This window comes from Citrus sinensis, chromosome 9, assembly GCF_022201045.2.
Source record: "Citrus sinensis cultivar Valencia sweet orange chromosome 9, DVS_A1.0, whole genome shotgun sequence".
In the NCBI taxonomy this organism is placed as follows: domain Eukaryota; kingdom Viridiplantae; phylum Streptophyta; class Magnoliopsida; order Sapindales; family Rutaceae; genus Citrus; species Citrus sinensis.
The window spans coordinates 16,284,499-16,428,677 of NC_068564.1; the positions used below are offsets into that span (position 1 = coordinate 16,284,499).

The window sequence follows — 144,179 nt, forward strand, 5'->3', positions numbered from 1 at the left end:
GCTTCAAGATGCAGTAAGTCCAAAACCTCTGATTATCTTCCCTTTGTGCTTGGACACATGCATTCAAGATTTCACTAAGTTCATACAATATCTTCTCAATCCTTGTAGTTTGCCCTTTTTTAGTTGCAGCAGGTTGTTTTGGGGTTGCTACAACAGTAGATTCCACAACAATCCTTTCAACTATACTAACTATGATAGTCCCTTTATTTTTCACTCTCTCATCACTTGCTTCAAATTTTACCCTCGAGACCTCACAAATGCATGTGCTAAGTGAAGAAAATAGCAAGGCAGTAGACTTTTGCTTCTTTGTTGCACACTCTCTAATTTCTTGTTCAATGATCTTTCCAACACCAATGGTTAAACCCTTTACTATAGCATAAAGAAGTATAAGTCATCTAGGGACACAATGGTTGTGTGGGTTATTGGCATCAGTCTGGATTTCAAGAATTTCACCCAAACCTTAGCAATAGACTTCAAGTCTACCTTATTGACCACTCTACCTTCCTCATTCATCCATTCATGGCTTACTACGGTTAGGGTTTTAAAAACTTCCCCCCACTTCTTTACAATCATGTTTTCAGCAAACTTTGTATACCCACAATCAATAACAGCAAGCAAGTCATTAAAAGCATTGACAACTCGAGAATCTAAAGGTATCTGAACTTGCCTCACAAAGATGTTGTGTTGGTTTTGCTATAACGTATTTGAATAGAACTCTTTAACGATTGGGAAGACTGGGTCTTGGGCATGAGCACAGAACTTTATCCATCCTCTCTATGCTACAGTAGTGTAGATGTTGTTCATCACCCTACTTAGCTATTTAGGAAATTGCAAACCCTTTTTTTTTCGAGGCTCGATAATTTCTTCATATTTTTCCTCGGCTGTAAAGCTATAGAAACGCTCAAGGTCTTTCAATATGCCAGCACACGCTTTAATTTTCTGCATTACTACAGTGATTTAAGCTGAATTTTATTGTGCTAAAAAGATAAAAGCGTGCAAAAGAAATGTAAAGATGCTGAGAGCTACAGATGGTGAGAGAAAGTGATAGTGAAATAGAAATAAGGAAAGTAAATCCTTAATTTATAGTAAAAGGATAGTCGAGAGAGAAAGGTAATTAAAATGATAAATTTTAAAAAAATGAATTTTAAAAACACATTTTAAATGAAAAGGATGGGATATGTGTCACAACAAATAAGAGATTACATAATCTTTCTTATCATAAATTATGATCTGCCGACATAAGTGTATCAGCCACAAACAGGAAAAATCAAAAGCTGACAGTGTAACGATAAAAATTATTGTTGTAACAACCAATCCATCGCTACAACAATAGTTGTACATGCCTTAGTTGTTTAAGAACCATCTTCTATATACCATACTGTGAGTGATGTTGCAGCACGTTCTTTTTGCTTCTTTGCCCACTTTTTTTTTAGGTCAAGTAAATAAAAGAAAATAAAGAAATTAGATGCACAATTAAAATAACAAAAAGACAAATTAAACAATTTTCAAAATTAAATTTAATGCTTTAAATTTTTTAAACAACTTCCCTCATTAGGTTATCTTCTAATCAGCGCTTGATTTTAGGTCCTTCAGTCTGACCATCCCTGATTGCTTAAGCTGGATCCTTTAGGAACAAATCCTCCTTTGGATTGTTCACGGTAGCTCCAATGTAGTGCTTCACTCTTTGTCCATTCACCTTGAATTCCTAACATGTCCTTTTATTTTGCAACTACATAGTCCCATGAGGATAAACCTTGATAAGATTAAAAGGTCCTGACCATCTAAACTTTAATTTTCAAGGGAAAAGCTTTAGTCTTGAATTTTAGAGCAAGACTTGGTGACACAAAATGAGCCCCCTTTGCTAGATTTGCTTGTCATGTCATTGCTTGGTCTTTTCCTTGTAGATTCTTACATTTTCATAAGAGAATAATCATAACTCTTCTAGCTCACAAAGCTATAGCTTCCTCTACTCTGCTACAACAGTCATATCCATGTTCAGTTGTTTTATTGCCTAATATGCTTTGTGCTCAATCTCTAAGGGCAAATGACAAGCTTTCCCGTAAATAATTCTGTATGGAAACATGTCAAGTGGGGTTTTGTAAGCAGTTCAGTAAGCTCATAAGGAGTTATTTAATCTAAGAGACCAATCCCTTCTATTGGGAATCACCACTTTCTCCAGAATATTTTTTATCTCTCTATTGGATACTTCTACCTAACTACTTGTTTGTGGATGATATGTTGTAGCAACTTTATGCTTGATCTCATACTTAGCCAATGTTGTAGCGAACATCATGTTGCAAAAATGGATTCTTTCATACTGACAATGGCTCTAGGAGTTCCAAATCTTGAAAAAGTGTTCTTCTGAAGAAACTTCACCATTGCCTTGGTATCATTTGTTGGTAATGCTGTAGCTTTTACCCACTTGGATACATTGTCCACATAAACTAAGATGTATAAATTACCAAAGGAGGGTGGAAATGTTCTCATAAAGTTTATTCCCAATACATCAAAAAGTTCAACCTCTAAGATGTTGGTTAATGGCATTTCAAGCTTTTGAAAGATGTTTTCTATTCTTTGGCGCTTGTCATATTATTTAACAAAGTCATAAATATCTCTAAAAATAGATGGCCACTAATAACTTGATTGCGGAACTTTTGCTACTGTTCTGTGTCCTCTAAAATGTCCACCATATGTTGCAGCATGATAAGACTACAAAATATTTAAAATATCTTCATTAGAAACACATCTTCTGATCACATGGTCTGAACACATAGTCTGAACACATCTAATACAAGTAAGGGTCATTCCACTAATAATTTCTGACATCATGGAGAAATCTCTTCTTCTACGAGTAATTCAAATTATGTGGTAGCAATCCACTCACTTAGTAATTAGCAAAATCTACATACTATGGAAATTCAGACTGCTGCAGAATTTGTGCATGTTGTATCATTAGCAACTGCTCATTAGGAAAAGTTTCAATTATGTCTTGCTTAGTTAGAGTGCTTGCATTTGTTTCCAACCTTAAGAGATGATCTATTACTTGATTATCAATGCCTTTTCTGTTCTTAATCTCTAGGTCAAACTCTTATAGTAACATAATCCACCTAATCAACCTTGGTTTGGTGCCTTTCTTTAAAATCAAAAACTTAATAACTGAGTGATTTGTATAAACAATCACTTTGGTACTAACCAAATAAGCTATGAATTTATCAAATGCAAAAACAACTGCCAGCAACTCTTTCTCAGTGGAAGTATAGTTGAGTCGTACATCAACTAAAGTCTTGCTGGCATAATAAATAGAGTGAAAAATCATATATTTTCTCTGCACTAACACTGCTCTAACAGAGTGGTCGTTAGCATCACACATCAATTCAAAAGGCATACTCTAATCGGGTGCTACAACAACTGGTGCTGTAACAAGGGCTCTCTTTAACTCAACAAAAGCCTTTAAGCAATTCTCATCAAAATTAAAGGGTCTGTCATGCTCCAGCAACATGCATAAAGGTTTGGATATTTTGGAAAAATCCTTAATAAACCTTCTATAGAAGCCAGTATGTCTTAAGAAACTCCTTATGCCCTTGACTGAAGTAGGTGGGAAAAGTTCATCAATCACCTCTATTTTTACCTTATCCACCTCTATTCTCTTTCTAAAAACCATATGGCTTATAACTATCCCTTCTTATACTATGAAATGACACTTTTCTCAATTCAACACTAAATTTTTCTTTTCACATCTCTTAATCACATTTTCTAGATTATGCAAACAGTCATCATATGATTCCCTTAAAATTAAAAAACCATATATCAAAACCTCAAGTGTTTGCTCAATCATATCTGGAAAGATAGACATCATACACCTCTGGAAAGTTGTTAGAGCATTGCACAGGCCAAATGGCTTCCTTCTAAAACCAAAGGTTCTATAGGGACAAGTGAATGTTGTCTTCTCCTGATCCTTTAGTACTATAGCAATCTAGTTGTAGCTTGAGTATCCATCCAAGAAACAATAGTACTCTTTTCCAGCAAGTCTGCCTAGCATCTGATATTGGGTAAATGATCATTTCTTGTGGCTTTGTTTACCTTTTAATAATCTATGCAAACTCTCCATTAAGTTACTGTTCTGGTGGGAATGACCTCATTCTTTTTATTTGTTACAACTCTTACTTCACCTTTCTTTGGAACACATTGTACTGGACTTACCCATGAGATGCCTGATATTGCGTAAATGATTTCAGCATCAAGCTACTTGATGGTCTCTTTCTTCACAACTTCCTTCGTGATAAGATTTAATCTTCTCTGGTGCCCTACAAAGTTGTTGTAGCAATCCTCCAGCAAAATCTTATGCATACATATAGAGGGGTTGATTCTTTTAATATGTGTCATGATCCATCTAATAGCTTTCCTAGAGGTATAGATTTCATGACTATCATTAGAAATACCTAGAAAGCTATTAAAATTCTCATCATCAAATTCAATATGCACACCACCAACCTGAGCAACTATCCTATCTAGGCGGGTTGCGGAAATTTCCATGTTTGAATAGAAAACTCACACTAAATTAGAATAAACTCGGTCAACAAAAATCAATAGCAAACTCCCAAGGTTGGAGCATATCCCTAACACTTCTACCACACACAATTAAGGTTCGAAAGTCTTCTATATCATCATAGTAAGAATCAAGTACCTTTCGACCCATGAAGCGATCCTCAAAACGCTTTGCAAATGAGGGTATGGGAAAATGAATTCTTTCGAATTCGGAGGTTTCCCGTGGTGATATAGGGTTTCTAGTGGGAGCTGCTTTCCTCCTTCTAGTTGGACGAGATGAGCTTGCCATGGAAGGAAAAAGAAAAAAGAGGAAATGTGAGGAAGATGAATTTTGGAGGAAAACGAACCGTTTATTGGGTTAACAGAGAGTAGAGAAAGTGATGTTGAGGCTCAATTTGATCGTGAAAGGGCAAAATCTGGTCAAAATTGGTGAAAATCGTTCGACTATTCTTAGGGTTTGAATTTGGGACTTTTGATTTTGATATTCGATTTGAGTTTTTGAATCGATAAAAAGGTTCTAATGATGATTAGAAATGATTTTATGGGCTTGATTTGACAAGTGAATGGAGAAAAATAAAAGGTTAAAGAAAGAGAAAGCTTCGGTTGCGTCGTCAATGGGTAAGTGAATAAGAAAAAGAAACCCTTGGAACAATTTTATATTTTGCAAAAACTGCGAACCGTTTTCTGTAAACGGTGAGAGACTAATTTCCAAAGAGCATCTAAATGAGAACGGATAAGGAGTAAGCATTAAACGGTGAAGGAGTAAAATGTAATGAGCTTACTGTTTTTAAACGGTTTACCGTTTGTGTCAAACGGTAAAAGAGGAATTAGTAGCCATCATATCCTATATTCTGGATTTAAACGGTACACCGTTTATTGAAAAACGATTATCCGTTTATTTCATGTATAATTTCACACATTTGATTTAATATTTGGCCAACAAATAATACATTCTAAGATCATTTAATTGATTCAAAAATGTTTTAAAAGCCATTTTTAATGCATAATTCATGAACTAACATGTATTCAAACAATCAATTCATATAAACATTCAAAACTTTAAATGTAAACACATCACTCATATATCTTACTTAAGCATTTCATAAATGTCATAAAGTCATCAAATCATTAATTAAAAGATTCCATAACATGAATAGAGATGTTAATGTGAGTTAATGTGAAAATTGCATCATTGCAAGTTCATGCCGAATTTTTGAAAATCGTTCTTCGCCAAGAGGTTTTGTAAAAATATCGGCAAGTTGTTTTTCAGTAGAAATAAACTCTAATGCAATATCTCCTTTTTGAACATGATCTCTCAAGAAATTATGTCTAATTTCTATAAGCTTAGTTCTAAAGTGTTGAATGGGATTCTTTGAAAGATTATAGAACTAGTATTATCACATTTAATAGGAATTTGTTCAAGATTAATGTCATAATCTCTAAGTGTTTGTTTCATCCAAAGAGCTTGTGCACAACAACTTTATGCGGTAATATATTCTGCCTCGGTGGTTGAAAGTGCAACCGAATTTTGTTTCTTACTAAACCATGAAACAAGTGAATGACCTAGTAGATGGCAAGTTCCACTAGTACTTTTCCTATCAACTTTGTAACCGGAAAAATCCGCATCCGAATAACATGTTAAATCTATATGAGTTCCTTTAGGATACCAAAGGCCAAGATCTATGGTTCCACTTAAATAACGGAAAATTCTTTTTACAGCAAGTAAATGAGATTCCTTGGGACATGATTGAAATCTTGCACACAAACATACACTAAACATGATATCGGGTCTACTTGCGGTTAAGTAAAGTAAAGATCCGATTATACCTCGATACGTTTTGATATCCACTTCTTTGCCTTTTTCATCTTTGTTAAGCTTAGTTGTTGTGCTCATTGGAGTGCTTTTCGTCTTTGAATCATCAATGCCAAATCACTTGAGTAGGTATTTCACATACTTGGCTTGATTTATGAAAATTCCTTCCTCATTTTGTTTTATTTGCAGCCCAAGAAAGTACTTCAACTCTCCCATCATACTCAAATTATTTACTCATACAAGATGAAAAATCTTTACACAACAATTCATTAGTAGAGCCAAAATAATATCATCAACATAAATTTAAACAACAAAAATATATTGGTTTTTATGCTTAACAAAGAGAGTAGTATCTGCTTTACCCATCGAAAAACCGTTAAATAAGAAATTCTTAAGTCTATCATAACATGCTCTAGGTGCTTGCTTTAATTCATACAATGTTTTTGACAATTTATAAATACGATTTGGAAATTTTTCATTTTCAAAACCAGGGGGTTGTTTCACATAAACTTCCTCCATAATATAGTCATTTAAGAACGCACTTTGACATCCATTTGAAATAAAATGAAATCTTTATGACATGAAAATGCTAATAGCATCCTAATGGATTCTAGTCTACCTACAGGTGCAAAAGTTTTATCGAAATCAATTCTCTCTTCTTGGTTGTAACCTTGAGCCACTAATCTAGCTTTATTTCTTACAACCACACCAGATTCATCCATCTTATTTCTAAATATCCACTTAGTACCTATGATGGATTGATGTTCTAGTTTTGGAACTAATTCTCACACATTGTTTCTCTCAAATTGATTCAACTCCTCTTGCATTGCCATAATCCAAGATTTATTATTTTCCGCATCAGCAAAGGATTTCGGTTCAATTTGAGAAATAAATGCAGCATGCTCACAAGTATTTCTAAATGATAATCTAGTGGTTATACCTTTTGAAGGATCTCCTAAAATTAAATCCTTAGGATGAGAAGAAACATACCTCCACTCCTTGGGGAGTGATTGAGAAATACCTTCTTGTTCCTCCATATTTGTTTGCTCTTCTTTTCTATACTCTTGATTTTCTTGTGATGCAATCTCTTGTTTATCTTTTAATGATTCTTCTTGTAACTATTGTGCAAATTTTATTGAACTCCCAAGTGCACGAATTTATTGTAAAATAGATTAATGGTGACGAGTGTCGATCTCACGAGGAGGTGAATTTTAATTATGTGTAGAATTAATTTTCATAAGTGGATAATTGGATTTGTAGTGGAAGTTATTTAAATTATCCTAAAATTCAAATTAAAATGGCGGGAATAAATTGAAGTGAAAATATATTTAAATGACGTGCTTGGGTGTCTGGATCTGCATCAACATGCACTATGGGCTAAATATTCCTTATTAATGTCAATTAAATCATGAGGAGGGTTTCCACTCCTCATGAACCACACTCTAATCAATATGATGCGGAGGGCTTATCGTGCCAAATATTAATAACCTTGTACCAGGGAGCCGGTTAAACTAGTGCGGTATCTAGACAAGATTATTACTATTTGTCGACGAAAAGTCAAAACATCCAAAATAATTGGAGGGGAAGAGAAAGTAAATTTACCAAATAAAGCCCATGGCATATGTTGAGACTTCACCTTCAACCCAAGCTTGAAAAAAAATTAGCTACTCATAATTGAACTAGGGGTAAAATGAAAATTTATTAAAATACGTAGAAAATATAAGATGGAGAAGGAATTACAGAAAATTGAACTCAAAAATGAATTCAAGGATATCAAATTAAGGGGAACCCCTTTTTATAGATACAGTGAGTAAATCATGGCCATCGGATTAAAAACATTTTGGACGCTCAGGATTGCGCCACGTCATCGATCAACAGTACGCAGTTTGATCACGCGGTTTGAATAGTGACGCGGTATAAACAGTGAGGTGGCTTGAATAGTGACACGATTTGGTTGTAAATAATTCCGTGTATATGCATGTATCGTACGCACGATTTTTGGTCCACTAACATGCTGCCACGTCACCGATCAATAGTACATAAAACTTTTAGTCCAATAGGATCATGACACCTCATCGGTCAATACCACATCATCGGTGAATGTCATGTCATCGTTCCGTATATGTGAACAGCGTCGTGAACAGTAACATGGATAATACCATACATGTGAGTAGTACTGTACATATAATAATGATATTTTTCCTTTTATGATCCTCCTAAGGTTTTCGACTGTCTTGAGTTCAAAAGTGATGTCTGTTTTGCTGTCTGATCTCTCGTTCATTGTGAAATGACCATGATGCCCCTAAAATACATAAAATACTTAATTAAAATAAAACACTCATAATTAAATCACAAGAGGCTTAAATACATAAAAATAAAGGTGTTAGTAAGACTTGAAATGTAAAATGATGATTTTCTCTTTTATAAATATACACTTTCTAACACTCAACAGTAACTCTCCATCTGCATCATCATTAACAACTCCTATCTCCGCAGAGGAGAGGTTAGATTCATCAATTGTAATATGCATGGATTCTTCCACAACTAAAGTTCTTTTGTTATAAACTCTATAAGCTTTACTTGAGTTTGAATACCCGAGAAAGATACTAACATCATATTTTAGATCAAATTTACCAAGATAATCTTTTGTGTTCAAAATAAAACATTTGCATCCAAAAACTTTGAAATAATTAATATTGGGGTTTCTCTCTTTCCAAAGCTCATAGGGAGTTTTATTGAGATGAGATCTAATCAACACCCGATTTAAAACATAACAAGCGGAAAAATATTTTGGTAATGTATTTTCATTCAAAATGGTCCTAGCCATTTCTTGAATAGATCTATTCTTTTTCTCAATAACTCCATTTTTTGTGGAGTCCTAGGTGATGAAAATTGATGCACAATGCCCAAATTATTGCAAAAGGTTTCAAATGCATGGTTTTCAAACTCCCCTCTATGATCGCTCCTAATGCATGAGATACCATATCCTTTTTCATTTTGAACTTTCTTACAAAATACTTTAAAAGATTCAAAAGCATCATCTTTATTACCTAAAAATAATACCCATGTATATCTAGAAAAATCATCAACTATTACAAAAATATAGTACTTTCCACTTAAACTAACATACTTTGAGGGTCCAAATAAATTTATCTGAAGTATTTGAAGAGGTTTAAAAGTAGAAATATGGTTCTTGCTTTTAAAGAGGTTTTTATTTGTTTACCAAATTGGCATGCTTCGCAAACTTTATCTTTTTTAAAACCGATTTTTGGAAGACTTTTAACTAAATCATTTTTGGAAATCTTCGAAATCAAATCCATGCTTGCATGTCCTAGTCTTCTATGCCATAGCCAACCATCATCATGCAATGCCGAAAAACATTTATCATGAGTAGATACACACTCTATATCAATTGTGTAAACATTACCACATTTATTTCTAATAAACAAAATTTTTCCGTTACAAGCATTCTCAATGACACATCTTGATTTATCAAAAACAATTTTATAACCTTTGTCACACAATTGACTAATGCTAATCAAATTTTGTTTCAAATTTTCAACCAAACACACATTTTCAATTAAAGTTAAGGAAACTTTACCAACATTACCAATTCTGAGAATTTTTTTTTTTGAGTTGTCTCCAAAGGATACATCTCCACCATTTTCGATTTTCGTGAAACTTGAGAACCATGCATAGTTTCCAGTCATATGCCTAAAACAACCATTATCCAAGTACCATTTATTTTTTCTTCTTCTTCAAGCCCTGCAAAGAAAATCTTATGTCTTAGGTACCCAAACCTTTTTGGGTCCTCGAGCGTTAGCAACGGTTCCATTTGAAACCCAAATACATTTGACACCATAATATACATTTCTTTTCATGGGACATCTATATTTCATGTGACCATCTTGATTATAATAATGGCAAACAATTTTATGATCACTTGTGTAGGTAACTTTAACAAAATAATTCTTATAATATTTTTGTTTCAAGTTAGGCTTATATCCAAGTCCTCCTTTATCAAATACACATTTTTTAGAGTTAAGCATGTTATCCAACATCTTTTGCCCATTTGTAAATTTTAAGACAATCTCATTTAACTCATTTTTCTTCCTCTTAAGCACTTCATTTTCTTTCATTAATTCATCAACACGTGATTTTTCATCCTCATATGAAGTACTTTGTTTACATGTAAATGATGCAATTTTATCATGCAACACTTTATTTTCCAATTCTAATTCTTTTAACCTTTCATTCAATAACTCATTGTATTTTTTCAGGGCATCCTTTTCATTTGTAAGTTCTAGCATTTTCTTTTTAAAGCATGCACTCTTTTTACCGATTTTTATCCACTCATCATGCAATTCTTTGAAAGCATCATGTAAATCATCATAAGTAGGAAGATCACTTATTACCTTATCAAGTTCATCTAATGATTCTTCCCCGATCGCCATGAGAGCTAGATTTTTCATCTCTTGATGCTCTTCATCATCACTCGTTTCCTTCTCACTATCATCCCATATAGCTACCATTACTTTCTTCTTGAGCTTGTCGAGAAGAGGACATTCAGATCGTATGTGTCCAAGCTTTTTGCATTCATAGCAAGTGATCAGCTCTTTCTTTTCCTTTTGAGTTATCTCCAAAAGATACGTCTCCACCATTTTCAATTTTGGTGAAGCTTGAAAACCATGCATAGTTTCCAGTCATGTGCCTTGAACAAACACTGTCCAAGTACCATTTATTTTTCTTCTTCTTTAAGCCCTAAAAAGAAAATCTCAAGTTTTAGGTACCTAAAATGTTTTAGGTCATTGAGAGTTAGCAACAGTTCCTTTTGGAACCCAAATACATTTGACACCATAATATGCATTCCTTTTCACAGGACATCTATATTTCATGAGACCATTTTGATTACAATAATGGCAAACAATCTTATGATCACTTGTGGAGGTAGCTTTAACAAAATAATTCTTATAATACTTTTGCTTCAAGTTAGGCTTATACCCAAGTCCTCTTTTATCAAAAACATATTTTTCTGAGTTAAGCATATTATCCAACATCTTTTGCCCATTTGTAAATTTCAAAACAATCTCATTCAACTCATTGCTCTTTTTCTTAAGCATTTCGTTTTCATTTTTCAAATCATTTATGTGTGATTCTAAATGCTCATGTGAGATGCTAGGTTTCTCATTTGATAATGCAATTTCATCATGCAATGTTTTGTTCTATACTTCTAGGCATGCAATTTTTGCATTTAGAGATTCATTTTCATTTTTAAGCTTTGCCAATTCCTTTTTAAGACATACATTCTTTTTACCAATCTTCATCAACTCATTATGCAATTCTTTAAAAGCATCATACAATTCATCATAGGTGGGATTACTAACCTCATTGAGATCATCATCCCCTCCTATTGTCATAAGCGCTAGGTTTGATACTTCTTGCGACTCTTCATCATCACTTGAATCTTCCTCGCTATCATCCCAAGTTCCAACCATGGCTTTCTTCTTGAGTTTGTTGATAAGTGGGCACTCCAATCTTATATGGTCAGGTTTCTTGCATTCATAGCATATGATTACCTCTTTCTTCTCCCTTTGGTTCTTGAAGTTTCTGAAATTTCTTCGCTCTCCGGTTTTCTTGAAGAATTTTCTGAACCTCCTTGCTAGCATGGCCAGCTTTTTATTATTCGTTTCACTCTCCCCATCACTCTCATATTTTAAAGCTTTGAGAGCAATGCTTTTCTTCTTCTCCTCATGCCTTTTTTCTGCTGCCAAATCTTCTTCATATGAAATAAGAGAACCAATTAAATCATCATGAGGTAAAGTATTTAAATTTTTGGCCTCTTCAATAGCGGTTCTTTTAGGTCTCCATTCTTTTGGAAGTGACCTAATGATTTTTTTAACTTTCTCGCTATTTAATAAGACCTTTCCTAGGGCTCCTAGGGTGTTTATTATGTCCGTAAATCTCATATACATAGAGTACACACTCTCATTTTGTTCCATTTGGAACAACTCATATTGTCGAGTGTACCTACTAAGTTTGTACTCTTTCACTTGATTTTTGCCTTCATAGACTACTTCAAGTTTGTGCCAAATTTCATTGGCACTTTCACAACTAGATACTCGATGAAATTCTTTCTTATCAAGTGCACAAAATAAAGCATTCATAGCTTTGGAATTTAGAGAAACTTTTCTCTTTTCCAATTCATTCCATTCCCTTGAAGGTTTTGGAATATCTTCCCTGACTTCATTTTTATTTAGGGGCAAAAACGGACCATCACATACAACTTCTCAAATTTCATAATCTAGCACTTGTAAATAAATTCTCATCGTAGTTTTCCAATATGGGTAGTCATTTCCGTCAAAGAACGGTAGTCTAGTTGTGGAATGTTCTTCCCTAAAGGTTGAGTCATTTTGGGTTGCCATGGATCTTTTACTCTAGACGGTTAAGTCCTAAGAAGAGAACCAAACTCTTATACCAATTGAAATACAAGAGTGCAACCCAATAGGGGGGTGAATTGGGATTCTAAAAATTATTTGATTCTAAAACAAATTATCAAGCAAATCTAAAATGAATTTAATGGAATAATAATGAAATCAATTACAATATAAAAAGATAAGGGAAGAGAGATTCAAACACGGAGATTTTTACGTGGTTCGGCCAACCTCGCCTATGTCCACGCCTCCAAGCTTTCCAGGCTTGAGGATTTCACTAAGCAAGCCTCCAAGGCTTTAAATGCTTACACTTGACTTCCAAGGTGTCAATAAACCGTTACAACAAGAGATTATCTCCAATCTCTTAACCCAAGTGTATCCCAATACTTACAATCACTCAAAGTAAAAGATTAAAAATTATTTTTCTCCCACACAATATTTAAGATTACAAATCAATGCCCAATGTGTGAATAGATTAAGCAAGAATGTGTTTTAAAGCTCTATGAAGATTGTATTCTCGAATATAAGCTCAATGGTCGTGTTATGATCAATCTTGTTTGAATTTGAATAAGCTTATTTATAGTTGGAGCTGAAAACTAGCCGTTATTGACTTTCTGCACACTGTCGGATCGCCGTTTGACTGGTCAATATGACCGTTGGGCTGAATTTTCAAATTGTCGAATCGCCGTTATCTAGATGTCCGATCGTTGTTAGTGTCCAGAGACTAATCTTCAATTATGCTCGATGTCGGCAAGCCGTTATCAAGATGTCGGATGGCCGTTTTCTACAGTAACTGCTACAGTGTACTATTTTTGAAAAATTACCGTTTGACCCCAAAACTTTATAAATTTATATTATGGCCCAAAACTTTATAAAACTTGTCAATTAAGTCCATTTTCAGGATTTTAAGTAATACTTGTTATCATCAAAAATCTCAAAGCTTTTTCAATTTGAAACCATTAACATGAGAATAACCAAAAATATTTTCATAAAATATAACGCCATTATAAAATGAGAATGATGATTTAAAAATATATGAAAACTATTTTGAGCTTTTAAAAGATTAATAAATCTTAATCAAGTTTGTTATCATCAAAATCAATAAAGAAATATTTATATTAACAGGATAGTCATTACCGTCAAAGAACAGTGGCCTAGTTGTGGAATGTCTTTCCCTAAAGCTTGAGTCATTTTGGGTTGACATGGATCTTTTACTCTAGACGGTTAAGTCCTAATAAGAGAATAAGGCTCTGATACCAAATGAAATTATAGATATGCAACCCAAGAGGGGGTGAATTGAGTTTCTAAAAATTATACAATTCTAAAAGAAAACTCAATGCAAAACTGAAACGAAATTAAAGCAATAATAAATAAATTAATCACAATATAAAAAAATAAGGAAAGAGATATTCAAACATAGAGATTTTTACGTGGTTCGGCCAACCTCGCCTACGTCCACGCCTCCAAACTTTCCGGGCTTAAGGATTTCACTAAGCAAGCCTCCAAAGCTTCAAATGCTTACAATTGACTTTCAATGTGTCAATGAACCTTTACAACAAGAGATTATCCCCAATCTCTTAACCCAAGTGTATCCCAACACTTACAATCACTCAAAGTAAAGATTATAAATTTATTCTTCACTCACACAATATTTAAAATTACAAATCAATGCCCAATATGTGAATAAATGAAGTAAGAATGTATTTAAAGCTTTATGAAGGTTGTATTATCAGTTATAAGCTTAATGATAGCATTGTGATCAACCCCTATTTGAATTTGAATGAGCTTATCTAGAGTTGGAGCTGAAAAACTAGCCGTTATTGACTTTCTTGGAGAAAACGGATCGTCGTTAATCGTTATTGGTTAACCGTTTTTACTGGTCAAAGTTACCGTTGAGCCAAATTTCAAATAAACGGTTGACCGTTTGTCACTACCCTTTCACCATTAATTTCCAGAGACCTGTAAAACAAATTTCTGCTAATCGTTCTTGCTGAACGGTTAAAGGTTAACATAAAATGACATTCTAGAAATTATCGGTTAGCCGTTTTGAAGTTAACGGTTCGCCGGTTATTTCCAGTGGCATGCAAAGTTGAATAAGTTTATCCGTTTGTTTTCATCGGTTCAAGGTTAACACTTATTTCAGTGCTAGAAATTATCGATTCACTGTTTTCAGCAAACGGTTAACTGTTTAATTCCAGTGACCTTCTCTGCATACTTGTGTTGTTCGTTTTTCCTAACCGGTTAGAGCTTAAGCAATTGACTCTTTCTAGTTTTTATCAGTTAACCATTTCAAAGTAAACGGTTCACTATTTACTTCCAGAATCACAGTTTTAGCTAAATATTGTAGGGAATCATTTTCCAATTGAAGCTTTATCAACTATACATCTTTCATGAACATAATTGGAATGATTATATGGCTTTTGTTTATTGATAAATAACTCCAACATTTTAATCAGAAACATTTAAAGTTTGTTATCATCAAAATTAATATAATGAACATTTTCATGTTAACATTATATTGCTGGGTAAACTACCCTGAAGTCTGTTGCTTAATGTTGTAGCAATATGTCCAATCTCATTTTCTAAGTTTCTTAAAGATACAACTTAGCTTTAGACCACTACTTCATTCTTCACAATATACTCCTTAGTCAAAGCTTCAAGAGAACTGAGTTGATCATTGCTAGTGTTCCCTTACCCTTGATTTTACTGATGAAATCCAGGTATTTGAGCAGGCATGTTTTGTATACTGAATATTGTAGCATGTTGATTCTGATTACTCCATGAGAAGTTTGTGTAGTCTCTATATAGGGTTGTAAGTGTTTGAATAAGGATTGTTCTTATTATGTCTGTTGAAGTTGCCCACATAGCTGATTGAAGTAGGATTTCTAGGACAATTATCAAACAGATGCCCTTCTCCACAATAAACACAAGATACCTCAATAATTTGGTTGACAGTTGTTGGAGCAGTAGTCATAGCCTTCATTATACTTGGGCTGATAATGTTGTCAAGGCATCTATATTGTGGACTCCTACTGCTACTCTTATTGTAGCTTTTTGGTTGATGGCCACTGGCAGTTGTTATTAGCTATCTTTCCTAAAATTTTGACACGACTCAAAAGTGTATTACTCTCAAGTATAAGAGTGTCTAGTTATGATATAATCCGGTGAGTCCGGGGTCGAACTACAAGGAATTTTAAATCTAGTAGTCAATTTAAAACTAAGAAAATTAATTGTGGGGAAAAGAAATTATTTGAAATCAATTTAAAAATATGCTAAGGTTCGGGATCCACTCTCTCTATTCAAACTATAATTTTAATACTCTATCATTTATATTTTGTCTCACTTTTACCAGTTAATTATTATATCATTTAATTTTATGTGTGTGGATGAATATGGAATAAAGAACCTAATGTGCCACAACTATTTTAATATGTCGACATTATATCAAAATATCATACAGATCCAAGAAAATTTATAAATTAACATGACATAAAAATAACTAAAAAAAATAAAATAAACTTAAAAATCATTTGAGAAAATAATAAATTTAATAGTTTGAAACATTGAGCTTCACCTTTCACCTCAGCTTAGTAAAATTAGCCACTCATATCGAAAGAAAACACAACACTCTTTTTATTTGATAAACTTTTGAAATATATTACAAGGAAACAAGAAAAGAAAAGAAAAGAAAAGAAAGATAGAAATTCTTCAGTTCCCTCTTGGCTACAATTCTTTCTCTCGGCTTAAGCTTCTCAAACTAGCTTCGCTCTCTAACTTCTGCCGGCAATCCCTGCATTTCCTTGCCTTTTATAGGCAAGGAATGCATTATCTTTATTTATTTTTTATTTATTTATTTATTTATTTATTATTATTATTATTATTATTATTATTATTATTATTATTATTATTATTATTATTATTATATATACATTGAAATATGTAATGGTCAAGTGGCCATGATGGCCACTTGACCATTACGAGAAACCAAATTGTTTTGGTTTCTGTTCTTTTGTATTTTTGTTTTTTTTATTCATTTTTATTTTTTTATTTATTTATTTACATCTCCTCAATAATGCTTCCAAATTGCTCCAGCAGTCCTTCTTTGTTCCTGCTTTCAATTCTAATTTATTCCTGAAAAATAGTTATAAGATAAAAATTAACATATTGCGAATTAATTTAACACAAAAAATTATTTGGGGAGTATTAAGATAATTTAGAAATAATGAGCGCATTAATCTACAAAATAAGTGTAAAACTAATGATTTTATATTTATTACACATACACTTTTTAATGTTAATCAAATTTCATAAACTTCATCGTAGAACTTAGATAACAAAACTTCATTTGCTGAAGCATCCACCATCAATCTAGTGTTTGGGTAAGACCATTGTAGAAAGTTTTTAACTATATACAGCCACAATGAGGACATTTCCTGAGTAACTCCTTGAATCTTTCTCATGCATCATGCAAGCTCTCATCTTCAAGTTGATAGAAAGATGTGATCTCATTCCTCAATTTTGCATTCTTGGTAGGTGGTAAGTACTTCATTAAAAATTTGACAACCAATTCATTCCATGTAGTAATTTAGTCAGGTGGTAGAGAGTTTAATCATACTCTTGCTCAATCCCTTAGAGAAAATGGAAAACGTCTGAGTCTTAATGGTTCCTATGATGGTCGAACAATCTTGAAAGCATTCACTTACTTTAAAAAACAGCTTAAGGTGAAGGTAAGGATCTTCTTAAGGTCGTCCATTGAATTGCCCTACTATTTGAAGTATTTGAAACATCATTGGTTTGAGCTCAAAATTAGCAGCTTGTACTTTAGGTCTAACTATTCTTGGATTTATGGCTAGAGGGGTCAACACTGCATAATCTCTAATGGCTCCATCTCTATCATCTAGCACATAGATAATATTGTTGTTCCCTGGTTACCCATGAATAAGATCCCCACTCTAACCTTCTTCACCTCCTTATGCATTGACTGTATTTATTTCTCCTCGAGGGTTCAAATTTCTCATATCTTGCAAATCATCCATGTCGGCAGCAGATCTTAAATTATATGTTCTTTTCTCAATCTCCCTGCAGTTCTTTCAATTTCTGGATCAAACTGGAATTCAATAAGTTTGTATTTGCGCATTCAAAGGTTACTAAAACACTTCTGTCAACACAAAAAACAAATTAAAAGAGAATTAAAAATTTGCACCAACTAAAATTGATTTCACAAATCACAATAAGCATTCAATCCCTGACAACAGTACAAAAAACTTTGTTGATTTACTTACTGCTACTGGTGTCAATGTGCAAGTGTACACAACAACCAAATATAATGATGAGTATTCAAATCATCTCCACAGGGATTGATGCTATAAGACTTACTCCATCAATCTTATCAGTGATTTCAATGTAAATTAAAATAAAATAATTAATGAAACTAATGAACTAACTAAATTAAAAATGCAACAAACAAAATGCAATAAGGAAAATATCCAGTCAAACACGAAGATGTACTCAATAAGAAAGGAGTAGTTGAGTGTTTAAACTCACTTAATGGTATTGACTGTTTTTCCAATTAAGATTTTGTTTTGCTACAGCATCTATTACAGCACTGGGCAAAATCCCTTATACATCCTTAGCTATTGTATGTTTAATATCTCATATCTAAATACAACCTAACAGTGACCAGTTGTTATGCCAGCATTAGATACATCATTATACGTTCTAGGTTCCAATTGCCCTATAAGGTGAATCCCTATGTCTAGTTTTCACTAATCTTAAATCAAATATGTCCCTATTCAAATCGAGATTAACTCAACTTGGGAAACTCAATCTAAAATCATGTATTGTCTTAATTTGTTCCACTAAGTCAGACCTTTTTTACACTCATTCTTAGTTAGTATCCACTAAATAGGTGGCCAACCGAAATAGAAAATTGCAATAAGTAAAATCAAGACAAAATGCAACAACAAATTCAGAGTAACACACATATATCAGTCAGATAACTATTAAGCTTGTTTATCACTCGACTACATCAAAGTTCAGTTCATGATATGTAATAAAACAGTAGCAAAACTCATTTTTGCCATCAAATTCATTCCTATAAAGAAAAGAAAACAAGAAAATAAAGATGAGGAATTTAGTTCCGCTAGATCTTTGCAATCTCTCCTTTTTTTCTCCTTGAACCCCCTGCCGCAACCCTTAACTTTCTCTTATTCTCTCTTTTCTTTTGGCTTTCTCTGTTATTTTTCTTCAGTAACGGCCCCCCCTTTTGTTTCTTTCATGCGTGCTTTTTTATATATCTTGGAATTAGGGCAACCAAAAGCGTATGCCCGCGTGTCTTCTTTTTTTGAAAACCTCGGATTGCAATCTTTTTGTGCCTATCGCTACTTTATCAGTTAGCACGCGTGTAATCTTATATGCAGTTGCTCTCGGATTGTTGCAGCAACAGGTACAGTATCTTCTCTGTTCCAAACTTGTTTTAGTTCCTCTGCAGTTAAGTTCTTTTGTCATCTCTGCAAGTCTGCTGCTGCAGTATTCCATTAATAAAACTTAAGCTTTTTGGTCACCTACAATCACGCACGTAATTAAAGCACAAGGTGATCTAAAATAAAATTAATTTATTAAAATTAAACTTAAATAGATGTTTATGCAAAATGTAACTAAAAATGCAATAATAATACATCATTTATTTTCTAAGTAATATTAGTTTAAGTCTAAAAATTTCTCTTATTTCATAGAGTTATCACATGACTTCTAATTATTTTTTTAAGCCCATGAAGTCATTTCCACACTTTATTTTTTAATCATATATTCACTATCTACATATTAATATTTTAATAGTTAACTTTTTACATTTCCAATGACTTGTCATATATCAATTATTTTTCTTGACCTTACAAAGTCGTTACAAGAATATTCTGTTAGGATAGGGATATTTTCGTACTTTCATGAGTCAACGGCGGTCAATGGTTAAAGATAACGAGTTTTGGGGGGTAGCTTGATGTTTTCAATAGTAAATGGGTAATTTAAAGATTGTCACTTTACTAGGGGGTAGCTCAAAATTAACCCATAAAAATATTTATAATCATGCACTTGGTCACAATCCTCCTTCGAACCACAAGTGACCGTACAAGAACAACATATTAGAACAACCTTTGGTAAAAAAACCATAATCTAAATTATAGGAACATTCATGTTGTATCATCAAGAATCAACATACGAATATGGGAAGCATACTTGAATTCATAATACTTAATTATTCTCTACAGTTGAGTGGTTTGTCTTCTAGATCAACAAGTTCGCTTACAGAATTCTTTAATTTTCTCTATGTATACTCTCTCTGATGATGGGATGTCAAAAAAAATAAAATGATACGTGTGACCTGGAGACCATAACCACTTATATAGACAACGTTTCATGTTGTCTTTCGGTATTTTTACTTCAGCCCATAATAGAAATAAAAATTATCCTTCAAGATTCTACACATTAAAGGCTTATACCCTATTAGATACATTAAAACCCAAATTATTGAGTCCTAATAGATCACTTTTAATTAGACTTAACTTTATATGATAGTTTGTAACATATAATCATTCACATATAAGCCTAAAGTTGGATTAAGGATCCAACAATACTAGATTAAAGATCCCACACCTAACATCTCTGATACCCTTTGTTGAAGTGGTTTGTTGAGTGCAGGAGAATGCATATTTATAAAGAGAAAAATTGTCATTTTGCGCTTCAAATCTCAGTAACATTTCTAATTTTATGTGTTTAAGTCCTTTAAACTTTAATTATGAGTGTTTTATAATAATTTGAGTATTTAATGTATTTCAATCATTTCATGATTAACAAGAAATCAAACAGTAAAACAGATAGTATTTTTGAACTCAAAATAGTTGAAAACCTTAGGAAACGCATAAAGGGCAAAATTATAATTTTAAGATTTTGGCATTGACCAACTGATGTGACATTGACCGATGACGTGGCAGCATCCTATTAAACCAAAAAATATTGATGTGGCATTAACCGATTAAGTGGCATTAATTAATGACATGGAAATATCTTATTAGACCAAAAATGTTGATGTTGTGTTAACCGATGATGTGGCAGCATATTATTGGACTGAATTATAGCCCTGATAACGTGTTCCAGCCAATCAGGGCTTGCCACATGGCACAATCCTGAGCGTTTGAATTGCTTTCTTCAATAGCAATGATTTACCCATTATATCTATAAATAGGGGATCCCTCCCCCCCCAATTCAACAGCTCTGAATCCAAATATAAGCTCTATTTTCTATGATTCTCTCTTTATCTTATACTTTCTATATATTTTAATAAAATTTTGATTTTACCCCTAATTCAATTATAAGTGACTAATTTAGTTTCAAGTTTAAGTTGAAAGTGAAGCTTCAATGTGATATATGGGCTTAATTTGGTAAGTTTATTCATTCTCCATCTCTGATTTATTTGGATTTTTTTACTCATCGTTGACAGACAATAATATTTTTGTCTATATTTTGCACAGTATGCCGATTCCCTAGTACAAGATTATTATTGTTTGGCACAATGAGTACTTTACACCATGTTTATTAACGAAAAACTCCCTTCTAGTATTAGTGAGTTATCTTAACTCAGTATTAATAGAGAATAAATTTAAATTATTTCGTGGACGGTCTTACCACATTGTCGACAGTATGATTATTATCCTTTAGCACAGCGTGCACTTGACATCCATTTAACAAAAGATCATTTTTCCTTGGCATAATGAGCATGTGATACCATATTTACCAAAATGAGGACTAAGAAGAGTAAAAATACCCCATAAACAAATTGGAACTAAAAATGAATACTAAATCCATGGTGAAGTGTTTAATATGAATCCAAAGAATTAATCTCAGTACTGTTCAGAAATCACATCCAATTAATTCAAAAACAAACTTGAAAAATTAACCATGCACATGTTTAAATCTTCCTCCTCGTTGGATTGACATTCGTTATCATAAATCTATACTATAATAGATTCATGGGCTTCTAAGTACAACAAAATTTACACAATATGGGTTGAGATCGGCCAATAACAAGTCAGGAGCATGCATAAATCTGAGACACAGAATCATTTCTTTTTTTTAAAAAAAAAAGTTGGAAGATTATTAAAGAGTGAAGAGTGTTTTACCGAGTGTTTGTGAATTTACTTGCGAGAGCTGGAGTGCAAATGTAAGCGCTGATGACATGGAGAAAAAAAAAAGTATTTTGCTAATAAAAGAGATTTCCAAATCCTTCTTTGGCGAAAGTGATGAACAAGCTTAGTTGGTTTCTTACTTCCATCTTTGTCTCTCACTCTCTCATTATTGTTTGTTAAATTAAGATCTTGCGGCTTCTTGTGTAGTTAGTCAGAAAGATCTATGCTTACTTATATGCTTGGTTGGGAAACTCAATCAGATCTATGACGTAGTGGAGCGAGCACTGAACAACAAGAAATAGGGTGGCTATTGGTGTGATGGAGACTTGGTAGTGAGGTGGCTGTTGGGGAGGCTGAAGGCCTGGCCTAGTGATTGTTCAACGTCGGCGGTGAATTGATTAGCTTGAGGTTCGGTGACGAAAAAATACAAGAAGAGTGGTGGTCAAAGAGATAGTAGTGGCACGAAGAGAAAAAGAGATTGCAACAGTTGTTATATTTATATTTTAATTTTAATCTTTAATTTTTTTAATTTTGGAATTTGACCGGATTTTCGAATTGGATCTAAATCTGATCCAGTCATGAGCTAGAGCAAAAATATTCTTGTATTTTTAGAAAAATTCATAAAATCAGGGGGTCGACATATAATTGCCATTTAGATAATTATGTTGTTCCTTTTATTTTCCATTTTTCATATTTCGTTTTTAATAATTGTTGGACAATTGTACAATAATTCCAAGTATTTATTTATTTCACTGTAGATTTATCTTATTCTCAAACTATGTGAATTTGTAAGGAAAAAAAAAAAAGAGTATCTTTATACTTCGTGGCCTTTTTCTATTGGTTGTCCGATAATAAACCCCCTCAAGAACTGTTAGAATGTTGAGTACTAAAACATTCCTCAAGAAGCGACTTTCATTTCACACACAAAGTGAAAGTGGGAACTGAGAGGAAGAAGAGAAAGAAAAATGTCCAAAACCCAAGTCATAAACGTCAGGATCCTCTTCACAGCAGCCATTTTCCTTCAAATCTGCAATGGGGCTTCAGTTTTAGGCAGTGAAATTGATGTGAATTATGTGATGCCCCAAAGCCAAAGCCAAAGCCAAAGGGTTTGCTCCAAAAGCATTGAAGATTGCTTCACTGATGCAGAATTGATGGAGTCAGAGAGCAGCAGGAGAGTTCTTGTGATGCAAAAGAAGTACATAAGCTATGATACCCTGAGGAGAGACATGGTTCCTTGTGACAAACCAGGTGCTTCGTATTATGAATGTCATTCTGGCCAGGCCAATTCTTACAACAGGGGCTGTCAGATTATTACCAGATGTGCTAGAGGCATAAAAAATTGATTATACATTTGGTATTTTCGCTTTATCTTTTGGGCTTTTCATCTCTTGCTTCATGTTCTGCTTTCTGGGTTTGTTCTGTTGCTTTGGTTAAGTTGTGTACGTACTTGTTGTATCTTTATCTTTATTTGCTATCTTTATAATGCATCTTTATGGGAATTTGTTGACGATGTTGGCCTTTAACTCTTACACTCTCTTGTGAAAAATTGAGGTTCTTGAGATTATAGTTCAATTCATCATTTCTATGGAGTGTTTTGCTTTTTAGGTTATTTCATTCTCACATTTTAACTCAATTGGGAAATTTGTTATGAAGAAAAGATCTTGATAAATATCAAGTATTTAGGAGATTAAAAACTAAAAAAAAAAAAAAAGTCCGAAACTTAAATCTGTTTTTTGGTTTGGGTTCATACTTCAACAATAACTTTTAAGTGGAAAACAGAAGGATTGCACAAGTATACAAGGAGAATGATTGGACTCTCTAGCTTCCTCTCAAAGCAAGTGCTTGCAAAGACAAAGAGCTCATCATACTGTCATATAATTACTATGCACACGTGTTTGGCTCCCACAATCTCAAGAGCTTCTCTGATGAATTTTCAGTCTTTAAAACTATATCGAATTGCCTAGATTAAAGCTGACTATTTTTGTGTCAATCACATGAAGCGTGATTCCATTCTCTGGTTAAATTCTATTAGAACAGCTTCTTCCTTGAGACAACATTGAACTCTTTGGTTCCCAAATTAGTTCAAACTAGCTATTATGGAACTACGAGTTTAGTTCTGATTGATTGGTTTGTGTTCTTGAAAATTGCTTGTTTTCTAATCAAACTAGTTTGTTATGATTTATGGTTTAATTAATTAAGACAAAAAGTAACCAATTGTAAAATGCACAAAAGATGGTAATCGTAAAAATAATTTCTAAGAGTGGCTCTTGGTCATTCTCCCCCATGTTAATAAAGACTCAATGCCTTTTATGACAAACTATTGAAGCACGCTTGCTTTCTCATTCATAAATGTGAAATCTCTTTGTTAATGTGTGGCCTTTCTCATTATTACAAGAGTATTTTTCGTTTGGTAAAACCCTAGCAACTGGGCTATGGCACGTGCCGGACAGCAGAAACAAAAGGTTGAAAATGAAGATGAAAGTTTGTCAGTTCACTCTGAACCTTTCATACTACTAGATGAAGGAAAAAGAAGCTAAATTTTAACTTGACCCATCCGGAGTTATCCTGATATGGCTAGATTGAGGAAATCAAATCATGATCGTTTGAGCAAACTATGAAAATTGACAGTTTCTCTTAGGTCACGAAATCAGCAAGGATAATGCAGTCAAAAGTATTAACCAGTTGATTCATTTGCAAAGGAAAATCAAGTAAAGTTTGTCAATTGCGCAGGCGACATGCTGCTAATGAACATTGTTAATATAAAGTTACTGTTTGAGTAAAATTTCTCATCCTCTCATTGAGTCGAGACCTTTATAGAAGGAAAAACTTGCTCCAGAATTTATTGTAACCCTCAAAGATCATAATTTTGATATTTACTAAAAAGATCAACTGAAAACTAGAGATGTATGACTAGACACTTAAGTAAAACAAAACAGCAAGCTCTTCAACGACCATTTTGCTATTGGGGAACTTAAACTCGGGGAAAGGAGAAGACGATGTCGACAACAAAAATGAAGAAACTTAAAATCCAGTGAGAATAGTGCCAATCAGCCTAACACAATTATTGACTGTATTATAGGTCAATAAATCACTCATTACTCAGGCTGCTAAAAAAAATCTTTTGACAACCTAATGACCATTTCCCTCCAAAATAACAGCTACTTTAAATACGCCAGCCACAGACTGAGAATAGAAGGACATCCTCAACAATGACCTTGAAGAGGTTATAAACTCATTTAACTGCAGCAGTTTTCAAGCAGCAGCTAAATAATTAAATATTACTAACCAAAGCATGTATTTGCAACCTGCAGTCAACAAACCATTAATATGTTTTAACCATGACCGAAAAAATGTCAAACAAATGACGGACGCATAGCAGTGTCAAACATCTTACCTGGCCTGCATAGCTATATAATATGCAATTAAGGGGGCAAGGCTGATAAATAAAAGCCAACATAATAACAAATTCAGTAGTGCTAAACTTCCATCCTTAAAACAAACATAAAACTTTAATTCCTAGTTAAAGCACGCCCAAAAATTGAATAGAATCCCCTTAAAAACCATCATCCCCTCCTCTGTAGTTGACTCTGTAACCGCCACGGTTGCCGCCATAAGATCCATCATTCCCTCCACCATAGCCACCGTCAGAGCGAGGAGGTCTGTCATTGGCAAAAGACACCCGAATGTTTCTCCCATTTAGCTCCTGAAATAGCAGACACACTAGTCAACATATGATTTGATTTAATTAAATGTTTGACATGGCTTTTAACATCTAATATATGACCTGGCCATCCATTGCAGACTGTGCCGAGCTGGCAGATTCATTAGAGTCGTAGGTAACGAACCCAAATCCTCTTGACTTCCCAGATTCTCTCTCAGTAATAACCTTTGCTGTGCACCAAATCAACAACTAAAATGAGGATATGAAACCCAACAAGTACAGCCACACATGATAGGAGAAAAAAAAGTCAAATAAAACCAAAAAACAAAAAGCACTTATCATTACCCAATATATCATAGAACACAGGAACAAATAAGAAGTTGAAAAACAAAATACTAATTACCAGGCATTTAACCAATATTCAAAGTCAAACAGATTGTCACAGATATGTAACTATTTTGACCATATTTGACGGGTAGGACAATGCATAAAATTATACATGCCAAAACCCACCCAAGGCCAACCACACTTGCAGCAACCATCACATAAACCAAAAGACCAAAAAGATTGAATTTACAATTATAAAGTACCATCAATATAAGATTCAAAGTATAACAATGGAACAATTCACAAACAGAATTGATGTAGAGTTTCAATTTAACATCACCTTACCACTTAAAAATAAAAATAAAATGCCAAGAGTAAAAAATTATAAGTAACTAAATCTATTGACTTTACAACGGCATATGAGTTAGTAGAAATACCTTCAGTGATATCGCCAAAGTTGGAAAACGCTTCCTTGAGAGAACTGTCATCGGTTCCCCAAGATAGCCCTACAATCGAAGACAACAGAGTAACTGAATTATAACAAAAAAGTTGAAGCAAATATCTTACGCAAAGCTTATTCTTTGGAAATAATTAAAAACACCTCCAACAAAAAGCTTAGTTTGTGATTGCGACATGAATCGAACCGCATTTATCAAAGATGCCTTTGGAGCCTGGCCATTCTGCCTAACTAGCATCCCAAGTTTGCCACAAAATGCCATTTTTGTCTGTCAACACTGAAAAAAAAAATTAATAATCCCAAATGAATCATTTAATTAAAACGAACCAATATGAGATGCAAACAAAAACAAGATACCAATTGATATCCAAAAAAAATTTTTAAAAATTAACCAGTAGCATAAACAAAATCCCATAAGTTTTTATATATTAACCAGTTAAAACCATCAACCGATAATTGTTCATAAGAGAAAATAATTAAATGACAGAAAGTACAAAATATTGAACCTATTTACAGAAATAAACAAACCCATTATTTAAAATATAGATCCACACAATACAAACCCACAACACAAAAAATGAAATCAAAAATAAAAAGTAAAAATAAAACTCTAAACCCAGTATCCACAAACATAAATACGACGTCGTACCACGTGCAACATACTAAGTTAAAAGAAAAGGAAGTACTAGGGTTTAAGAGAGAAAAGAGAAGCATACCTCTTAAGCAAGAGAAACAGAAGCAAAGGATTTGAAGAGAGGAGGACTGACGATGATGAAGAAACGGCTAGGGTTTAAGGGCTTTCTTTATATATATATATGATTGACACCGACGTCTTTAAAATATCTTCTGGGTTTTAGAGTTGTGAAGGATCCGGGTTTATATCAAGTGCGGCCATTTTTACCGTGTGGTTTCAGGGGTTTGTGCAATTCGGTTGTTGTACTTTTTATAACCCCTTGTCCGGGATTTATCCAATTTTCTTTAGGAGCAATTTTCAGAAACCCTTCTTGAGGTTTGATATAATTTCACTTAGATGGCGAGTTTGATTGTATTCTCACTTACCTCCCCTGCCGTTAGTATACATACGGTTTGACCGTTAGTTGACTTGTAAAATTACTAAAATATCCAAACAACTTAAAACCAAGCCTAGGATTTAGCACCAACAACTTCATACGGATTCTTTTACCAATGAGTGTGTTTATGGACAAAAATAGGGTGTAATACATTTACCTCATCTTCTCTCCAAATTGAACTTAGGTTTGCTCTCCCCATTTTGGCCGAATTTTTCAGAAAGTTGCAGCTCTTGGTACTGACTCTCCTCCATCTATATATTCTACACACACTACACAATACTTGCTTCCCCCCATCCTCCATTAATCAATTAATTTATATTTTTTTTATTTTATCTTTTAATTTTACAGGAAAGGAACAAACATTATCTCAAGCTCAGCTGGTCTTTTAATTAATTACTACTGTAAGTACTCAATATTTAGGCTAAAAAGTTGGATTCAACCCATCTCCTTCTTCCTTTTATATAAATCTTTTTTCTTTTTCTTTTTTAACCATATTTATTTATATCGAAATGAAATGAAATGATATTGATAGCTAGATGAGTGTAAGATTGACTACAGATGAGTATTAGGATTGATTGTTGTGTAAATATAAAAAACAGTTTAATTAAATTGGTAGGTAAAAAATGGCACATGAGGTGTTCGACAAAATGTCTATTATGGTTTGTTTGTCTCATTTTAAGTAAATTAAGTAGAATGACACATTGATGGGAAGATAAAATTTGTAAGCTTATCATGCAGCACAAAAAATCTGCGAAAAAACGAGACAAAAAAAATTTACGAAGTTTGCAGCTTTGTCGCGCGCGCGCGACAAGCCCTTTGGCGCGCGCTATGGGCACTGTCGCGCGCGCGACAAGTGTCCATTGGGCGCGCTTTGCTTTGCTGTCCCGCATGCCCCATTTTATGTTGCCATTGCGCGCGTGACATGCAGTCATTTATTTTTAATTTTTTATTTAAGTTTCTTCTAAAGGAACATGCGGTGATGGCTTTTATTGGTAGTATTTTTATTTGTCCCATGAAATTGGTCTGTAATGTTAAGCGACAAGTTCTTGTCTCCCGTGCGACAATCTTGTCTTACAAAATTGTAGAAAGATGTTTATGTGTTTATTTGTAATATTTTGAGCTATGATTTTGATTAATGAATAAAAAATTGGATTTGCAGATATAATGGCCAAGAAGCCGTGGTCTAAGCGTAATCCACCCGGTCCAACAAAGGAACCAGGCAGGATGAAGATTCCGGCATCGGAACATTTCCCCGGGCGTATTACAAATACCTATAAATTTGGAAATGTCATAGAAGCCATCAAGAGGAAGTTGACGAGACAACAATTAAGATTATTCAAGAAAGACATTTTTGGCCAGTTCGCAAAAATGGATGCCTATGTCTTCAATGGCGTAATTGTGCACAACGCATTACTTAGGCAAGTAGCACATGATAAGCATGATGAAGATCAGATGTGGTTTGAATTCTGTGGCCAATTAGCACGATTATCAATCGGTGAGTGGTGTTTAGTTACTGGACTTAAGTATGGTGTATACGACATACACATAAAAGTAAAGGTTGAGGTACAACATAGGTTATGTGATTTATATTTTGATGAGGATCTAGGAGCGACCCTTAAAGAATTTGACGCAAGATTTGAAGCTTTGAACTTTAATGACATAGACGATGTTGATGCGCTAAAGATCGCGCTGTATTATTTTGCGGATAGAGTGCTCAATGGAAGAAAAGATGAGCGTAAACTAAATTCAAAGTTGCTATACGAAGTCGATGATCTTGAGTACTTTAGAAGTCTTCCATGGGGTCGTTCCTTTTGGCAAACTGTATACGACAATTTGGATACCGCGCTGAATCAAAAATCAGAGCTTTTCCAGGATTTTAGTCTTAAAGAAGTGAAGTACAACATTTATGACTTTTCTCTTAGGGTGCAGGTGCGTTGAAAAGACTAAAAGTTATGCTTGTTTTGTTATGTACTTTATAATTATTAAGGTTGTTTTGCTTCCGAAATTTATATTTTCACTTGGTACAGGCTTCGTTGTTCGAAGTATGTGAAGGGTTTCTAAACGAAAAGTGGGCCATCAAAACCAAAAAGAAGACTCCGCGTATATTGAAGTGGGAAGGTGTTTCATCCACAAGAATATGTTTTACTGAGGTTTATAAATTTTTCAACGACAAGACTCGTATTGTAAGTATTACGTATATTTTTACATTGGTTGCGAAGATTTAGTAAATTATAGATAGTTCGGTTTATCAAAAATTTCGATTTCTTTATGCACAGGGAGTTGTTAAACAAACCCTCAATCCAACCACGCACGAGAAGGACGCGCTATTGTGGAAAAGCGTGCAGGATTACACGAAACGATTCCCACAGTGGGTGTATAATGTAATAAAATTATTCAATTTAGTTATAACGTTATGTTACCAATGTCAAACTGTTGCAAGTTGTATAATTTGTTTTTGTTATTTTTGTTGCAGCATCAGCCCAACACGTGCGTGCCGCCCATCGAAGAGGACAAAAATAAGACACCAGTTGGTGATGAATATGAAGCAGATGTTGAGCCATCTGTTCATGACAAATATAAAGTCGACGTCTCGCATGAGGTTATATGTTATTTTCGGCATTTTAACTATTTGTTTCACGAAAGTGTAGGATTTAATAAATTATACATAAAGTTTTTTTGATTTAATAAATTATACATAAAGTTTTTTTTTCTATGATCACAGACAAAAGCAAAGGTTTCCCATGATGATGTCAGCTATTGAATAGAGAGGATTGATCATTCCATTATTGACATGAAAGAAATGATGAATACGATGTTGTCTGAAGCTGCGGCTGAGCGTAAGGAGCAGAGACAATTTAGAAAAGAATAGAGAGAGTTTAGATACAAGCAGAGATAGTTTGCGAAATCTGTTACGGAGTTTATTAATTCATATACCGGCAATTCATTCAATCGCTCCTACAGTGATACCCCAATGAGTAACTCTTACACGGTGAGCTATTTAAATAATTGTTCCTTTTGGTTGACTACATTGTAACTACAGTACTTGACAATAACAGTTTTTTATTGTTGACAGGGCCCTAACGATGTTGGAGATCAATATGAGCACACCCCGATGTCATTGTATAGTTTATATGGGGACTTAAACGATGACAGCGTGCAAATCCTCAAGGAAGCACATCCCGGCATTAGCAAATTTGGCCGTCTATATAGGACGTCACATGTCCTTAGAAGTCCATACTTACACACTTACAAGCGAGTAAGGGGCATTAAGAGTCTCCCCACCGCAGAGCCGACGAATGGCGAGATTGACGAAAGGTTGATTGTCGATATCAATCCACTTAGAGTATTGGATGATCCGACACTATTTCATGAGTTTGAGCAATGGCTTGTTGGTAACGTTGCAGTTGATCGTGAGATCCGTCAATCGATGCAATTTTATAGAACATTGTTGGGGAAAGACTCAATGGGGTGGCTAAGTGATGAGGTAATTATTGTTAATCTTTATTTAATTTACTTATGATTAAATTAAGTTGGTTTTTTGACATATGTATTTGCCACGTGCAGCATATCCATGAATACTACCGGTTGATAAGTGAAAAGCAGCAGCAATATCCAAATGCCTTGTATCAACGTTGCACTCATACAGATGTCTTTTTTTGGGTAAGACACTTGCAGTTCTAATCATCGATTTACTACCCTATAATAAAATATAACATTGAAATATTTGATTGCGATGAATTCAATAGGTTTTTTTGAAGGCTCAGTGGAATAACAGTGATTGTGATCTACATTCATTAGATTATACCAGGCTGAACACTTACATTGACGGTCAGGAAGACACGAAATCAAAACCATTTGCGAACGTTGATATGGTGTGTGTTCCTACATGGTTCAATATATTTCTGATAATAGTAATTTCAAGATTTTATGATGTCTTCACATTGGATACAAATTCTTATGGCCATCTACAGGTTTTAATTCCAATTAACTTGGAAGACAACCATTGGGTTGTAGCTCGGGTAGACTTCCGGCGCAAGTTGATCTCTATCTATGACTCAATGAAGGAGTTTCGCGAGGACAAAACATATGGTCAGCTTTTGAAGCTACTTCAAGTTATCTTTCCCCCAATGGCTCGAAGATGTTGAGTTTTACCACATCCGGCCAAACTTACGTAGTGCAGAACCCTGGAAACTGGTGACCGTTGATGATGTGCCTCAACAACAGCCCGGAAGCGGCGATTGTGGGGTGTTTATGTTAATGTTTACGATGTACTTAATGTTCAAGGTACAATTTAATTTTGACAGTTGGCATGGACATTATTTTAGGAGGAAGATTGCCATTGACATATTTAACGGTGATATTATGTTATAAATGATATATTACTCTTTTATATTAATTATTGAATCTTGTGTCGACCGAACTGAAAATTCATATATTTAAGATTGTTATTATATCTGTTTTGATACCTTGTGTTAATGAGTTGATTGTTGAGATGTTGGTTGGTGAGAATCTGTGTTGTGTTATAGGTTAATAGCAGCTTGTGTCAAATATTGGTGGTTTGGTCTTTGTAGCAAAATTGAATCCTTTGCTGGTGGAGACTGGTATAGTCCGTTCCTGAGTGAAGTAAATTATGTTTTTGTTGTTTTTAATTTCACCTCTAAGCAAACATCCTATAATTTAGGGAGACAATATTTATCTCCCGAGAGACGAGCAGTCGTCGCTCCAACTTTTGGATAAAAGCATTCTGAAATTTGGGGAGACAACACTGTAGCACAGGAAACATCAGCTTGTCTCCCTAAATTTCAGAATACTTGTTTCGAAATTACAAAACAAGCATTCTGAAATTTGAGGAGACAAGCGGTTGTCTCCCATGCGACAATGCTTGTCTCCCCAAATTTCAGAATGCTTGGCTCGAAATTGCAAAAACAATCATTCTGAAATTTGGGGAGACAAGCATTGTCGCACAGGAGACAACCGCTTGTCTCCTCAAATTTCAGAATGCTTGTTTTGCAATTTCGAAACAAGTATTCTGAAATTTAGGGAGACAGTTGTTGTCTCCCGTGCGACAATGATATCTCCCCAAATTTCAGAATGTTTACCTAGAGGTGAAATAAAAAACAACAAAAACATAATTTACTTCTCTCAGCAATAGACTATACTCTCCATCAAGTTGTTTGTCACCTAACCGACAATACAAAAAACAAACATTTTAATTTATGCCGAAACCTAAAAAACATTAATATCAGTTAATTAAATTGAAAAATAACACTAATAAGAACTGACACTATCACTTAAATAATAGTCACATGTGCATTTCATCAGCCTATACATCTAGCAATCGCCCATATATACAAAAAGAACAAAAATAATAACTACAGTAACAGTGTGCCATGATAGATAGTTGAGTTATACTTTATACATGGCATTGTCACTATGTTAGTATAACATTTATACAAAATATACAAAAACTCAATCTTGTGCCTATGACTGAGTACAAAAAGATGATACGACATCTCAATTGCCTTGATTGTACTGAAAAGGTGTTGTATCATCAGATCCCTCAAAAGAATGTATTGTATGAGATGAGTTCGGGTGCTGCTATCTTTACAAAAAATGAGACATTTGTGCTACTGACATGCTGCTGAATGCACTGTACTTCATACTTATTACTCTTCAATTAATTGTCTTTCAATTGTAAATATACATAATTAGAAGATTATCTAATTTTCATGTATATATTATTTCATCACTTTAAACAAAATATAAATGAGATTATTAGGATAATACCATGTCCAATGACACTGGACTGAGTTGACACCATGTTTTCAATAGATGCAGCATTTAAAGTAATGCCATCATCAGCATACTTTAAACCAGAGCAACGACCTTTTCCCTATATATATATATATTAGTGGTTGATATGTTGGAGGATAAATAGTAATGCATAAAAATAAACAACAAAATTGTAATCACTCACCTTTGCTGAATTTCGCTTCAGTTCCACTTTCTTCAACTTCAAACACTGCATAGGTGCCTTACAATCCGTCTTATTGTGGCCCCACTGACCACATCTCGAGCATTTCACACTGGAACTCATTTTGAAGGACTTTGCTTCACCCAATTTTTTCTCTCTCTTGGTCTGAGGCCTACCAGCACATCAACTGATAATTGGTGGTTGAAGATTATTGTGCAGAAGTAGAGGCCATTTACTCTCATCAGGCACTAGATATAATTGGTGAGAATAAGTGTTCTGAAATGATATTTTCTTCAACAATGGGTGGACATAGTCATTCACGTTGAACCTCGTGGCATCAATGCAACAAATTGCATATTTGCAAGGCAGCCCTGATATGTCCCACTCATTGCAATCACAATGTTTTCCTAACAAATCTACAACAATCCTCTTGGACACATCTTCCATGACCTCAAATGTCTGGTTGTGACCAAATATCACAGTCAATGATCTAGCCGCCTCCTTTTTTCTCGTAACTCGCCTCCTGACAACTGGAGGCAACTCATCCTGCCAAGTGAGAACTTCTTGTTGTCTCGTGTGAATGAGTGTCATCAATTTCCTCCTAATTTCTTCAAGCATTCGGAGGATCGGCATGCCTCTATAATTTTTTATCTAGTTGTTGAAAGACTCGGACATGTTATTGGTGACATGGTTACTTTTAGTATGGGCAGGGAAACAATGCTTCGCCTAACAAACCACTGGTATTTGCATCAACCAATCATGTCCAGCGGGACTGATTTCATTCAACTCAGCCATATGTCTTCTAAAATCAGAAACATTTGCACTTCTACACTCTTGCCAGAATGGTTTCTTAAGCAAAACACCAGGAAATTTTTCCTTGAAGTTAGCATAAATGTGTCTACAAAAAATATCTCTTCAAAGTATGAGGAAAGACCTTGTCTAATGCATTTAGTATCCCCTTTTGTCTGTCACTCATAAAACACAAACCTTCCCCATAATTGCAGCCTATTTGTTCATATAATTTCTCTATAAAATACACCCAAGACTCTGTGTTTTCATTTTCTACTACACATATAGCCAATGGGTAAATACCATAATTGGCATCCACACTAACTGCAGACAGCAACACTCCCTTATAAGGTCCTTTTAGAAAACAACCATCAATGCCTATGAATTGCCTACAACCCCCAAAGAATCCCCTTCTGCTTGCATCAAAGAACACAAAGAATCTCTTAAAATAAGGATCCACGCTACCCCCTAACGAATCTTCATCTAATGATATAGTGGATCCAGGATTCGAAGCAAGTATGGCATGCATATACCTGAATAGTTTGGTGTAGCTTGCTTTATGGTCTTGTCCCAACAGTTCTAATGCTTTGTTTCTTGCTCGATATAGCCTTTGATTGCAACAAGTTATCCCATATCTTATGAACAGTTCTGATGCAATGACATCAATTGGCAGTTAAGTATTAGCCCTGAACAGATAAAGAAAGGAAATAGATATCCATGTTGATGTTGCTTTGTAATTCTCGGTGTTTCTTACACAAGAATGCTCTGAACAGTATGTCTTGATCTGAAAATGACCTTTATTCCAGTAGTGTTAGCCTATATGGCTATAAATATTGATTTTGATGATAACAAACCACATGTATTTTAAAAGCTTTGATAATGTTTTTAAAGTTTTCGGATTTGGACTTATTTGAAATTATTTAAATATTTTTGGGGTCATTATATAATTTCACAAAGTTTGGGCAAAGTCATAATTTCATAAAGTTTTGGGATTAACGAAGCATTACTTAAAAATTCTGAAATTGAACCTATTTGTAAAGTTTCATAACGTTTTGGGCCATACTATAATTTTTATAAAGTTTTGGGGTCAAACTAAAAATATGGGAAAAATTTCACTGTAGCAGGTTACTGTAGCAAGCGGCTTACCGGATACTGATAAACGGCAGGCCGAATTCGGGCAGTAAGCACCAGAACGAAAACGGCTTACCGAATTCCGAATCCGGCAAGCCGGTTAGGCAAAATTTTGAATTTTGCCTTAACGGTAACATAAATCCGGCTTACCGGATTCCATTAAACGGCAAACCGGATAGCCCAGAATGTGAGTAACGGCTAGTTTTCGAGCTCAAGCTATAAGAACTCAAATCCAACTCATTTTGAAGCTCTCCAACAAGCAAAAACAAAAGGCACACGTGATATCTTGAGTGTTCAAACTTGCAAAATACAAACATTGAATCTTTTCTTGTTCTTCATCATTGTATATCTACTCATTGAGTGAGTTTTATTGTAATCATCATTTGTTCATCTCATTTGTAAGAATTTGAGTGTGTGAGACACTTGAGTGAAGAAATTGAGAGATAATCTCTTTGTTGTAAAGGTTTATTGACACCTCGAAGTCAATTGTAATCGTTGAAGCCTTGGAAAGGTTTGGATAGTGAAATCCTCAAGCTTGGATCGCTTGGAGGCGTGGACGTAGGCGGGGATTGCCGAACCACGTAAAAATTCGTGTGTTTGTTTCTCTTCTCCCTTACTCTTTAATTATTGTGCTATTATTGAACTTATTGTTTTCAATTGTTGTTAAGACATTAGATTGCTTGTTGTGTGGATTTGCTTGGTTAATTTTTAAATTTCCAATTCACCCCCCCCTCTTGGGTTGCACACTTATATTTCATTTGGTATCAGAGCAAGGTGCTCTTGTTTAGACTTAACTGTCTAGAGCTAAAGATCAATGGCAACCCAATATGACTCAACATTTAGGGAAGGACAATCCACAATTAGACCACCTTACTTTGATGGAAACGATTACCTATATTGAAAAATTAGGATGAGAATTTACTTGCAAGCCTTAGATTATGAAATTTGGGAAATCGTTAATGATGGTCCTTTCATGCCTTTGACTAAAAATGAAGTCGGAGAAAATATTCCAAAACCTTCACGGGATTGGAATGAATTCGAAAAGAGAAAAACTTTTCTAAATTCCAAGGCCATGAATGCCTTGTTTTGTGCATTAGATAAGAAAGAGTTTCATAGAGTGTCTAGTTGCGAAAGTGCTAATGAGATTTGACACAAACTTGAAGTTGTCTATGAAGGCACAAACCAAGTGAAAGAATCTAAAATAAGTAGATACACTCGACAATACGAATTGTTCCAAATGGAACAAAATGAAAATGTGTACTCTATGTATACTAGATTTACGGACATAGTGAACACTCTAAGAGCCCTAGGGAAAACTTTTTCAAATAGCGAGAAAGTCAAGAAAATCATTAGGTCACTTCCTAAGGAATGGAGACAAAAAATGACTGCCATTGAGGAAGCCAAGGATTTAAATGTATTACCTATTGATGATTTAATTGGCTCTCTTATTTCTTATGAGGAAGACTTGGCAGCCGAAAGAGGCAATGAGGAGAAGAAGAAAAACATTGCTCTCAAAGCCTCAAAACATGAGAGTGATGAGGAAAGCGAGCTGGATGAGGAAGAGATGGATATGCTGGTTAGGAGATTCAGAAAACTTTTTAAGAAATCCGGTGAGCGAAGAAAATTTAGAGACCTCAAGAACCGAAAGGAGAAGAAGGAATTAATCAAATGTTATGAGTGCAAGAAGCTTGGCCATATAAGAACGGAATGTCCTCTTCTCAACAAGCTCAAGAAGAAAGCAATGGTAGCCACATGGGATGATAGCGATGAGGAAACAAGTGATGATGAAGAGCATCAGAAATGACAAATCTAGATGCTTATCTTAAAAAGAAAATGGTAGAGCTCAAAAATGAAAATGAATCTCTATGTGCAAAGATTACATGCCTAGAATTAGAAAATAAAACATTGCACGATAGTATTGCATTATTTGAGAATTCTAGCACTTCACATGAGCACTTAGAGACACACATGAATGACTTGAAAAATGAGAATGAAACGCTTAAGAAAAAGAGCAATGAGTTGAATGAGATTGTTTTGAAATTCACAAATGGGCAAAAGATGTTGGATAACATGCTTAATTCACAAAAATGTGTGTTTGATAAAGGAGGACTTGGGTATAAGCCTTACTTGAAACAAAAATATTATAAGAATTATTTTGTTAAGGCTACCTCCACAAGTGATCATAAAATTGTATGTCATTATTGCAATCAAAATGGTCATATGAAGAATAGATGTCATATTAAAAGAAATGTGTATTATGGAGCAAAATGTATTTGGGTTCCAAAAGGAACCATTGCTAACACTCAAGGACCCAAGAATATTTGGGTACCAAAGTATACAACTTGAATAATTTTTTGTAGGTACCACAAATAAGGAAGGATGGAGAGTCCCTTGATGAAGCTTGTGAGGATGATCACGGTCTAGGCAAAAACAATGAGGCAAGATGGTTTAATTGTTTTGGTAACAATTATTGCCTTATTGATTATGAGTGATGATCTTTTAAGCTTAGTAAGTATTTAATAATTCATTTGGTATCATGTTGAGTGGATCATGATAAATGGATAGTAGCTTGAATTTGTGAAAGTATGCTTGTATGTTTACATGATGGAATTATCATTATGTGTAATATTGAGTGATTTATCATGATGGATTTGTTTGATGTTAATGTTTATGAAGTGTTTAAGCATGATAGTTAAGTGGTGTGTTTGATTTATTAACTTTCGAATGCTTATATGTTTAATTATTACGAAGAACAATTTTCAAAAATTTGACATGAACTTGGGATGATGAAATTTTTGCATTAACATTTCTATTTATGCTATTGAATCTATTAAAATTGTTTGGAAATCAAATGAGTCGTTGAAAATCCTGAGTCTGCACATGCTGAAATGAATCGGTCATAACTTCTTTTAGAGAACTCCAAATCCAGCTCTGTAAAATTTATTGGAAAGCTAACTCAATTATCTTTCCAATGGTATATAGAATGCACATTACTTCTTGCTCAATCAATACAGTTTTTATTCCGAATTTGACATTTCTGCATTTTATCCTGAGTCTACACAGGCTGTAATGAATTGGTCATAACTTCTTCTAGAGAACTCTAAATCAAGCTCTGTAAAATTTATTGGAAAGTTAACTTAATTATCTTTCCAACGGTATATAGCTTGCACATTACTTCTGGCTCAATCAATACAGTTTTTATTTTGAAATTGACCTTTCTGCATGTTCTTAAGTTTTGAATGCTTATATGCTTCATGATTGTATGCTTGTTGGATGCTTATTGTTTCATGACTGTGATGAATGAGTTATATGCATGAATTCTTGTGTCGTTAATTGTGTTATATCATCATTCACTTATAAAATTGACATCATTGTTTGATACGATTTCATATGTTTGGTCCTGTATGCATTTATGTCTCATGCATTAAATGGCTTATTGAAAAATTTTAAATCTCAAAATGATTTAAAATTAATCAATTTTTAAGGCCGGAAATAAAATGGTGTGTGTAGTACAAGTATAAGAGCAAGCAAATATTCCCTTTCCATTCATCCGGAAAAACATTTTTTCTTATTGATTTCTCTCGGAACAAATTACGACAAGACTTGTCCCCCGTGGGACAATTTTGTCTCCTTAAAACACAGAAACACATTACGGGCGACATCAGTTCATTGCACATGCGATAGCAATGTCACCCAAAAACTCAGTCTGTATTAATGCGACAAAGCTTGTCGCACGGGAGACAAACTTGTCACCCAAAAACGCAGAAATTGTGTTTCTGCAACGACCGCACACAAACACTGTAAATTCATAAACATATCAACTTAAGCAAACTTTGGCGGGAAAAATAAAAATTGCAGCTAAGACTACTTCTATTTTACACACCCATTTGCATAACAATAACAAATTTTTGGCTTTATAGCCTTATTACACTATGTATGGTGTAAATCACAAATATAAAATAACTAATAATTAAATTTTTTCAACTCATGGCCACATATGGCTAAACTCATTCTCCTTTTAATAAATTTTTCCACTACCAACCCATGAACAAGACAAATGAAACACAACCAACAACCACTTATAAAACTCCAAAAACAAGAAAACCAAAGGTATTTATAAATTTTAGACTTTCATAAAGTAACTAATCTCTTACAAACTCCAATAACAATGGCATCTTCCAGCTGCCGTTGATCGTCACCAGTCATTGGCCTTCTCCGACCACCTATGTTTTTCTTCTTCACGGGTTATGTATGCTCTTGATGTGTATTTCTTTTTGTTCCAGCAGATGAGAGTAGGTGAGTGGAGTGAAAATGGTGAGAGATTGACAGCCATTGCTTTTTTTGTGCTGGGGAAAGAGAAGAGAAAGAGAAATGCACTCTTTTACACAATGAATATTGTGTCTAATCGGTTAATACAATTGTCCAATAGATTTTAAATCATTTTTTTATTGTTATTTGATTTTTTATAATTTCACCTTATCTTTTACATATTTACCCTCGTCAACTAACGGTCAAACTGTATGTATACTAATGGCAGGGGAGGTAAGTGAGAATACAATTAAACTCGTTATCTAAGTGAAATTATATCAAACCTCAGGGGAGGTTTATGAAAATTGCCCTTTTCTTTTAGAATCATATATTTTTAGTCACTATTAACCTTTTTACTCTAATGCATTATTACTTGTGCAGTCCACACATGACACACCCTCAATAATATCTAAATATGCCCAAAAAGTGTTAATTAATTATTTAATTATCTCTTAATTTTTTAAATTAGTACTTACTATGCGCATATTGGGTAAACTTCATTTTTAAAAATTGATTTGTAATGAGAGGAGAACTCAGGTACTTATAAGTTCACATACACATGCTAAGCGTAATATCTTTGGTAGCAAGATATTGTAGTTTAAAATTACAACTATTGTCAAAAAAAAAGAAAAAAAGAAAGGGAGTGGGAAATCTTATACATATTTAATTCATTAATTCGTTTTGTGTTTTCAAACGACACTGTTTGATTTTTCCGGCAAAGTCACTGACCACAACAACCCCATGCCTGGAAATTTTCTGTTTGCTTTTATATATATTTTAAAAACAATGTAATTAATGAATTAAATTTTGAAATTCAAATGTATATAAGAAATTTTTCAATTATATATTAATATACATTATATATTAAATACAATATATTATATCGATAAATTTTATATTACAAATTAAGTCTTCATATTAATATATATTATATATTAATATATTTTAAAACAAAAATTTAAATTATATATATGTATAAATAGGGACCGCTTATAATACAGCGACTGTATGGAATTTTTTTAATTCTACACAGGTACTTATTTCGATTGATTAATGTAGCAAATGTTAAAAGGTAACTATCATGCAGCGCCCTAATTTTAGGTATATATCAAGATAATCAATTCAAAACTAGTAAACTATCAAAGACCCCCCCAACTAAAAAAATACTTCTTTTTTTTTTTAATTCATGAAAAATATAGTTGATGTATTTAACTTATGTACTAATGAAAAAAATAATTAAATAAAATTCATTAGACTAATATATTTAAATTAAAATAATTACGTTATGAATTTAATGATATTTTGTTTTAAAAAACGTAACTTATGTACAAATGAGAATAATATTTAAATATAATAAATGAAAATAAATTATATATTAATTAACTATTTTTTTATATTATGCTATAAATGTAATGATATTTTGCTTAAAAACAATCAAAACAATTTAATCAACTTTCAATTGCATTACAATCCAAGTATCTAAACATATAATGAAACCGATTTATTTCTAAATATTTGCCCAATATCTGACAATACACATAGAGACTTTAGACTTAAGTCCTACCTACTAAAATGAGGGTAATGTTTATCCAATTATCGAAAAATTATCATTCCAAACATCGTAATCACCCCTCAAATTTTGTTGTTATCTTTAGTGGCTAATATTAATATGTTTTATGTATACCCTCTAGAAAAATAGTCATATGTTAGAAAAATATAAAGCATCTAATATTTGATATTTTTGAATAAAACTCACAAATAATCTCTTATGCAAATTAATTCACACAAACTCATGTGAAATTAGTTACTTTATTTAATCTTTTATGCTATAATAGTTATTCATTAAACATTAATCAAATTCATAATGGTACATATATAAAATGGATAATTACAATTTGAATGCAACTAATATTGAATAATGTTATATTATATTATACTTACGGATATATAATTTAAGCATGACAATTAAATTTCTAAATTCAATCAAATTATTTGAGTAATATTGCACTCATTAGGTGTTTATGTGATTCGTATACTGAATGATGTGCAATTATTACAAAATTTGTTTAATCTCATTTATATCTATATTTTTTTGAAATTAAGTTAATTTACATGACAACTAAAAATAATAAAATTATATAAAAATATAAAAATTATATATCCATTTTCATATTAGGCAATATGTTTGACTAAATTTACTTTTGAAGCTTTCTATCCTAGTGGAGATAAATGGCTGTATGGGCATGGGCATTTCACTCTCTATGATGGATCGAAAAATTTGGCTGTGGTGCTAAAGCTAACTGCCAAGGCTTTTTACAATCTATCGATGCATGAATATTAGTAGAATAACTAATTTGAAGACTCATTTTTTTCTTTTTCCTGAAGCTATAAAAATTAAACTGAAGACAAGAATAAGAATAAATTGGGTTTCATGATGTGTATAGAAAGTGATTTTAATTTAGTTAATTTAATTGAATGTAAATATTTTTTTATGGACGTCTTAGTAATAAAAATATTGAATAATAGCATCGGAGATGGCTGTGGAAGCTCAACACCTATGTGAGCACAAGTGTCATAGAATATAGATTGAATCTAGAAATTAAAGTGGGAGGAGGCAATCCATTTGAAGTTAAGACCTTACACAGAAGTGCGGTTGGTGCATTGCAGTATGCTACAATCACAAGACCAGAGCTCTAGTGCATTCAATGTGAATAAGCATAGCCGATACTTGGAAGATCCAAAGGAGATGCGGAGGCAAGTGTGCAAAAGAATTCTCGGAAACCTAGAAGAAACTTCCAACTATGTTTTTTTTCTTTTTGTTTTTTAATTATACACTAGGAAGAAAATTGAAGGTAGAAATACTTACTGATGCTAATTGGGGAGCTGATAAAGGATTATAGACTCTGCATGGTGGGGATACATATCTATTTGGTTGGTGATCTGGTGTCATAGCGTACTAAGAATCAAAAGGCAATCTCCAAGTCAAGCATAGAGGCTGAATATACAAAGCTCTACCCAACACAACAATAGAATTAGTATAAAAACCGTCATTGCTAAAAGATTCAAGTATACAATTGGAATGAAAACTAGTCATATGGCGTCACAATCTAAGTGCCACAGCTCTAGTAGATGATCTAGTAGTATTCTATAGATCGACAAAGCAAATTGAGATAGATGCGCACTTTGTCAGAGAAAAAGATCAGCAAGGCTGAGATGATGCTCAAATATGTCCCAAGCAGAAGGCAAGTTGCTGATATTATAACCAAGGCACTGCCACAAGTGACATTTGAATCTCGTAGAAACAAATGTAGGAAGACAGCTGAGCTTGAGGGATGAAAGTGAATTAGTGTTTGATGGATGCCTCAATGAGATCAGTGGCAGCATTCTGAGTTTGTGACGAGTAAGATGAAGCTCTCTGGTGACAGTAATAACATGGACTTAGCAAGATCATATATAATGAATAGACAATGGTCATGTAATAGTACTAGAAGTTGATATAGCCGTTAGATTGATTCATTTGTAACCATTAGATTAACATCACAGCCATGTGACGAGTACAATTGTAAACCTGAAAAACAACGCATGTTGGTTGTACATATGCAAGTGAAAAGATATGAAAAATATGCTAATTATATGGCTTCTTAGCCTGGGATAAGGTGTAAACCAAAACGAGCAAACACACGCAAAACCAATAATCGGCGTGTGCATTTTTTGAAACAAAATCAGACACCATGCTCTCTTCTCATGGAAAAAGCCCTCTTTTTTGCAAATTGGGCGCATCAATCGCAAAGCACAACCCACACATGGAATTTTCAATTTCTTCCTGTCGAACTTTTAGGCGAAGTGGCAACACGACACGTGCATGGACAGATGGAGGCCCTGGTGGGATGGGGTGGTGCCACGTGGCTATTCTGTACTTGCTGTGAGATGGCTGGAGAACCTACCCACATGTGCTATGCGCTTTGGCAAATGGCTTCTCAGTTTAAAACTCCTTTTTCCAATACTGCATTTTGAGATTCACGCGCTCAGCGGCGCGTTTTAATAAATTTTGTGAATAATGATTTTTATCATTCTTTTTCTATTGGTTATTGTATGACAAAACGAATTACTCATGTCCATACGTTCAGTCAAAGAACTAATGAAGCTTCATCATGTAATTTTAATTTCTGTTATATTTCAATCATTTTAAACTCCTTAATCCGTGATAAGATAATCATTTTTCCTATAGTTTTATTTTGTTGGATAGCTTATAGTTCTATTATGGCCAAAAAAATATCTTTATTCAATTAAATGTGTTTTTAATTGACATTTTCTTAAAAGATTCATTACTTATTCCTAGTTAGTCAGATAAAACAATAAAAAATTCTTAAGTTGGTCCGCGTCTTCTTCTCTTAGCAGTCGCTTTGAGGGCTACAGTATTTTCAATGGCTATACGTAAATGTATTTTCTTTAATTTTTATATTTGATTTTTATCTACAAACAACTAATAAAATTATAAATTTTTATATAAATTTATTTTATATAAATTAATATTACATGAATAAATTGATTAGATTAAAAACCTCTCAATTTAATTTTATTATTTTATATTTTTATCTGATTAATCAATTTATGTCGTACTAATTTGTAGAAGAGATTCATTTTTTTAATTACCCTTTTACCCTTTCCTCTTATCATTCTCTCTCGCGTCGCGTGCAACTTCCGTAACATAAGCAAAAGCCCACTCAGAAGCTCTCTCTGTTTCGCTCTTGCCCGCTCGCTGTTTCTCTGAAAATCAAAAAACAGAAAAAATACAGACAGCATTCGCAACACTGAAAACGGAAAAAACAATTTTCAGCAACACGCACATAAACAAAACTCACTCACTCTGCTTGTTCGTTAATCGTTCATTCGTTAATAATCATTCCTTCAATTCTTAAAATATCAGAGAGAGAGATCTTGTCCTTCTACAAAAAATTTTCCCCTCTTTTGTAGCGGACAAGGTATTCTCACTTCACCATTTTTTTTTTACCTTCACTTTCTTTTTATTTTTGTTCACTTCAATTTGACCCTTTTTTTGCTATTTATTTTTTCACATTTATGACTTTGAATCCGATACCCATTTTTAGTCTTAGGTAATAAAAGAAAAAGTGTTATTATTCCATTTGTTTTTTTTTAAGCTTCTTAAAGTTTGTATTTTAAAATTATATCACTGGTGTTTTTATTGGCTACTGGATGTTTGCTTAGCAAGTTTCTGTTTTGGTGAATGTTATTAGGGTTTCATTGGATCATAATCAGGAACTTGTCCAATTTGGTAAAATTTTGACTGATTAGGGCTTGGGATAACATAGAATGGGCATGAGCTGTAATCTTTGGAGAGATTGGAGCTGTGGATTTGACTGTTCTGGGATTGGTTCTTTCTAAGTGTTTGAAGTTGCTGTAGGTTAATGGTGATTGTTCATTATTTGGTTTGCTCATGGAAGAGGATTGCATGTATTGAATTGTGTAGACTGTGATCAAGAACTCAGAAACTTTAGCTATTTCTGCCAATTGGGTATCGAGCCTTTTGGCATTTTTTTGTGTGCTGATCTTCACTGGGGGATGCTTTTGTTATTTGGCGTTGGCTACAGGGAGGAGGTGATGGTTCTTTATTGGCTAAGAAGGCAACGGAGAAGATTAGACAGTAGTGGAATGATTTTGTTTCTCAAGAAACCATTTGGATTGACATAGATTGAACAATTTTCTTGACTGAAGAGAAACTTTTGATCTATCATTGGAACTCTGCATTTTCTTGAACTAGTGTAGTGTGGTTTTTAGTATTAGGATTGATTAAGTGGTACTTCGGTGAGCGTTTATGTTTTGAAGTTATTTCCAGTGAAAACTGCTTGACTTGTGTGTACCTTTGATGTAAAGGAGACTAAAGGTTGGTGGCATTTGAAATTTGTAGCTGTTGGTCCAACCGGAGAGCTTATGGAGGATTATTGAAGCTGGAAATAAATGTGGGGACATGGTGCATGGACAGGAGCATAGTTACTGGTTCGTTCCTTTCTTGGAACAGTGCTACTGGAAAGTAATTCAAGCTTTTTCGTTTGTCAAAGATATTTGCTTTCTGTATTCCGGCATTCTGTGCAATGTCGCGTTGCTTTCCATTCCCGCCACCAGGATATGAAAAGAAGGCTAGGACTGACGATCCGGACTTATTGAAAAAGGTTAATCCACTTTTCTCATACTTAATTCACTCAGATTGTATAGTTGGCATCACTAATCAATAAGATCATGGAAAGAATCACATTCCTACCTTTCAGTGGACTAAAATGGCTGCTGTCAGTCTATTCTTTTGCTTCCATTCTGATGGGTTACATTTCATGCATTAAATAATTTTCTGTTGCAGAACATGGTCATCAAAGTACTATATTGATGAAAATGAATGACTTTTTATAATTTATTGAATCAATTGATTTGCTCTGCATGCTGTTTCCTATAGAGAGGGGGGGGGGGGGGGAGGGGGGAAGATTTGCTCTGTATGTATAAATGCAATGGTCCTTGAGTGTCCGTGCTTTGAAGAAGGAAGTTGAACTGGAATTTTTAGTGCTGTTAGGGATATAAATGAGTTGAAAGGGCAGAGTAGGATTTTTACCTAATATAGATTGTCAGGATTTAGGATGTTTTAATTGATTCATTGATGACTCTTATTGTTTATCCATCTTTTTAGCTATTCCATCATGGGATCTGTTAATTAATTCTGCATTAGAATTTGAATCTAGGATTACGGATGTTTCTCCATAAATTGCCGAGGGAAATATTGAAGAAATCTTTTGTGCATGACAAGATACTTCGTTGTCTTGTTTCTTTCTATATGTAAAGTAATTCATTACATTTCCATGTATAAACCTGGCATATTTTTCGCTATAGATTTACAGTATCTTCTTATTACATACTGAATTAAGGTCTCTGTGGTTTGTGAGAGCCCGTGAAAATCTGTTTGACAAATTGATTTAAAGAAAGGCCATAAGTTAACTCTAGCACTGGCAAAATTCAATCTCTCTTTCTTTAAGCTATGTAAGACCCTTACGTATTCATCTGTAACCTTTTCATTTATATTGGTATGTTAATTGATTCACCTTCACAAACAATGAATCATCGTCAATGCTAGTTCTCCCACCATCTTAGTTTTGAAAAGTAGAGGATCTTCTTTTCATTTGCTGTAGACTAAAATATTCTGCCTACTAGGTCATGTGTTGAATTGTGTTAATTTCTCAATTATGTGTCTGGCGATTTCTGGAATCAACTGAAGACATCACCTTTTTCTGCTTCATTAAGCAAAACTTGCTGCTATTGGTAAATGTTTATGGATTTCCTTCAATAATAATTAGCTACTGATACAAGCACATACAGGGAAATAGATTAAGAAAAACGGACTCCTATGTTATTTATTTCTGGATATTGATAGAAAATTATGCATCTAGAAACTTGGAATGGTTACCTTTTCCTTTGTAGAAAATTATTACTGTAACCTTTTTCCTGCTATAATTGTGTTCGCCCTTGTTTTGGCCTTGCTGTGGTGGTTAATTTTTATTTGGAGCCTCTGACAAACATTTTTTGTTTTATTTCTGTGGTTTTTTGTGGACAGCTTGCCCATTCCCATAAAATCCATTTTTTAAATATTAATTTTCATACAGTTTCATATAACAAATGTTTAATTAAAATAGAAAATAATGAAACTTTTAAATTTAGATGGGGGATATTAGCTTTGAAAACTATACACCTTACTTGGTATACAAGCACTTTTGACCCCAATAGGCTAAGCTTCTTCACATAGCTTTTAATTGATTATTTTCAATCAATATAGCTTGTATACATACTAGTGAATGCATTTGTGGATTACAAAGGTATGTGACTTGTCAAATATTAGAAAACCCTAGGGTGCTCAAAATTTTAGAAATACCAGCTTATGGTATGAGCAGCTTATGATAATCTTAGAGATTGCCATGCCAAGGTTGTAGGTGGTAGTTTCCAGTTTAGTATTTCGTCAAGGGAGTTCTATGTATCAAACTGCAAAAGGAGGAAGAGGAAAAGCAATATCTACATAGGTCCTAGAAGTTAGTTCATTGTATCACATATTGATTGTCAGTTCGATGGCAATGGCAGTTGAAAATATTGGTATATGTGCCTATTTAGAATAAATTTGGTGATGGCTGTAACTGTCTTGTCAATTTCATGCTATGTTGGACTATTTATGGTTATGAAAAATTGTGTTGGTGCAGTTTTACTCTTGGTTTCTTAAATCTTGCTGTTATGTTTTAATATTAATTTGGCATTAGTAGACATATTCTCTCCTTCAAATAGAACTTTCGTTTTAGTTGGTTGGATTCATGTCTCAGGTCACAGTCTTGAAGTTTGTGACAAATCTTTAGATACTTTTTGTTAGTTGGAGTTTGTGCTGCTATTACAGTCTATTCCTTGTGCAACATTCTCCTTTTCATTTTGACTTTTGAACTAAATGAAAAACATATGAAAATAGTTCCTTCGGTTTCCCATTGAAGCACTTTATTTTGAAAATTCTTTTTCTTTAGATCTTCATAGTTCTTGGGATTCAAGCAATCTCTTTTTATACTTTTTTGTGGCTTGGAGTATCTGGAAATTGTAAATTTTATTAAAAAGAATATTTGAAAGTTATACTAGTTTTTATGCATTATTGGAAAACTGTTTTGTATGGTTCCTGTTGTGTCAGACAGGATATGATGAATGTCGCTTGTCTTTTAGTAAACTTTTTTTATGTTTAAGAAGAAATAAGTACATTAAAGAGGAAAGATAATATTTACAATGATGAACTGGGTCTCCTTGTGTTAATAAAGAAGAGAGGGAAAGGGAAGGGAAAAGATCTATAGAAAACCATTCAGCAACCACCTCAAAGAGACCATCTTTTTCTAGTTTTTCTTATCCAAAAAGAATCTATAACGAATTAACTCTAAACCCCCTCCCAGTTAAGGTGTATGAAGTAAAAAGAACAATCTTTAAGATCTTTCGTCGCTGATACCCGAAGAGATGTTTGTGTGCCAGGAACTGGTTTATCAGAAATTTTCTGACATGATGAAGTATAATTATGATTGAGTTTTAAAACAAATTTTCATCATGTTATTTTATTTTTCTTTTCTTTTCTTTTCTTTCTTTTCCCTTTTTTTCCTATGGATATAGTGTTAGGTTCCTTCTTCTCTTGGTTAAAGCTTACGTTTGGCATCAGTATCTTGTCTTTCTATGTATTTAGTTTGATAAAATTAGTCTAGTGGTAAAATTCTGAGCATTCATTAAAACTGTGAAAATTAAATAAAATAATGAATATAAAATGGTCAGAATTCTAACTTGACTGTGACTGTAACTGACTTTCAACTTGGCCACCTTCGGGCCGACGACCAATTATTGTGGTCGACTTTTGACTAATAGTGAATGTATGGAATGTGAGGCTTGGAACAAGACTGGAAATGACATGTATACCTTTATGGTTCAGTACTTATATATTGACAGATGAATATGTAAAATTCTTTTTTATATTTATATTTTATTTTTTAGTTTTTATTTTTTATTTTTATGAGCAAATAATATTGAGGGATGAATTGTGTTGATCTGACTCACATGAATAATTTGGTATTGGACTGTTAAGAGTATTGTAACTGGCAGATAGGAATGTTGAAATAATTTGCACCAATGTAACAAGTTATAAGCATAGAATTGTAGGTACTTATCCGTTTAGTCTTTTCAGAATTAGATTAATATATTCAGTAAACTTTACTTTCTTGAGCCTTGCCTCTTCTTGAATTCAGAATGAAAACTCTTCTTAGTTATGGATACAGCTGTCAAATTTTTCCATATTGTGAAGCATCAGATTTGCATTCCAAGTTATGTTTACTTGATAAGATCCCATTGTTAGGAAATATTTCTGACACTAGGTGTGCCCTGAGATGGTGTAAGCTTTTTTCGAGATTGGATCTCAATTGGAGGAAAAGCGATGTTTTTGGTGTTGGCATGTTAATTATTTGTTTTATTTCATGGACTCCTGCAGTAGTTACGCAGCTTGTCTCTGATTGTATTAGGTAGTCAGTACTATGGCTGATATGTGACACCTCACCAATTTTTTTATGCTTAGTTTGACCAATGGATTGGAAGATGGTAGCAGGAACTCTCTATACAAAGGCAATATTACTGCCTATATGGGTGTCATATTTAAACGTTAGTTGTCTTGTTTGTTTCTTATTGTAGTGTGAAGTGAAAAATCATTTGGTGGATGCCAATGGAGATTCAGCTTACAAATGCGGAATGGGGTTTCTGGCCCGTTCCGTGGTTTCTTGTAAATCTGAATCTCTGAATTAAACTGTTTATAACTTCATTGAAGTGCTAGGAATAGTTTGAATAATGCTATCATAATTTTCTGGGGTTATTGCTTTGTGGGGTTTTTAGAAGAAAGGAATAGTTCGGCATATGTCTGGAAGAGCAGGGGATGATTAAAATTTGTTGTCATGTTGAGCTTCCCTGGCCTTAACTTTATGGAGTTGGAGTTCTCATTTATATTTTATTCTTTCTATGCTTGTGCTACTTCCTGATGTTCGCTGCAGAAATTTCGCGAGACACCACTTCCTCGCTCACTCTTAAAATCATTTGAAATGCTTTATCTACTGCTGATAGCTCATTCTGTAGTTTGAATACTGTTGCAGATGAAGTAATTAGTCGGTCTCCTATTCTGCATGCTACAAAGCTTTAAAACTATTTTAACCTCAGCTCAGTGAGGAACTAGCTTGCTTACCTTAATTTTTCTTGCGAGAAACTGAAGAGTATCTTTTGAAAATTGATTTCTGTTTAATAGATTTTATCTTAGTTCCATAAACACTACTGGATTATCTTTTGGGGTGAATGAATGTACTTAACCTTTTTTCATGATTTTCAGGAGAAGCAGAGAGAGAAGAAGCATAGGAAGGAGAAGAAGGACAAGGAGAAGAGAGAAAGTAAAGAGAAAAAGGATAAAGATGGAAGTGATGAAAAACACAGGGAAAAGAAAGACAAAAAGGAAAAACACAGGGAGAAAAAGAAGGATAAGGACAGGGATAAAGATAAAGAAAAAAATACTGGATCAGATGAGAAGAGACTTCCTGGGAAATCTGAGGGTCATGATGCAGAGAAAACCCCAAATCAGAAAAAATTGCCTGGAAAATCAGAAAGTCACAATGGAGGGAAATTTGTTCCAAAGGAGAAGGATAAAGATAGAAACAGTAACTCTGGTGAGAAGAAAGTTCCCATGCAATTTTCAGGTTATAGCAGAGAGTACAATCAGAACAGTTATCTGGCTGGAAATGTCAAGGATTCTAAAATTGTGCAGGAATTTGGAAGGAGGGTTGGAGATGAACACAGAGGAATTGAGAGTCACATGGTTGATAAATTTACTGGTACAGATCGAAGAAGGGATGAGGGAATGGTCAAATCGGTGGCCAGGTCCACTGGTAGTTTGGATGAAGGGAAGGAAAAGAAGAGGGATGAGAGAAGTGTTGGAGATGAAGCGAGATTTAGTGGAAATGATATGTTTCAGAAACTTACTGTACAATCAAAAGTTCAGGGAATGCCCAGACCTCTGGAGAAAGATTCTGAGAGCAGAAGTGAAGGTAAACAAAGGACCAAACAGACGGAAGGAGATGATAAGCATGGGGATAAAAGCAAATACAACAATAAGGAGAAAAATGAACAAGGGAAGGATGAAGAGAAGAAAAAAGCGAAAGCTAAGTTGAAAGGTGATCATAAAAACATAGAAAAGGATAAATTAAAACAGATCAACAAGGATGACCACATAGCTACTCATAATACGAAGGCATTACAACTCCCCAAAGATGGCAATAAGAATGCTATTAGTGAGGGAAATCTCAGGAAAAGGAAGGAGTTAGAGACAAATGGATATTGTCATGGTGAGTTCCTTTATAAAATGAACTATCTGCAGCTTCCCTCTTTACTATTTCGTTGTGCCACAACCACACATACACTTCCACACACAGCCACAAAAAAGAAGAAAAATGCTTTAAATAGGAAGGATTTGATTGTTCGAATAACACACTGACACCATATTTTTTTCATGATCTTGGAAATCTTTGCTTGAAATTGGAAGAAATTGAGCTGCATTTTTCTAATGCAATTATTTATCAATTTTGTGATGTTCCTCTAACTGGTCATTCTTGTTAACCAAGTCTCTGCTTAACTACAGTTGTCACAGCTAATGACATAAAGCCCAGTAAGCTGCAGAAACGAACTGCATCTTCACATTCTATTACTGTGGGCAATAAGTTGGCAGAACCAGCTTCCATGTCTGATTCATTGACGGAGATTAATAAGTTGCCAAGACCTACTTCATCTTCTCATTCATTACCTGGAAATGGAAGGATTTTGGATCCTTTCCAAACTGCTGCCCCCTTTGCTTCAGATAAAGGTGGGGTAGCTCATAATTTCAAGGCAGATAAGAAAGAGCGTAAGCTGAATGGTGTAATTGTATCTCAGCCATTGTCTGTTAACACAGCTAGGCCTCAGGTTACAGGTGTACAAACTGATCAAATTGCTGAGGTACCTGTTAAACCACCCCATCCGGATACCAAATACCTAAGTCAGGTTCTTTCGGTTCCCAAAATGGAAGATTGTTCCAATTTTGATGACCAGGAATGGCTATTTCAGGGCAGTGATTCTCACTCTCAGACTCCCAAGTTGGGATATTCAGGGAATGACGAGATGCCACAAGTTTGGGCAGAAGCAATGAGGATTGAGTTGGCTGATGTTTGTGCTCTTCCTTATGTTATTCCCTATTAATTGGTTTACATGAGAGCAGCCCAGATCATCCTCTATATGGTTCGCAGAATCGTTGATAAGGACTGCACTATGATAAAGTGCGGCAGCAGTAGCACCATGTAGTGAAATTATTCAGGATTATTGTTGCATTCTTATCACTATGCTGCTGTGAATGATTGCCCCCCCTTGAAACTTCATTCAAATGATGTCAGGTTCCTCTGCATGCTCAAATGCATCATTACGAAGAGCTGTCGGAGAATTGATTGATACTTTTGCTGGTATTGGACCATGAATTCGTTCCAAATGGAGAATTTGGTGAGGCAGCCAGCTGAGATTGTTGGGAAATGAAGATGTGAAAGCCCAGGTAAGCCCTTTTTAATTGCTTAAAAGCTGAGTAGTTCGGCTCTAATTGAGCTCGCATTAATTGAGAATGTGAGAGAAAGTAGCCGTGGTCTTTGCAACTCCACTGCAATTTTGATTTGTAACATAATAACTGTTATTTACCCAAAAAAAAAATTAAAAAAAATTGTAAGATAAGAGGTAAAAGGGGAAATTGGTTGCATTCGTTGGTTAATCCCCCTTGTAATTGTGTTGTTTATAAGTTGGATAGTTGAAATAATACAAGTTTTAACTTTTAATCACGATTTGTCAATGCTTAGGGAACCAGTGATATAACACTTAATAGCAACGTGATGATTCCTGATTAATTGATTATGGCCAGCATCAGAATTTAACTTGGAATGAGATGCAACAGGAATCCACTTGTATTCCTGAGTTTTAGAAGGAGATGGTAATTTAACTTTTAAGCTATAGTTATTATGAAAAAAAATTATATAATTATAAAATAAAAATTAATAGTGTCTAGTAAGTATAATTCTTAAATAATAATTTTAATAAAATTAGTAAAGATATAATTTGTTTTTTATCGCACACGTTTAAAATTAAATCAATTTAATTTTCAACTTATAACATATAGTATTTATAAAATATTATAGTATTTATCAAATATTATAGTGTTATAACTTTTAAGCTATGATTATCTAAGCGTTGTATTTCAAATTTCCAAATTTCAAATGAGGCCAAAAAACCAAGGCATAAAATCTTGTATTCTTGGCAAATGCCACGCGCCAAACAGGTAGGATTGTTTCTTGTCTTTATGAGAAACAAGTTGGATGGAGTAGGGGCATGATAAGAAAGTTGGTAATGAGCAAATATGCCTATGAATTAAAACTAAATTAATTATAGCGTTACCTTTTTATAAGAGGTACACAAAAAGTAAGCGATTGAAGCATCAATTTGTTTTGTTTTTTTTTTCCCAATATATTTTATAACACAATATATTTTGTTTCTTGTTTTTTTTTTTTAAATCCCCACTTCAACAATCACCAAAACCACCCCCGCACAAACAACAAGCTAGAGGACATAGCTCATCTTTCTCTCTTAAAAAATCCTGTAATTTTTCTTTTTAATTTTCGAAACAATGTAGAAATGATGAATTGCCTTCAGAGTTAGCCTGAACCAATTGTTAGAGTCCAATCTTTTTACGAAAGTGGCGATCAACCGAATCCCGGGAAGATGCATCAAGCCAGCAATTCAAAGGCCAATCAAGTGAAACATGATGATCATCATTTTGATGATGTTTCTCAAGTCAATATTTCACTGATTTGACTTGTCGTGAATGGAATTTTTTTTTTAAACTCCTTCACAAGATTTGAAGATGAGTCACCACTCAAACTATATATATATATATATGTGGGTGCCTCTAAGTTACGTTAAGCGTAACTTACGTTTTTTGTCTTTTTTCTTCTGGCGAATTTCACACGAGTCCTTGTATTCTTTATGTTTATGGATGTATTTGCCTTCTTTTATCAATTATACATCTATTTTTCATTCTTTCCAATGTTCTTTTTATTTTTTTAAATAATAACATACGATTATCAAATGGCCAAACCTAGGTTACGTGTAACGCAACATACATTCAAGAAGTGAAATATCTATTGGCACCCTTGAATTTTATGGAAACTACATTAATTGAATTAAAATGGTAAATTAAAATATCAAATGGTATCTATTAATCAGAATTAATCAGAGTATATGTTGATAATGCCCTTTAATCAGAATTAATTCTTAGGAATGATTTTAACGGTAATTCTGAAAGCTATTGCATGTTAATTTTGAAGTCTGTCATGTATATTTTTTATATTTTTTATATAATTTCTCTTTAATTTAATTATATAATTAAATTACATGCAATAAACCTACAATTCAAGACTAGGATTAATAAATTTAGGACCAGAAGTTTATTCTGAATTTATAGATTTGTATGAATTTGATAATCATTTAATAATGTTTAAAGAAATAAATAAAACTTTAGAGAAAATAAAAAAATCGATAGGAGGGATGGAAGAAGACAAATACATCCACAGCTGTAAAAATTGAAAATAAAAAGAATTAGGAGGGCTCATATGATATTTGCCAAAAAGAAAAAGACAAAGAACGTAAGGTACATTGATTGTAACTTAGGCGTTCCATATATATGTATATATATATATATATATGTATATATATATATATGAAAATTACTCGGTTTAGTCCCTCAAGGCTAGATATTAGGAATATTGTTTAAGCTATCTTTGCACACGTTATTAGATAATTTGCGTTGTGCTCGAGTTTGCAAGTTAAAATCCTGAATATACCACGCGATGTGATTATTACTCATGTCCATTAATACTAATTCTGAATTTATTAATCCGTAACATTGAATTGTATTTCCAATAAGAATGGAGCCCTCAAAAGCCCTTCTCATCAGAATCAAGAATGAGTACCACGATTAATTTAATATTCATTTTTTTTATTCAAGAAAAGGCTTTCTGTTTATATTTTCTTTAGTTTTCAATTTATTTATTTTAAAGTTTTTAATGAGAATATTTAAAGTGACCACACACTATCTTGGACGGGTCATCCATAAATTTTGCACTTTCTAGGTGTCCTTTATTGCATTCAACGTCGACGCTACGTGAAATAACCACTCGTGCTCTAACACGCCATTTTGAGTGGTTTGGTTTAAGCCAAATTTGATTGGCAAATCCCAGTGGTGACACGACGCAACAAAGCTTCCCAGGCAACTTAAGTAGGGCTGGTAAAATTTAATATGATCCGATTATTCGATATAAAGACAACACAAATAAATGAGTATAGATAATTAAATTTAACGTAATTATTAAATGGGTTAAGTTCAATTCAATATGATTTTTAATCCATTTGTCTTATCAATGATACGATTATATTTTTTATTTTAAATTAATTTATAGATTCTTGTTATCAAAACTTAAATATTAAATATATTTTCTTTTTTTTTTTTGGGAAGGATGAACATATGCACATTATTTCATTTATAAAATTTTATATAGATTGAGAACTTCAACATATCTACAAAATTATTCCACATATACACTATTGAAGTTATATATATATATATATATATATATATATATTGATATTATAAAAAATACATGTCTTCCAACACACACACACACACACATACATATAATATACAAATGTTTGATGTAAATTTTGTTAAATATATTATATTTAACAGGTTATTGAGTAATTTGTTTATTTTCTTTGTCGAGTTTGGGTTTCAGTATTTTGACACGATTATTAAATGAGTCATTTTTGGATCAACTTAAATTTGACATGACATAATGCTGACACGGCACGAACACGATCGATAACCCATTTTTGCCAACTCTAAATTTGAGATATATGATGCAGCTCTCTTTTCATTCTTAGTGCGATCTTCTGCGGCTTTCTCATTCTCTAATATCCACATTTATGTTTACTAGTATTTAAATTTTTATCAAATATTAACGTAAGACCCTATTTGTTATTGTCTTTTTGAGATGATGTGTCATAAGAGCTATAACTATAAAATAAAAGTTAGGTCTTATTTGGTATTAAAGTATTATAACTTTTAAGTTAAAGCAGTTATAAAAATTCTTATAACTATAAAATAAAAGTTAATAATATATAGTAAATATGACTTTAAATAATAATTGTGATAAAATAATGGAGATATTATAGGTATTTCATTGTATAAGTGATAGATTAAAGAGTCAGACTATTAGCACCCCTCCAAAATCCTCTTTAAACCCCTTTTCAATCATATTCCATTTAATGGCAAAAATATCATTTTTTCTAAATAAACACTGTTTGTGGCTGATTTTGGGTCAATGAATAAAAAACCACAAAACCAACCCAAGAGCAATAAATTTATATTTTGTCGGGGAGCGGGGTACCTCGCTTATTCGGCTCGTACGGGCTGTTTAGGCTTTTTGTGGAGTGAAGGAGGATTGAGGTGACGGTGGTTATGGAGGGGATCTGACTTCAGGTGCGGAGGGCTGGTGAAACTCACCTTAAACCTGCGAAACAACCAAAAAAGAGGTCAGAGGTGGAGCCGGGGGTGGCCGGCGACCACACTCCGACGCTCAAGTCAGAGTTGGGTTATCTCAGGTTAGAGAGCTTGCAAGCTCTCGGTAATGGAGGTTCTGAGGTTGAAGAAACCCTAGTTTTTTTGGTGAGTGTGTTCACCTACTTGATAAAAATCAAACATGAGTATTTATATGGTGTACCCCGGTCATCGTGCCATCTGGTACTATTTTAGTGGTGTTCCCTGCTGTCATGTCAGGAATATTCTTATTTTCATGCGTATGGCGGCTTAGGCGTTTCAAAAATATGCGTGAAGAGCAAGTTTGTGGCGTATTCACGTGCTGGGCGTGGTGGAGTGGTCCCGCGTACCTCTGCAATTCCGTTGTAATTTTGTAGGCGTAGCAGGAAAATCTGGTGGTCCCAACTGTCACAATATCACACTTTTGACAGATTCGTTAGCATGACAGGCGGCTGTCTCCTCTTTTGTAGCACGAGATTTCCTCACAGATTCCTTACTTTTTGACACGTGTTCAGCCGATCTTTTTGAGATTTGGAGCCCATCTATCTCTTGATATTTTACGAACATTTTTCCTCACCTTTTTGTCCTTGCTCGGTGTACCCCAGGTACCGAGTTTTGTGGGGTAGGTCAGGTACCCCGAGTGCCGAACTAATGGTGTAGGTCGGGTACCTCGGGTACCGAGTTTATAGTTTAAGCCGAGTATCTTGAGCACTGAGTTTATAGTATAGGTCGGTTACCTCGGGTATCGAGTTTATAGTATAAGTTGGGTATCTCGGGTACTGAGTTTATAATGTAGGTCGGGTATCTCGAGTACCGAGTTTATAGTGTAGGTCTGGTATCTCGAGTATTCCAGGTACCGAATTTTATGGGGTAGGTTGGGTACCCCGGAGGATAACTAATAATTACATAACCTTTGCATCGACACGTGGCGCTTCATTTTCAATACTTTATTTATCCCCAAACAACATCCCCCTAATTTCTTTGTAGCGAATGTAATTGAGGCAAAAGAAACTCATAGAAGAATTGTGAACGACACATGGCGATGTTCAGCTCTTCCTCTCACAGGATTGGATAAAAAGAGGTACCTCGTCTACTACCCTTTGGTTGACTATATGAATTCCCAACATCAGAGAATATCTTGATATTTTTTATCTTCTTTCTTTCTCCTTTATTATTATTATTTTTCTTTTTAGCCCAATGAACGGAGGCTCTTTGAATGGCTCGGGTACCACTCCTTCAATGAGGTGTACTCGGCCTCCTCACTTTTTGGAGTGTGAATTAATTCACCCAAAAACTCAAATATTACTTTCTCTCTTACTCAATAAAAGTACTAATGCAGATGGACCAAGCTGAAAAATAGCTGCTCTAGGGGCACACCGGGTACCCCAAAAAGAAAGATGGACTTCCTTTTCTCTATGCCTTATAAATAGCTATCAAATTTGGATAGGTTAGAGAGGGCGGAGCTGATTGATCAAAATTTTTCATCTACTTATGGGGATGAACCACCAAGTATGTGTAGAGGATGATGTAGGGGCACCCCACCATCACCCATATTTTGTTTTCTAGTAATTGGCAAGTATAGATCGCTCCGGTGAGTACTTCAATGCCTTTCTTGGCCTTTTGAAAACCAATTTGTCAGTTACCTTAAGATCCATCTCATTTAAGGGAACATTTCTTCTACATGCTCTAGGGATGAAAATAAAATCCCAAGGCTCCTTTCCTAACAGCTTTAAGAGTGCTCAGGTGCATAACAAGAAAGATGTGTTTCGACCCCGTGAAATGAAGCTCTTTAGATTGAACAAGATTTTGAATGGAAGCTTTAATGAAGTTTTTGGGGAGAAGATCAAGGCTTCCCGCATATCTCGATCTGAAAGCCATGGAGATCAGCTGGGGTACCTCAGCCAAAGTCGCCATCAAGTATCTCTGATATCAATGCTTGCGCTTTTGCTGCTTTTGGCATTTTTATTGATCCCCCTATCCTGAGGGATAAAGGTGAAGATGACCAACCTTATTTTGTTGGGGTACCCGAACTACTTCAATATTGTACTAACAAACTCCTGGTACTTTATTTCACATAGCTTTAGATGCCACTACTTGACTTGGCGGCCTTTTTAGGATCTTTTGTGTATCTTTCATGTGTTCTGAAATCTGATTCTGAGCATGGGGTATCTCAGGTATCCATCAGCATAAATATTCATTGAGCTATCTCTTTCTTCATAGCGGAGTAACCCAATTTCATCGAACATATGGCAATTCATCCAGATATGCTTGTTGTTAATCTTTAAGAGATTATGGCGATTCTTAACATCTTTCTCGATCTTTTTTTTTTTTTTTTGCTTGGTGTTGGGTAGGTATAGACCCTTTCGCCGAAGACTTCGATGCTTTTTTCAGTCGCATAAGCGGCAGCTCCTCCGGTACACTAGGTACCTCAGCAAAGGGTGATCGACCTCTCGCGGTTCCAAGCGCCAAGGGCAAATTACCCGATTCCTCTTTTGGTAGTTCTCGGGGTACCCCGGCTACCCACAAGAGAAAACTTGGCTCTCTGTTCACGGTCTCTGGAGATCTCATGGAGGGCGAGCTTGACCTAGTGGCAAACAAGAGGATATCTCATCTCACCGATTGCTTCATCCACTCCTCCGAGTGCATTTCTACAGACATGACCATTGAGGCGGATAGATTGGACCTAAATGAGCGCTATAGTCGGGTGCTCAAGGCTTGTCATGATGTGAGTGCTTCCTCTTTTTTTTGTGTAAGCGACCTTCTACCTTAGCCACAGTCTCCGAGACTTTAGTGGTACCTCGGCTGCGCTAACTGAGGCGAACAAATTATAAGGGGAGATCAGACTTGGTCAGTCTCGGGAGGAGAAGCTTGAGGTGGAGGTCAGGGCTTTACAGGGGCGTTTGGACGACCAAAACCATGAGAACACCTAGAGTTTGTGGTACCCCGGGTAGAGAAATGGGTGGACAAGTTGACCATCCTGAAGGCGATAGAGGATAAGAGGGTAACCCAGGCTCCACCATCCTACAGCCCACAACAATCTTCGGGGGTACCCCAGGTACCCCAGGCACCCCAGGCGGATCTCCCTTCGGTTAGCGCTATTCATGCGGGTAGCAGCTCTTTGACCGCGAGTATTCTTGTTGATCCCCCTGTTGAGGGGAACGGTGGAGAGGATGTCCCCCCTTCTATTTGATCTTACTTTTCATTTAGGGTTTTATCTCGAGATGTCTTAGCAGCTTTTTTTCTTTGCTTATGTACCTTTGTAGTATGGCATCATCCTTTTGTTGTGTTGGGATACTTGTCTTTTGGAAGGTTGCCTCGGCAATCTTGTTACTTATTCGCATTAAACTTCTACAATAGACTTTATTCGGCATACCATTGAATTCCTTGCTTATGATTGCTTTGTGTAGACTCGCGGGGGTTCCTCGGGTACCCCAAGTACCCCCCTGATGTATTTTTGGCGCTTTCGTGGTGATTTCCGTAGATGTGCTCACTGCTCGTCTTAATAAAGATTATGACGTATCTCAAAATAATTTAATAATTCGCACATCATTATAAGATAAAACGAAATTCATATTTGGCGCAACTAGGATAAAATAAAGATTATGGCGTATCTCAGATAGACTTGTGGAGTTTCTCGGGTACCCCAGGTACCCTTTTTTTTCGGGACCTTCTTGGCCCTCTTTCTTGCAGAAATGGTCAAAAACATGCTTGTTTTGCCATCCGCTTCTAGTCAATATTTAATAAAATAATGCGAATAGAGGGGCATGCTTGCCTACCTCATTTCGTTTATCTATTCTTTACTTGGCTCAAGTAAAAGAATGGAGGTGTGGGCGTGTGCATACCTTAACGGAACCTCATGGCGTTAGGGTATGCTGGTTTACCTCGTCCTCAGGCCTTCTCTAACCCTCCCTCTTTAAATTTATTGTATTATTTCTTATTGGCGTTGACCTCGAACAGATCTTCACGATCGAATCGAGTCAGATACCTCAGGTTCCCCTGATTATCTTGAAATGGAACAATTATAACTGAATAAGGCGTGGCGTAATAAGATGGAGTCACATTAATGGCGAAAATTTAACTGCAATCATATTCGGTAATAAAAAAGGAGAACAAGCATCATCTCATAAAGTAAAAAACATACTTATAAATGATAAAACCAAGACCATTACATGATAATATTCTGTTATCTTAAATAAATGGGGGATCCTGAGATCACCCTTGTCATTAGAGACTTGGAGAATTGAAAAGTGCAACTAATTAGTTTAGGGTACTCTGGGTACCCCGCATGATAAAGTACACCACACAATAGATCAAATATCATAAACGCATAAGCATTGAAGAAAAATAAATAAAGTAAATAGAAAGAGGTAAAGTGCTTCCCTTTATTAGTAGTACTTCCTCGGTATGGCAGTATTTCACAAGTGCTTTATAATTGTTCTTTTCATTTAGAGTAGCATGTGTGCTCATTCCTTTTCTTCCTTCGGCACCCGAGGATCCAGGGGTACCTCTAACTCTTCGATTAACACTGAATTAGGACTTTGGGGTACCTCGGGTACATCATGCATAACCGCATCTACTTTCATTGGCCCTACTCTTTTTTGTTTTAGAGGACTAGTTGTCTATAACACTTTCCACCGCGCAGCTCTTCATTGTATTGCAAGCGCCTAATTAGTAAGGCGAATAAATGTCATTACACTGCTGGGGTACCCAGGGTACACCAGGAATATTCAGCTCTTTCCCACGTGGGGTTGGACGAGGTGGGCTGTGTACCCGGGGTGCTCAAGAGGGTACCGGAGGTACCTCGGCTCTCTTAGGTTTCTCATTGTTTCTCAAAACTTCGACTCTGTCTTCCTCCCGCTTTAGGTTACACTTCTCACCCATTTCTATTTGTTGCAGAGCTTGAGAAATGAGCTTCCCTATATAAAAGAGGGCGGTGTTTTTGAAATGACCGCCATAACTTCCCCAAACGCAAATTCTTTTCAAAATGAGTGAGAGTGTGTTGGTGACCAAACGTACCGGTACGCAACACCTCTTGGGGGAAGCGGGTTACGTACTCGGCTAAAGACTCCGAATCCCCTTGCTTGATGAAAGCAAGCTTGGAGGATGTTATATCTTGGGTGGATGCATAACCAAACTTATGAACAAAATATTTTAGGAGCTGGTCTAAGGAGGATACACTACCTGCCTTCAACGATCGGAACCATGACTTGGCTGGTCCGGTGAGGGTATGCGGGAACATCCGGCACATAGAATTGTCGCCCACTCCTTTAATCATCATCTGGTCACGATACAACTCAGCATATTCCACGGGATCCGAGGTACCCGAGTATTGTTGTATTTGAGGCATGGTGAACGCTTCGGGGATAACCGATGTCCGAATCTCCATGGTGAATGGCGAGTTATACGCTGCTGGTGCTAGAGCATTGGTGAGGTTTTGTTTTTCCGAAAGGAGCTTCACTTGAGCTTCGAGGTACTCCATTTTTTCCAGGAACGCGCGGGGTACCCCAGGTGCACCTGAGGAGGCCGCTGTTGTCTGGGAAGCCCTTTTGGCGTTCAACTTGTATCGGAGATCTTCATGGGCTTTTTGTTTATGTTTGGTACCCTGGCTGCTACGGGAATAACAAGAAGCAGTGGAGAGTTCTTCCTTAGAGCCACCGGTTTGAAACTTTGAACGGGTGCCCGACGGCCTATGCTTTAGTCTACTTCTTTTCGATATTTCAAATCTTGGTATGATCTGCTTCTCACCGCGTGGAGGCGGGACATCTTGAGTTACTGGGGAAGTGGCTGCTTCGGGTACCCGAGATCCTACTGCTCTGAGAATCGCGTGAGCAAAATCTTCAAAGTGTTTATGAGTAACGGGCTCCTCGTCGGGTTCAATACCAGCTGATTGCTTAACGAATTTGCCTTTCTCTAGGTGGGATGCCCTCCTTGTCGAGTCACCCCTCTCATCACTGCCGTGGTCCTCCGCTCTATCATGGGCTAACATTTGGTTATCCGCTGGTACGTCGGGTGCCATGGTTGTGCAACCGCACGTACCGACAAGCTTAGCACCGTGAGGAGGCTTTTTGCGCGCTCCCCACAGACGGCGCCAATTGTTTGTGGCTGATTTTGGGTCAATGAATAAAAAACCACAAAACCAACCCAAGAACAATAAATTTATATTTTTTCGGGGAGCGGGGTACCTCGCTTATTCGGCACGTACGGGCTGTTTAGGCTTTTTGTGGAGTGAAGGAGGATTGAACTGACGGTGGTTATGGAGGGGATCTGACTTCAGGTGCGGAGGGCTGGTGAAACTCGCCTTAAACCTGCGAAACAACCAAAAAAGAGGTCAGAGGTGGAGCCGGGGGTGGCCGGCGACCACACTCCGACGCTCAAGTCAGAGTTGAGTTATCTCAGGTTAGAGAGCTTGCAAGCTCTCGGTAATGGAGGTTCTGAGGTTGAAGAAACCCTAGTTTTTCTGGTGAGTGTGTTCACCTACTTGATAAAAATCAAACATGAGTATTTATATGGTGTACCCCGATCGCCGTGCCACCTGGTGCTATTTTAGTGGCGTTCCCTGCTGTCATGTCAGGAATATTCTTATTTTCATGCGTATGGCGGCTTAGGCGTTTCAAAAATATGCGTGGAGAGCAAGTTTGTGGCGTATTCACGTGCTGGGCGTAGTGGAGTGGTCCCGCGTACCTCTGCAATTCCGTTGTAATTTTGTAGGCGTAGCAGGAAAAGCTGGTGGTCCCAACTGTCACAATATCACACTTTTGGCAGATTCATTGGCATGACAGGCGGCTGTCTCCTCTTTTGTAGCACGAGATTTCCTCACAGATTCCTTACTTTTTGACACGTGTTCAGCCGATCTTTTTGAGATTTGTAGCCCATCTATCTCTTGACATTTTACGAACATTTTTCCTCACCTTTTTGTCCTTGCTCGGTGTACCCCAGGTACCGAGTTTTGTGGGGTAGGTCAGGTACCCCGGGTGCCGAACTAATGGTGTAGGTCGGGTACCTCGGGTACCGAGTTTATAGTTTAGGCCAAGTATCTTGAGCACTGAGTTTATAGTATAGGTCGGTTACCTCAGGTATCGAGTTTATAGTGTAAGTTGGGTATCTCGAGTACTGAGTTTATAATGTAGGTCGGGTATCTCGAGTACCGAGTTTATAGTGTAGGTCTGGTATCTCGAGTATCCCAGGTACCGAATTTTATGGGGTAGGTTGGGTACCCCGAAGGATAACTAATAATTACATAACCTTTGCATCGACACGTGGCGCTTCATTTTCAATACTTTATTTATCCCCAAACAAACACTCTTTTCATGTATAAAACTTGCAATTTCTAATAACTTTCTCACTCTTTTAGTCTAAATAATTATATTCCTCTCTTCAAACTTTCTTTATTATTTAATTTCCAAAGAAAAATGTCTAAAAGAGAAAGTAATAAAAACCTTAGAAAATAATGAATATTTTATGGGTATGATACAATTTTATCGTGCCTATAAACTTTGGGTGCAACAATTAGTTTGAGAATCCTCAAAAAATTATTTGTAACAAGATAAAATTTAATTTAATTTATTTCCCACTATGTTGTATATTTGTATCCTAATTTTGTTGCTATGTATATTACAAGAATATTATTTTTACTTCGAGGATTACTTCTTAAATTCGGATTATTTTAATGATAATAAAAAAATTATATTGTGCAAGCAAAATAAAATTGAAGAGAGAAAGAACATATAAATGAGGTTAATTCTATATATATGTTTCCTTAAATATAATTGTAATATAATAGGTGTTCTATAAGATTAATGAGGGGCTGCCAATAGTCCAACTCTATTAAATCAACTTAGTTTTAAAACGACAACCACTAGTATTTACCAAAAAATTTTGTACTGTAGCAGTTATCCAACATTAATATTTTACAAAGCCTCTATAGTGTTTGATAAATATAATTTTAAAATAATAATTTTGACAAAAATAATAAAGGTATGATATAAAACCAACTTGTTAATTTTCAAATTACAAAACAACATGTGTTTACTAAATTACTACTATAATAGTTATCCAACCGCAATAAGAACTTATCATTACACAAATATGTGATAAAATTTAACGTATTGGCTTTGAGATCACGACAATATATGTTTACTCCCAGCTAACCCAATTACAATTAGGAATAGACCTTAATATGGAGGTTGCTGTGCTACAGAATCTGTAACATACACACCCAATGAGAGGAGCACACATGTCTTGAGGGGAGAGAAAAGCCAGCAAATGGGTGTGTATGGGAGTTGGCTAAAGCTGGATCTGTAAGTTACAGAATCCGTAACTTAAGCCAGCTCCTAATATATATACCCATATAGGGTCCAACTACTTTGCAAGATCTCGCAAATAATCGTCAAAAGTCAATGTGTGAACCAGTCCACTCGGGAAGGAAATTTTAAATTACAGCTTGAAATTTGAATAATAATTGTAAAGTCGGATTTCGGATGGTTGGAAACTTTGAATTAAAATGCGACAAAAGGAATGCAGGCTGTATGTATACACGCTTGCGGAGCCTAATCGGATATGAAAGATCTGTTGACTTTCTTTGATCTATATTCGGAGTGCCTAAGCGTTCCCCTTGTTGTTAAGAAAGAAAGTTCAAAAGCTTAGATGCCAACACGAACATTCAAGAAATTGGAGTAGGATCCATGTCAAATCGATGATCTTCAGCCAGGTATTTGTTAGTGTTAAAAAGCTAACGCTTAGTTTAGCTTTCCACTTACACACACAGATACATACATACATACATACATACATACACACCCACACATACATACATACATACATATATATAGCATACTGATTTGAATCTTAAATTATATTAAAGTTTGAAAAAAACTATTAAACCATATAATTTTTAATTTTTATTATCTTAATGGTTAGATTTCTTTATAGATTTTACAAGTTTTCAGTTTGAAAAAAACTATTAAACCATATAATTTTTAATTTTTATTATCTTAATGGTTAGATTTCTTTATAGATTTTACAAGTTTTCAGTTTGAAGATTTTATTATTTGTACATATAGATATAAAATTTTTGTTGGCTAAAATCAGCTTTTAAACATCGACTGTGCCCTTGGATATGTCTTGGCTGGAGCTGGAAGCCCATGCACTTTCCCATCTAACACAGGTATATTTAGTTTGTATTTTTGTTTTTCTCTTAACGAATTCTTCTGTAGTCTTTTAATGATATTTAACAAAATAAATAGTTTTCAAACCAGTATTAACTTCATTAATATTTTTTCCTAAATAGTATATTCATTTTGTTAATTTCTTTCTCTGCTTGTTTTCTAAATGGAAACTTATGTTATTTATATTAAAAAAAAAAGAGGAAGTCTACTTCGTTCCACACTTTTTGGTGATTGAAGGTTTTCGATCCGACTTAGTACAGTTCAATAATGAGTGATAGAGAATTATATCTAATTCCTTCGAAGATTTTATATATATCTTGTAATTCTCGTGGACTTTTGTGGATTGAACTCGAATGAGTGCATGCAAAATACACTAATCTGACACTCAAGTTAGTGTTTTGAAACTGCGAATTGTTTAGATCCATAGTTTTTTGAGTTTGCTCTAAAAATTGGCCAAAAATCGTTTCTCAATCTTTTGCCTCTTATTTATAGAAGATGAGACATAAGTTTCGTGAGAAATTTTATCTCATATCCAAGGATAGTAATGGGCACTGCTCGCAGCGGGTATGCTATTACTAAACCTGCACCCGCACAAAATTTAAATTACCAAATCCTCACCTGCACCCGTTGTAGGTTTTAATTTTTTAAGAAAATCACCTGCTACGAGTTTTGATAATTATCAATCCCGTAATGGTACCCATAAGATTTTTTTGAGGATTCTCACATTAAAAATAACAAATGTTAAATATGTAAATTTATATTAATAACCTAAAATTCCACATAACATACTCAATTCTAAATATAATCAATGTAAACAGAAAAATAAAATTTCAACATCAATTCAACACAAATTCTCGAATTTAAGTATGAAATATATAAATTCATAAATAAAAAAAACACAAATGCCATGTAAAATTCATAGGTGTGCGGCTGCGACTCACAGGTGAAATGAAATGGGTGTGTGGCTGCTGCTCACGGGTAAAAGGAAAATAGTTTAGAAGACTAAATTTTACGGTTGCTGCTCACAAGTGAAAATGAAATAGTTTGGGTTTCCTTTAGGTTAGGTTATGAGTTACAACTTGCATACACCACACATGACATGTTTAACACTTTACATTTATTTAAATTATATATTTTAAGATTTAATTATTTTTTAATTAAAATTTCATTAAAAATATTTGGTAAAAAAAGTTGCGGGTTTGGCGGATATTCATGCGGGTATTCATCTGATATTTAGCTAATACCAAACCCACTCACAACGTAATGCATGTTTCAATTTCTAATATCAAACATGCCCACAACCCGCAAAATTACCCGCAGCGGGCAGATTTTGGTGGGCGGGTTTGGGCGGGGTTACGGGTACCATTGCCATCCTTGCAATCATATCTGAATCCCCACCTTTCGTTTTCAGTGTTTAACTTACATCGTTGGGTTTGATAACCATTTTTGTGCGCATCTGAATTATTTGCACATGATTTCATTCGTAATCACATGCTGCCAATTATCCAAGTGTTCAGGTCACACGCATCGTCTGTGGATATTGATCTTAAATCTGGGACTGAATATAGTTCACATTGATATTGATTCATTATCTAGAATCAATGTGAACCTGTTATACTGTTCTTTAGTCCGAGATCAATATACAATACACCCCCCTTATCTGAATTAATGATTTTTTAATAGACGCATGGTGTGGTGTAAGTGGCTCTATTTTCTGGCAAAAGCTCACTTAAAAATTCAATCACATATCTTGTAGACATTAATAATCCAGACTTGCTTTTATTACTTACTTGATGATCATCACTCTTTAACGGATTTTCATTTCGTTAATTTCTTTCTCTGCTTATTTGCTTAATGGAAACTTATATGATCATAAAAAAAAGGACTATTTCGTCTAAAGGTTCTTAAAACCTTCATTAGTCCGAATCAATACAAGTCATATCCGTTTTTCAAACAAGTGATGCTTCTGACTTGTATTGATGGCTATAGTTTTTGGCACTTACATCATCCAACACTTCTTGATGCTCACTTAGAAATTATATCAAACATCTTGTAGACATTGATAATCAAGAGACTTGCTTTTATTGCTGATGATCATCGCTCTTTTATGTGTTGATAGGGTGAAATGGCTCAGACTAGAGAACCAAATGCTTGTCTTGAACCTTCTCAAAATCATGACAACGAGATTTTAAACCAAACTGTGGAGAATTCATCGCGTACTAAACGAAGAAAGTTGACATCAAAAGTCTGGGACGAGTTCACAAAGTTCCAAGGAAAAAATGGGAAAGTTTGGGCTAAATGCAGGGATTGCAATGGGGAGGGGAGGGGAGGGGACCGATCTCCCCGTACCCATCCCCGATATTTTGCGTATGTCCCCGTCCCCTCTCCGTCCCCGTCAGAATTACTTGAGAGAATCCCCATCCCCTCCCCGAATAATAACAGGGGATCCCCGAGGGTCCCCGATCCCCAAATAACTAATACATTTTTTTTCAATTTTGAGTTAATCATATATTAAAATAAAAAATTCAAATAAAAGTAAAGTTTGAAATATATGTTACATTAATATCTATTACAAAAGTCACATACATTAAATTAGTAAGTAACGCAACATACAAGGAATACAAACTTCTTTTACAAACTATCATGAACAAATTAATAGTTTAATACAAAATTGTTACAAATAAAATCGAATTTAGATTCAAAATTAACTTTTTCAATGGTGGCGTGGGTACTTTATAAATGTGGACTATTCCCTTTACAATACAATAGTTAAATCGGAGCAAATCAAAAGTAAATATTAGATTAGATTAGATTAGATATTAAAATTGTGATTCGCTGTGGGCAATTATAACATCTAAAAATAAATAAAAAAATAGATTTAAGTTTAAAATATTTAAAGAATATTAAAATTATAAAAAAATGTTTGGCTAATAGAATCTACTCGGTCTTTTTAATGTCCTAAATAAAAATTTAGAACTTTAATTAGTTAATTAGACCTAAAAGTTTAATAATATAAATATTTTGATATTTTTTATTTTTACCAATATTTATAATTTTATAATTTAAATTTTATTATTTATTTACTAGTAATTTTAAAAAATTAAAATAAAATTAAAAATTAAAATGGGGAAATGGGTAGGGGATGGGGATTCCACCTCATCCCCGTTCCCTCCCCGAATAAGAAATTGGGTAAAAAAATTTCTCCGTCCCCTCCCCGAATAAGAAATTGGGTATGAAATTATCGTCATACCCTCCCCGAATGGGGAAAATCCCCGAGGGTACCCGTCTCCGTGGGGATTTTTGCCATCCCTAGCTAAATGCAAGCATTGTAAGAAGAAATTTGACGGTTCAAGTAAGAAGGGAACCACACACCTCAACAATCATGCCAAAAGATGTCGAAGCAGCAAAAACAATGAAGAAAATGGAGGCAAACTGGCTGATCATTATAATGAAAATGGTAATTCGACAAACCCCGCTGTCCTCAAAGGAAAATTTGTGATTAATCAAGAACTGAATCAGTTGGGTGTCATAAGATCGATTATCAAGTACGGGTTTTCAAATCTAAACTTAATAAAATCCGACATACTCCTTGTTTACGCGGAAGAGAAGGAAAAACTCCGTAAATATTTGACTAAACTCTCATGTCGTTTCAATTTAGCAATCAGGTTCGAGGATGGGTGCTCATTGATGGCACTCCACTTCATTGATGATAACTGGGAGCTGAAGCAAAAGTTTATAAGTTTTCATGGAACGTATGACTCTTTTCATGGAATGTATGACTACTTCTGCACAACTTTTACAGATGTGCTTTCAGATTGGAACGTCAAGAAAAAAATACGCTCTGTAGTTGTAAATCTTGATAGTGAGAAAGTTAACGAAAAGGTCAGCAGCTGGATGACGGAACAAGGTTTAGTCCCTTTTGTTAGCCCTCTATTGTCTTCTCTTTGTTTAGCAGATTTTCTTGAATCTTACTGTTGGAATAGGTCGAACCGGGAAGCTGATAAGATAAGGAAGGCTTTTGATTATATCAGGAAGCCAGCAAACAAACATAAGTTTCAAATGGCAATAGAGAGGGCCGAGTCCATGGGAAAGAAAGTGATCTCTCGACCTCTTCCGGAATGGTTGCATGGCTTAAACGAGTTGGAGACTGCGGTGGGGTATAAAGAAGCGTTTTGGGAGCTTGAGGTCATGGATTATGAATTCAAATTGATAAATTTAGCAAAAGAGGAATGGGATAAGGCAACGGCTGTATATGAGTATCTGAAAATATTGAATGGTGCTGCTCAGCGTTTGTCGGACACCAAATATACCACTGCAAATGTGTTCTTCCCAAAGGTTTGTGAACTGTATCTGAAGTTCCTTCTGTGGGAAAGAGCTGACGAATACTTTGTTCGTGAAATAGCAACCGGTGTAAAAGAGAGATTTTTTAGTAAGTACTGGCTCAACTATAAGTTGTATTTAGCAGCTGCCATAGTTCTTGATCCGAGATACAAGCTGGACATTGTAGACCGCTGGTATACAGAAATTTATGGCACGATGGCTGATGTACGTATGAAGGAAATTGTCGATGTCCTCACTCATGCATACAACAAATATGCACATGACAACTGCAAAATGTTAGATGAAATGGGGAGGCCGTGCACGTCATCATCACTACAAAATTCTGAACTTGTGCTCTATCTGAAAGTGCCTAAAATCCCTCCGGTTGAAGAGTTCGACGTTCTAGCTTGGTGGCGCTTAAACAGTCCAATATTTCCAACACTCGCAATAATGGCTCGTGATTTCTTAGCAATACCCATCTCTGCTGCTGCGTTTAAAGAGGGCGCTGATATCGAAAATATCCATTATTGTTCCGGTCTCGATGTTGATGTCAAACGGGCTGTGATTTGCACAAAAAGCTGGCTGGAAAGTTCGGAATACTAGTTTCGAGTATATATGTGACTGGAAGTTGGTTTTCCTTTTATAATTCTCCAATAAATTTAACTACTATGTTGTGGACGTTTGTGCGAAATAAACTTCAATGGATTTTTATTAAAAATTAGAAAAATTATTTTTTTTTCCCTCTTGGTTTATCATATTCAACGGCACCACTAAGTTTAGTTGGGTGGTGAGATGGAGTGAATGGTACTTAAAAAAAAAAAATTCCAAGTAACGCAATTCCTAGGATCAAGCCGAAGGGTTGACATTCTTTTATCTTGAAAACCATTTGGAGATCACCGTCTTCTTTTTATCAAGCTTTCGTACCAATTCCCCAAGAACTTGTGTTATGTATGTTCTAATATTTAATAGATAAAAGAAAATTTAAAAGGAAAAGAATTGTTTCGAGAGAATCATTCTCCAAATCAATACTCCACAACTTAGAAAATTCTTATCTTTCTTCTAATACATTTATCGCAATATATATCCACAAATAGATAACTGTTTTTAACTCACAAATAAAGCTTATCTAAATTAACAGTAACACAATAACTATGGGCCAGCATGACTGAAACTCTCTACACTAATTGAACATGATTTGTCTATCGAATTCTTTCTTAACAGAAAAGAATGAAATCTTCCTTCTCTAGTTTTCTCTTAAAACTTAGAATGGAAGTTCTATCTAGAATCTTCATGATTCTTTATTCCTACCCACCAGTTGGGTTAAAGATACCTTTCCTAAACGGTTTCTTTTCTTAATAGCTTTCTTTGTTCTTTTTCTCTTTAAAAATCATTCTATTGTTTCTCTTCAATCATAGTTTCCAAGTCAGAGAGTTGGTTGGTTTTGTAAGTCCAGTTTTTATTTGAAGCTAGCCTCATCGTTTGCAGCATGGACACGGATGAGCTGATTCGAAGATGCAAAGCCATTACATTATCAGGAGAGGGAGAGGGCAGAGTTTCACTTAGAGGAAAGTTAAAAGATAAAGGGGAAAAATTGCAGCCGGATGCCTGATCGGGAAAGTCTTAACGAGCAGAAATGTCAACAAAGAGGGCCTGAAAATAGCCCTGCAACAAGCTTGGCAAAATATCAGAGAAGTTAAAGTTGAAAATCTGGGAGAAAATGTATTCATGTTCAAATTTGGAGCGGAAGTGGATAAAAAACGAGTGTTGATAAATGGGCCGTGGCATTTCAATAATGCCCATATAGTATTTACAGAGCCAGTAGGCATTGGGGACATTTCAAAGCAGTCATTCACACACACATCCTTTTGGGTACAACTCCAAAATGTGCCCATTATGTGCATGGATAAGGAAATACTAACGGAAATCGGTGGAGCAATAGGGAAAGTAGAGGAGGTGGAGACAGATGCCAATGGAGATGTGATGGGACATATAATTCGGCTTAGGGTGTTAGTCGATATAACCAAGCCATTAATGAAAGTAATAATGGTAGAGACATTGGTGGGACACAAGAAGACACACAAGATGAAGGGCAAGAAAAAATGCAGGAAGATGTGCAGGGCGAAATTGGAAAAGAAGAGGGCCAAATCCTAGTCACAGTCCAATATGAAAAATTGCCGGAGTTCTGTTACTGTTGTGGCCGTATTGGCCACCAATATAAGGAGTGTGCAGCGTACAAAAATCAAGATAAGGAAGACTTGCCATATGGTCCGTGGACGAAAGCTCAAACTACAGCTAAAAGACTGAAGCAGCAGAGAGGCAGGGGAAAAAGGAATGCAGCTGTACAAAATCAAAGAAGGAATTCACAAAGTCCACCTAGCAGCTCCAAGTCCAAAGCTACAGAAGTGCAAGCCCCAACCCGGAATGAAACACCGGATTTGGATATTAGAGCAACCCGAAATCAAAAGATTTTAATTCCAGAGGAGCTTTCAATGAAAGTAGGCAATGAAAAGGGGGCAAGAAGTGAAAGTTGTCAGAGGCTAAGGGAGTTAGCCAGTGAAGTCAACATCAATAGGGGAACAGAGCTAGAGACGGCAAATGCAGAGGAGAAAGAAAAAGAGCGGGATCCAAAAAAGTTACAGGAGAAACTGCATTTGGCAATTAAGGAAATTTGTGGCGGGAAAATAGAGCGGGATACCGAAAGTCCAAGCTTAAACACAAATGAAGGCAAAAATGAAAGAGTGGCAAATGGGCCGAAGGCACCTATGGCAAATCCCAAACATAGAAAGTGGAAAATGCAAGCTAGACAAGACGACAAGAGTGGAGAAAAAGGGGCTGAGTTGCAAAAGGGGCCAAATATTGCCAAAAGGCCAGCAAGTGAAGTTTTGGGAATGAAGTTGGAAAGCCCACAAACGAAAAGAGAAAAAAATGAATGGCCCTATGGAAATAATGCTTTTTGCTTCACCGAAAGCAAAACATAAGCTAGACATGGAGAGGAGGGAAAAACAAACCGATAGAACAGGGGAGATGATAATGGAATTTCCAGAAGCACAAACAGTGGAGGCTAGATACCAGCCCCGCCAACAGCCATGAATGGCATCAGCTGGAACGTTCGGGGTCTGGGGAGCAACCCGACGTTCCACGAAGCTCAAAAACTGCTCCAAATGCATAGGCCTAAGCTCGTTTTTCTTTGCGAGACCAAATTAACATCGACTCAAATGCATAGTCAATTGTTTCCAAGTTGATAGAACTGGAAAGAGAGGGGGATTGGCCCTAATGTGGGATTCGGACTTGAGGGCAGATGTAAAGTCTTGGAGTAGACATCAAATTAATGCAGTTGTTTGTGCTGAAAACAGAAGTTACTGGAGATGTACAGGCATCTATGGGCACCCGGAAATGAGTCAAAAGCATTATACATGGACATAGGGGTGGGCGTTCGGTTCGGTTTGGATTAACCGGTGAAACCCGAACGAATTCAAAGCTTCAACCCGTTCGGATTAAATTTTGGTTCGGGTTGAACCCGAACCGAATTTTCAACCCATTCGGGTTGAAGCCTTTTTTTTAAGATTTAACTTTTAAATTAAAAATATATATACATTAATTAAACAAAAAAATCCCTAAAAATCCCTAAACAAAAATCTCTCACTTCATCTCCCTCCCGGCCTCCCCCTCCTTGCTCCCTCTTCTCAGTTCTCACTTTCTGAGAACTGTGGCCGACGACATCAGCACTTCAGGAGCAGCAACAGCAGCCCCGTTCAGCACTTCAGCTCCAACAGACAACAGCCACAGCAGCCCACGACGACAGCACTCACAGCAGCCCACGACAACAGCACTCACAGCAGCAGCCAACAGCCCCGTCCAGCTCCAACAGACACCAGCCGTTCACTGCAGCCCACTCGCCATCAGCCAGCACGCCTCGCCCGCAACTGCACTGTGCGTTCACCTCGCATCCCACTCAGCCCAGCATAGTCTCGATCTGTCGACGCTGTAGCTGCTCCGACCTCCGAGATCAAGGTTTGTCTTGCCTTGCCGACGGCGACGCTGTAACTTGCTGAAGCTTTTTTTCATTCTCACCATATCTTCACATAAACATAAACAGAAACCCCAAACTCATTCCAAAACGAAGAGCTAAACCCAACAAGATCGATGCTATTAATTAAATTGTAAATTTTTAATTAATTGATTGACAATTATTCAATTATTTGAAGTGGGTTTGTTGTTGTTGATTGATAATTGAACAAATGGAGATTGTTATTAGTTAAATTGGAGTGGGTTTATTGATAATTGAACAATTGGAGAGTGGAGACGGTTATTGATTAAATTGGAGCGGGTTTGCTGCTGCTGTTATTATTAATTAAATTGGAGATTGTTAATTAATTGATTGATTTGATTAATTTTTGCTGTTTTTTAGATTAAATTGTTTCAATCCATTCTAACCCGAACTAATCCGAATTAATCTAACCCGAACTAACCCGAATTAATCCGAACCGAAATTGTAACCTGAATTATCAACCTAATCCGATCCGAATTGTCAACCAAAACCGAACCGAACTAAATTAAATTCGGTTCAGTTTGGTTCGGGTTGGCGTTTTCAACCCGATTGGGTTCAATTCTCCAACCCGAACGGGTTGAAACCTAAACCAAAACCCGAACAACCCGAACCGAAACCCGATTTGCCCACACCTACATGGACACTCCTTAAAAGGTTAGCCAACTTATCTTCTCTACCTTGGTTGTGCTTTGGGGACTTCAATGGAATTTTATAGCCTTGTGAGAAGATAGGAGGAAACGATAGAGATGTTAGTTTGATGAACAATTTCAAAGAGGCTGTTAAGGAATGCAACCTAATGGATTTAGGGAATAGTGGGCGCCCTGTGACATGGTCAAATAAAAGGTATGGCCATGGTTTGATCGAGGAAAGATTGGATCGCTTTCTGTGCAACAAAGAATAGGGAAATCTGTTCTTGGAAACAGCTGGGGTAACTCTGGAGACGTGGATGTCGAATCACAACCCTATTATGATGATAGTAGTGGAAAAAGGAAGAGGCCTAAGATATAAGAAAAGAAACTTCCCCTGGGTGCATTACGAAGATTTATGGAGCTCATATGACAAATGTAGAGAGATAGTGAAGATGAAGTGGTTGGATCAAGGAGAATGGAGTCATGAAAATGCAGCTGAATGCTTCATGAAAACAACAAAAGAATCAATGATTCAACTTCAAATGTGGAGCAGAAAGGAGCTGGGAGATAGAAGGCACAAAGTGGAGAAGCTGATATAGGAGCTCAAAGAAGTAAAGCAACGAGGCCAACATTATGAGGAGGCTGAGCTGGTCAAAAGTTTGGAAAAAAGATTGATGGCCTCCTTTTAGAGGAAGAAATATACTAAAAGCAGAGATTTAGAGCCGATTGGTTGCGTGAAGGAGACAAAAATACAAAATTCTTCCATGCAAAAGCATCATCGAGAAAGAAGAAAAACAAAATCTGGGGAATCTTAGATGAAGACGAAAACTGGATAGAAGAAGAAGAAGATGTGGAAAGAATGTTTTGCAACTACTTTGCAAATCTCTTCACTCAAATGGAAGAGCTGTTGTAAACAATACCAAGGAAAATAACAACAGAAATGAATGAAGAGCTGGATAAACCTTTCAGTGCTGAGGAGATAATAACAGCCCTATCCCAGATGTGCCCAACAAAAGCCCCCAGACCAGATGGATTTCCAGTAGTTTTTTTTTTCAAAAACACTGAAAATCAGTGAGCAAATGAGTGTTGACAACCTGCCTCAACATCCTTAACAAATGAGGTAATATTGCCCTTCTCAATCACATATACATTGCATTGATACCTAAGGTTGAGAAGCCAAGGTAGGTGACAAAATTTAGGCCTATTAGCCTTTGTAATGTAATCTGTAGAATCATTACAAAAACAATAGCAAATAGGCTTAAACACATGTTACATAATATTATCTCTCAAACACAAAGTGCATTCATCCCTGGGAGACTCATTACGGATAATGTGGTCATTGGCTATGAGTGTTTGCATAAAATAAAGCTCAATAAGGAAAAAAAAAAAGGGGGCTAGTAGCTTTAAAACTTGACATTAGTAAGACTTATGATAGGATTGAATGCGGTTTCCTAGAGAATGTTATGAAAAGATTAGGAGTTCCCCCCAAGTGGATTGATTTGATAATAAGATGCATCTCAACATCTTTCTCAATTCTAATTAATGGTGCTGCAAAAGGAATGATTCACTCACAGAGGGGGTTGAGGCAAGGCTGCCCTCTGTCCCCTTATCTTTTTATTATCTGTGCAGAAGGCTTCTCAAATTTATTGCAACAGGCAGAATCTCAAAAGCTTATCCAAAGCCTAAAATTCAGCAGCAGCTTGTCAATTACCCACCATCTTTTTGCAGATGATAGCTGTTGAGTGTTAGAAAATGCATATTTATAAAGGAGAAAACCGTCATTTTACATTTCAAGTCTTACTAACAACCCTTACTTTTATGTATTTAACCTTCTTGTGATTTAATTACATGTGTTTTATTTTAATTAAGTATTTTATGTATTTTAGGGGCATCATAGTCATTTCACAATAAACGAGAAATTAGATGGCAAAATGGACATCACTTTTGAACTCAGGACGGTCGAAAACCTTAGGAGGACCATAAAAGGAAAAATAGCACTATTCACATCATATCAGTGGACGAAAAATCTCGCATACGGTGCATACATCACACAGGATTATTTTCAACCAAACCGCGTTACTGTTCAAAGTCGGGTCAAACCGTGTTACTGTTCATCCGCGTGGTCAAACCGTGGACTGTTGACTGATGACGTGGCGCAATCCTGAGCGTCCAAACTGTTTTTAATCCGATGGCCATGATTTACTCCATGTATCTATAAAAAGGGGGCCTCTCCCCCCTAATTTGATATCTCGGAATCCATTTCTGGACTCTGTTTTCTGTAATTCCCTCTCCATCTTGTATTTTCTTCGTATTTTAATAAATTCCCATTTTGCCCCTAGTTCAATTATGAGTGGCTAATTTTCTTTCAAGCTTGGGTTGAAGGTGAAGTCTCAACATGTTTCATGGGCTTAATTTGATAAATTTATTTTCTCTTCTCCTCTAGTTTTTGTGGATGTTTTGACTTTTCGTCGACAAATAATACTAATCTTGTCTAGTACCACCTTGGTTTCACCGGCCCTCTAGTACAAGGTTATTATTATTTGGCACGATAAGCCCTTAGCACCATATTGATTAGAGCGTGGTTCATGAGGTGTGGATTCCCCCCTCATGATTTAATTGGCATTAATAAGGAATATTTAGCCCATGATGCATGTTGATGCGGATCCGAATACCCAAGTACGTCATTTCAATAGAATTATCTTCAATCTATTCTCGCCATTGCAAGTCCAATTTTAGAATTTATTATCGCCATTTCAATTCCAATTTTAGAATAATTTAAATCACTTCCACCGCAATTCCAACCACCCATTTACAAAATTAATTCTACATATAATTAAAATCCACCTCCTCGTGGGATCGACACTCGTCACCATTGATCTACACTAAAATTTGCACAACAAGTTTTTGGCGCCATTGCCGGGGAGGTAAGTAATTTTAATTCATAGAATTAATTTTTGTGAATAATTTCTTTTATTTGTTTTCTTGTATTTTTTTTATTATTAAAAAAAAAGAAAAAAAAAGTGAATCTACATTTAAAGGTTAGTATTTTTTTTTCTTTTTCTCTTCTTTAAAATTTTGTAATTTAATTTTCAATTTATTTTTCTTTGTAATTTTATTTTATTTTATTTTAATTAATTTAATTTTTAGTTAATTTCTTTCACGTATTTATTTTTGTGTATTTTTATAGAAAGGTTGTAATAGCGCAATAAGGTTAGTATCGTAATTTCTCACTCTTCTTTATTTTTATTTGTTTTGTTCCCATCTTTATTTTTATTTTATTTATTTTGCATGCATGGTCGTAGGTCATTATTACCTAATCTTGAACCCATAGACCTTGAATTAGAAAAAACACTTCGCACACACAAACACGTTAAAAATAAAATAGATTTACAAGCACCACAGGAGAGGCCATTTAAGGACTATTTTAGTCCCTTAGCTAATTTGAGCACGTCATGCATAAGATACCCAAATGTAGCTGCTAGGAGTTTTGAATTAAAACCTAGTGTGTTAAATTGTCTCCCTACATTTTATGGCCTAGAAAATGAGGATCCATATAATCATTTGAATGATTTTCATGCCATTTGTCAAACATTCAAATATGAGAATTTTTCAGATGATGATGTTAAACTTAGACTATTCCCATTTTCTTTAAAGGATAGAGCTCGTTCATGGTTAAATACGTTGCCTGCTAATAGCATTTCATCATGGGAACAAATGGTAACTAAATTTTTGAATAAATATTTCCCAGTGCATAAAACCAATGCTATTCGCAGGGAAATCTCAGAGTTTACTCAGAGAGAGGACAAGCAGTTTTTCGAGACATGGGAGCGATTTAATGGGCTACTCTTGAAGTGTCCACATCATGGGTACGAGAAATGGCACCAATGCCAATACTTTTTGGAGGGATTACTACCAAATGTGCAAGAATGGCTAATGGCAACAAGTGGAGGAGAGCTAATGTCAAAAAGTGCATCAGAAATTTGGGAATTCTTCCAGCGACAAGCAGATAATTCCCAACAACGGAGTCGATCACTCAGGAATACTAGAAGAATTAAAGGAGTGAATGAGGTTCAAATTGGCGAATCAACTTCGGGAATCAAAGAAGTCAAGGAGATGGTCGAAGGTCTTGCTCGACAAATAGCATCGTTATCAACTGCGAAATCAACAGAACCACATGACCATGACTCATACTCAGATCAAGCCAATGCCATAGGTGTAATGAGAAAGCCATCAAATTACAACCCATACTCCAACACATATAACCCTGGATGGAGAGACCACCCTAATTTTTCATGGTCTCAAGGATTCCAACATAATGGACCAGCAGCTCCAGCTCCACTAATGCAACCGATTCCACAAAATCCTCAAGCCTTTCAGCCCCCATTTAGACCATACAATCAGAACCAGAACTACTCTCAACCTAGACCATGGGAGGATTCCTTCCAGAATCTCAAGAATCTTACTAACTCTACGATTGAGCAACAGAACCGCACCATTGATGGACTACGAAATGAATTGAGAGCGGGCTTCAACTCACAAGCCCAATCAGTTTCAAGCCTCGAGAAGATGGTGGGACAACTTGCTTCTTCAGTTCAGACCTTGGCAATGACCGTTGAGAAAGGTAAGTTTCCAAGTCAACCAGTGCCTAACCCTAAAGGAGTGCATGAAGCAAGTACCAGTTCACCACAGCAGTATGGAGAAGTCAAAGCAGTAATGACCTTACGAAAAGGAAAAGAAGTCGACAACAAAGTGGAGATGCCGGTAACAAAAGAAAATCAAATTGTACTTGTGAATGTTGAGGAATCATCACCGGAGGAGAAAGAAGAAACCAACCCACGAGAATATGTTCCGAAAGCTCCATTTCCTCAACGATTAGCTAAAGGCAAGAAGGGAAAATCCACAGGTGAGATTCTTGAAATCTTCAAACAGGTAAGTGTTAACATCCCTTTGCTTGATACTATTAAACAAGTTCCATCTTATGCCAAATTTCTGAAAGACCTTTGTACTAAAAAGAGAAATATGCATATTCAAAAGAAGGCATTTTTAACAGAAAACGTTAGTTCTATACTCCAACATAAAATTCCTTTAAAATGCAAAGACCCAGGCTCCCCCACTATCTCATGTAGTATAGGGAACCACACAATTGTGAATGCTTTGTTGGATTTAGGAGCTAGTGTAAATCTTTTGCCTTACTCTGTATTCGTGAAACTTGGACTGGGAGAATTACACCCAACTCCAGTGGTGTTACAGCTTGCAGATCGGTCCATGAAAATACCTCGTGGTATTGTGGAGGACGTGCTTATCCAGGTAGACAAGTTTTATTTTCCTGTTGATTTCATTGTAATTGACACTCAACCAATACAGGATTCAAGGAAGCACATCCCCATTATCCTAGGCCGACCTTTCTTGGCAACTGCGGATGCTCACATTCAATGCAGGACTGGAAATATGCAGTTGTCTTTCGGCAACATGACTATGGAGCTGAACATCTTCAACATTGCCAAACAACCTCACAGTGCAGATGATGGAATTGTTGATGTGGATTTAATTGAAGCATTAGTTAATGATACTTTTGTTTCAAACCTTAGTGATCCTTTACAAACATGTTTAACTCACTTTGGTTTGGATTTTGATATTGACAGATCGGTCGATGAGGTCAATGCCCTGCTTGACTCTGCACCATCTATGGACACTAATAAATGGAAGTCAAGAGTTGAGCAACTAGCACCATCAGAGAAGCAACTCATTCCATCATCAGAATCACCACCGAAACTCGAGCTCAAACCATTGCCCAACACTTTGGAATATGCATTTTTGGGAGAAGAAAGCACTTTGCCGGTAATCATCTCATCATCCCTCAATGATGAACAAAAAGGTAAGTTGTTAGATGTTTTGAAAAAGCACAAAGGGGCATTAGGATGGACCATAGCAGACATTAAAGGTATAAACCCAGTAGACTGCATGCATTACATTCACCTTGATGAAAATGCTAAAACTACTAGGGAGATGCAACGTCGGTTAAATCCTAACATGAAACAAGTTGTTAGAACAGAAGTCCTTAAGCTATTAGACGCATGTATCATTTACCCCATTTCTGATAGTTCATGGGTCAGTCCTATGCAAGTTGTCCCCAAAAAGTCAGGAGTCACTGTAGTTACCAATGCCGATAATGAATTGATACCCACTAGAGTGACTACAGGATGGCGTGTATGCATTGATTATAGGAAGTTGAATTCTGTCACACGTAAAGACCATTTTCCTTTACCATTTATTGATCAAATGCTTGATAGATTAGCAGGTCATGAATTTTATTGCTTTCTAGATGGCTACTCAGGATACAATCAGATCCCCATAGCACCAAAAGATCAGGAGAAAACTACTTTCACTTGCCCTTTTGGCACATTTGCATGTAGGAGAATGCCATTTGGATTATGCAATGCACCTGCTACATTTCAACGATGCATGTTGAGCATTTTTTCTGATATGGTTGAACGATTCCTTGAAGTCTTTATGGATGACTTTTCTGTCTTTGGTGACTCGTTTGATCAATGTTTACATCATCTAACACTAGTTCTGCAGAGATGTATCGAGAAGAACTTGATCTTAAATTGGGAGAAATGCCATTTTATGGTAAAACAAGGGGTTGTTCTCGGTCACATCATTTCGAGCAAAGGTATTGAGGTTGACAAAGCCAAGGTGGATTTCATTTCTAATCTTCCTTCACCTAAAACAGTCAGAGAAGTAAGATCTTTCCTTGGGCATGCTGGTTTCTATAGACGATTCATTAAAGATTTTAGCAAAGCTTCTAGACCCTTATGCAATTTACTTGCTAAGGATGTACCTTTTATCTTTGATGATTCATGTCTTGTTGCGTTTGAAAAATTAAAGCATTTGTTGACATCATCACCCATCATTCAGCCCCCGAACTGGAGCTTACCATTTGAGCTCATGTGTGACGCATCTGATTATGCAGTAGGAGCAGTATTAGGACAAAGAGTTGATCGAATTCCCCATGTCATTTACTATGCTAGTATGACATTGAATGATGCACAGTTGAACTATTCAACTACTGAAAAAGAAATGCTAGTAGTAGTGTTTGCATTAGAGAAATTTCGATCTTATCTCATTGGTTGTAAAATAATTATATTCACAGATCATGCAGCTCTTAAATATCTTCTCACAAAGAAAGATGCAAAAGCTAGACTAATTCGTTGGGTGTTACTTTTGCAGGAATTTGACTTGGAATTCAAAGATAAAAAAGGCACAGAAAATGTTGTGGCGGATCACCTCTCTCGTCTCCATTTTGACACAACTATAGAGCCATTACCATTAAATGAGTCATTCCCTGATGAATAATTGATGAATTTGGAAGTATTACCGTGGTATGCTGACATCGTGAATTATCTTGTTACAGGTCAACTTCCAGAGCATTGGACCAAGCAAGATAAGGCTAAATTCTTTGCAGAGATAAAGAATTTCTTTTGGGATGACCCGTATTTGTTCAAGTATTGTGCAGACTAAATTGTTAGACGATGTGTCCCAGAAAATAAAATTCAGAATATTCTTTCATTCTGCTATGAACAAGCTTGTGGAGGTCATTTCAGTGCTAAGAAAACAGCGACTAAAGTTTTACAATGTGGTTTCTATTGACCAACTATATTTCGAGATGCTTACACTTTCTGTTCTTCATGTGATAGGTGTCAACGAATGGGGAGCATTACACGAAGGAACATGATGCTATTAAATCCAATTTTAGTGGTAGAAATTTTTGACGTATGGGGTATCGACTTCATGGGACTCTTTCCCCCTTCTTTTGGCCATCAATACATATTAGTTGGTGTTGACTACGTATCGAAATGGGTAGAAGCAATTCCATGTAGAACCAATGATCACAAGGTGGTGATAGCATTTTTGAAAAGCAACATTGTTTCACGCTTTGGATTCCCTCGAGCAATAATCAGTGATGGTGGTGTCCACTTTTGTAACAAAGCATTCAAAGCTCTTTTGACAAAGTATTCAATCACACACAAAGTGGTGACCCCGTATCATCCGCAAACCAGTGGCCAAGTTGAGATCTCCAATCGAGAAATAAAGCACATATTAGAAAAGACGGTGAGGCCGGACAGAAAAGATTGGTCATTAAGACTTGATGATGCCTTATGGGCATATAGAACGGCTTTCAAGACCCCGATTGGGATGTCACCCTACAGGCTAGTGTATGGAAAAGCTTGCCACCTACCTGTGGAACTCGAGCATCGTGCATATTGGGCCATCAAGAAATTCAATTTTGACATGCAGCAAGCCAGCTCAGAAAGAAGATTACAGCTGGCAGAACTTGAAGAAATTCGCAATGATGCATACGAAAATGCCAAAATTTACAGGCAACGAATGAAAGTCTTCCATGATAAGCAAATTATGAGAAAATCGTTCACTCCAGGTCAGAAAGTGCTTTTATTCAATTCTCGCTTGCACCTATTCCCAGGTAAGTTACGCTCTCGTTGGTCTGGTCCCTTTATTGTTCATACTGTTTTTCCACATGGGGCAATTGAAATTAAGGACCCAAAGAACGATGTCACGTTTAAAGTTAATGGTCAAAGATTAAAGCCATATCTAGAGTACCAACCACATGACGAAGACACCGAAATAAATTTGAGTGACCCACCAAATTTGAATTGATTTTTTTTCTTTTCGTTGGTTTGATTTTTCTTTCTTTCTTTTTATTATTATTCTTTTGCTAATTGAAATTGTTTTTGCATAAGTGTGTTTATTTTACCATTAAGTTTTCTCTTATCATTTTTAATCATGAGTCTCATACTTAGACCGTTCCTCCTGAACATTCTTAAACCACTTCAACGTGTCAAAACTCATCTCAAAAGGCAGATTCAATTTTGTAAAACACAACGCATTTGGGCTCTACAACCACCAGAGTTAGTAGCCTATGTTGAGGGTTTAGAACGCCAACTCAGAGACATTGAGAGAAGTGTTTACGACATCCAGTTGGAGCTTGAGGTAAATTCAATAAGAGGACGATTTTAATTTTCTTTGTGTGTTTTAATTTGTTTTTCTATTTGTGTGCTTTAGTTTGTTACCCCGGTGAAGTGGCGGATAACGGTACTCCGTGACAATCAAGTCGGTTACTTCAGTTTTCCATAATAACTGATATTCTGAGGCGAAGGTATGGACAGAAATGAGATTCTAGCGAAACTTCACAAGCGATTCCCTTCATTTCCTCAGAATGCCCTCCTTACGATCTATAAAGCTCGGTTCGAACGCATGCGATTACTCATGAGGAATAACATACCTGCTGACATCCGTTGGTTAATCGAGGCTAAAGTACGATCGGCAGGTGAGTTACCTCCAAAATTTATTGCATACATGCCTGGTTGTGGTAAAGGAAATTATGCAAGAAAACGACGAGCTCGAAGAATTTCTGTTGCTTGTCATAAGTGTGCCAGAATGAGTTGCAATAAAAACCCACGTTCTTTAGGAATGATGTCTGATAACAGGGAAGATAAGATTCAATTCATTAGGGATGGCTTGAATAAGGAGTCATTGGATGATATCCTTTTGTCTCTTGAAACGCATCCCAGTGGATATGTGCAAGGAGCGATTCTCCAGTTATGGCCATTATTCCAGAAAGAGCATGCACGATATGGTCTCGGGAATCTGACTATAAACGACCTTGTTTGCCAGTTTATAAGAAAATTGGATAGGAAGCCTATCCTCGACCCATAGAGGGCGTTCAAGCCGTTTCTGGACGTAAAACCAGAGGAAGATGTGAGCTACAGTCGCAACTACCTGTAAATATCCTTTTACTTTATTATTATTTTATTTCACTATTGTCTTATTATTTGCATTATTGTCTTTAATAATTTTATTACTGTTTGCTTTTTCCTTTTTACTGTTTTCTTTTTGACTTGCGAACCACGTGCTTTACGCGTTATTTGACACTGACATATTACCTCATACACAACCATGACCCACTATCACCGAGACTCTTAAATGTGATTTCTTTTTTGTCAAGCACTCACAAATTGTTTTTTAGAAGTATCACAATGTCAGCTACTCCCAATAGACAATTCAAGAACATTTGTGTGCTTTCTGGATTTACTTATGGCAAACATAAAGAGTTCGTTGAGGCAGCTATAGATCTTGGTCGAAGTATAGCAGCGAGAAAATTACACTTGATGTATGGAGGAGGTAACCGAGGGTTATAAAAAATGGTCTCAGAAGCAGCTTTTATCAGAGGAAGTCAAGTGTTAGGCATCATCCCAAGAGTCCTAAAACCATTAGGCAGTTCGTCTGAATCATCAACTGGAGAAGAGTTAGTCGTCTCAGGTATGCAAGAAAGAATAACTGAAATGCTTAATCATGCTGATGCTTTTATTTTCCTTCCAGGAGATCTTGCAACACTAGAGGCACTTATCACACTAGCATCTTGGGCCCATCTGCACATCCACCAGAAACTCATCGGTTTGTTAAATGTCAATAACTTTTATGATGGCTTTATCGCATTTCTTAACCATGCAATAAAAAACTTTTTCATTCCCGCTAATGTGAAAAAACTCTTTATTTGTGCTCACACTGCTAATGAGCTACTTGATCTGTTACAAGCTTATAGACCGGAGCCAGATCCCTGGACCTTTGTGTTGGAGCGTCCAAATAATTATGGTAACAGTAGCAGCAGTAAGATGTACAAATTAGATTTAACTCTCCGCCTGTAAATATTTTCTTCTGTGTTGCACCACCCAGGTGATGTCTTCTAAACTCTATTCTTTCATTTCAAACATTGAGGACAATGTTTCGTTCTGGTTGGGGGGAGGGAATAGTCGACAATTGTGAAATTTTGGTTAAGTTTTTACTAATTTTTTGTTGTAGAAACTAACTGTTGCTAACTTTTTGTGTTGAAGATGGCTGAATATGGAGTGTAGTGACTCTAGAAACGCATCTTCATCGTTTTAATAAAAAAAATTATTAAAAAAAACTTAAAAAAAAATTCAGACATTTTCTTTTTCTTTATTATGTGTTTATGTTTGTTTTTCTTCTTTTTAATTTCTCCTCTATAAATATACATTTTCCAACTTTTGAGTCGAAAATGGCTGAATATGGAGTGTAGTTCCTCTAGAAACGCATCTTCTTAAAAAAAAAAATCATTTTCGTTTTCTATCATTTTACGTGTAACTTTTCTAATTAGTTTTTATGCATCATTTTCACATTTCTACATGCATATTTTCCTTTCATGTTTAGAATAGGTTGGGGGGTAGAATGTTGTTTAAAAAAAAAATTGTGTGATTTGTTTTAACATTGGATGACATGATTAATTTCAAATTTTAGTATTTGTATTATCTTTGGTCTTAAGTGATGTTACGCTATGTTTGCTACTCTACATGTTGATGTCGGAGACAAATATGAGTTGCTTGAAGGAATGAACATGTCATAATAAGTACCAAGTGAGTTTTTGAACCTATTATTTTTCTTGGAGAGTAACCATTTTGCACATTCTTTATACAGCTTAACAGTTTATTATTGTATACACGATCTCTAGATTTCTTTTGAGTTAACCCTTAAAAAAAAAAAAGTGTGTTGCTACATTGGGAGGCCCATCTAACTAGTAGATATGGATGATTATTTAGAGCCCTAAAAGACGATGGAAAGGCCATCTTTGATCCGTTTGAGCGTTTCTAGCCATCCCTTTTATTAAATATCCATAGTTAACCCTTTTGAGCCTTTAAAATATATATATATATATATATTTTCTTTGTCAACTTATCATCTTGACCCACTCTTATTTGGAGTATTACCCGATGCCTTATAAGTTCCATCACCTATTTATGTTTGAGAAAGTGTAAATAATTATTTTGTTCAGTGAAGTTATGCCAAAAAGCAAAAAAAAAAAAAAAACAACAAAACAAAAGTTGTTGTTTCAAAAGAATAAAAATAACAATAATAGGTGAAATCCACCTTGCAACTTCCAAAAAAAAAAAAATTCTCTGCATTTTTCTCAAACATACACTTTGTTTTCCTTATTTCCTTTTTTTGTTAACCATGTCCCTAGCCTACGTTACATCCTAATAAAAGTCCTTCCTGATTTTAGGGAACTATAATCTGAAGTAGAAGCTAGTTATATGGGCTAAAAAGATGTAGTGGTGCATATAAAAAAAATAAATAAATAAATTGGGTTGACTAACAGTTTTTATTTGACTTGAGATCGTATTATTTTTAAGCTGAGGGCATATTTATTTCATCTTGGTGAGAGCATGTGATATCACTTCTTCATTATTTTCTCTCAATTATCATTCATTGGAGTGACTATTTTCATTGGGTTTAATTTCTTTGTGAGAGTGTCACTACTTTCAGTGAGATTTTGGGGTTTGACATGTCATTCTTGAAAGTAGCTATAACAAAGTCTACTGCGTTGATTCATGTGGATGGTTGATGTGGGTGTGATGTTACTTTAGACTGGAGATAATGTTTATACTTTTATTTGATTGCTATCATTAATCTAATTGAATAAACACGAGTGTTTCTAAATTTAAAAAAAAAAATCATTTTGAATTTGAATTTTATTTTCGCTTCATTTGCTAGGGACTAGCAATAAGCTGGTTGTGGGGTGTGTTGAGTGTTAGAAAATGCATATTTATAAAGGAGGAAACCGTCATTTTACATTTCAAGTCTTACTAACAACCCTTACTTTTATGTATTTAACCTTCTTGTGATTTAATTACATGTGTTTTATTTTAATTAAGTATTTTATGTATTTTAGGGGCATCATAGTCATTTCACAATAAACGAGAAATCAGATGGCAAAACGGACATCACTTTTGAACTCAGGACGGTCGAAAACCTTAGGAGGAGCATAAAAGGAAAAATGACACTGTTCACATCATATCAGTAGACGAAAAATCTCGCATACGGTGCATACATCACACAGGATTATTTTCAACCAAACCGCGTTACTGTTCAAAGTCGGGTCAAACCGTGTTACTGTTCATCCGCGTGGTCAAACCGTGGACTGTTGACTGATGACGTGGCGCAATCCTAAGCGTCCAAACTGTTTTTAATCTGATGGCCATGATTTACTCCATGTATCTATAAAAAAGGGGGTCTCTCCCCCCTAATTTGATATCTCTGAATCCATTTTTGGACTCTGTTTTCTGTAATTCCCTCTCCATCTTGTATTTTCTTCGTATTTTAATAAATTCTCATTTTGCCCCTAGTACAATTATGAGTGGCTAATTTTCTTTCAAACTTGGGTTGAAGGTGAAGTCTCAACATGTGTCATGGGCTTAATTTGGTAAATTTATTTTCTCTTCCCCTCTAGTTTTTGTGGATGTTTTGACTTCTCGTCGACAAATAATACTAATCTTGTCTAGTACCGCCTTGGTTTCACCGGCCCTCTAGTACAAGGTTATTATTATTTGGCACGATAAGCCCTTAGCACCATATTGATTAGAGCGTGGTTCATGAGGTGTGGATTCCCCCCTCATGATTTAATTGGCATTAATAAGGAATATTTAGCCCATGATGCATGTTGCTGCAGATCCGAATACCCAAGTACGTCATTTCAATAGAATTATCTTCAATCTATTCTCGCCATTGCAAGTCCAATTTTAGAATTTATTATCACCATTTCAATTCCAATTTTAGAATAATTTAAATCACTTCCACCACAATTCCAACCACCCATTTACAAAATTAATTCTACATATAATTAAAATCCACCTCCTCGTGGGATCGACACTCGTCACCATTGATCTACACTACAATAGATTCGTGCGCTTGCGAGTACATTAAAATTTGCACAACAATAGCCTAATATTTACAAGGGCTGATCCGACAGATTGTAAAAGGCTGAAGCAAATCTTTGACAGTTATGCAGCTGCATCGGGACAAATTTTCAACTACGAAAAATCCTCGATGTTCTTCAGCGCAAACATCCAAGCCAAGCAAATAGAGGAGATCAAAAATATTTTTCCAGCTCAATGTTGTATCCAGACACGAGAAGTATTTGGGGATGCCATCTATGGTGGGAAGGAAAAAAATTAGTTTCTTCAACAACATTAAGTTAAAAGTGTTGAACAAAATTTCCAGCTGGCATAGAAAATTATTTTCAAGTGGAGGAAAAGAGTTGTTAATCAAAGCAATAGCCCAAGCAACCCCTACTTATGAAATGAGTGTGTTCAGAATTCCAATCGGGGTTTGTGCTGACATCTAAAAAGAAATAGCTCGGTTTTGGTGGGAAACAAAAAAAAAATCACAAAGGCATTCACTGGTTGAGGTGGGAAGGAATGTGCAAGTCCAAGGAGAAAGGAGGGATGGGATTCAGAGAGCTATCTAGCTTTAACCAGGCTTTATTAGCTAAGCAAGGCTGGAGAATAATTCAGTTCCTTAACTCCTTAATGGCGAGGGTGCTCCAGGCTCAATATTTTAAAAAATCAAATTTTTTGACTGCAAAATTGGGATACAAGCCATCTTTCATATGGAGGAGTATCCTCTGGGTAGACAAGTGCTGCAACAAGGATTGAGATGGAGGATAGGATGTGGAGATCAAGTCAGAATTTACAACAGCAATTGGGTTCCTAGACTCTCAACTTTTAAGATTATGTCAACACCAACCTTGCCTTTAGATGCCTCAGTCTCGGTATTAATAGATAAAGAGCATAAATGGGATGAAACTTTAATAAAGCAACATTTCACACCTGAAGATGCAGAGCTCATTTTGAAGATTATGCTACCAAAGAGTCTGAGGCCAGATAAGCTCATATGGGGCTTTGATAAGCACGGTAACTATGCTGTGAAAAGTGGATATCAGCTGGCTTTGAAGCTGAAATTCCCAGATTGGCCAAGTACTTCAAAAAGAAAATCAACCGAGTGGCAAAAAATTTGGAAATTGGAGCTCCTAGAGAAGATAAAGATCTTCATGTGGAGGGCAGCCCAAAATCTCCTTCTAACAACCGAGAATCTCTGGAAAAAGAAAGTTCTACAGCAGCCTTGGTGTCTGAGGTGTGAAAAGTAAGGAGAGAATACCACCTACACCCTTCTTAATTGCAGAGCAGCCAAGAAAATATGGAAGCTCACTGATTTTGCTGGTGAAATGAACCTTTTTTGTAAATTAGGATCTATTGGGTGTTTTTCAAGCTTTGACTACAAAAAAGAGTAAGACAGAGATGGAATTATTTACTGCAATCTGTTGGACGAATTGGCATTCAAGAAATCTCTTTACCTTTGAAGGGAAGAATGAAGATTCCCAAGTGTCATTAGCAAAAGCTGAAGCTATTGTGGAAACCTACAGAAAAATTAAGCCACCACCATTGGTGTCCTCTCAAAGCCAGACTCCTTCAGTAGAGCAATCTTGGAAACCCCCACCAGTATGATGCCTAAAGATAAATTTGGATGCAGCTGCGAAGAGCCAAAACAAGATAACATACTTAGGAGTAGTGATTAGAGACTCTAAAAGAGAATTTATAGCAGCAGCTCAGAAACAGGAAAGTTTCTTTGGATATGTTCTTGCAGCAGAAGCAAAAGCAATTAAGTGGGGATTTGAAGTTCTAGAAGCTGCAAGAGGCAGGCCTCTGATAATAGAATTTGATTGCAAAGAAGCTGTAGATTTGGTGCTGGGGAGAAAATGCAGCAGGGTTGAAGTTGACTGGATCATTGCAGATATTCAAGAAAGACTGAAAAGGATGAAGGGCACCAAAATTTAGCACATTTCAAGACTTTAAAATTATATTGCCCACTCAATAGCTAAATTGGCTCTAAACAATGTAGAACCTAACGTGTAGACCGAGAATTGTCCAACTCATCTTTTGTTTTGTTCCCAGTTTCGTTTTAATGAAAGCTAAGCTTTTCTATAAAAAAAAAAAAAAGAACATGATTTTGTAATCAAAGCAACTACATAGGCTCTTTCGCATGTAACATCCCCCTCCCTTAAAGCAATCCTTGTGCTCATGGATTCCTGTTCCCCTGTCACTCTCATTTGCTGTTATAAGTGTCCCCTCAATCATGAAAAATTAGGGATTTGACATTTACAGCCTAGAGCATATTTGCCATTGCAGTAATAGCAAAGCCTACGATCCTTACGATCCTTCGCTTCACTTGTAAAAAAAAGGGGGAAAAGATACTTTTATTATTATTGTTATACACCATTTATATACAAAAGCGTCAGCTAACTAAAAGGCTAAAAAGAAGAGATTGATTGCTAGCTGTACACAATAGAAAAGGAAATTGCTTATAAGAGAAAGTTGACTAACAAAATTACGTCCATTACTGCAGCAGAACAACTGTTCATAATCTTGCCCATAACTGTCCATAATCTTGGCAAATCTCAACACTCCCCCTCAAGTTGGAGCATGGATGTTAATGATGCCCAACTTGCGAAGATGAGTATGAAATAAGGCTTTTCCAAGAGGCTTGGTTAATAAATCTGCAACTTGAGTTTGTGATGAAGTGAAAGCAGTAGCAACATGCCCAGATTGAATCTTTTCTCTGACCACGTGACAATCCATCTCAATATGTTTTGTTCGTTCGTGAAACACTGGATTTGCTGCGATGTGTAATGCTGCTTGGTTATCACAATAGAGCTTAGCAGGGATCACGAAATTAACTTGCAAATCTTTGAAGAGGTATCTCAACCAAGTGAGCTCACAAGTAATGGCTGCCATGGCTCTATATTCTGCTTCTGCTGAAGACCGTGAAACCGTTGTTTGCTTTTTGGTTTTCCAAGAGATGAGGGAAGGACCAAGAAATACGCAGTATCCAGTAACTGATCTCCTTGTGGTAGGACAACTTCCCCAATCTGCATCACTATAACCTGTTAACTTCAAATTATTTTCTGCTGGAAAAAATAGTCCTTGTCCCGGTGTTCATCAAGTATCGAAGGACTCGAATTGCCGCATCTAAATGTGGCTTGCGGGGTTGATTCATAAACTGACTAAGAAGATGTACAGAATAATTAATATCAGGCCTTGTGATTGTGAGGTAAATGAGACGGCCAACAAGTCTTCTATATTTTGAAGGGTCTTTGAGAAGGTCACCACTTGATGGCGTAAGCTTCAAGTTTTGTTCCATAGGAAAGGAAGCTGGTGCTGCTCCCAGGAGTCCCATATCATCAAGTATATCTAATACATATTTACGCTGGGAGATGCAAATGCCTTTCTTGGAACGAGCCACCTCTATTCCCAAAAAATACTTTAGCTTTCCAAGATCTTTGATTCTAAAATGTTCATCAAGGAACTTTTTTAGAGTTGTTATTGCCGCTGGATCATTTCCTGTTAATATCATGTCATCAACGTAAATCAATACTGCTGTGAATGAGTCTCCATGCACTCTAGTAAAAAGAGAGTAGTCAGCCATAGATTGCTTGAAGCCGGCTTTGAGAATGGCACAAGAAAACTTGGAATACCAGTTACGTGAAGCTTGCTTCAATCCATAGAGTGACTTATTAAGTCGACAAACCAAGTTCTCCCTCTGTCGACTATAACCTGGTGGCGGAAGCATGTATACCTCTTCAGCTAGATCACCATGAAGGAAGGCATTTTGAACATCTAATTGATGGAGAGGCCAATCTCTAGCAGCAGCAATAGCCAAAATGCATCGCATAGTAATAAGTTTGGCAACTGGGGAAAATGTTTCTTGATAATCCATCCCTTCAATCTGAGTGTATCCCTTAGCTACCAGTCGAGCTTTATATTGTTCTATTGTGCCATTAGAACGATACTTTATTTTATAGACCCACTTGCAACCAATTGGTTTCTTCCCTTTGGGCAATGTAGTAAGAGTCCAAGTACCATTGGCTTCAAGAGCTTCGATTTCCAAATTCATGGCCTCACGCCACTTGGGATCATGCTCAGCCTGGGCAAATGCGTTAGGTTCAACAGAAATAGATGTAACAAAGGAGTGATGAGAAGAGGAAAGATTATTATAAGAAATAAAATTAACTAAAGGATAACGTGTACCTTGCCGAGACTGAAGCACAGAAGATGACATTGAGCTGGGGGACAACAAAGTGGCCTGTGAGCAATGAAAGTCACGGAGCCAAGTGGAAGGTTATCGGATTCGATCAGATCTTCTTAGCATAGGTTGAGTGGGCTGGTTATGTAAAGGTACAGGTTGAGATTCATTAGATGTATTGTCGTCTTGTGGAACGATGGGAATTAACTGAGCATCATGGTCTGGTATAGATAAAGGCAAAACTTGTAAATTATGATTGATATCATATTTGGAGTTTGTAAAAGGGAATACATTCTCATGAAAAATAACATCTCGACTAGAAAAAATCTTCTTAGTTTCTAGATCATAAACTTTGTAAGCCTTTTGACCCGAAGGATACCCAACAAAAATGCATTTGCGGGCACGATGATCAAACTTATGTTGAGGTTCGACATTAGTAGCAAAACATAAACATCCAAACACACGCAAATGGTCGTAAGTAGGTGGCTTTTTATGTAGAATTTCAAATGGCGTTTTTCTAGAGAGTAAGAGTGTAGGTATGCGATTAATAAGATAAACTGCAGTAAGAACACTTTCACCCCAAAAGGTTAGAGGCAAATGAGATTGAAATCTCAAGGCTCGGGCTACATTCAAAATATGTCGATGTTTGCGTTCTACTACACCATTTTGTTGAGGTGTAGAAACACAACTATGCTCATAAAGGATTCCTTCATCCTTAAAGAAGTTATGCATGGAAGTAAATTCTTTGCCATTATCTATGCGAAACCTTTTAACTTGATAATTGAATTGTGTAGAAACAAAAGCACAGAAAGATTTTAAAAAAATTTGTGTGTCTGATTTAAACCGCATAAGATAAATCCATGTATGTCTGGAGTAATCATCCACAACAGTCAAAAAATAATAAGCACCTGAAAGAGAACATACTCGAAAAGGTCCCCAAATATCGCAATGAATTAACTCAAAAGGTTTTTTAGTAGAAATAATACTTAAACAAAAAGGTAACCTTGTTTGTTTTGCCAAAGGGCAAATATCACAAACTTTATTTAAAGAGAGAAATTTCAGGTACTAAATCTGCAAGATGTTTCATTGGGTGGATGGAAGGGTGTCCGAGACGTTTGTGCCACAAATCTAGTTGCGAAGATGTTTGGTTGACTTGAGGAGTGAGCAAATTAGGCGAAGGTGTAATGTTTGGGGAAAAATAATAAAGACCGTCATGTTGTCTCCCCAGACCAATCGTCCTCTTCATTGACAAGTCTTGTAAGATGAAAAAGTCAGCAAAAAAAGTGATTGAACAATTCAAGGACTTTGTCATTTTGCTAACAGACAACAAGTTGACACAGAACGAGGGTACATGGAAAACATTTGAGAGAGAAAAATCAGAACCAAAGTTAGTTGAGCCTATTGAGTCTATTTGAACCTTGTTTCCGTTGGGTAGTGTAACAGAGGTGTGTGGAGAAGGACTTACTTCAGATAACAAATCAAGAGTAGATGTGATATGGTGAGTTGCACCACTATCTATTATCCATTTATTCGAATGAGAGGAGCTAATATGGGATGAAAGACAAAAAGGGAAAGCTGACCTGCTATATTTGCCTTAGGTTGAGCATTACCGTTATTCAAGAGAGCCATGATTTGTTGGTATTGCTCTTGTGTGAAACTTGGCGTTTCAAGTTGTGAGTTGTTAACTGTTGGCCCTGATTTATTTCTAGATTTCTCACCCTTATTGTGAAATTTGTGACCAGGGGGGAAGCCATGCAAGTGAAAACACTTCTCAACTGTATGGTTATCTATATTGCAGTGGCTGCAATGCAATTTTCCTCTCCCTTTGTTATGCGAACTGCTATCATTGTTGCTGGTTTGTGTTGCTGCCAACAAGATTTCTCTAGACACAGCCACATCACGTTGTTTTTCTTCTTGGAGAATCAAATTATAAATTTTTCTAATTGTAGGAAGTGGTTGTATAAGGAGAATTTGACCACGTATAGCAGAATATGTATCATTTAAACCCATAAGGAATTGCATTACCTTCCCTTGTTGTTCTCGTTCTTCACTTCCCTTAATTGCCCCACAGGTGCAAATAGGCATGTCATTGTAAGATGAGAGCTCATCCCACAAGCCCTTCAGTTTGGAGTAATATGCTGCCACAGACATGGTCCCTTGATGTAAAGAAGCAATGTCTCTTTCAATTTAAAAGATCCTTGGGGCATTATTTTGAGAAAATCTCTCCTTTAGATCGGCCCATACCTCTGCTGCAGATTCTGTATACAATACACTATCACCAAGATTAGGATCAATAGAATTAAGGATCCAAGATAATACCATATCATTACATCTTTGCCATAAGGCATGTTTTTCATCGGCTGCTGGTGGCTTATCGATTGAACCGTCAACGAAACCTGTTTTGTTTTTTGCACTTAGAGCAATACTCATTGACCGACTCCAAGTGGCGTAATTATCACCATTCAATGGCTTGGTGACCAAACTAATTCCTGGATGATCCGAGGAATGAAGATAAAATGGATCCGAAGGATCGATAATAACATTGGTTTCTATTTTCGATGAAGTAGCTTTCGTCATTTGTGACTAAAGGAAAGCTAAGAAAATATTCTCCCAAGAGCGTAACGCTCTGATACCATGTAAAAAAAAGGGGGAAAAGATACTTTTATTATTATTGTTATACACCATTTATATACAAAAGCGTCAGCTAACTAAAAGGCTAAAAAGAAGAGATTGATTGCTAGCTGTACACAATAGAAAAGAAAATTGCTTATAAGAGAAAGTTAACTAACAAAATTACGTCCATTACTGCAGCAGAACAACTGTCCATAATCTTGCCAATAATTGTCCATAATCTTGGCAAATCTCAACACTTAGGGAAAAACATTTGAAGGCTAGTGGGGTATGATTGCTTGGTAAATATCCTAACAAACTTTGATTTTTAGAGGGTTGATTACAAAGGTTGTACTTTCCTCAATAAGTATAGCAAGTCCAATGCGTGTTGATAAAGATCGAGGCTTCTGAATCTTTAACTCTAAGCGAATTTCATCTTTGAGTCCTCCAACAAAACTGTTAACCAAGAAGGTTTCTAGTACATCCTACACCATCTGAAACAATCTCTCAAATTCTTCTTGGAAAATAAATACATTAGTTTTTTTGCTTTAATTGGGACAAAGCCTCTAAAGCATCATCGTTCAAATCTTTTAAGAAGGGCTAGCTCATGAAAACTCAACTCAAGAAACTAGTTCTTTTGTTTAATTTCAATAGCCAATGAAGCCACTGTAGTGCAGTTCCTTCAAGATCGAAAGATGCCTACTGCACTTGGTGTTCCCTGATAATCCTTTGATACTCAAAGTGTTATTTAGTCCTACAAATCCAACTATTTAGGTCTTCATCATTGAAATTTTGGAACTTTGATTTAATTGGTTGGCTAAAGGACAAATTTATTTTTCTAACAGATGAACTAGACTCTCTTGGCGTTAGACTTTGGATGACACTTGCACTAACTTAGGAATGTTGAGAAATTATTTGGTCATACTTGGTATTTAGACTCTGAAGTTTGCTAAGAGTCTCTTGTATTATTGTATCCTGATTCTTAAACTTTTTAGTAGTAAGGTTTTGAAATCAGTTTCTTTTTTGTTTTTTGTTTTTTTACTTATTTGTTGGTCTGGTAGCATTTGCTGGAAGCCGGGGATCTGGTCTAATACAAATGTTATGTATGTTCTAATATTTAATGAATAAAAGATAATTTATTGGAAGAAGAAAGGTTGTTTTGAGAGAACCACTCTCCAAGTCAATACAATGTAGTTTAGAATATAGTTATCTTTCCTCTAATACATTTATCACCACATATCTATGCACAAATAGATATATGCTTTTAACTCACCAATAAAGCACATCTAAATTAACTGTAACACAATATCTATAGGCTAGCATGACTCAAAATGTCTACACTAATTAAACATGATTTTATAATCAAAGCAACTAAACAAGCTCTTTTGAACGTAACAACTTAGTCAAGGATTCAACGTAAATCGGGTCTTACTTAACCATAAAATACGTACTTATTGGTTAATTTACTACTTAAGTGTGCATGAAATAAAAGTAAAAAAATGAATTCATCATAGGATATTAAGTAAAGAGGTAATTTTGGATTACCTTTTCAGGAAATAACAATCTTCAAAATACTCTCTTAATTATTCTAAATTTCAAGTTTGCCTGATTTTTGTTCCAAAAAGATGGGGGCATGTTGATGATTTTTTTTCTTTTTTTTTTCCTTGACAAAAATAGAGTAAGTTAAGATTAATAATAGCTTGCGAATTTTGAAGATCGTCATTATGAACATATCATCCAATTGAGTTTTTCTCGATTGAGTTCTATATTAGTTTTTTTTTTTTTGATTAAATGGGGCTCCTCAGAGAGAGCTAGACAGGAACAAAGCGGGGATGAGTAACCCCAAGATTATCTTGCGAAATAATAGAAAAAACACCCACAGGCGGGTTATGGAATGAGTGCAAACCAACAGGAACTGAAAGAGCCAAATTAGCCATGAAGTCCGCAGCTGAATTCGCTTCACGGTAGATGTGTGTGATAGAAACCTGCCAATTTCTACTTAATAATTCTCGGATTGCCGCTATTAAGGTATAGCAAGCATTAGGCACAATCGCCTGCTTAGCGGTCATCTGAACAACACAGCAGCTATCCACTTCTACTAATAAGCGGCTGATGCCAACGTTCCAAGCGAGATTTAATCCTTGATAGAGCCCCCAAAGCTCAGCCATGGTCACTGAACTTTCCCCAAGATTCATACAAAAACCTGATATCCAGTAACCACTCGAATCCCGAATGACGCCCCCGGCTCCCGCTTCCCCTGTGTTTTTACAGGAGCCATCCGTATTCAATTTGCACCAAGGCCATGGAGGAGGCGACCAGCCAATAAACATCTCCTTACGTCTCAGTTGTTGACTAATGTGGGAGCTATTAACTCGTTGAATTGTACTCGCTCTAGCCATAATGTCCATATGAATCGTATTGCTGTCCACCAACTCCCCACCAAAGAAAAAGTGGTTCCGCCAAAACCAAAGCCTCCAAACAGCCACGCCGAAGATGCATTCCCACGGGACACTAGACATAATCTTCCACTTGTTGTATAGATTCGCCACAATCCATTCTCTCAAACTAGCGTTAAAGAAGCTGTAGTGATCACGTTCCGGCACAAGCCGAATCCAAATTCTCTTGATACAGCAACAGTCCCGTAACACATGAAGAATATCCTCAGCCGAAGTTCCACACCTATCACAGATGTTAGATACTGGGATGTGCCGCCTCGCTAGCTCACTGAGCGTCTTCAGTTTCCCATGCAGAAGCGTCCATATAAAGATGCGAACAGATTGAGGACCCTTCCAAGACCAAGGAAGATTCCAAACTCGGTCGTGAGTGTGGCTGCTTTGATGGCAAACAGAAGCATATGCAGAGCGGACAGTGAACAGGCCTTTTGGGTCAAAACACCAGTAGATACGATCAGGGCCAAGGTGAGGAGCCGGAGGCATGACTGACGCAATTTGCATGAGAATGGAGCTTGGTAGCAGTTGTTCAAAACTGGTCCATCTCCAGCCACCATGATCATTGACAAAAGCATTCACAGTCTCATTAACAACATCATAAGGAATCGGCTGAAGAGCGAACCTTACCAAAGGATCATGCTTCGTCACCCAGCAATCCAGCCAGAAGCGAACTCGAGTACCATTGCACACGGACCAACGAACCCCCTGAATCGTTGCTGCCCATGTTTTCCTTATAGCCGTCAAAATCCTTGACCCTGGTTTATTAGGGAAAGAAACCGGAAGATTGCCCATCTCCAGGCCATACTTAGTACGTATAACCTTCACCCACCATTTATCCGCATTGGCAATAACTCCCCAGCTAATCTTCATCAACAGAGCCTGATTCATTGCCTCTAAATTTTTAAATCCCAGGCCACCCTGATTCTTTGGCAAGCAGACTTTGTCCCATCCCACCATGCTCATTTTAGGAGACTTTGAACTGCCATCCCAAATAAAGCGTCGACAGGATTTATCAATTTGGTTCCGCACCGAAGAAGGGAGTAAGGTTGTTTGCATAGCATAAATAGGCATTGCTTGGATCACTGATTGAGCCAGAGTGACTCTACCAGCAAAGGATAAGTGAGCCGCATTCCAACCCGTGAGCCGCATCTCCACCTTGTCTAAAATCGATTGATATGTAGCTTTGGTCACACGCGAGTGTAACAGTGGCATTCCGAGATAGCAGCCCAAATCATGCGTAACCGAAAAACCCAACGCATTACCAATAGTTCTTGCATCTCTGGTCGCAATATTTTTGGAAAAGAAAATTTGAGTTTTCGATTTATTGACCTTTGCTTCAGAACTAAGGCAATAAGTCTCCAACACATCATCAATATTATGGGCTTGATCAAGCGAAGCTTCAGCAAATAAAAGAAGATCATCTGCAAAAAATAAATGAGTTAAGGGAATAGTTCTTTTAATCTCCTCCTCCAGCACTGGGTCAGCCACACATTCTAGATCATTAATCTCCAAGACTGGGAAATAGTTCGGCACAGGATATACTTGATGAGTTTCAGCTGCACTCGTGAAGAGGGATGAGAAATACCCGATTGCATGGCTCCGAATTTCGTTCTCATTGTACAGCCAATTCCCCGAGCTATCCTGAATTGCCTCAATTCGATTTCGCCTCCTTCGGGTAATGGTCTTTTGGTGAAAGAAACTAGTGTTCCTATCCCCATGAATAATCCAATCTTTTCTAGATTTCTGCAACCAAAGAATCTCTTCTTGGGCCATCACCATTTCCAGCTCACTTCGCAACCTGGCCTCTAACCGAATCAGCCCTCTAGAGCTATACCTCTCTAACGCTGCTTGAATACCATTAATCCGAGCCATTAATCTTCTTTTCCGCTGAAAAATGTTCCCAAACACCTCACGATTCCATCCTTGAGCCGCATGGACAAAACGAGAGACCGCAGTATTATAATGCACATTAGGATCCCACGCCTGCTTTACAAAAGTACTGAACTGCTCGTGAGTTAGCCAGGAAGCCAAAAACCGAAACGGCCTCTTACTCTGGAGTCTGGAAACAGCCCCCTCGAAACGAACCAACACCGGCCTATGATCGGAGGCAACCTTCGGGAGATGAAGTACAGTATTATCCGCGAATTTCATAAGCCACTCATGATTACAAAGAGCTCGGTCAAGGCGTTTGAGAAGAGTTCCCCGCGACCAGGTGAACTTTGGCCCTTTGAACTTTAAATCAAACAAGTTATTCCCATCAACCCACTGCCGGAACAATCCACACGCTCCAGGATGTCGTGCAACTCCCCCATGCTTTTCAGAAGCATACAAAATAGTGTTAAAATCCCCGCCAATCAACCACGGGCCTTGAGAAGAAATAGCAATATTGTCCAAATGCTGCCATAGTTGACGTCTCAACATTGGATTAGGGCTAGCATACACAGACGTGACCCAAGACACAAAAACATGATTCATAGAAATTTTGAAGTGAACAAATTGGCGATGATTAACCAACACTTCCACTTCAATAAAATTCCTCCAAAGAACCCAGATTCCTCCAGCAAAACCCACTGCCTCAACTCGATGTGAATTCTCAAAGCCACTTTGCCGGATAAAATCATCCGCTTTAGCCCCACTAATTCGAGGTTCCAAAAGCACCACCAGAGAAGGATTATAGTTCCTAACAATCGTCTTAAAAGAGCGTCGAAACTTAGTCGATGCCGCCCCTTGGACATTCCAGAACATAATGCTAATTGACATAAAAATTATAAGTTTAACACTGCTGACTGTTTACATCAGCCATCATCGCCGACGGCGTTTCTTGAACCATTAAGTCATCATCATCAGACATCTCAAGCCCATCAACTCCACTTATACACCCATCAGGATGTATATGCTGCTTCTCCACTCCCTTCACAACAGGGATAGTATGAGCATCTGGAGGATCCGCCTGAAGCTGGGGGTTTATTTTCATTTTATCTCGGTGCTCAATGTCCATATTCCTCGCATCTCCAGGAGGGAGTGATTGAGAGGAGCAAAACACCACTTTATGCTTGGTCGGGTCCAAAGTGGTATCTAGCGGTGAGACTTGTTGGAAACCAGGGCAAATATTTGGGTTGGGTCGTTTGTCATAACTAGGGTTTGCATGGGGAGGGATAGTTGTGTCCTTCTCTCTTTCAAGAAAGGCAAGAGACTGAAAAAGGTTTTGGCTAGGGCTGTTGGAAGACGTTGGCTTCAAACTAGTATGTTTTTTAGCCACAGTTTTGGTAGGTGGCTTTCTTCTGGCAGTGCTCGTGTTTAGGAGGTCATTGTTGATGGTAAAAGTCGGGTTCATGAAGGGTGTCGATGCATGACGGGAGGTGGATGGAATATTTGTAGGTGCTGCAGGCATAGAATTAACGTGGCCATCTGGATGCTGAGCCAATACTTGGAACCTTGAGGCACCGACCCCAGCATTCTCCTGATATCGGTAAGAGTTGCTGGTGTGTTCCTTCCCAACAAACTGTTTCCGACCTTTTCTAGCAACAATCATCCAAGGTCCAAAGGGTTCTACATTATTGGCATCCTCACGTCTAGCTTCCTGCTGGATAGGCTCCTCATTGACGTGCCCATCATGTTGTGGCTGGGCAACATCCTCATAATGCTTCTCAGTACCAGACTCCTTACATCCATTGCTGTTATGGCCATATCGTCCACAAGTAAAGCATATTACTGGCAGCCCCTCATATTCCACCTTCTGGACCTTCCCTTCCAACTCAAACTGAGAGACTAAGGGTTTATCTATGGTAATACTGACAGCAATTCGGGCGAATCTGCCACGAGTAGAAGAGGCTGTATTCGAGTCTATTTTTATCACGGTGCCTACCAATTGGCCAAGTTTTTGAAGGACTTTTTTATCATACAGATGGACAGCAAGGCCAGGTAGTCGGATCCAGACAGTCACTCTATCAAGGGCCGTGTTTAAGAAGTCAAAAGATGGTGTCCATGGTTGCACCGTTAAGTAGTGCCCCATTATAAGCCAAGGACCTCTAGTTAGGGCATCAACAGCATCTCCAGCCGAGCGAAATCGGATCAGGAAATAATTGTTCTCAAGATCAATCACCGAGTATGGCATGGCTGTCTTCCACAGTCCATTCAGCCTAGTACATAGGGTTCTGTAACCAATTGTTCGGCCCAGTAATTTCACAACTACTGAGTTTTTCCACGGCTCACTCAGTTTTTCATGAACCCTAGCCGAAAAAGAGATTGACGGCATAGTTCCAGAGTGATTCTCCACCACGTCCCCCTCCTCGAAGTCCCAATCCAATGTTCCACTTCCACTACCATTCTCCGTTGCTTGGGACGAATGTACGAGCGTTTCCTTATAAGAAATATGTTTAGGGTTGTCAGCACCTACTTCCTCATCTCGGAACCTTGCTTTTTTTATCGTTCTCGCCTCCCTAAACGGCGGTGGAAAATCCTCGCCGAGATTAGGGTTATCGCCACGTCCGAATTGTTCGGAGCTCTCAGTCAACATACTTTTTACCCTAATAAAGTTTTTTTTTTAATTACTCATTTACGTTTTTTATATATTAGTTTTTAAATATTTAGAGGATGAAAGATTTGAAGATCGAGTGTTTGAAGAAAAGATTTCTCTTGTTGCTGATTTTTCATTATACAATGCTTCCTTTATGTATACATGCATGTCGTTCGTGTTTTGCTCGAATAAACCAGGGCGGTCCAAGGATTTTTTATCAGCTCATGCTAAACTATTAATTTATCATACATAATTAGGAGGATAACGATGAATATAAAAAAGTAAAAAGTACATGCGAAATTAAAATTGTTAATAAAATATATATATATATATATATTTAATAAAACATGACAAAAATTCAGTAAATTAGTTTATAATATAAATTATTAAAATTGTATCACAAAAATTATCGGGACTTTAGGCGATTTTTTTTTTTTGTGAGACCTCCTTTTATTTTGCAATTTTGATACTCAAAGAAATATGAAAGAACTCAAAAATTCACTCTATCTTTAATTTGTGAATTTTAACAGTAATAAAAAAAGATTTTAAAAATTTTCAAAAACAAAACCTAAAAAAGATTGACAATAAGATATCTTGTTTACTTCCATAAGAATTATTACAAAAATAAACAATCAAGTATATAAGAACAATATTATTTTCAAAAAAAATATTTAGAATGACAGCATATACAAAATTGAGATGATGAACTGATTATTTGGTAATAGACATAGACTTTGTATTTCAAGAAACTATTTTTTTTTTCTTTTGAATGAACCAATGAATGTAATAATTTTCTTTGTAAGGAAAGGAGTATGAAATTTTTTATCTATTGATTTTTTATATTATAAGATTTTAATAGAAATCAAAAGAAATATTAAAAGTAAAAAATTTCAACATCAAATCAACCTTTTTTTTAGAAAGCTGAAAAGGTAAAAGAATTCAATTTTTTTTTCTTGGAAGGACTAATAATGAATGAATTAATGGTTAAACAATATTATTAATTATATCTCTTTAACATTAAGGTTAATAAATATTGATTTTCTATATAAAAAAATTCTTAATTGTAGTATTGTTGTTAATTATAAAGGCGTCCAATAGTCTTTTCTACAATACATAATATTAAAAAATCTTTATTAATTAGAGAATTATTAAGAACATACTCAGAAAAAATGAAGCTTTAAAAAAATATGGGGCTTTAGGCAATTGTTTTGTTCGCCTATATGATTAAAGCTACCATGGACCAAAATATCAAGGATACAATATCAAATCCCAGTGGATGAGATTTCAATGATTTCCCTCCTAGAGAGTCAAAAATCCTAAGGGGAAGGCATCCATAAGCCCCATGAAATTCAAATCTAAAGTAGGTTCAATTCTCTCTGCAACCATAAGTTCAATTCTATCTCTAACCGTTCATTTCATTTTACAATCATTGTTATCTTTGAAAATTTTTAGAGTGAGGCTATTTGAACCTATCAAAATACTCTCTACACCCATTTGCTAAACCTACCCATCACTAAAATTTTAAAATTAATAGTTTACCATACAAACCCTCTTAAATGTCAAATATACCCTTGTTTAAATAAATTTTTATGATAGCATTTTCTTAATAAATAAAAAACAAAATGGGAAGAAAGCGCATGCTTTCTCTTTCTCTCGCTTCGTGGATCTCTCCCTCTCAATTGAAATCACAAGAACTCAATTACAGATGCATTAGTGAGAGAACAATTTGGCATTTAATTAAGCATTGTAAAAGCGTATACAACATTTATTTTCTCCAATGATCAAACCAATTCATAGAACTCGAAAGAATATAAGAAGTGCAAATAGAGTTTCACCTCAAGTTTCTTATTGTTATTTATTCAATTATAACATCATGAACAAAAATATAAAAATATAGAAACCGCAACAAATTGCAATCATTACTCATTGAGAGGCTAGCGAAGAATGGGGAAAAAAAAATCCTTGAAGCACAATAAACAAATTTTTTTTTCTCAAAGGAGTGAACTTTATCGCAAGCATTTTCTTTAATTTCATGATTAAATTCTTTTTGATAAGTTGGTTTTGCTTTCCTATGATGATAAATTATATTTAATGTTGCAAAAATTAGTGTTAGGGACGGATGAACATGTCGGCTTTGGGTAGAGATTTGTGTAAAAAGTGACTAAAATATTTTATTTAATGATATTATCATGTCCTTTTTGGTAAATTACTATATGGGTATTATGGTAATAAAATTGATTTCGAAAAAGTGGGTGCTGAGAGTATTTAGATGGGTTCAAATAGCTTCATCCAAATTTTTATTCTTTTCCTTTTAGTACAACTTAAAATTACATATTATCTATTTTATCTCTTCTAGGAAATTCAAAATATTGAATTGAGGGTAGAAGAACTTAAGATAACAAAATATTCATAAAATAATCAGAAATATGAAGCAAACAAATTACAATTTTTTCCTAAAATGGTATTAACTTGCTAACATTATAGTTGTAGAATGTAACAACTCAATTGCCAGCTATTTAGCAACTATATTAATGACTTATTCAACTAATGATAGGGCACACTTATCAGAACAAATCTAAATAATTATAGAAACTCTAGAGGAGAAGACATTAAGAACCCTAATATACTAATACGTGAGTGGTGACCACACTTCATTGGTTTAGTTTAACTTATTGATGTATAATTAAGAAAGCAAATTTCAACGAAACAAACTTTATAATAAATGTTGACAGATATATATTATTGAGAAATAATTATGGAAGAGAGCAATATGGTTATCCTCAGCTAGGAAAATCACAAGCAAGGCATTAGCTACACTATTGCGAAAACCATCCAACGCTCAAGTCAGTAATCGGGTTTTCTTGTATGAAATTTATGTCACTCTTCTTTTTTTAAGAAAATTTCTATATCTCTGAAAAATACCTTCTCTTAAGATTTTTCAGGGCTCTTATAGACATATGAAATTACCGCATCTTGTTCAATACGTGGCTGTTACTAGATTGAATGCGTCGCTTAGGTCATGAGTTAATGTGCCCGTTACTGTGTAGTTAATGAGCAGTTATAACACCCGGACGTGCATAGAGTTATGGCCAAGTTTCCGGGTGGAGTTCAACGATCCGAAGTTAACCAAGGTCTCTGGAACAAATGACTTAGTTCTGGTCTCCTTATGGGATTCTAGTCATCCTTGCACATGTGACCAGCCCGATTCCTCCTCGATATTTTACATTACTTTTATGATATTAATACCAGTAGCAGTACTTCTATATCCTAAACACCAGTCCCCCAGTTTCTATTATTTGGAGTGAAACGAAATAAAACTAAAAACTACAAATTTGGTCAAGGAGAGATGGTTTGAATTCCATGAATTTTCAATGATCTAATCTTCTATCTCGTCGCCTTAAATTTATGTGACGTGGCCAAATCTTGGCCAAGTATTTGAACTTCAAAATGGCGGCTTTTGAACTCTCTCAGCACGTCCGTTCAAATCGTCGTGATGTCACCTCAAACGTCTTTTCCCTTTTCATAAATCCATAACCTCTCTCTTCTTTTTCTTACCTTTCTTTTATTTCCCAAACATCAGGTAAAATCTATCTTTAAATTCCAAACAATAGCCTCCCCCTTTGTTGCCACCATTGTGATACTGGTCTTATCGGTTCCAATTACTTTCAGGTACGCTTTCCTAAACTCGTTGCTCTGATCTTGCTATTTTTCTTTTTAGTTTGGATTTCTAGTTTTGTTTTGCTGCAATGCTCAAAGGAAATTATATAACAATAGACCTTAATATGGGGAGGAATTGGGTGTTTTACCCGACCGATCTAAAAGGTCAAACCCTAATCCTCAAATTTCTATAGATGAGGCTGAACCATCTAGGATTAAGGAGAACCCTAGGAGGATGTCCCTAGAAATCTCTTTTTCATCTGGAGAAGACAAATCCCACGAGGAAGTTAGTGAAGGGAAACCACTCAGGAGGATTTAGATAGCCTTAGGGCATTGTATACTATTCCTGATGATGTTGATTTGAGGATTCTTAGTAAGGTCAATACCTCTAGCCGACTCCTAAAGGGATATGTAACTATGTACTTAAAATGCTTCAAACTTGGCATTAGACTGCCACTTCAACCTTATTTTGCTAAAATATTGGGAAAGCTAAACCTGTCTCCTGGCCAGCTTAATCCCAGTGGGTGGAAAGTTCTCTATGGTTTATACGTATTTATACCAGAGATGTGAAATATGAGAGCCTTCTCAGGAGGAGATAAAGAACCTATACCAGGTAAGAAGTAGCTCGAAGGATGCTGGCTGGTATTACTTTATGAGTAGCTCAAACCAAAGAAAACTCATCGTAGACCTCCCCACCTAAGGGGGTAATTGGAGGGGCAAGTTTTCATTTGCTGGGGGTGATTATGGTTAAGTAATCTCCACATCCAAAGAAGAGATACGCATTCCTTCTTGCTTTTGCACTCCAAGTTGCTCGTTATCCATTGCGTTTCCCTTTATAGCTTTTACTGTCTTTCATGTTCACCTTTTTGTGTTTTAATTTCTTGGAGTGTGGTCTACGAGATAAAAGAGAAGCCTAAGCTGTAGGTTAAAACAACTTTGGTCAACGCGAGCTCATACAGAGATTTGTTGTCAATTGACAGTTTGGTTAGATCTCATCTCATACCCTAGGCTGAAAAGATGAGCAGCATTCTTGACCGGATGAAGAAACGCAGTCGACTGATTGTGCCCCAAGCAGCTCATCTGCTCCTCCTAAGAAGCCTAGCATTTCTAAGGGTGTTTCTCCCATTCGAGCTCTTTATTCTCCTCCTGCTATTAAGATAGAGGGCTTGGTCGAGAAGTCTTCAACTCAAGAGCTTTCAGTTTCAAACCCTTCAAAGAGTCGATCACGATCTCTTCAACAAAGTGAGGATGCTGATTTTCCAAGCCCCTTCTAGAGGGACCCTGCAAAGTAGGTGAGTTTCTTGCTGACCTGAATGATCGTAGCCTGCCTGAGCTGTATAATGCCATTCAACAAAGTGCATTATAGCTTTCTGCTACTTCTACGCTTTACAAGTATAGAGCTGCAAATTATGAAAAGAAGTTAAAAGTAGAAAACCAAAACTCAAAGAAAGAGCTGGAGCTGGAGAATGAGCAAGCGACCAAATTCAATACTATGATTGATGCGCTCGAACAGAAGGTCGCCCCTGTCTGAGTCCAAAAGCTCGAATGTGAACTATCGAGTGTAATGGATGAACTGATCAACTCTAGAAAAGATCTTGACACTCAAAAGTTCACTTTCGAGCGGCATCTTGAAGCAGAAACATATCTTCTCTAGAGTAGGATTGATTTCTTAGAGAAGCAGAATGTTGATGAGTACAATTCGGGGCTGTCATTCTACTATGATTGTATCAAGTTCGTGCTCAAGAAATAATATCCAGAGTTGGACATGAACAAATTCGAGGCTGGCATCAATGCTTACATGGATGATCAAAATTGAGAAAGTGGGGTGGAGGGGAACCTCCTAAGACTATACCGGATGCAACTCCCTTTAGAGATGGGAAGTCTTAGGGAGCATATGTGGATCATCCTGTAAAGACTCCTTAAGGCCTTATCTAGATTGTATTTTTAGTCACAGACTTTCATTTTGACATATTCTAAAGGCTTTTATTCTTGTCTCACTTTTCTTTTCTTTCTTTTTTTTTAGAAGTACTTATATCAATAATAAGTTTTTTATTACTTGATCTTGATTATCTCTGATAAACGTGGTCTTTGTTAAATTTACCTTGTCTTACCTTGAATAAGTTTTGAGACTTTGAGTCTTTTACTTAAACTCAACACTAGAAGCTGGAGGACTAGTGTTTGGGGAATAAAATAGGGTGACCACAATCTCCTCTAAGTAAAAGTGAGCAAACGGTTGATAGGCTATTAAGAGAAATTTCTAGTGACCTTGAGTAGACCACCTCAACTAGGTGGTAATTTTGATGACCTCAAACAGAATGTTAGCTATATGGCTATAAAATGTTGATTTTAATGATAAAAAACCACATGTTTTGGATAAACAAAGAATTACACATTACATTTTTATAATAAGAAAATGATTTTATGAAATTAGTTATTTTTCAAGATGTGGACTAAAATGAAAAAGTTTTAGTCATATTTGATTTTAATAAGTATTGTTTTGAATTCTGAACTTAGACTTATTTGGAAATATTTGAAATGTTTTGGGTTATACTATAATTTCTATAAATTTTAGGCTTTATCATAATTTCAGTAAGTGTTGGGAATGACAAGCATTATTTAGAAATTCTGAAATTATACCTTTTTGCAAATGTTTATGACGTTTTAGGTCATAGTATAATTTTATAAAGATTTGGGTAAAACTACAATTATAGGAAATAATTGTTTCACTGTAGCAAAGCAGCTAACCGGATTAAAAAAGTGACAAACTGGATGTGCAAAAATTCAAATCTTTGAATATAACGGTAACATAAAGCGGCAAGCCGGATTCATAAAGTGGCAAGCCAGATTCACAAAGTATCAAGCCGGTTATCACTTGAAAGTCAATAACGGCTAGTTTTCTTCTTCAACTATAAATTCATGTCATGTGATGCAACCATTGTTATTATTGAGTATTTCTCTGCAAATCTAAAGCATAAACTTTGTGTATTCATTTAATTTATTCACACATATTGTGCTTTTATTTGTATTCAAACACATTGTATGAGAGAAAGTTTTGTAATCTTTTTTGTAAAATCAAATTAAAAAGTTGTAAGTGTTGGGATACACTTGGGTTAAGAGATTGGGGACAATCTCTTGTTGTAAAGGTACATTGATACCTTGGAAGTTAATTGTAAGCGTTTGAAGACTTGGGAGCTTGGATAGTGAAATCCTCAAGCTTGGTTGCTTGGCGGCGTGGACGTAGGCAGGGATTGCTGAACCACGTAAAAATTATTGTGTTTGTTCTCTCTTCCCTTACTGTTTTATTATTGTGCTTTATTAAATTTATTTTTTTATTTCATTACGGCAATAGATTGAATTGTTGTGCGATTTATTTAGCTTAAGTTTTAAAATCTCAATTCGCCCCTCTCTTGGGTTACTGTTGAGTGTTAGAAAGTGTATATTTATAAAGGAGAAAATTGTCATTTTACACTTCAAGTTTCACTAACATTCATACTTTCATGTATTTAAGTCTCTTGTGATTTAATTATGTGTGTTGTATTATAATTAATTATTTTATGTATTTTAGCCGCATCATGGTCATTTCACAATGAACGAGAGATCAGACAGCAAAACGAACATCACTTTCGAACTCAGAACAGCCGAAAACCTTAGGAGGAGCATAAAAGGAAAAATGGCACTGTTCACATGTACGGTACTGTCCATGTTACTGTTCACGACATTGTTGACATATACGGAACAATGACGTGGCATTGACTGATGAGATGGCACGATTCTATTGGACTAAAATTCTTATGTACTGTTGATCGGTGACGTGGCAGCATGTTAGTGGACCAAAAATTATGCGTACGGTACATGCATATATGCGGAATTATTTATAATCAAACCGCGTCACTATTCAAGCCGCCTCATTATTCAAACAATGTCACTATTCAAACCATGTGATCAAACTGCGTCACTATTCAAACCGCCTGGTCAAATCGTGTATTGTTGACACGTGGCGCAATCTTCAGCGTCTAAAATATTTTTAATCCGATAGCCATGATTTACTCAGTGTATCTATAAAAAAGGGGCTTTCCCCCTTAATTTGGCATCCCTGAATTCATTTTTTAGCTCTATTTTTTGTAATTCTTTCTCCATATTGTATTTTCTACGTATTTTAATAAACTCTCATTTTACCCCTAGTTCAATTATGAGTAGCTAATTTTCTTTCAAGCTTGGGTTAAAGGTGAAGTCTCAACATGTGTCATGGGTATTATTTGGTAAATTTACTTTCTCTTCCCCTCTAATTATTGTGGATATTTTGACTTTTCGTCGACAAATAGTAATAATCTTGTTTAGATACCGCACTGGTTCATACGACATTGGCTTGATATGAGTATGAGTTATGGTCATGTGGTTATGTTGATTAGCATTCGTTAACGATGCTACTTGTCGGGAAATACCTTCAACCATCTCTTTGACTTCTTTAATTTCAAAACTTGACTCGCCAATGTGAACCTTATTTACTTCCTTAATTTTTTTAGTATTTCTGAGTGATCAACTCCGTTGTTGGGAATTATCCGCTTGTCGCTGGAAGAAATCTCAAATCTCTGATGCACTTTTGACATTATCTCCCCTCCACTTGTTGCCATTAGTCATTCTTGCATATGCGGCAATAATCCCTCCAAAACGTATTGGCATTAGTGTCATTTCTTGTACCCATGATGTGGATACTTCAAGAGTAGCCTATTGAATCGCTCTCATGCTTCAAAAAACTGCTCGTCATCTCTCTAGGTAAACTCTGAGACTTCTCTACGAATAGCATTGATTTTATGCACTGGGAAGTATTTATTCAAAAATTTTGTTATCATTTGTTCGCATGATGTAATGCTATTAGCAAGCAATGTATTGAATCATGAACAAGCTCTATCCTTTAAAGAAAATAGGAATAATATGAGTTTAACATCATCATCTGAAAAATTCTCATATTTAAAAGTTTGACAAACAGCATGAAAATCATTCAGATGATTATATGGGTCCTCATTTTCGAGGCCGTAGAATGTTGGGAGACAATTTAGCACACTAGGTTTTAGTTCAAAACTCCTAACAGCTACATTTGGTTATCTTATGCATGATGTGCTCAAATTAGCTAAGTGACTGAAGTAGTCCTTAAATGGCCTCTCCTGTTGTGGTGCTTGTTGTTGTTGTTACAAATCCATTTCAATTTTATTTTTAATTGCAATGTGTTTTAATGTAATGAGAAAACCATTAAATTACAACCCATACTCGAACACATGTAACCCTGGATGAAGAGACCACCCTAATTTTTCATAGTCTCAAGGATTCTAATAGAATGGACCAGCAACTCCAACTCCACCAATGCAACCAATTCCTCAAGTTCCTCAAGTCTCTCAGCCACTATTTAGATCATATAATCAGAACCAGAATTACTCTCAACCCAGACCATGGGAGGATGCAATCCAAAATTTCAAGAAACTTACCCACTGTACGATCGAGCAACTGAACCGCACTATTAATGAACTACGAAATGAGATGAGAGCAGGCTTCACTCACAAGCCCAATTAGTTTGGACAACTTACTTCTTCAGTTCAAACTTTGGCAATGACTGTTAAGAAAGACAAATTTTCAAGTCAACCAGTGCTTAATCCTAAAGGAGTGCATGAAGCAAGTACCAGTTCACCACAACAGCATGGAGAGGTTAAAATCGCCATGACCTTGCAAAAAAGGGAAAGAAGTCAACAACAAAGTGAAGATGCCGATGACAAAAACAAATCAAATTGTACCTATAAATACTGAAGACTCTGTTAGCCTATATGGCTATAAATATTGATTTTGATGATAACAAACCACATGTATTTATTAAGTAAAGATTTATGAATTGTTCTTTTATAATAAGAAAATGATGTTATGGAATTAAAGCATTTTGGACTAAAATGAAAGTAATTTCAAAATCTTTGATAGTGTTTAAAATTTCGGATTTGGACCTATTTGAAACTATTTAAATGTTTTTGGGTCATTCTATAATTTCACAAGTTTGGGCGAAATCATAATTTCAGAAAGTTTGGGATTAATGAAGAATTATTTAGAAATTCTGAAATTGGACTTATTTGTAAAGTTTCATAACGTTTTGGGCCATACTACAGTTTTATAAAGTTTTGGGGTCACACTGAAAATTTAAGAAAAATTTCACTGTAGCAGGTTACTGTAGCATCCGGCTTACCGGTTATAAAAATCAGAAAATCGGATTCGGGGCAGAATGTATCCAGAACGAAAACGGCTTACCGGATTCCGAATCCGGCAAGCCGGTTCTTAACGGTAACATAAATCCGGCTTACCGGATTCCATAAACGGCAAACTGGATACGCTTGAAATGTGAGTAACGGCTAGTTTTCGAGCTCAAACTATAAGAACTCAAATCCAACTCATTTTGAACCTCTCCAACAAGCAAAAACAAAAAGCACACGTGATATCTTGAGCCTTCAACTTGCAAAACACAAATCATTGAATCATTCATTGTTCTTCATCTTTGAATATCTACTCATTGAGTGAGTTTCATTATAACTTTCATTTCTTCAATTCATTTGTAAGAGTTTGAGTGTGTGAGACACTTGAGTGAAGAGATTAGAGATATAATCTCTTGTTGTAAAGGTTCATTGACACCTCGAAGTCAATTGTAATCGTTGAAGCCTTGGAAAGGCTTGGATAGTGAAATCCTCGAGCTTGGATCGCTTGGAGGCGTGGACGTAGGCGGGGATTGCCGAACCACGTAAAAATTCGTGTGTTTGTTTCTCTTCTCCCTTACTCTTTAATTATTGTGCTATAATTGAACTTATTGTTTTCAATTATTGTTAAGACATTAGATTGCCTATTGTGTGGATTTGTTAGGATAAATTTTAAAATTCCAACTCACCCCCCCTCTTGGGTTGCACACTTATATTTCATTTGGTATCAGTGCAAGGTGCTCTTATTTAGATTTAACCATCTAGAGTTAAAGATCAATGGCAACTCAAAATGATTCCACATTTAGGGAAGGGCAGTCCACCACTAGACCACCTTACTTTGATGGAAACGATTACCCATATTGGAAAACTAGGATGAGAATTTACTTGCAAGCCTTAGATTATGAGATTTGGGAAATCGTTAATGATGGTCCATTCATGCCTTTGACTAAAAATAAAGTAGGAGAAAATATTCCAAAACCTTCACGGGATTGGAATAAATTCGAAAAGAGAAAAGCTTCTCTAAATTCCAAGGCCATGAATGCCTTGTTTTGTGCACTAGATAAGAAAGAGTTTCACAGTGTCTAGTTGCGAAAGTGCTAATGAAATTTGGCACAAACTTGAGGTTGTCTATGAAGGCACGAACCAAGTGAAAGAATCTAAAATAAGTAGGTACACTCGACAATATGAATTGTTCCAAATGGAACAAAATGAAAATGTGTACTCTATGTATACTAGATTCATTGACATAGTGAACACTCTAGGAGCCCTAGGAAAGACTTTTTCAAATAGTGAAAAAGCCAAGAAAATCATTAGGTCTCTACCTAAGGAATGGAGACCAAAAAGGACTGCCATTGAGGAAGCCAAGGATTTAAATGTATTACCTATTGATGATTTAATTGGCTCTCTCATTTCATATGAAGAAGATTTGGCAGATGAAAAAGGGCATGAGGAAAAGAAGAAAAACATTGCTCTCAAGGCTTTAAAACGTGAGAGTGATGAGGAAAGCGAAATGGATGATGAGGAGTTGGCTATGTTGGCTATGTTGGCTAGAAGATTCAGAAAATTTTACAAGAAGAATAATGAGCAGAGAAAGTTCAGAGGCTACAAGAATAAGAAGGAGAAGAAGGAGCCAATCACTTGTTATGAATGCAAGAAGCCCAGACACATACGACCGGAATGTCCTCTTCTCAACAAACTCAAGAAGAAAGCTATGGTGGCCACATGGGATGATAGCGATGAGGAAACAAATGATGAGGATGAGCAACAAGAAATGACAAACTTAGCTCTCATGGCCGTTGAGGAAGAATCATGTGATGAACTTGATGAGGTAAGTGTTCTTCCTACATATGATGAATTGCATGATGCTTTTAAGGATTTGCATGATGAGCTAATAAAGATTGGTAAAAAGAATATATGTCTTAAAAAGAAGATGATAGAGCTTAAGAATGAAAATGATTCATTTAGTGCAAAGATCACATGCCTAGAATTAGAAAATAAAACATTGCATGATAGTATTGCATTATTTGAGAATTCTAGCACTTCACATGAGCACTTAGAGTCACACATGAATGACTTGAAAAATGAAAATGAAATGCTTAGAAAGAAGAGCAATGAACTAAATGAAATTGTGCTAAAATTCACAAATGGGCAAAAGATGTTGGACAATTTGCTAAACTCACAAAAATATGTATTTGACAAAAGTGGCATAGGCTATAAACCGAATTTGAAACAAAAATTTTACAACAGTTATTTTGTGAAGAATACATCTATTAACAATAAAATTGTATTTCATTATTGCAATCAAGATGGCCATATGAAAAATAGATGTGCAGTGAAGAGAAATGCATATTATGGTATGAAATGTGTTTGGGTTCCGAAAGGAACCATTGTTAACTCTCAAGGACCCAAAAAGGTTTGGGTACCTAAAACTTGAGATTTTTTTTTTCAGGGCTCAAAGAAGAAGAAAAATAAGTGGTACTTGGACAGCGGTTGTTCAAGACACATGACAGTGAATTATTCTTGGTTTTCAAGCTTTACCAAGATCGAAAATTGTTGAGATGTTTCGTTTGGGGATAATTCAAAAGGAAAAATCATTGGAATTGGAAATGTCGGTAATGTATCCTCTACCCTCATTGAGAATGTGTGTTTGGTTGAAAACTTCAAACATAATTTGCTTAGTATTAGTCAATTATGTGATAAAGGATATAGAGTTGTCTTTGATGAATCAAAGTGTGTCATTGAGAATGCATGTGATGGGAAAGTCTTGTTTGTAGGAAATAGATGTGTTAATGTCTATACCATTAACATAGATTGTGCATCAACAAATGAGAAATGTCTCTTCGCATTGCATGATGATGGTTGGTTATGGCATAGAAGATTAGGTCATGCAAGCATGGATTTGATTTCAAAAATCGTGAAAAATGATTTAGTAAAAGGTCTTCCAAAAATTAATTTTCAAAAAGATAGAATTTGTGAAGCATGCTATGTTGAATGAAAATTCTTTGCCTAAATATTTTTGGGCCGAAGCTGTCAACACCGCTTGTTATGTTTTAAATCGGGTGTTGATTAGACCTAATCTCAATAAAACTCCATATGAGCTTTGGAAAGATAGAAAATCCAACATTGGCTATTTTAAAGTTTTTGGATGCAAATGTTTTGTTTTGAATACAAAAGATAATCTTGGTAAATTTGATCTAAAATCTTATGTTGGTATTTTTCTTGGTTATTCAAATTCAAGCAAAGCTTATAGAGTTTATAATAAAAGAACTTTAGTTGTGGAGGAATCTATGCATGTTACATTTGATGAGTCTAACCTTTCCTCTACGGAGAAAGTTGTTGTTGATAATAATGCAGAAGAAGAACAATAAGAAGAAGCATCGAATGACAACCAAGAAGTCGCGCCACATGGAATTCAAGAGGAACATCATAAAGAAACAAATGCAAAGCAAAATGAAGGTACTTCACAAACACTCCCCAAGGAGTGGAGGTATGTGTCCTCTCATCCTAAGGATGTAATTTTAGGAGATCCCTCACGAGGTTTTACCACTAGATCATCTCTTAGAAACACATGTGAGCATGCGTTTATTTCTCAAATTGAACCAAAATCCTTTGCGGATGCGGAAAATGATGAATCTTAGATTATGGCAATGCAAGAGGAGTTGAATCAATTTGAGAGAAATAATGTGTGGGAATTAGTTCCTAATCCAGAACATCAATTCATTATAGGTACTAAATGGGTATTTAGAAACAAAATGGATGAATCCGGGGTGGTTGTAAGGAATAAAGCTACATTAGTGGCTCAAGGTTACAACCAAGAAGAAGGAATTGATTTTGATGAGACATTTGCACCTGTAGCAAGGCTAGAATCCATTAGGATGTTGTTAGCATATGCATGTCATAAGGATTTTATTTTGTATCAAATGGATGTCAAGAGTGCTTTCTTAAATGGATACATTATGGAGGAAGTTTATGTGAAACAACCTCCTGGTTTTGAAAATAAAAAATTTCTAGATCATGTGTATAAGTCATCCAAGGCTTTGTATGGTTTAAAACAAGCACCTAGAGCTTGGTATGATAGGCTTAAAAATTTCTTGTTGGATAACGATTTTTCAATGGGAAAAGCGGACACAACTCTTTTTGTTAAGCATAAGAACCAAGACATACTTATTGTTCAAATTTATGTTGATGATATTATTTTTGGTTCTACTAATGAGTTGTTGTGTAAAGATTTTTCATCATGTATGAGCCAAGAGTTTGAGATGAGTATGATGGGAGAGTTGAAGTACTTCCTTGGTCTTTAAATCAAACAAAAGGAGGAAGGAATTTTCATAAACCAAGCCAAGTACGTGAAAGATCTACTCAAAAGATTTGGCTATGATAATGGAACGGCAAAAAGCACTCCTATGAGTACTACCATCAAGCTGGACAAAGATGAGAAAGGTAAGGAAGTTGATATCAAGACTTATCGAGGTATGATCGGATCCTTACTCAACTTGACTGCTAGTAGGCCTGATATTATGTTTAGTGTTTGCTTGTGTGCTAGATTTCAATCTTGTCCTAAAGAGTCTTACATGCTTGCTATCAAACGCATTTTTCGATATTTAATTGGCACTATTAATCTTGACCTTTGGTATCCTAGAGGAACTCATATTGATTTAACTTATTATTCGGATGCCGATTTTGCTGAGTATAAGGTTGATAGAAAAAGTACTAGTGGAACATGTCACTTCCTAGGCCATTCTCTTGTCTCTTGGTTTAGTAAGAAACAAAACTCGGTTGCGCTTTCAACCACCGAGGCAGAATATATTGCCGCAGGTAGTTGTTGTGCACAAATTTTATGGATGGAACAAACCCTTGGAGACTATGGCATTAAACTTGATCAAATTCCTATCTTATGTGACAATACTAGTGCTATAAATCTTTCCAAGAATCCCATTCAGCATTCTAGAACTAAGCATATAGAAATTAGACATCACTTCCTTAGAGATCATGTTCAAAAAGGAGATGTCGTAATTAAATTTGTTCCCACTGAAAATCAACTTGCGGATATCTTTACAAAACCTCTTAGCGAAGAGCATTTTATAAAGATAAGACATGAGCTTGGAATGATGAATGTTGAATCTTAATTCATGCTTTGTATGGCTTGATATGTTTGTTGCATGGCTTGATATGTTTGTTATCATATGGATTTATGCGTCATAAATTAGATAGCTTGATTTGCTTGTAAACTTATGATTTTATGATTTTGTGTTTCATGCATTAAATGGCTTATTGAAAAGTTTTAAATCTCTAAATGATTTAAAATAAATCAATTTTTAAAGCCGGAAATAAAATGGTGTGTGTAGTACAAGTATAGGAGCTAGCAAATATTCCCTTTTCATTCTTCCGGAAAAACATTCTTTCCTATTGATCTCTCTCGGGACAAATTCCAGACAACCGGATTTTCAATCCGGAAAACCGGATTAGCTTTGGTTGGTCTCTGGACAATATTCGGATGACCGGATTTTCAATCCGGAAAACCGGATTTGCTAAGTTAACTCACTGACTCACAACCGGTTCACCGGTTTGAAAAACCGGAAAGCTAAATTTGCTTTGGAAACTTGCTGGAACAAACCCGGATTTTCAGTTCAAGAAATCCGGAAAACTGATTTTGAAAGGAAGTTCTCGAAACCGGCCAGCCGGTTCAGGAAACCGGCAAGCCAAAAGCGAGATAATTGGTCTCGGGTTCATTTTCGACTAACCGGATTTGCAATCCGGCAAGCCGTTTTTGCATGTCTTGAATCTGTTCTCGAACCGGCTTGCCGGTTAGCAAATCCGGCAAACCGGATTCGTGCCCTTTATCACTATTCATCTTCTCCTCTCTTGTTTCGGTTTTTCGTTTCTGTTCTCTCTCAAAACCGTTTCCATTTTCTCTCTTTCTCACTCCAAAATCCTTCATTTTCTATCCTTTTCACATCAAATTGAATCTCAAAAATCATTCCCCATCTCATTAAGAACACAAAACCATCCTTGAAACCCATTTTCAACATCTAAATCCTTAGATCCCAATTCCAACCTAGGTTTTGAGCCAAATTTTCTCTCTCTAGATTCTCACTCTCAAGCCATTTTTGCTCCAATTTATTTCACCAAATCACTTTCCATCTTCATCATCTTCATTCTATTTGGTGTTTTTATCTTCAAATCCAACAAAATCACCATGTCAAGCTCTCGGCCGGTTCGTAGAAAAGGCAAAGAACCGGTTCAACCATCCACACAGCCACGGGAAGTAAGGGGCACCTCCAGTCAATCCACCTTTGAGTCCATTCATTTTCAGAACAAGCAACACTTGATCAAACGGTTCCAACAAAACTTTCGGACTCGTGAGGTACTCAACACTTTCTTTGTTTTACCGGATATTTTGCATACTCTCCAGATTAGTCATAGAACTTTATTTCAATTGTTGGGAGATGTTGGTTGGATGGATGCATTATTGGTTGAGGAGAATGTGTATCCCGACTTGGTGAAAGTATTTTACTCGAATATGGATTGTTCCGCGGAGAAAGAGAATCGAGTAATCACCACAATTTGAGGAGTTTTGATTGAGTTTAATGATTCGGACTTGGACAACATCCTAGGATCTTCCGATGATGGCTTGGACATTTTTTCTCTGAGGAAACCTCTTGAAATTGATGATTATGTTCATGTTGATGCCGTTCGTAATATTTGTCGGTATAATGATCTTTCTGTTGAAGACTGTACCATTCATTTCCGCACTCAGTGTCTTTGTCTTCAAACTCATTTTTTGCTTCGTATCATCCAGTCCATTGTACTTCCTAGATCAGGACATTTGGATGAGGTTTCTCACATGGATGTCGCCATGATTGACTGTATTCTTAGAGGTCGCCCGGTTGACTTGGGTTATTCCATCGTTCGCACCATGTTGAGCATTCCAGCCTTGATTACCTGCTCTCTTCCTTATGGTCATTTCATTACCCGAATTCTTAAATTCTTTGAAGTGCCGATTCTAGAACCATCTTGTAGGCCGTCCAAGGGTATTGGAGATGAGGTTATTATTGGGTTAGGCTTTGAGTGGAAGGATGGCACTTGGGTCAAATACAGCGATAACAAGTTCACCTTTCTAGCCCCAAGTGATGATCGGCCACTTAATGTTGTGATTCCAGCTGATCAGCTTCCAGTTTTCTCACTCTCATTTCGAGGGCAACGTAGGCGCCGAGTTTCTTCCACGGTTGCTTCAGTTCTTAGTGCATCTACATCCGCTTCATCACCTCCTCGACCTCCTACCTCTGGAGATGTTACTCTTCAGCAGCTTATGGATGAGGTGCGGACACTTTCGGTGCGGCAGACTGAGCTTCAGCAGGAGCAGCAGCTCATTCATGGCCAGCGCCTCCTCTTCGAGCACTTCGGCATTCCATATCCGTTTCCACCTCTTTCACCTCCATCCTCACCACCTGAGTAGTATCTTATGCTTGTACTTGGACACACTTACATTTCATTTACTGCATTGTGTGTTCTTTTATTTTCGACTCTATAGATGGTTATTATGCTTTTCGGTTTATGTATTTGTTTTGGATGATATGGATTTGTTGTGACTATTTATGTTGGATGTTATGGATTTGTTTTTGAGTGATTATTATGGATTATATGGATTTTCTTATGCTTATGGATATTTTTTTTACTAATGTGCTTATGTTGCGATTTTGATGATTGATAGGGAGAGCCTTTTATTCTTTTTTATGATGAAGGGGGAGAATGATTTAATATGTGTTATGAAAATATGCATGTATCTAGGGGGAGCATGTATGCAGGGGGAGTTTTTGTTAAACTATTTTAAAATCATTTTTTAACTTGCATTGATTAAGAAGGAGCTTTTTCATAACAACATTAAAGTTTTGAATGTGCTTTGTCATCATCAAAAAGGGGGAGATTGTTAGCCTATATGGCTATAAATATTGATTTTGATGATAACAAACCACATGTATTTATTAAGTAAAGATTTATGAATTGTGCTTTTATAATAAGAAAATGATGTTATGGAATTAAAGCATTTTGGACTAAAATGAAAGTAATTTCAAAATCTTTGATAGTGTTTTAAATTTCGGATTTGGACCTATTTAAAACTATTTAAATATTTTTGGGTCATTCTATAATTTCATAAGTTTAGGCGAAATCATAATTTTAGAAAGTTTGGGATTAATGAAGAATTATTTAGAAATTCTGAAATTAGACTTATTTGTAAAGTTTCATAACGTTTTGGGCTATACTACAGTTTTATAAAGTTTTGGGGTCAAACTAAAAATTTAAGAAAAATTTCACTGTAGCAGGTTACTGTAGCATCCGGCTTACCGGTTATAAAAATCAGAAAATCGGATTCGGGGCAGAATGTATCTAGAATGAAAACGACTTATCGGATTCCGAATCCGGCAAGCCGGTTAGGCAAAATTTTGAATTTTGCCTTAACGGTAACATAAATCCGGCTTACCGGATTCCATAAACGGCAAACCGGATATGCCTGAAATGTGAGTAACGGCTAGTTTTCGAGCTCAAACTATAAGAACTCAAATCCAACTCATTTTGAAGCTCTCCAACAAGCAAAAACAAAAAGCACGCGTGATATCTTGAGCCTTCAACTTGCAAAACACAAATCATTGAATCATTCATTGTTCTTCATCTTTGAATATCTACTCATTGAATGAGTTTCATTGTAACTTTCATTTCTTCAATTCATTTGTAAGAGTTTGAGTGTGTGAGACACTTGAGTGAAGAGATTAGAGATATAATCTCTTGTTGTAAAGGTTCATTGACACCTCAAAGTCAATTGTAATCGTTGAAGCCTTGGAAAGGCTTGGATAATGAAATCCTCGAGCTTGGATCGCTTGGAGGCGTGGACGTAGGCGGGGATTGCCGAACCACGTAAAAATTCGTGTGTTTGTTTCTCTTCTCCCTTACTCTTTAATTATTGTGCTATAATTGAACTTATTATTTTCAATTATTGTTAAGACATTAGATTGCTTATTGTGTGGATTTGTTAGGATAAATTTTAAAATTTCAATTCACCCCCTCTCTTGGGTTGCACACTTATATTTCAGACTCATCATCAGAGGAGAAAAAAGAAACCAACTCACGAGAATATGTTCCTAAAGCTCCATTTCCTCAAAGGTTAGCTAAATGAAATAAGGAAAAATCCACGGGTGAGATTTTTGAAATCTTCAAATAGGTAAGTGTTAACATCCCTTTGATTGATGCTATAAAACAAGTGCCTTCATATGCTAAGTTTCTTAAAGACTTTTATACTAAAAAGAGAAATATTCACGTTCAAAAGAAGACATTTTAATAGAAAACGTTAGCTCTATACTCCAATATAAAATTCCTTTAAAATATAAAAACCCAGGCTCCTTCACTATCTCATGTAGTATAGGGAACCATACAATTGAGAATGCTTTGTTGGATTTAGGAGCTAGTATAAATATGTTACCCTACTCAGTATTTGTGAAACTTGAACTTGGAGAATTACACCCAACTCCAGTGGTGTTACAGCTTACAGATCGGTCCACGAAAAATATCTTGTGATATTGTAGAGGACGTGCTTATCCAAGTAGAAGAGTTTTATTTTCTTGTTGATTTCATTGTAATTGACACTCAACCAATCTAGGATTCAAGGAAGTACATCCCCATTATCCTAGGCTAACATTTCTTAGCAACTGCCGATGCTCACATTTAATGCAGGACTGGAAATATGCAGTTGTCCTTTGGCAACATAACTATGGAGCTAAACATCTTCAACATTGCAAAACAACCTCACAATGCAGATGATGGAATTGTTGAAGTGGATTTAATAGAAGCATTAGTTGATAATATTTTTCTTTCAAACCTTAGTGATGACCCTTTACAAACGTGTTTAACTCACTTCGGTTTAAATTTTAATATTGACATATCAATCGATAAGGTCAACACCCTACTTGACTCAGCACCATCCATGGACACTAATAAATGGAAGTCAAGAGTTGAGCAACTAGCACCATCAGAGAATAAACTCATCTCATCATCAGAATTACCACCGAAACTCGAGCTCAAACCATTACCCAATACTTTGGAATATGCATTTTTGGGAGAAAAAAGAATCTGCTAGTAATTATCACATCATCCCTAAATAATGAACAAAAAGGTAAGTTGTTGGATGTTTTAAAAGAACACAAAGAAGCATTAGGATGGACCAAAGCCGACATAAAATGTATAAACCCAATAGACTGCATGCATTACATTCATCTTAACATGAAAAAAGTTGTTAGAACTGAAGTCCTTAAACTATTAGACACATGTATCATTTACCCTATTTCTGATAGTTCATGGGTCAATCATGTGCAAATTTTCCCCAAAAAGTCAGGAGTCATAGTAGTTACCAATGCTGATAATGAATTGATACCCACTAGAGTGACTACAGGATGGTGTGTATGCATTGATTATAGAAAGTTGAATTCTGTCACACTTAAAGACTATTTTTCTTTACCATTTATCGATCAAATGCTTGATAGATTAACAGGCCATGAATTTTATTATTTTCTAGATGGCTACTCAGGATATAATCATATCCACATAGCACTAAAAGATCAAGAGAAGACCATTTTCACTTACCCTTTGGCACTTTTGTATATAGGAGGATGTCATTTGGATTACGTAATGCACCTGCTACATTTCAACGATGCATGTTAAGCATTTTTTCTGATATGGTTGAACGATTACTTGAAGTCTTTATGGATGACTTTTCTATTTTTGGTGACTCATTTGATCAATATTTACATCATCTAACACTAGTTCTGTGGAGATATATAGAGAAAAAATTGGTCTTAAATTGGGAGAAGTGCCATTTTATGGTAAAATAAGGTATTGTTCTCTGTCACATCATTTCATGCAAAGGTTTTGAGGTTGATAAAGCCAAGGTGGATCTCATTTCCAATCTTCCTCCACCTAAAACAGTCAGAAAAGTAAGATCTTTCCTTGGGTGTGCTGGTTTTTATAGATGTTTCCTTAAAGATTTTAGCAAAGTTTCTAGACCCTTATGCAATCTACTTACTAAGGATGTACCTTTTATCTTTGATGATTCATGTCTTGTGGCATTTGAAAAATTAAAGTAGTTGTTGACATTATCACCCATCATTCAGCCCCTAAACTAGAGCTTACCATTCGAGCTTATGTGTGATGTATCTGATTATGCAGTAGAAGCAGTATTAGGATAAAGAGTTGATCGAATTCTCCATGTTATTTACTATGCTAGTATGACATTGAATGATGCACAATTGAACTATTCAACCACTGAAAAAGAAATGCTAGCAATAGTGTTTGCATTAGAGAAATTTCGATCTTATCTTATTGGTTGTAAAATAATTGTATTCACAGATCATGCTGCTCTTAAATATCTTCTCACAAAGAAAGATGTAAAAGCTAGACTAATTCGTTGGGTGTTACTTTTGCAGGAATTCGACTTGGAATTTAAAGATAAGAAAAACACAGAAAATGTTGTGGCTGACCATCTCTCTCGTATCCATTTTGACACAATTATGGAACCATTACCATTGAATGAATCATTTTCAGATGAGCAATTGATGAGTATGGAAGTATTACCATGGTATGCTGATATCGTTAATTATATTGTTACAGATGTAAAAGCTAGACTAATTTGTTGGGTGTTACTTTTACAGATGTAAAAGATGTAAAAGCTAGACTAATTCGTTGGGTGTTACTTTTGCAGGAATTTGACTTGGAATTTAAAGATAAGAAAAACACAGAAAATGTTGTGGCTGACCATCTCTCTCATATCCATTTTCACAATTATGGAACCATTACCATTGAATGAATCATTTCCAGATGAACAATTGATGAGTATGGAAGTATTATCATGGTATGCTGATATCGTTAATTATATTGTTACAGGTCAACTTCCAGAGCATTGGACCAAGCAAGACAAAGCCAATTTTTGTTACGGAAATAAAGAATTTCTTTTAGGATGACCCTTATTTGTTCAAGTACTGTGCAGATTAAATTGTTAAACGATGTGTCTCAGAAAATGAATTTCAAAATATCCTTTCATTCTGCCATGAACAAGCTTGTGAAGGTCATTTCGGTGCTAAGAAAATAGCTACTAAAGTTTTACAATGTGGTTCTATTGGCCAACTATATTTTGAGATGCTTACACTTTTTACTCTTCATGTGATAGGTTTCAACGAATGGGGAGCATTACATGAAGGAATATGATACCACTAAATCTAATTTTTGTGGTTGAGATTTTTGATGTGTGGGGTATCGACTTTATGGGACCCTTTTCCCCCTTCTTTTCGCTATCAATACATATTGGTTGCTGTTGACTACGTATCAAAATTGGTAGAAGCAATTCTGTGTAGAACCAATGATCACAAAGTGGTGATAGGATTTTTAAAAAGCAACATTGTTTCACGATTTGGATTCCCTCAAGCAATAATCAGTGATGGTGGTGCCCACTTTTGTAATAAATCATTCAAAGCTCTTTTGACAAAGTATTCCATCACTCACAAAATGGCGACCCCATATCATCCATAAATTAGTGGCCAAGTTGAGATCTCCAATCGAGAAATAAAGCACATATTAGAAAAGACAATGAGGCCATACATAAAAGATTGGTCATTAAGACTCGATTATGCATTATGGGCATATAGAACTGCTTTCAAGACCCCGATTGGGATGTCACCCAACAGGCTAGTGTATGGAAAAGCTTGCCACCTACTTGTGGAACTCGAGCATCGTGCGTACTGAGCCATCAAGAAGTTCAACTTTGACATGTAACAAGCTAGCTCAGAAAAAAGATTACAGCTGGTAGAACTTGAAGAAATTCGCAATGATGTATACGAAAATGCCAAAATTTACAAGCAGCGAATGAAAGTCTTTCATGACAAGTAAATTTTGAGAAAATCTTTCACTCCAGATCAGAAAGTGCTTTTATTCCTAGGTAAGTTACGCTCTCGATAGTATGGCCCCTTTATTGTTCACACTATTTTTTCCACATGGGGCAATTGAAATTAAGAACCCAAAGAACGATATCACTTTTAAAGTTAATGGCCAAAGATTAAAGCCATATCTAGAGTACCAACCACATGGAGAGGACACGAAATAAATTTGAGTGACCCACTAGATTTGAATTGAGATTTTTCTTTTTTTTCAGTGATTTGATTTTTTTTCTTTCTTTTTACTATTTTTTTGCTTATTGAAATTATTTTTGGATAAGTGTGTTTGTTTAACCATTAAGTTTTCTTTCATCATTGTTAATCATGAATACCTCAGCTAAACAGATCCTCTTAGACCTTCTTAGACGACTTCAACGTGTAAAATATCATCTCAGAAGTCAGATTTGATTTTGTAAAACACATCATATTTGGGATCTACAACCACCAGAGTTAGTATCCCATGTTGAGAATTTAGAAAGACAACTCAGAGACATTGAGGGAGGTATCTTCAACATTCAGTTGGAGCTTAAGGTAAATTCAATAAGAGGACAATTGTAAGTTTCTTTATGTGTTTTAGTTTGTTGTTTCGTTTATGTGTTTTAGTCTATTACCCCAGTTTAGTGGCGGATAACGGTACTCCGTGACAATCAAGTCGGTTACTTCAGTTTCCCATGATAATTGATCTTCTGAGGCGAAGGTATGGACAGAAACGAGATTTTAGCAAAGCTTCACAATCAATTCCATTCACTTCCTCAGAATGCCCTCCTTACAATCTATAAAGCTCGATCCAAACACATACGATTGCTTATGCGGAACAACATACCTGCTGACATCCGCTGGTTAATCAAGGCCAAAGTACGATTGGCTGGTGAGTTGCCTACAAAACTTATTGCATACATGCCTAGTTGTGGTAAAGGAAATTATGCAAGAAAACGAAGAGCTCGAAGAATTTTTGTTGCTTGTCATAAGTGTGCTAGAATGAGATACAATAAAAAACCATATTCTTTAGGAATGGTGTCTGATAACAGGGAATACAAGATTCAATTCATTAGGGATGGCTTGAATAAGGAGTCATTGGATGATATTCTTTTGTCTCTTGAAACGCATCCCAATGGATATGTACAATGAGCAATTCTCCAGTTATGGCCATTATTCTAGAAAAAACATGCACGATATAGTTTCGGGAATCTGACTATAAATGATCATATTTGCCAATTTATAAGAAAATTGGATGGGAAGCCCATCCTCAACCCATAGAGGGCGTTCAAGTCGTTTCTGGACGTAAAACCAAAGGAAGATGTGAGTCACAGTCGCAACTACCTGTAAATATCCTTTTGCTTCATTGTTGTTTTATTTCACTGTTGTTTTATCATTTGCATTATTGTTTTTAATAATTTTATTTTATCATTGTTTGTTTCTTTTCTTTTTTATTGTTTGCTTTTTTACTCTCGAGCCATGTGATTTACGCGTTAATTGACACAGACATGCTATCTCATACACAGCTGTAACCCACTGTCATCAAGATTCTTAAATATGATTTTTTTTTGTAAGCACTCACAAATTATTTTTGAAAAGTATCCCAATGGCGGCTACTCCCAATAAATAATTCAAGAACATTTCTGTGCTTTCGGGATTTAACTATAGCAAACATAAATAGTTCGTTGAGGCAGCCATAGATGTTGGTCGAAGCATAGCAGAGAGAAAATTACACTTGGTGTATAGAGAAGGTAATCGAGGGTTATCAAAATTGGTCTCAGAAGCTGCTTTTGTCATAGGAAGCCAAGTGTTAGGCATCATCCCAAGAGCCCTAAAACTTTAGGCAGTTTGTCTGACTCATCGACTGGAGAAGAGTTAGTCGTCTTAGGTATGCAAGAGAGAATAATTGAAATGCTAAATCATGCTTATGCTTTTATTTTCCTACCAGGAGATCTTACAACTCTAGAGGCACTTATCACATTAGCATCTTGGGCCCATCTGCACATTCACTAGAAACTCATTGGTTTGTTAAATGTCAGTAATTTTTATAATGGCTTCATCGCATTTCTTAACCATGCAATAAAAAATTATTTCATTCCTTCCACAGAAAATAAAATTTGCACCACCTAAGTGATGTCTTCTAAACTCTACTTCTTTCCTTCAAAACATTGAGGACAGTGTTTTGTTCTGGTTGTGGGGAGGGAATAGTTGACAATTGTGGAATCTTGGTTAAGTTTTTACTAGTTTTTATTGTAAAGACTAACAGTGGCTAACTTTTTGTGTTGAAGATGGCTGAATATCGAGTGTAGTGACTTTAGAAACGCATCTTCTTGGATTGAAAGTAAAACAAAAAATATTTCAGACATTTTTTTTCTTTATTAAGCTTTGACAATCATTTTTTTTTAACTTCTTCTTTCTAATACCTCCTTTATAAATTTTAAATTTTTGAGTCGAATATGGCTGAATATTGAGTTAGTGACTCTAGAAGCGCATCTTCTCAGTTAAAAAAAAAACCATTTTTTTCTATCATTTTAAGTGTAACTTTTCTAATTAGTTTTTCTGCATCATTTTCACCTTTCTGCATGCATATTTTCTTTTCATATTTAGAATAGGTTGAGGGGTAGAATGTCGTTTGAACCTAAAAAAAAAAAAAGGTTATGTGATTTTTTTTTAACATTCGATGACATGATGACTTTCAAATTTTAGTATTTGTATTATCTTTGGTCTTAAGCGATATTACGCCATGTTTGCTATTCTACATGTTGATGTTGGAGATAAATATGAGTTGCTTGAAGGAATGCACATGTCATTAGGGGTGTTCACGGATCAGATTTTACAGATTAGACATCAATTCATATTTGATCTACAATTTTGCGGATTATAATTTTTCAATCCAATCCAATCCACGGATTGATTAAACTCAATCCAAATACAATCCATACATCTGCTGATCGGATGCGGATTTGACTCAATCCATATCCAATCCATACGTCTGTGGATCGGATGCAGATTTAACTTAATCCATATCCAATCCACCATTTTGCGCATTAGTTTCTGAATTAAAAATTTTTAGGCCTCCCCAATCCATGAACAAATGAAATTAAAAAAAAAAATCTAATATAAAAATAATTTTACTACCAATTAAATTTAAAATTGAATAAAATTTAAACAAATTAATTGTTTAAATAAAACTAAAATAATGCATTCAAAGTTTCAAAATATAGTACATCGAGATTAATTGTTCAAATAAAGCTACAATAATACGTTTAAAGTTTCAAAATATAACACACTAAGATTAATTATTCAAATAAAGTTACAATAACACATTAACATAACACCGAAATTACTTGTTCAAATAAAGCCACAATTAATTGAAATGACGAAGTTTCTGAAACCAAACACAGTCTGATCCTTGACCAGAGATATTGCACTTGTCGAAAAGTGGTAATTACGGAGCCGTCAATGATGGGAACCAGGAGAAGTACGGGTGGCGATCTTGAAAGTTGTGATAGTGCAATTGTTTGGCTGGAACCAGTAATTGTGAAGTGGCTCGATGCACTCGGGGAAGAAGATGGCTTGCTCTCGCTGGAATCACGCGGCCGACGTCCTTCAAAACGGTGTCGAGAGTGTATCGAACCAGTATTGGGTGTTGCTAGTGCGTGTGACGGCGGGGAAGCTTATGGTTTTTTGTTTGCAAATTGTTGGTGACTTGGCGTTACGTTACTTTGCTTTTGGGTGAATTTGTAAATTGTTGGTAACTTGGAGTTATGTTACTTTGCTTTTGCCAGTGCGTGTGACTTTACTTTTATTTTGTTTTACAATTTTTACAAGTTATATTTGTATATTTGATTATTTAATTATTTTTTATTTAATATTATTATTAGGTAATGGCTAAGATATGTTATAGTGCTTATGTAACTATGTAATGTCACATTTATAATATTCTTTAATTAAATTTATAATAAATTTTTAACTAAATATATATATATATATATATATATATTTTTTTTTTTTTTTGCGGATTCACTGATTTTTACGGATTTACAAAAGTAAATCCATATTCAATCCATCGACTGCGGATTTTTAAATTTTCAGTCCATATCCAATCCACAGATCCACGGATCGGATTTATACGGATCGAATTTTCATGGATCAGACGGATTGAGCGGATCGGATTGGATTCTGAACACCCCTAAATGTCATAATGAATACCAAGTGAGTTTTTGAGTCTGTCATTTTTCTTGGAGAGTAACCTTTTTTGTCAATTTTTCATACAACTTAGCAGTTTATTATTTTATACATGATCTCTAGATTTCCTTTGAGTCAATCCTCTAAAAGAAAGAGAGAGAAAAAAACGTGTAACTACATATGGAAGATTATTTAGAGCCTTAAAAGACGACGGAAATGCCATCTTTGACCTGTTTAAACCTTTCTAGCCATCCCTTTTGTGAAATATCCATATTTAACCATTTTGAGCCTTTAAAAAAAACTTTTTTTTGTCAACTTATCATCTTGACCTACTCCGATTTGGAATATTACCCGATGTCTTACAAGTTTTATCACCTATTTATATTTGAGAAAAATGTAAATAATTATTTTGTTTAGTGAAGTTGTACCAAACAAAAACAAAAACAAAATTGTTTAAAAAAAGAAAAAATAATAACTATAATAAATAAGCGAAATGCACTTTGTAATTTCCAAAAAAAATCTCTATTTTTTCTCAAATATATATTTTGTTTTTCTTATTTCCCCTCATTTGTTAGCCATGTCCTTAGCCTAGTTACGTCCTAATAAAAGTCCTTGATTTTAGGGATCTATAGACTGAAGTAGAAGCTAGTTATATGGGCTAAAAAGATGTAATGATGCATAAAAAAATGAATGCATTGGGTTGACTAGCATTTTGTTTGATTTCAGATCGTGTATTTTTAAGCTGTGGGCATATTTCTTTCATCTTGGTAAGAGCATGTGATATTACTTCTCTATTATTTTCTCTCAAATTTACCATTCATTGGAGTGACTATTTTTATTAGGTTTAATTTCTTTGTGAGAATGTTACTACTTCCAATGAGATTTTGGGGTTTGACATGTCATTCTTGAAAGTAGCTGTGACAAAGTCTACTGGGCTGATTCATGCAGATGGTTAATGTGAGAGTGATATTTCTTTAGATTGGAGATAATGTTTATACTTTTATTTGATTGCTATCATTAGTCTGATTGAATAAACATGATTGTTTTTATAAAAAAAATATTTTGGGTTTGAATTTTGTTTTTACTTTAATTGCTAGGGACTAGCAATAAGCTGGTTAGGGGGTGTGTTGAGTGTTAAAAAGTGTATATTTATAAAGGAGAAAATCGTCATTTTACACTTCAAGTTTCACTAACATTCCTACTTTTATGTATTTAAGTCTCTTGTGATTTAATTATTTGTGTTGTATTATAATTAAGTATTTTATGTGTTTTAGGGGAATTATGTTTATTTCACAATGAACGAGAGATCAGACAGCAAAACAGACATCAATTTTGAACTCAGGACAGTCGAAAACCTTAGGAAGAGCATAAAATGAAAAATGGCAATGTTCACATGTATGGTACTATTCACATATACGGTACTGTCCATGTTACTATTCATGATACTGTTGACATATACAGAACGATGATGTGGCATTGACTGATAAGATGGCACGATCCTATTGGACTAAAATTCTTATGTACTGTTGATCGGTGACGTGGCAACATGTTAGTGGACCAAAAATTGTGCGTACGGTACATGCATATACACGGAATTATTTATAACCAAACTGCATCACTATTCAAGCCGCCTCACTATTCAAACCGCGTCACTATTCAAGGTCAAACCGCGTACTGTTGACACGTGGCGCAATCCTCAACGTCTAAAATGTTTTTAATCCGATGGCCATGATTTACTCAGTGTATCTATAAAAAGTGGGCTTTCCCCCTTAATTTGGCATCCCTGAATTCATTTTTTAGCTCTAATTTTTGTAATTCCTTATCCATCTTGTATTTTCTACGTATTTTAATAAATTTCCATTTTACTCCTAGTTCAATTATGAGTAGCTAATTTTTTTTTTTAATCTTGGGTTAAAGGTGAAGTCTCAACATGTGTCATGGGCTTTATTTGGTAAATTTACTTTCGCTTCCCCTCTAATTATTGTGGATGTTTTGACTTTTCGTCAACAAATAGTAATAATCTTGTTTAGATACCGCACTGGTTTAACCGACTCCCTAGTACAAGGTTATTATTATTTGGCACAATAAGCCCTTAGTACCATATTAATTAGAGTGTGGTTCATGAGAAGTGGAAACCCCCCTCATGATTTAATTGGCAATAATAAGGAATAATTAGTCCATTGTGCATGTTGATGCAAATCCAGATACCCAAGCACTCCATTTTAATAGTTTTCTGTTCAATTTATTCTCGCCATTTCAATTCAAATTTTAGGATAATCTAAGTCACTTTCACCATAAATCCAACCACCCACTTAGTAAATTAATTCTACACATAATTAAAATCCACCTCCTCGTGGGATCGACACTCGTCACCATTAATCTATTCTACAATAGATTCGTGCACTTGCGAGTTCAATAAAATTTGCACAACAAGCATAACTAGTATTTCACAGAACACCTCTACCAGGTGGTAATTTTGATGATCTCAAGCAGAACAACTGAAATAGGAGGTAATTCTTCAGACCATAAGTAAAGCACCTCGATCGGGTGGTAATTTTGGTGACCCCAAGCATGCCACCTCGATCAGGAGGTAATTTTAGTGACCTCGAGCATATGGGTTTGAAGAGACATTGGAGCAAGTCACCAGGAAGTAAGACTCAGTTAAAATAACCGCCACAGATCTCCTCTGAAAAATCAGGGCGCGTATTTAATCCATTAATGGTTATTGCCACGATCTAAGGTCATGGGCTTGTGGTGTTCATAAAAACCCTAGGAAAATCACGCCAAGGGGGTAAAAAAAAATTTTCTTTCTATGATATTTTTTTTACTCTTTTCACTATTAGAGAGTCTTTATCCATCTTTACAAAAAGAAAAAAGAAAAACTATTTATTTTATTTACTTTTATTATGGGAAACCTATAAATTAACTTGAGCGTCGGAGAGTTTACGCCAAAAGAAAGTTTAGGGCATTCTCAATGATTGGCAAGTCGTTCCACCACCACATAAATTTAATGTTGATGCAAAGATCTGAGATCGAGTCACTAACTAAATCAACCTAATTTCAGCATCAACAAAAATCAAACAAAATCCATGTCATTGAAAAAACTTTCGAGCAACTGCTAAGTTACATTAATTGCAACTTAGAAATTGACCTAAAATTAGTTTTTCATAATTATTAAATTATTTGAGTAGCAACAAATTAGAGAAACTATTTGTGGGTTTGCTATATGTTATAGCTGGTCTCACACAGCAAAACCCCAACTTTCATATTAGATAAATATGACGAATTCGAGATGAGTTGAATTTATATTCATGCAATGGGGGAAGAGAAAGAAAAGGGTTAACGAGAGCTGAAATTACAAGAAAAAAACAAACTTTAGGAAGAGTAGTTTTCAGCATATACCTAAATTTTCGATTAAACATATATACACACACATCAAGTTTTCGAAAGTTATATATAGTATTCATAATTGATAGACAAATAAGTAGTTGTGCATGTTGTAGAAGTTATTGTACAGACATAACTTCATCAGTTGAAGCCCATCAAGTGGCCTAGACAAATTGCAAAAAAGGAACGTATATTAAAAGCCGACTATATATGAACGTTATATTTAATTTGAAGAGGAAGTTTATGTTTGGTTTATTGATACACGATGGCCCATCTAACGATGCTCCTGAAATATCTCAATCATATTCATTGCTACCATAGGTTTGCAATAGAATTTATTCCTAAAACGTTATTATTGGATACTGTCATTTCATTGCACAAATTTCATAGTTATCAAAATCAGTGTGCTTGTGCAATCACTAATGGCGAGTAATTAATAGTGTGGTAAATCACTTTACTTCTTTCGTCTCTAGCTCACTTGTGAGTAAGTACTTCAAGAACCATGCATATATATCGTAAAAGAAGTTTTCTTTTTCTTTTTCTATCTCTTTCAATTGTTTGATGAACATTAATTAATGCAAACCCCAATTAAAGTATGATAACTATTCCGTAAATTTAGCTAATATCAAAGGTATGGTACCGAATTAATGCATGTATGACATGTGTAGTTTAAATAAACATAACTATTAATTACATGGTGATTTTTTAAAATAAATATACACATAGCATGCATGCATTAATTGGGCGTAACACTATTAATATACTCTAGAATTGCTCATGAACATAGAGCAATTCTTTGTTTAGTTAGAATTTTTAACTTACAACCCTAGTAAATGATGTGGCATAACATTGTTGATGAGTATAAATTATATTCACCGCTAATTTTACTACAATAAGTATAATTTTTTTGGTACATATGGGCTCCTTAAAAAGAGCTATGATAAAACAAAACGGCGATAAGCCACCCCATACAAATCATGAAGAAGAATGTGATTGATAGAAGCCGGAGGAGAATTAAAAATATGTAGACCCACAGGTAGAGAGTGAGCATAATTAACAAGAACATCGGTAGCAAAATTAACCTCGTGATAGATATGCATAATGTCAACATGCCATTCCCGCTTCAAAAGCTCCTGAATAGACAGTGTCAACTGCAAATAATCATTAAAAGGTACAGAGGAGCTAGCAATCAGTTGAGTTACACATAAACTATCCACTTCCATTAATAGCCACCGAATCCCAAGCTCCCAAGCAATCATTAACCCTTGATACAATAAGTATAATTAATGTGTCCTTAGCACAATATTATTTAGGGAAATTATCATTCGTATACCCTTAGTTTACTCTGTTATCAAAAATATTACAACACTTTGAAGGCGTATCAATCGTCCACCCTAAGTTGACAAAATGTATCAGTCGACCACTAAACTGTTAGTTGCCGTTTAAATATGATGACGTCAAAGGGGCAATTTGGTCTTTTCATATGATACAAATGAAAATTTAAGGTATACAAATGATAAAAAGAGAATTTAAGGGTATACAAATGATAATTTTCCTTTACTTTAATTTAAGTTTCAAGGGTAAAATAGTCACTTCATTGTAATTCCGTTAACTTTCAAATGGCAACTAATGGTTTGGTGGTCAGCTGATACGTTTTGTTAATTTAGGGTGGATGATTGATACACCCTCAAAGTATTGTAGTATTTTTGATAACAGAGCAAATGTAGAGTATATAAATGATAATTTCCCTATTATTTATTATATTGGACAAAATCAGTTTGCTTGGGCAATCACTAGTCCACTGATAAATCATTTTATTACTTTCATCTTTCACTTTAAGTAATAATTCAAAACATTTTTCAGAACCAAGCACATATGGTTAAAGATATATTATATATATACATGTATATATTTTTTATCAGTTATTTAGAAATAGATATGGTCTTCACTCAAGACTGATCGAACAGTCACAACCATGAAAGCTCAAGTTTGGTGAACATTAATGCAACACCCAAAAGCTCCAAAATCCTAACCGATCCATAATTCCACCCAATGAGAAGATTACACACAGCCGGTCTCATTGAAGACATAAGCCAGCTCATCAGTAAGTTGATCATGCTTCTTCCACACTCCATGATCTGGATTCTCACTTGCTCTTTTATCTGAGTTTCTAGCAGCGAGGAACTAATCTGGACAAGGCTTAGATCCATCAATTTAGCCTTTGAAACTATTGCCTCTTATGGAGGAGAGAACTTGTGATTTCTATATTTTAGAATTTGCACGATGTTGCTTGATCGGCCTGGTGAAATTGAAAAGAGAAACTGAGACTAAATTAGGAGCAGGATTTGTGCTAGTAGATGCCATCAGATCTAACCCTGATACCAAATTAAGTTTTATCAAAAACTTCGGAGAGTGTTTGGTTAGCAAGAAAACGTAGGAAAATAGAGAGAAAATGAAGAATCAAATGAGCTAATTTGAGAAAATTGTGACTAGATTCATCAACAAAAGAGTTGTGATTATAGCGGTTTATATAGTAGTGATTAGTAGCATCTATATTCAAGGTTGTTTTGTGAACTAGCGGGAACAATAACAAACTATCAGTAATAAGGGTTTTCAAAAGGCTTTTTAAATGAAATTGTCTATTTACAATACTTGCCATGTATAGTCAACCGTTTCAGAAATAAAATTTTTTATTACCTGCAAATCTAAAGCATCAATTGAAATATTGATTTATAAGGTTCAGTTTATTCGATCATCACAGAGAAAGGAAATTCAAAGAAGGAGATCAAAGCACGACGAAGAGGTAGCGTAATGTTTAAGGGGATTATTTAAAAAAGAAATCATGGTTATTTTTAGAATTAAAGAGGTTTCATAAGAAACATTGTAATCTTTATAGAATTTTGATAGGATATTTAAATAACAAAAAAGGATTTTAAAAGATATTTAAAAGGGTGCCAATATTCCAACTTCTTCTTTTCTAAACCTACATTTTCTTTTTTCCATCATCAAAACTCGAGTTTGAAGTATCACTATTATTCTATAAGAGAAAAATTAGAGATGGACCACGAGCCCTGCCAATAGAGGAAGGCTCATGAGGGCTCGTAGATAGGGATGGCAAAAATTCCCACGGGGACGAGTACCCTCAGGGATTTTCCTCATTTGGGGAGGGTATGGGTATAATTTCATACCCAAATTCTTATTCGGGGAAGGGACGGAGAATTTGTTTTACCCAATTTCTTATTTGGGGAGGGGACGGGGATGAGGTGGAATCCCCATGCCCTACCTATTTCCCCATTTTAATTTTTAATTTAATTTTTATTTTTTAAAATTACTAGTAAATAAATAATAAAATTTGAATTATAAAATTATAAGTACTGGTAAAAATAAAAAAATATCAAAATATTTATATTATTAAACTTTTAGGCTTAATTAACTAATTAAAGTCCTAAATTTTTATTTAGGACATTAAAAAGACCGAACAGATTTTATTAGCCCAAAACTTTTGTTTTAATTTTAATATTTATTAAATATTTTAAACTTAAATCTATTTTTTATTTATCTTAAATCTATTTTTTATTTATCTTAAATCTATTTTTTATTTATTTTTAGATGTTATAATTGCCCACAGCAAATCACAATTTTAATATCTAATCTAATCTAATATTTGCTCTTGATTTGCTTCGACTTAACTATTGTGCTGTAAAGAAAATAGTCCACATTTATAAAGTGCCCACGCCACCATTGAAAAGTTAATTTTGAATCTAAATTTGATTTTATTTGTAACAATTTTGTATTAGGCTATTAATTTGCTCATGATAGTTTGTATCCCTTGCATGCTGCGTTACTTACTAATTTAATGTATGTGACTTTTGTAATGGATATTAATGTAAGATATATTTCGAACTTTACTTTTATTTGAATTTTTTATTTTAATATGATGAACTCAAAATCGAAAACAAAAAAAAATGTATTAGTTATTCGGGGATCGGAGATCCTCGGGGATCCCCTATTATTATTCGGGGAGGGGATGGGGATTCTCTTAAATAATTTTGACGGAGATGAGGACGGGACGGGGACATACGCAAAATATCGGGGATGGGTACGGGGAGATTGGTCCCTTCCCCTCCCCTCCCCATTGCCATCTCTACTCGTAGACTACCACGGTACTGCTCACCATGTATTTCGTGCCATCTCATACCTAATGTTTTTTCACTTAGGCCCTGCCTAACATGTGTGGGCCCGAAAAACGTTCAATTGGCCATGCCTAAGAAAATAGTATGACAATTTTTTAAAAATATTTTTAAAATGGCATGTCAAGTTGTTGGTGTTTTTTTTCGAGCTCATGTACTTTTTCTAGGTCTATGTGCCTTTATTTAAATTGAACGAAATCAAAATTTCAAAATTTAAGTTTATATTCAATAATAATAAATTAATAATACTAACAGAATGTAATACTAACTATTAAGTTAGACCTTACAGTATTGTAATCCTTTTTTAATTCTTAACAATAACAACAATGATAATAAATTTTTCTTAAGGGTTGACTTAATTGTTAACTTGAACTTACATAGAGTCATAACTCATAGTTCATAATAATATTAATACATATATTTTACAAAATCATAATATTATCTATTCATTTAATAAATTATAAGTAGAAACAATTAGAGTTTATTTTTTAAATTAAAAATTAAGTGAATTTAAAAAACTTATGTAAATAAAATACATTAAAAGATTCAATTTCAAGTTATTATAAAATTATAAAATTTTAAATTTACTTTCATTAAAAAGTAAAACGTGCTTATGCAGGCCTTTTCATGTATGTATCATGCTTTGTGGGCTACCAAAACATGCTTGTTCCGTATCGTATTGTAAGGACAGGTGCCGTGCCATGTGCCGGCCAGAAAAACTTATGCGGATTTGTCCTACCATTTTAATATAATGAGGTGATAAGACAACCTACTAAAAATCTATTATGAGATAAAGTCATGGGTCCCAATATGAGACGTACAGACTACACTTAAAATAAATTGTAGTGGGACTACTAATGATGCTACATTAATTAAGGCTCTGTATTTGCTACATAGCAGAACCTTATTGGACTGTCTCAATATAGTTTCTCTCCTACTACACACTCTTTAGTCCACGTTTGGTTTCTCTCTTATTTTTAGCTACAAGTTAACAAGCAGCAAAGCTACCAAAAATTTTCTTGGTGCTATCTTGTTGCTGTTTCAGTAGCAAACAACACCTAGAAATTAGTCTCTAAAACAATATCAATAAATTAAGTAATTAATCTCTAAGACATAATTTTCATATAAAGCATCAAATCTAGTCTACATATGAAAATCTCTTAGAACACGTCCATAAGTTGTTAAAAATTAACATCCCTATTTGAGGATTTATATATAAATTCAAAATTAATTTCTTGGTTTAATCTTTTAGTTTTAAGTCCATCATTATTAATAGTAAATGGTTGTATTAAACCAATAAAAGGAGTTTCCAATATTACATCTTTTAAAATATCTTTAGCACATAAAAATGTCGTTTCGAAACAATTCCTGGGGTTACAAGTATTAACCTTGGATAATTTGTATTTGGTTTTTAATTTTGATCTATTTGCACCTCTAAGGCTTTCAATTGTTTTCTCATAATATTTTGTAGACATTAATCCTTCTCGTATACAACTCAAATTAATCAGTTCATGTGTCAAACAAAACAATTGTTTCTAATTTGAATTCATTGTTTATTAAAGTCAAACACTCCATCTTTGGGGTGCAATTTGTGAGAGTATCATAAGGAAGTCATCAGCTATGTCTTTTCCCTCTGTTTCATCATCTTGATTATCACTATTTGCTTCTTTAATAATTTCTTTTCCTTTTTTGTATTTTGTACCAGTTTCCTCTATTAATTTGGAATTTTGTATTTGTGCAGCTTAAGTTGTTTTATATCATTTTTAATTTGGTGAATTTCAGTAAATGCAAAATATGGACTTGAGCATAGAAGAATAATTCAAGATATATGACAAAATAGTCATAAAATAATTAGAAAAACAAAGCAAACAAATTACAATTTGTACCTAAATGGTAGGCACTTGCCAACATTATACAGTCATAGAATGTAACAACTTAACTGCTAGTTACTTAACATAACTCAGCAACTATATTAATAACTTATTCAGCTAATGATGAGACACACATGTCAATTAACTCCAAATAATAATAGAAACTCTAGATAAAAAGCCATTAAGAACCCCAACCAAATAATACGTGAGCTGCGACCACAATATTGGTTTAGGTTAAGTTTAGATTATTGATGGATAAGAAAGCGAAATTCAATGAAACAAACTATACAATAAATATTGACAAATACGTACTGTTGAGAAATAATTATGGAATAGAGCAATACGGTTATCCCTAGCTAGCTAGGAATCACAAGTATGGCATTAGCTGTACTACAACTTAATTGAATTTCTCGAAGATTCAATTGAGTAGTTGTCTTTTGTTTTTATTTAAAAAAGAAAAAAAGAAAGAGTCCTGTAAAATAGTGTAACTAGTAAAATTTAGGAAAACTGCAGCAACATCAATGTTAAAAATTAAACAAAAGGCATGTCATTGAAACAATTTTCGCACAACTCCTAAAATTAGCTTTTCGTAAATTGAAAGTTGTTTGAGTAGCAACAATTTAGAGGTGCAAAGAAACTATTTGTGTGTTCTTGTATGTTATAGTTAATAAAACATAATTGTTTGGGGAGAAATAGAAAATGTAGCAGAGCGCCACGTGTCGACAAGTAGAATAACTCCAACATAATTCAAGGTACCTCTCATAACTTGAGAGTAACTCAAGATACTCCGCTTAATTCGAGAATAATTCAAGGTACCCCGCTTAATTCGAGGTACCCCTCATAACTCGAGAGTAACTCAAGGTACCCTGCATAATTCGAGAGTAACTCGAGATACTCTGCATAACTCCAGCATAATTCGAGGTACCCGAAATAACTCCAGCATAATTCTAGGTACCCGGAATAACTCCAGCATAATTCAAGGTACCCGGAATAACTCCAGCATAATTCAAGGTACCCGGAATAACTCGAGGTATCCGGCATAATTCGAGGTACCCCGCATAACTCTAGAGTAACTCGAGGTACTCCGTATAACTCGAGATACCCGACAGATCTGATTCAGGAGAATCCTCTGAAAAAGTCCGCCATGAGAAATGTCTCCATATCTTGAAAGATAATATTTGATTTTGTCATAATTAAATATCAAAATGTCATACTGAAAAGGGGGGACAGCCGCTTGCTACCTCTGCCAAAAGTGAAGGACATTGTTCCAAGGACAATGGTCCTCAGTCGCCTACCTGAGAGCCACTGCAAAGGTACCTTGGACCACTCTCCAGCACACACCACATTTCCAAAGGGTGAGATACGCCGCGAACGCCTTCTTGATTCCCAAGCATACACATAACGGCCCAAAAATCATGAAAAGGTAAAAAGACGTGAAAGGTCTGAAAAAGGATAGCCAATAGCCAAAAAGGATACGTCACGTGGCAGTTGAGGTACTCCATATATAAAGGTGTCTAGGTTTTATCATCCATCATGTTCTCATTCACTCACACTCCACAAAATAAGCTTTCTTCAACCTTAAACCTTGATTTACAGAGGGCTGGCAAGCTCTCTTTACCATTAAAAATATTGAGTTTGCTAACTTGAGCTTCGGAGTGTGAACGCCAGGGTTCCCCAGCTTCACCTCTAACCTCTATTTCATTGTTTTGCAGGTGTGAAGCTCGTTTCGAAGGCCATTTTTCTTGGTTCAAGCCTTTCACCATTGTTACCACTTCCCTCTTCCCTTCTTACCTCCTCCGAATTCAGAAGCACCGAACACAACAAACTAGCGAGGTACCATGTTTCCCCTAAAAATACAAATTCATTGTTCTGGATAGATTTGTCTTTTCCTACCACCAAAATCTATCGAAAACAATTGGTGTCGTCTGTGGGGACAAGCACAAAAAGCCTCCACCGCAGTTATCAAACTAGTTATTGTGTGTGCTCTAATACATGCACTCGACGTACCTTCTAAGGGTTTAATGGCAGATCCTACAAGGATAGGAGATTACAGCAGTGGTTAAGGTAGTGAGCCCGCAAGGAGAGTAGCCCGTCTCGCCAAGGGCAAGGCTGTCAAACAATCGACTGGTATTTGCTAAGATGAGGAACCCATCTCTCACAAGCATTTTGACGATCTTGCCCATGTAATACTTAAGGCGGTTGGATCTCGGGTACCTGAAAGTTCACTTTCACCAGTGACGCTGGATGCTCCAACACCTCAAATAGACCAACAAGCTATGGTAAGAAAAAATGTACCCGAGGCCAGCAAGCCAAAACATGGGCCATTGGGTAAGCATTCAAAGTTTCAAACCTTGGGCTCTTAAGACGAGCGTTCCACCGCCTCTTACAATTCCTGCAGCAGCCAGGGTACAAGGCGTGGAAAACATACCCATGAGGATCTCCATGACAAGTTAAACGCTAAAAGGGCTTCTCAAATGGTGGTGACATCATCAGATGCCCCTAGGGTACCTCTCGAACTTGTGAAAAAAATAGAGAACCTGGGAGCCCAAGTGAAGCTCCTCTCCGAAAAGCAAAACATCACAAGTGCTCCAACACTGACGACCTACCACTCGCCATTCACTATGGAGATTCAAACAATAGTTCTTCCCGAAGTGTTCACCATGCCTCAGATACCCCAATACTCGGGTACCATTAATCCCTCGGAGCATACTGAGTTATATCGTGACCAAATGCTTATCAAGGGTGTGGATGAGAACGCCTGTGTAGGATGTTTACACACACACTCACGGGCCCTACAAAGTCATGGTTTCAGTCATTGAAGGCGGGTAGCATATCTTCTTCCCTACACCAATTGTTATCCGAATTTACTAAATGCTTTTCCTATGTTTCCACTCAAGATAGGGCAGCCTCCAAACTTGCCTTTATCAAGCAAAGGAAAGACGAACCTTTGGTGGAGTATGTGAACCATTTCAACCAAGAGGTGTTGCGGACCGGAGCATTTGGAAACCAACACACACTGACCCATTTTGAGAAAAATTTACGGTTGGGCAAGTTATGACGTTCTTTTCAAAAGAAACGCCCACTTTCATATGGGGAAACTCGTTCCCAGGTATTATGGCAGATAGAGATGGATGAGAAATGTCATTTAAAGTGCCAAGAAGATAAGGCGAGGTCACAAATAATAAAGAAAAGCCCAAGAGGACGGAAACCTCAATACCGAGGGTACCCCGAGCACGGAGCCCTCCACGGGTTGCCCCGCGGGGACGAAAGTATAACCCTCAGGGTATCTCACAGGTACCTGAACCTCCAAGATTGCTACTACCAGAGCAAAGAGAGCCAGCACCGAGGCATCGGTGTGAATCTTACAATCCGCTAAATTGTTCCCCAGAGCAGATCTTCTACCAGATTCGGGATAGTGGCCTTCTCCGTCCGCCCAAGCCAATGAAAAAGTACCCCAATATGAAGCATAGCCTAAAGTATTGCGAGTTCCACGAGGACTTCAACCATAGCACAGGCGAGTGTTTTAGCTCACGTGAGGAAATTGAATATTTGATTCTTAACGGGTACCTCAAAGAATTTGTTGCTGGCATGAGAGAGGCTCGAAAATCCATGAAGTATGATAAGGGCAAGTGGGTAGCTAATGGCAACCCTGAACGAGAGGTGCCACCGGGACATAAGAAAGGCGTGTATGTTCGGATGATCACTGGCGGACCGACTCTAGCTGGCCAATCCAGGAGGACTATCAAAAGCTATGGTAGATTGTTGTCATTAACAACTAATATTAGTAGAGAAGTCAATTTTAATGGATGGGGCACGCCTTAGATACCCCACCATCCCCCACCGATCCTTTTCACAGAAAAAAATACTGAAGGTATCTCGTACCCCCATGATGATGCCTTAGTAATTACGTTGAAGGTTGCTACTGGTAAAGTAGAAATGACTCTTGTAGATATCGACAGCTTCGTCGATATCATTTTCAAAAATGTCTTTAATCAACTATTGATTGAGTCGCCAAAGATCACCCCATATGCTACGCCTCTTATTGGGTTCGCCAGGGATATGGTCATCCCAAAAGGCATCATCATATTGCCCGTTACCTTTGGTAAGGTACTCCACTGTATTGTTCATATGATTGATTTTCTTATTGTGTATCACCCGGGTACTTATAATATTATACTGGGTATGTCGTTCTTGGTCGCAACTAAAGCGGTGGTATCCATACACTACCTCGCCATGAAAGTCCCAGCCGCTCAAGAAGTTATCACCATTAAAGGGGACCAGCAGTCAACTCGTGGATGTTACTCTATGGCCTCCAAAGTCACTTACCAAATAGCTTCTGATCCGCCAGTGAAGGGGTACCCTAGTGGTAGAAAGCCCACACTTTATCCCTCAAAGCGAGCACTTGCTAGACAGCGGAGAACAATACTCAAAAAAGTTTCTCAGGTAGCCGACCCACCAAAGCAGTTGGGAACCTCGTCAATGGGTGTAGAAACAGTCGCTTCGGATGACTCGGGGGTACCCCATGGGGACCATATTGAGCCCAAATGTGAATTTAAGGCACTTTTAGATCTTCGAATACCGAAAGATGAAAAACAAGGTGCCCCGGTTAAAGACCCGGTTTCAGTCTCGATTTGTGCCACCGATCCAACAAAGACCGTCAAAATAAGCTCTAACCTTTCAGAAGAACAACAAAAAAAAGTCATACTACAAGTAAAGTGATAACACTTTATCTCCTTCTGCTTATTTTGTTTGTTTTCTTTAATGCTTGTGTGTTTGAAATATATGCTTGGCCATGTAGGGTACCCAGAGTATACCCCAAACTAGTCATTTTCCTAAGCCTTTAATAACAATAATAAGTGATCCTGGGATCCCCCATATTCTCCTTAGGATAATAAAATAGTGTCATATAATGATCCATATCGCCACTCTCCATGAATGCATTTTCTTTACAAAGTTTGATAAAGTGTGCTCTTTTATTCGCTTTTCGATTTTTTGATGTGGATGAGTAGCTTGAAATGCTATAAGAATATGTTCACCATTAATCTAACTCTATATATGTAGTTGACTATTATTTATTATGACGCAAGATGGTATCCATAGATCACCTTATTCCAAGG

The 144,179-nt window shown here is 35.7% G+C and overlaps 7 protein-coding genes and 1 non-coding gene across 16 annotated transcripts; 6 read left to right on the top strand and 2 right to left on the bottom strand.

The window, feature by feature from the left end:
• The first annotated feature begins 17,201 nt into the window (after positions 1-17,201).
• Positions 17,202-17,308, top strand: LOC127900206 (small nucleolar RNA R71). Its single transcript, XR_008052215.1, has one exon. It is a non-coding gene; the product is annotated as a small nucleolar RNA R71 (small nucleolar RNA).
• A 7,971-nt stretch (positions 17,309-25,279) lies between these two features.
• Positions 25,280-27,296, bottom strand: LOC102623019 (glycine-rich RNA-binding protein 2, mitochondrial). Of its 2 annotated transcripts, none has more exons than XM_006489783.4 (5): positions 27,130-27,296; positions 26,558-26,681; positions 26,394-26,462; positions 25,753-25,859; positions 25,280-25,671 (listed from the first exon to the last, which is right to left on the bottom strand). In XM_006489783.4, the coding sequence occupies exons 2-5, from the start codon at positions 26,673-26,675 to the stop codon at positions 25,522-25,524; spliced, it is 444 nt and encodes a 147-aa protein (XP_006489846.1). In that variant the 5' UTR covers positions 26,676-26,681; positions 27,130-27,296; the 3' UTR covers positions 25,280-25,521. The 2 variants fall into 2 exon arrangements, with proteins under 2 accessions (XP_006489846.1, XP_006489847.1); XM_006489784.4 differs by having other exon boundaries at positions 26,558-26,690; positions 27,130-27,294.
• Positions 27,297-27,585: 289 nt separating this feature from the next.
• Positions 27,586-30,354, top strand: LOC127900010 (uncharacterized). Its single transcript, XM_052434268.1, has 7 exons — positions 27,586-27,716; positions 27,832-27,884; positions 28,643-29,412; positions 29,511-29,666; positions 29,760-29,864; positions 29,957-30,082; positions 30,206-30,354. Exons 3-7 carry the CDS (start codon positions 28,648-28,650, stop codon positions 30,242-30,244), a joined length of 1,191 nt encoding a protein of 396 aa, XP_052290228.1. The 5' UTR covers positions 27,586-27,716; positions 27,832-27,884; positions 28,643-28,647; the 3' UTR covers positions 30,245-30,354.
• LOC127900011 (uncharacterized) lies at positions 30,333-31,893 on the top strand. 2 transcript variants are annotated; one of them, XM_052434270.1, is made up of 5 exons: positions 30,333-30,472; positions 30,557-30,967; positions 31,048-31,143; positions 31,230-31,355; positions 31,455-31,893. In XM_052434270.1, the coding sequence occupies exons 1-5, from the start codon at positions 30,455-30,457 to the stop codon at positions 31,626-31,628; spliced, it is 825 nt and encodes a 274-aa protein (XP_052290230.1). In that variant the 5' UTR covers positions 30,333-30,454; the 3' UTR covers positions 31,629-31,893. The 2 variants fall into 2 exon arrangements, with proteins under 2 accessions (XP_052290230.1, XP_052290229.1); XM_052434269.1 differs by having other exon boundaries at positions 31,230-31,893.
• Positions 31,894-44,377: 12,484 nt separating this feature from the next.
• Positions 44,378-53,109, top strand: LOC102623498 (uncharacterized). Of its 6 annotated transcripts, none has more exons than XM_025102761.2 (4): positions 44,378-44,799; positions 44,941-45,873; positions 50,601-51,606; positions 51,900-53,109. In XM_025102761.2, the coding sequence occupies exons 2-4, from the start codon at positions 45,796-45,798 to the stop codon at positions 52,490-52,492; spliced, it is 1,677 nt and encodes a 558-aa protein (XP_024958529.2). In that variant the 5' UTR covers positions 44,378-44,799; positions 44,941-45,795; the 3' UTR covers positions 52,493-53,109. The 6 variants fall into 6 exon arrangements, with proteins under 6 accessions (XP_024958529.2, XP_024958530.2, XP_052289640.1 ...); XM_025102762.2 differs by having other exon boundaries at positions 44,378-44,667; XM_052433680.1 differs by having other exon boundaries at positions 44,378-44,667; positions 45,578-45,873.
• Positions 53,110-61,697: 8,588 nt separating this feature from the next.
• Positions 61,698-62,934, bottom strand: LOC127899886 (uncharacterized). Its single transcript, XM_052434029.1, has 2 exons — positions 61,935-62,934; positions 61,698-61,834 (listed from the first exon to the last, which is right to left on the bottom strand). Exons 1-2 carry the CDS (start codon positions 62,932-62,934, stop codon positions 61,698-61,700), a joined length of 1,137 nt encoding a protein of 378 aa, XP_052289989.1.
• Positions 62,935-65,941: 3,007 nt separating this feature from the next.
• On the top strand, positions 65,942-68,659 carry LOC107178502 (uncharacterized). Of its 2 annotated transcripts, none has more exons than XM_025102550.2 (2): positions 65,942-66,081; positions 68,202-68,654. In XM_025102550.2, exons 1-2 carry the CDS (start codon positions 66,034-66,036, stop codon positions 68,595-68,597), a joined length of 444 nt encoding a protein of 147 aa, XP_024958318.2. In that variant the 5' UTR covers positions 65,942-66,033; the 3' UTR covers positions 68,598-68,654. The 2 variants fall into 2 exon arrangements, 1 of the variants encoding a protein (XP_024958318.2); XR_008051900.1 differs by lacking the exon at positions 65,942-66,081 and adding an exon at positions 67,572-67,779 and having other exon boundaries at positions 68,202-68,659.
• A 741-nt stretch (positions 68,660-69,400) lies between these two features.
• Positions 69,401-71,098, top strand: LOC127898590 (zinc finger BED domain-containing protein RICESLEEPER 2-like). The gene is made up of 2 exons (XM_052433169.1): positions 69,401-69,539; positions 69,741-71,098. The coding sequence occupies exon 2, from the start codon at positions 69,770-69,772 to the stop codon at positions 71,003-71,005; it is 1,236 nt and encodes a 411-aa protein (XP_052289129.1). The 5' UTR covers positions 69,401-69,539; positions 69,741-69,769; the 3' UTR covers positions 71,006-71,098.
• The last annotated feature ends 73,081 nt before the right edge of the window (positions 71,099-144,179 follow it).

Coding starts and splice junctions, on each gene's coding strand:
- LOC102623019 (XM_006489783.4), bottom strand. CDS start 26,675: ATGGCATTTTGTGGCAAACTTGGGATGCTAGTTAGGCAGAATGGCCAG. Junction 25,860..26,393: donor CTTTGGCGATATCACTGAAG/GTATTTCTACTA, acceptor TTTGGTGCACAG/CAAAGGTTATTACTGAGAGA. Junction 25,672..25,752: donor AGTCTGCAATGGATGGCCAG/GTCATATATTAG, acceptor CTGCTATTTCAG/GAGCTAAATGGGAGAAACAT.
- LOC127900010 (XM_052434268.1), top strand. CDS start 28,648: ATGGCCAAGAAGCCGTGGTCTAAGCGTAATCCACCCGGTCCAACAAAG. Junction 29,667..29,759: donor TCAACGACAAGACTCGTATT/GTAAGTATTACG, acceptor CTTTATGCACAG/GGAGTTGTTAAACAAACCCT. Junction 29,865..29,956: donor TCCCACAGTGGGTGTATAAT/GTAATAAAATTA, acceptor TTTTTGTTGCAG/CATCAGCCCAACACGTGCGT.
- LOC127900011 (XM_052434269.1), top strand. Junction 30,968..31,047: donor TGGGGTGGCTAAGTGATGAG/GTAATTATTGTT, acceptor TGCCACGTGCAG/CATATCCATGAATACTACCG. Junction 31,144..31,229: donor ATACAGATGTCTTTTTTTGG/GTAAGACACTTG, acceptor TGAATTCAATAG/GTTTTTTTGAAGGCTCAGTG.
- LOC102623498 (XM_052433679.1), top strand. CDS start 45,796: ATGTCGCGTTGCTTTCCATTCCCGCCACCAGGATATGAAAAGAAGGCT. Junction 45,874..50,600: donor ATCCGGACTTATTGAAAAAG/GTTAATCCACTT, acceptor CATGATTTTCAG/GAGAAGCAGAGAGAGAAGAA. Junction 51,607..51,899: donor GACAAATGGATATTGTCATG/GTGAGTTCCTTT, acceptor GCTTAACTACAG/TTGTCACAGCTAATGACATA.
- LOC127899886 (XM_052434029.1), bottom strand. CDS start 62,934: ATGGCACCCGACGTACCAGCGGATAACCAAATGTTAGCCCATGATAGA. Junction 61,835..61,934: donor CCAAGAGGTGTTGCGTACCG/GTACGTTTGGTC, acceptor TCTTTTATATAG/GGAAGCTCATTTCTCAAGCT.
- LOC107178502 (XM_025102550.2), top strand. CDS start 66,034: ATGTCTTGGCTGGAGCTGGAAGCCCATGCACTTTCCCATCTAACACAG. Junction 66,082..68,201: donor CACTTTCCCATCTAACACAG/GTATATTTAGTT, acceptor ATGTGTTGATAG/GGTGAAATGGCTCAGACTAG.
- LOC127898590 (XM_052433169.1), top strand. CDS start 69,770: ATGGCACTCCACTTCATTGATGATAACTGGGAGCTGAAGCAAAAGTTT.